This window comes from Dromaius novaehollandiae, chromosome 26 (genome assembly GCF_036370855.1).
Source record: "Dromaius novaehollandiae isolate bDroNov1 chromosome 26, bDroNov1.hap1, whole genome shotgun sequence".
Classification (NCBI taxonomy): Eukaryota; Metazoa; Chordata; class Aves; order Casuariiformes; family Dromaiidae; genus Dromaius; species Dromaius novaehollandiae.
The window spans coordinates 6,531,138-6,646,048 of NC_088123.1; the positions used below are offsets into that span (position 1 = coordinate 6,531,138).

The following is a 114,911-nucleotide window of genomic DNA, read 5'->3' on the forward strand; positions in this document are numbered from 1 at the left end:
GGTGTTTTCGGCCGGGAGAGCCCTGCCCGACGCGCCCGGCTGTGAAAAGCGCAGATTGATCAAAATGCTGTTTTCCCTCTTTTTTTCCCTGCCCCCCCCTCGTGTTGACAGCTCGCCATGGGGGAGCTGGGACAGGGCCAGGCCTGGGCCCCCCCCCTGCGCCCGCCCGGCCCGCAGCGGCCTGCGGAGCGGCCAGCGGGCTGAGCTGCCGTATGACATCACGACCAGGCCCGCGACGTCACGCCGCCGGCCTTGACGTCACGGCGCGGCGAGGGTTAACCCTCCCTCCCCGCCCCGCCCCGCGCCCCGCCCCCGCCCCGCGCGTCGTCATGGCGGCGGCCGGAAGGGGCGGGGCGGAGGCGCTGAGACTTCCGGGAGCGGCGCCGGGGCCGGCGGGGGACCATGAGCTGGTGAGTGCGGCCGAGCCCGGGACCCCCGCGGCCACGCCCCGGCCACGCCCCGCCCCCCGCGGGCTGGCCACGCCCCCTTCCGCCACCGGGGGGCCGCGGGTTCGGGGCCCGCGCGGGGGCAGCGGCGCGGCCTGGCCCGGCCGCCCCTTCCCCGCCTCGGGCCGCTGCTGCTCCGCCGCCCCGGTGTGCGCGGCCCCGGCGCGCCGCGTGTCTCCGTGAGTATATATATATATATGTAAATGTAAATATATACGTGCGTTTACACGGAGGGGTGCCGGCGCTTCGGCCCACCGCATGCGGGGCGAGGGCGGCCTGGGCGGGGGGCCCGCCTCGACGGCGCCCTGCTCCTTCGGGCGCTGCCCTGGCCGCCCCGGCGCTTCCCCTCGAGGCTCCCGCCGCCGTTTCCCGCTTCTCGGCCCGTTTCGCTGCGTTTTGCCCCGGTGGCCCGTGGAGGCGGTGAGGCGGCCCGGGAGGAGCCACCCTCGCCCGTGGGCGCCTGGGCCAGGGACGAGCCCGGCTGGGGGCTGCGGGACCCCGGCCGGGGCCTTCCGGCCTGCCGGGACCTGCAGCCGCCGCTGCTCCACTAATGGCCGTCACCTGGGTGCTCCAGGCCCCGCCGTCCTTGCCACCGCAGCTGCCCGGGGTCCGCGGGCGTGAGCCGGCCCAGACCATCCTTCCCCGGCCTCGAACGCCCGGGGCATCCGGACGCCGCTGGCTCGGAGCAGCCGAGGAGGAAACCAAACCGTGGCGGCTTTCGGCTCCGGCTGCTCCCGGCCCGGGCGAGCGCGGTCGTGCTCCGGTGGGACTTGGACGTGACACGCGAGAGCTGCTTTCGTGCGGCTTTGCCTGAACTTTACCAGGGAAGCAGAGACACGTGTGCAACTTCGGCTCGCGTACGGCATCGGCAGCCTTCGCGGGCAGGGCGGTTTTCCCTCTTTCCGGGCAGGAATCAAAGGTCACCGTCGGAGGCAGAGGGGCCGCGCTGCTCGGCCGAGCTCCCTGCGTCAGGCCGCGAGGGCGTCGTGGCTGCGCGCGCGCCGGGGGCTCGACCCCGCGGGGGACACAATGGCCCTCAGTGCGCTCTCCACGCCGGCCCCGCCGCTAACTCAGGCGGCCGCGCGCCCGGCTCAATCGCCCCATTCACGCGGGGCCGGGCGCGGGGTCGGCGTGACGCGCGCCGGGCCGCTCGTCAGAGGGAGGCCGTTGTCCGGGCCCTGCCCCGCCGCTCGCGGAGGACGTCAGAGGCAGAAGCGCCCCGCGCCGCGGCCACCCCCGGGGCCCCCGCGCAGAGCCGGCTTGGTCCCGTGCCCGCGCGGCTGGAGTTTTCTGTGTGCGGCGGGTCTGCTGCCGCTTGTTTAGCTTGAGCGCGTGCCTCTCCCCGGCGAAGCGTTTCCTCGGGCCGGTCTCGGCAGCCCCCTTCTGCGGGGTCGCTGGGGCTTTGCTGCGGGGATAGTCACAGGGACAGGGAGCATCAGGGCTCTGAACTTTTATTCTCCCACTATCCCATAACACCGGCTGCAGAAAGCGGCTCGCGAGATCCCTGCCTCAGTCCTCACCTCTCTGCACTTGTTACCTCTCCGGGCTTAATTAATTAAATTAATTAATTTTTGCAAAACCCTTCAGGATCCCCGGAGATTAAAGGGCAGAGGGATTGTTTGCAAGCAGGATGGTGGCTGCGTTTTGAACCGTGCGGTGTTAATCCTTTGCTTTCTCTGATCCTTTCCGAGTGCTCGACGGGCCGGGCTCTCTGCACCCCCTCGCAAATGGCAGCGGTGTAACTCCCACTGCACGAACCCAGGCGCTGGGAGCGGGAGAGCATGTGGCTGTGCAACGATCTAGTGACAAAGGCTGGATTAAAGCCCCAATTTCCCCATTCCCACGTCTAGGCAGTGCTGTCTCTCCCGACTTCCAGGCTAAGCTTTACTTGGAGCAGAAGTAGGCTTGTTTTGGGCAGCAGCCTTGCACGGGCAGGGGCGGTGTTTCCTGAATCCTGGTGAGGAGCAGCTTCCCTAAGGCTTCGTGCCTTGGATTAGGGTCTCCTCAGTGAAGAGCTGCAGGTCGAGAGGTTGGTGGCTGGTGGGTGTGAAAGCTGCCCCGACCCCTCTGCAGCTGGTCGGCCGCTCGGTGTGAGCAGTGGTTGCACACTGGGCACTTAGCGGCTCCGTCATCGTGTTGTTTTTTTAAGCAGGGCTTTTCCGTGGTTTCTGCGGGCTTTCTGGTGGAGCACGGTCTGCTGGAGGTGGCTGAGGTGCTGCCAGTCTTCAGCCCTCGGTGCCCGGCGACCTCCACTCCGTCTCCACCCGCGTCCCCCACTTCCGCAGGGCTTAGGTGCGAGGCTGTCCTCCGGGGGGGCAGTGTGTTTTGGGGGAGAGGAAAATACCCTGGCGATTACCCTGGCCATCGTTTCTTTTAAAAAATGAAGAGAGACCAAGCAATGGCTTTTACTGTATCACCATCTTTCTTGCTGCAGGCGTCTCATTTGTGACACTCCAAAGGGTTTTTAAGGTCCTTGGAACTGCGCAAAACCAAATGCTGTCGTAGCTCGTGAGCAGACTTGTGAATCCCTCCTCCCCGAGCTTCCCTGCGCTGGCAGGTGATTTTGCAGAAGGGAAGGGGGTTTCGTGGTGTGACATAGCTATCCGAGCGCTGCGTCTCGGCACCGCTGCAACAGCTGCTATTTACTGGGAGAAGAAATATGTTAAGCAAACGTTGATAGCGAGGCACAGCGAAGCACGTGTTCCGTGTTGCGCTGCAGCACGTTGCTGGGCTGCGCGGGGGGCTGCCGCTGCCGGACGGCGAGACCATATGCCTCTTGGCAGGGGCTCCCGCGGAGCGGCCCGAAAAGCTGGCTTTCGTTTGAAGTCAGCAGCGGAGCTGTGCGGCTACGCGGTATTTAGCTCCCCGAATCTTTATCAGATGAGATTCAGGGAGGCCGTTTACGTAAATGGGTTTCCAAAGTATTTGGGACTGGCGAGAGTGAGAAGAGATGGCCAGAGCTGGGCTGACGGTCTCGGCAGGGACCGTGTGCTGGGGATCTGTGGGCTGTTACGAAGGGCTGAAGTCGCGTTGAGAGGGTGGCAGGCGTATTTGGGTTGCAGCGTAAGAGCAGGTCGTTATTAGTTTCCTTTTCCGTGTTTTGAGGCTGTGCTCTGGCCGCGTTGGGTAGGTGCTGTGCAAACACAGACCAAGGCGCCGTTTCTTCCCGGTGAATCAATATTGTTATTTTTCCGAGCCCAAATCGCGCTCCCGTCGTGGTCAATGGCAGCGCTCCCCCTTCTCCCCAGGTTTCAGCGAAACCGGGATTTGGAGATGGGTATGGGATAAAATGAGATTGGATGAGGCAACTGGATGCCAGAGCGGTGAGCAAGGTACGCGGCTCCCCAGCCGATGCCTGCGCCTAGTCCCCCGTCCGAGACGGTTTGCGCTGCACCGAAACGTGGCCAGGTAAACCCAGCAGTGAAACCCAAATGCTGGGCGCTGTGTCCTAAGCCGGGTCCCCCCCAAACCAGCGGGGCCCTTCGGCTCCCCGTGGGATCCCGCGGGTCCGGGGGCAGCTGGCGGGAGCCGTGCGAGACATCCCTGCCGGCCGCCGGAGCAGCGGGCGAGCCGTCGCGGTGCTCGGGGTGGCCCTCAGCACGATTATCACACGGGTATTTCTTAATTATTATTTTTTCCCGTGTGCTTTGTACAGGTAGCTAAAAAACAATGTTATAGTTGAGCCACAACCATGTTTCACAACCATGCTTAAAATGGATATTTTTGTAGCATAGTCAGGGCCTAAAACAGCCTTGCAAAATTCTGCCCACCCACGCGCCTGGCGTGAGTAATTTTCTTTTGATGGGTGAGTAAAATATCATTATTTTTTTCATGCTCATCTTGGAATGGGTGGGAGAGTAGATTCTGACATTATTTTTGATTTGCTTAACACTGACACCGCGCTTGGCTCTGTACAAGATGTAGAGATACGAGCAGCCCCTGCTCCGAGGCGTCGCAGTCTGAGGGCACCTCGCGCTGCTGTCGAAGTCGCGGCAGGCAGGCAGGGCTGGACGTGGGTGCCTCGCTTCCCGGGGCTCCTCTAAAACGGCGTGAAATGGATGTTTACCTCTCCTTTTTCTCCCTGCTGCAGGGGCTCACCCTGACATCCATTCGCTGGCTTGTTGCCCGCGCGTTTGCGGAGCCGGAGCCGCGGCGCAGGTGCGAGCGCGTGCCGCACGGACGGAGACGCTCGCTTCGGAGGGGTCCGTGCCCTGAGCCAAAATCCCCGGCTCCGCTTGCCCTGCCGCCCCGCGACCTCCCCGGGAGGCCGCAGCGGAGAGCAGCGAGCCAGACTTTGGCGCAGACTCTCTCTCACCATAAGCTGTTTGTGATCCATTTGAATAATTTTTTCCTTTTGCATTAGCGCTCTGTTTGGAGCGGTTGCTATGAGCCCCTCCGAGGCAGGGGGAGCGGGGTGGGACGTGCATGCGGTTTCCATGGACACCGTGGAGTACAGCGAGGCATCCAGAGTGATGGGAGAGATTAATCCCGACGGCGTCCGTGTTTCTGCCGCTCTCACCTGTGCGGGCGGGCGCTGGAGTTCCCGGCTCCTCGGGCACGCTCCGGGGCAGCCGTTAGGGCCGTGAATCCGCTTGTCTTGCTCTTTTTGACTGGCCTGGAAAAGCCCGAGGTCTGGAGGCACGTGGCTCAGGTGTCGCGGATGAGTGTTTTCAGTCCATCTTAGCGCAGCGCCACGCACGCCGCCGGCCTTGCTCGCCTCGCCTCCCCTCAGCTCCGCTCCCAGGCCGTGTCGAGCGCTTGTTAGGACTCGGGAGCGCTCGTAAAACTGTTCCTGCTGCTCCAGCAGCCACTGATGGTGGTTGCAGCTGCCCTCGAAGCTCCCGGCCTTCAGGGCTCCCTGGCTTTCCCGTAACGCATCATGGAAAGCGTCTTTGGCTGAGGAAGGGAATGATGCCGTGGTGAAAGCATCATCCTCAGCCCGGTGGTGCTTCCACCTCGGCGGCCTGTGTTGCCGGTGCTCTGCTGGCGTCCGCCGGCGGGACGTGAAGGATGGTGATGCTCGAGGGGCCGGGAGCGGGCGCGTCGCGCTGGGAGAAATCCCTCGCCGTCTGCCTCCTCCTCGCCCACCGATCCGCTCTCGCGTCGCAAAGGCGACGTGACTCACCCTGGAGCTGCTTAGGACGGGGTCACGCAAGGGTGGCTGGCAGCGGCCTCCCTGCCAGCGCGGTCTCGTTCCTCCTCCGGTCGTTGGCTGAGCCATCGCAGCACTTTCACTGTGGCCGCAGGACGGGAAAGCAGCCGGGAACAGTGAGTGTCAAGCGTGTGACCCCCGGGCCATGTCTGCCCGTGGTCCTGCCGGCGCCCGGCAGCTCTGCAAAATCAGAGTCATAGGACAGTTTCTGGGTCTCGCGATTGCAGAGGTAGTTTCCGAGCACTGGCTTCTTGTGCCGCCGTCGTCCTGGGAGGAGACGGCCCCGGGGGCAAAGCCCCTCTGGCCGTTTGGACGTTGCCTCGAATTCGGCGGCGACGCGTGCGATAACACAACTTGGCAGCAATTAGAAAGTGAAAGTCGTTCCCTAGAAGTTCGCCTCCTTCTTCTGATGTTCGCGACCTTCCCGCTGATGCTTGCAGGAATGCTTTGCTCTGGCCTGGATCGTACCTGGTCCTGCTCACGTGCCGGTCTCCCGGCTGTAATTGGGAATCGAGGGGAGTCTTCTCCAAAGCATGTCTGGCACAGCCCGAGCCACCGGGGAGGTCTCCGAGCGGAGCGAGCTGGCTCCGGGTCTGGAAGAAAGGCCCTGGCCTGTCGCTCTGGGGTGGCCATGGGCCAGCTTTCGGGAGGGCTCGCCTTCCTTTGAGGATCTCATGTAAACGGCCGGTGTTTTAACATCCTCAGCGAGCCGGTGCCCAAAGCTTCGGAGAGAGCAGCATTTGTGTGGGCCAAGCACGGGGGCCCTCGGCTGCCTGGGATCGCCGTCACGCAGCACGGGAGGCTTCATGCCATGGTTCTGGCTGCAGCTCGAATGTGAGGTTTCTTTCCAGTGAAAGAATTGATATTTTTGGTGGAAATTCAAACAGTGAAAAGTTCTGGCTGGAGTCCAGACTGTCCTGGCTTTCTGGCATTTGGGGGGGGTGAGGAAAAAAACCTGAAACTTTCCATGGGAAGTGGGCACTTTGCACAAAATATTAGTTTAGTTGACAGTGTGAGATGATGATGATGATGATGTAAAATAGTTGTTGGCACCGGTTAATCCCACCCTCAGCCACGAGACCTCGCTGCCTCGGCCTGTCATCGGGACTTGCCGCGAGCCAGCTGCCGTCCCCGGGGGCCGCGGGTGAAAATGCGCAGGGCTCCTCGCCTTGCACAACAGAGCGTCGCGGGAGGACGGTCGCCTCCCGAAATTAGAAGTGCTTTAGCCTGATTCACTGGCAATTCCCGTGCGTTGTCGTTCCAGGGGACCGGCGGCGAGTGGGAGGGGGAGCCGCGTGCTGAGAGCCCGGCTCCCCGCGGACCCCCGTGCGCTGCCCCCCCGCACCCGCGAGGCTCGTTTGCAGCTCCCCTGGGCACCCAGAGCAGAGCCGGCGGCTTTGGTGTGCGGCCCTGGGTTTGCGCATGGAAAAGCCAAGTAAATATATGACATTGCTGGGGAAACTTCAGAGAAAATTAGCCACAGCTTCTCCCACCTTCCCCTCCCTGGGGTTCCTGCACATCCCTGAGTAGAAGCTCGCAGGATTCTCTCCGCCCACACTTTTTTCCCTACTTTAAGCTGTTCCCACCCCCTCCCCTCGGTGCTTCGCCCTCCTCCCTCCCCTCCGAGCTCCGTCGCTGCCCAGCCGAGGGCTGGCGGCGGGGCCGGGGGCTTCCCCGGGCGAGGGGCACGGGGGCCGGGCGGGGATGCTCCGCCGTGACTCAGCTCGCGCTGTTGAGGAACACGATTTCAAGGGATTTCACACCCCAAACACAGCCCCGGCTTTCTCTCGCTCAGCAGAAACAAGAGATCCAGAATGCACCGATTCCGGTTTTCCTGCAGCGGGGGCAGCCCCGGGTTTGGCTTCCAGGGTGACTTTGGTGCGTGGGTCACACCTGCGACCCACGGCAGCAAAGACACCAGACCACCTCTCCCAAATTTCCTTCCAAGATGCCCATCGCGTGGTTTCTAAACAGTCATATCCCTGGGGGCTTTAAATTTCTAAACGTTATGGTTCCATGGGTTTTTGTAACGTTGCCGTGTCGGGTGTATATTGTCACCCCTGTGTTATGGGGGGACACGGAGTCACAGAGGGGCAACAATTCTTCATGCCAGCAGCAGCTTGCAATTGCATTTCCAAGCTCTGGGTATATCCACTTATTTTAAAATCTCAGATAAGATCAGTACCTCTCTCTCTCTTTTTTTTTTTCTTCTTTAGTGCTTTTGTTCCTGCTTGTGCATTTTTTTTTTTTCTTCGCAGAACCATATTAAAAGGCAAAGATTCAGAAATCAGGAAGATTATCTCAAATTGTAAAATAGCAACAAAAAAAATTGGTGAATAGACGGTACTTGCACAGGGTTATTTTTTAGAGGTTTTACTGAGACAGACATAATTAGCCAACTGGCATCACGATGCTAATAGAGATATTTACTGTTTCAAAGTGTATTTGTAGCTTTGTTAAGCGCTCTATTGACTTTCTTTTGTTCTGGAAGAAAGTAGCTGAGGGTTTTTTTCTCTTCGCCCTCCCTCTGCAATACAGAGGAGCCGGGAAGCCCGGGACCGGCCCAGTGACCCTGTTGATGCCTTCTCCAAACAGCCTCTTCCCCTGCTTTGATGGAGCAGGGCTTGGTGACAGGTTATGTTTAGATAACGCGTTAATCATCATTTTAATGGTGCTTTCCCTGCTAGGAGCAGGCACGCGTGGTCGGCAGTGCTGCCCCGTGCAAGCCCGGGTGCTCCCTTCCCCTGGCCGTGCTGGTGAACATGGGCTTGGCGGGGCTTCCCTTTCCTTTCTTTTCCTTCCCTTCCCTTCCCTGATCCCCTGCTTCCCGCCCGGACACTTTCCCTCCGGGGCTGCTTTGCCAGGGCAGCTCCGTCTGCCCGGTCCCCTCCGGCTCTTGGTGCTCGAGAGCCGCTCGTGCTCGACCCCTGTGTTATCGGAGATCAACCGCCAACAACGGAGACACGATGGTCTCCGCTTTCACATCGTGGTAACTGGTTTTTGCCCGGGACAGTTCATTCTCTTGGATAAAGACCGTGGTTTTGGCTTGTTTTTTGTTTTTTGGGTTTTTTTTCCTAAATTGCTATTCGTTTTGCATCCAGCCGCGGCAGCTCAGCAGTCGTGGGGACATCCCCAGCTTGGAGGCCCCTGACCCGGCCCCTCGAGCGGGGCACGGCTACGCAGGGCTCGAGGGCTTCGGCTTTGCCGGGAGCTGCCGCGGCTCTTCCCCGCTCTGCGCCCGCCTTTCCCACCGGCGCGGGGCCGCGTGGGCCGTGGACGGAGCACTGCTGTGCCAAGGTGCGTCCTCGAGCTCCTTGGGGCACCGGGCAGGGCTGTGCGGGGCCTCCAGCAGCCCGGCTGCATCCCGTCCCGTGGGAAATGAAGCAGTTAAACTCCTCCATGTGCGTTCATTCCTTGGGGACCGTGAGCCGCTCCGGCTCCCGGCGGTGTTTCCATCGGGGCGCCGAGCAGAGCCCGCCCGGAGCCTCGCGCCTGCTGCTTGGGAGGACGCGGCGGCCCGGATTTGGCGATGACGTTGGGTCCCGCTGTGCTGCGGGCTGCGTTCGAGCCGCGTCGCCGTTTCCCAGCCCACAGCTTCCCTCTCCTGGCTCGCTCCCAAGCCCCAGCCAAAACCAGCCACGGCTCCGGATCCCTCCTCCTTCCACCGGGACCGGGTGCTGCAGTCGCATCCGAGGACATGGAATGACAGCGCCTGATGACATGTCATCTCCCAGGATGGCCTGTGCCTGGAGGAAGGAGGGAGTGACCTCATTTTAGGTTATATTTGACCCGTGGAAGAAAACATAAAGGAAGAAAAATCCTTAGTTTTTTGCTTTCTTCCTGTAAGGCACCACACACCCGGTTATTGACAGCGTAATTATACGCCAGGCGAGTGTTTGTTTATAAAAGCAGCGTGATTCATGGCTGCTGGGCCTGCCGCAGGAGCTGCAAAGGGTTAACGGCCTAAAATTATATCAGTGGAACCGGAGAACAATAAACAGGAAGTTCTCCCGAAATCTTAAATTTAAACATTGTGACTAAGGTTGGCTGGTGCTCCACGAGCCGGTCGGCAGGCCCGGGTTGCAGTCCGGGTTTATTATTGGCGGCTAATTATACCGTCGGGTGGAAAACAATGCCGAAGATTGGCTGGAAGGAAGCGAGGCAGGACCGGGCCGTTGGGTAACGTTGTTTTTGCTTTCGTTCGCTCCCATCACGTCTTGCTTCGTTGCAAGCGCTTTCCCCCGTAGCGCGGCATTTGTGGAACGTGGCATTGCTCATCGCTGGGTTGCACAAAACGTTACGCTAATAAAGCTGTTTTCAGGCGTTCAGAATAGTCGGTGGGAAGCACTGAGCAGCGTTAGCAGCGTCGGGGCACGGGAACCCGTCGGTGAAGCTGATGAGAACCAGATGGAGAAGCGGCTCCTCTGCCTTTGCTGCCCGGTGGGCTCAGGAGCAACATGACCGGCAGCCACGCTGGGGTCCTAAAACGCGTTTTAGCAGCTTAGGCTTTGGGTGGTGGGGTGAGAAGATGGCGAGGCTCGAGAGGAGGCTCTGGCCCCGTCCCAGGCAGTGCCGCGGGGGGTTCGGGACAGGGTGCCACTGCGGGCGCACTCTGGTTTAGACTTGTCTCACCAAAGTTAGGTGCAGCTTGTCAGGGGACTAAATTTTCCTTTTTAGTTAAAGCGGTGTGGTGCAGGAAATGGTATACGTTGCAAGATTTTGGATGAGATATTTTAACCAAGCAGCACCTCTCTAACTTAATTGAATACATTGAAAACAGCAGCTGAATTCTTGGATTTTTATTATACTGATTTGAAAACAGCAGCTGAATTCTTGGATTTTTATTATACTGATAAGTGAAAGAAATCCAATTATTTTCAGGAAGGCTGCGTGGCTGTAACAGCCTGACCGAGCCAACCTTACATACGTTGTATAATTTATTTTGAGTACTCTTCACCTTTGAGCTAGCTTGCGTGGGGAAAATAATTTAGGTAACCCAGATTTTACTAACAACCATATTAAAGATTTTAAGAATGAAGGCTGCTCTGCTGGCAGGTGAGCAGCTTCTACAGCTGTTGTATCAGAGGAATCCTTTGAAGGAGCTCGCAGCTCCAGACACTCGGTTTGTTACTTTTTTTAATATCCTCTTTCTAAATATTTACAGGGTTTGTTATTTTTTCCTCCCCTTCAGATTTGTTTTTAAGCGTAGCGTGTTCTTCAGCCGTTTGTTTTGCCAAGGAATGCCTGGAGCATCCATCGCTCTTCTTCGCATCACTAGGATGCTGGCGGGGCAGGGAAGAGGGACCGCTGGGGCCGGCGGTCCAGGCGCGAGGGGGGAGAGCGGGGCTCGAGGGGGTGGCACGCTTCCCCTAACAGGGTCCGGGGCGTTTCGGCACCGGGGCAGCCCCGTCCCCCCCAAAACCCTTTGCCGCAGACGGGTCCTGCGGCGCTCGGGGCTGCGCGACGTTGCCTCTGCGGCCAGCTCCGCTCGCTTACATGTTTCCTTCTCCCTCCCGTCTCTCTTTTCCAGGATACCGTTCAAGATTGGGCAGCCCAAGAAACAGATTGTACCCAAGACAGTGAGTAAACCAATTCCCCCTTTTTAGCTCCAGTCTTTGATCATGTGGCTGATGAGTCAAGCCAGCACTTTGACTCGTCCCATTTTGCGAGTGTGTGCGCGCGTGTGTGCGCATGTGGGAGGGAGATGCGAGCGAGCAGAACCTGTTGCGGTGTTTGACCACCGCTCGGTTCCTCGTGCTGGGAGTGAGGGGGAGTCCCATAACCAGAGAGAGTATTTTGGTTTGGGATCTGTTCCTTGCAGGGGGGAGAGCTCTTTTGGTCTGGCACAGTTTTCCTGGGAGATGGCTGAGCGGGCTTCCTTCCTTCCTTCCTTCTTTCAGCAATGGCTTGTTTGTTCATCCTTTCTGAGCAGATGGAGGAGGAGGAGTGGTTCAGATCGCTGAATATAACTGTTTCCAAAGAAAGGCTTATAAGCTGAGATGCTTAGTGCTCGGGCGTGAATTAATTTGTGCTGCACAGCATTTGCTTTAAAAGCAAATTAAAAAAGCATTTTGTATTCTCATGTATTTGAGGCTCCTATCCTAAGTGCTGTTACTTGCAGCTGGCTGTGGTATTTTCCCTTTGTAAGCAGATGGTCTTTGTCTTTGTCCCGTGCAAAAAAGCTGTGGGTCCTGGCGGTAGCTGTCCCTGAAGACTAACCTGTATACCTGCTCTAAAATAAGTACCCTGAGAGCAAGCGCGGTGGAGACCTTGTCTTCATAACGGCATTGGTGACCTAATCCCTTGAACAGACTAACATCTCTGATCCTTCCTCTCTGGGACACTCATCGCGGCTAATTCCTCAGGATGCGTGGGCACTCGTGTTTACGGGGCCGTTTCTCCTTGGGACATGACACTTTTCCCCGGAGGCAGAGGGCTAGCTCTGCCACTCCCTTTACGGCTTGATTGTCTTGCTTTATTTTAAAGGACTGGGGAGCTGTGTGCTGCTGCAGAACAGCAATTTTCTATAACGGCTCCAAACTGTCAGTACGAAATTTAAGCCATGCACGCGACGGAGTCAAGTACTGATAAAATCCCTTAATCATTTTTGCGTCTCTTCAGCTGCCCTTTCTCCAGGGGCTGGAGACCAGCAGGTGGAAGTGGCACCATCCGTGCTCCCTCGAATGGAGAGTGATGCAGCCCAGCAGCCTCCCTGATCGCACCGATTCCTGTTCGTTCAGGAGCCCCCACGCTCCCTTGTTCTAGCGGCCTCCAAGATTTTGCCTCTCATCCCCTTTCCCGTGCTTTCTAGCACTGCTGTCCTTTCAGGCTGTTGCAAGAACCACCTGCTCTGCAGCTCTGGGTGTCTTGAACAGCTTTCTTGGACGTCTCCATCCCACCAGTTCTCACATCCAAATTCACTATATTCTTTCTTCTGCCAGTGCCTGCTAATTTCCCTTTGCTACTGCTGCCTTTTGCTGTTGTGAAACGTTCGCTCGAAAGACCTTCTCGCAGGCGAGGTGGCCCGGCTCGCGGGACGCAGCCTGCGCTTGGCGTGCCGCGCACGCTGGCCGCTGGAGCCACCTTCGCCGAGGTGCGGCAGGAGCCGGGCGCCCTGCAAGTGACTGCTTGCACCTTGGAGAGCTTTCTTCCCCGAGCGGCTGGTGTGTTCTGTTCCGAGGCAGTTGTTGGCAGGGATTGCTTTATATATATGTGTGTGTGTATTAAATAGAACAGCTCAGAATATCCGGCAGGCAGAGGCTCATTCAGGAGCGTTAGCAGTTCCAGGCCTTTTCCCTTTCCTTCCTTCCTTCCCCCTCTTCCTCAGCGCCCCGAAGAAGAACAACAAGGATTTGTGTCAACGGCTCGGTAACTCGGAGCCGGTTGCCAATTTTTAAATGGCTTCCACTTGCCATTTATTGATTAAGATGATGTTCTCCAGGCAGCAGATACATGGAAAGCAGAAAACAGGAAGCCCAAAGCCTTGTAACCTCACAGTAAGTGTAAAGTGCAGCTCTTCAAAGAAGAACAAATGGCAGGAAACCACCAATTTCCCCTGGGAAAGGACGTTTAGGCTTGCGCTCGCCTCGGTTTCGCAGTGTGGAAGCGCTGGGCTGCTTTGCAGCTTGAGTGAACTCGAGGCCCCCAAGTTTACCTCCCGGTTGCAGGCTGAGGCTTTCCATCTGTGCGGGCTCTTGTGAGCAGCAGCAGCCGCCGAGAGCCGGGTTTCGCTGCCTGTGCTGTTCCAGATGTTGGCCTCTGGGGCCTGCCGCAGGAAGCGGGAAGGTGTGGCATCTCCCGGGCTGCATCCCGCGCCGATCAGAAGGGAAGTGGTTGCGGGTAGAGGATCTCCCACTCGCAGAGATTGGACCACAAAAGAGGAAAGGAAGAAAAGCATTTGTCAGAATCTCGCTTACTTGGCTCTCCTCGAAGCATGCTAATTCCAGCGCAGAAGAGGGGAGAATCGCTTTGCCAAGAGAGACTTAGCTCACCAGTGTGCCTTTTTTCTTTTTTGATTAAATGATGCTGGTGTTGGTGTCAAATCTAGGCCGGTAGTAATACCGAAAGGCAATTTGACTAGGCTGCCGAAGGAATTAGTCATGACTCCTTGTGCCCACTCGCTCCTGATCCTTTGAAGAAGGGCATGGTGTCAGCCACAGTTTAGCTCTTCGGGTAGAAGGAAACCCCCGTAGAAAATATCGGCTGGTGAACTGGAGTGATCTCCCGCCCCCCAGACATGCCGCTGCTTTGTTTCCACCTTAACCTGGGCAAATCCAATTCCAGACAGCATAATCTCTCCCCTCCTCTCCGCTGAAAAGAGCAGCTGTCACCGGGCTCGTACAGGGGCGAGGAGCCGGGTGGGAGGATCTAATGCGCAGAGGGGACCTGCTGTCAGCGGGGCTGCAGAGGACATGGTAGCACAGCCCAATTAAACTAATGCCCAGTGATAGGAGTTAAACCTGTTAGAATTATATCTCTCTGCAGAATGTTTATTGTTCAAATCCGATGCACAGATGAAGCCTCTTATGGCAGAGATGTTCTTCCTCCCCCAGGACAACTCTGGTCTAAGCAGAGGTTATGCTGGAACCAGAATTGCAGTCGTCTCCCGAGCTCTTGCAGCTCCAGCTCGCCGGAGTTCATGAGTGTCAGCCCGAGGTTGTGCCCTGCTCTTCACCAGGGCCTGGGTTATCCGAGCCGGCAGGCGGCTGGCAAGGAGAGCCGGCCGCGCGTCCCCACCGTGCCCGTGGGGCCCGGAGCTGGGCAGCTGCCCCCCGCCCGCTGCCCAGTGAAGCCGGGGGAGCCAGCTGGCTCCTCTTCCCCCTGGAAAAGCGGAAATGCGGAGCAGAGTCCCTTGGGGTCGCGTGGGGTGCAAGCAGCCGGGTTTTACCCCTTGCTCCTCCTCGGTGCTCTGGTCCGCACTGACTCAGACGCGCAGCCTCCCTGCGCTCGCTGCCGGCTCGCCGTGGGTGAGTCAGCCTGGCAGGGAGCGGAGCGCCGAGCCGAGGGCCTGCGGGCTGCCAAACCTCCCTCCTTGACTCATCCCCCGGCTCTGCCTTCCCCGCGGAGGCCAGACAGAGGAGCTCCGCGAGGGTCACGGTTCCACTGCAGCTGCCTTCCGTCAGCCCGCGTTTCCATCGCGCTCCGCAGGAGCACTGGGAGTCCCTAGACGGAGTAAATGCCATGGAGAAGGTGGGGCGAAATTAAACGAGACAAATAATTTTACTCCTTTTCACTCTCTTCGTTAAGTCTTCCGCAGGACGTGACCGATCTCCGCGGTTTGGAGGTGCACGCTTTTTCCCTTCGTAGCGTGCCATCTCAGCAGCCCCTCTTGAAAGCACTGTGCACCTCCTCGAGCCTGCTGGATGGTGGGCTTTTAGGGCTTGCTGGCTGGTGGAGCCCACGAAATCCTAGATATGCCTGTAATCGGTCTGCAGCCCTGCTTCGGCTCAAGGCTCTGCCGTCGGACGTAAAGAGACTATCGTGTCTGCTGCTACTGTTCTCCTTCCCCCAGGTTATTCGCGCAAATTCTGCCTCGAATCTCCTCTTGGGGGATGGGATGGTTTAAGCCCAGCAGAAGTTCCGGGTTATAACAGAATTTCTGGCCTAATTATTTGGGTTTATTTTTTGGAGAGGAAGGAGGAGAAAGCACTTGCTTCTTCCCTCTTTTTCCCAAGACCCACGAAGAGGCTGAGACTACTGGCACATGTAGAAATCAGCTAGTCCTCCTCCTCCAGGAAAAGAAATTAACCTCAGGGGGATAAGAAGGTTCATCACAGTTCCTTATTTCCATCTCTTTGTAGTGTTGGCTTTGGTCTTGTTTCGTTGCCTTGTAACCATGGTGTTTATTATATTGCCCTTAAAGAAGGTAGGATGTTATCACAGGTGGAAGGCCCAGTGTTTGCAAACAAAAATAAGTGGGTGAAAAAGATGATCATGATTTTATTTCAGTGCTCTTTAAAAGTCATCATTCCTCATGTAGATTTAAATAAAAAGCCGTAGAAGAGCAATCCTACATTAACTAACCCATATGCCTAGAAGAAAAAGCGTTCAGTACAGAAACATGTTTTGATTTTCAGTTTTCAGAAAGAGACTGCAGAGAAGTGGGATTATTTTAATATTTCGGAAACTTCCCTTAAGGATATTGTAATTTTCTTGCCTGTACTTCTTGTTCTCATCATTCTTAATGTGATAATCCTATCCATAGCCTTTTGCCGTAAGTGTCGGGTATGTGTGGCCATCGATGATAGCTACTGGGAGCGGGAATTAGCGCGCTCTGCAAAATGTGCTTGGCTTGCTCTCAGCTCGTCCTCCTTGCCTGCTCCACATGCCTTTGATACACCAGTTGTTGCCTGCCTTATATCCGCGTTGCGTGAGCCCTTGAGAGCAGGTCTCACCTATGCCGCGCGTCAGGAGCCCTGCTTCTGGCTGCTTGTGTGGCATAGCTGGGCTCCTGCGATGCAAACGAGAGCAGTAATGACTGGTAGGGCTACAGCAGTGTGCAGACTGTGATGACTGGTAGCCAGTTGCTATTGTGGGCGTGAAAAATAAGAGCAGTCCTTGGGCAGCTGTCTCTGCATAGATGGCACTGGAGATGTGAGTCAGGCCAGGCAGCTGAAGTGCTGCCTCGTAGATTCACCTCGTTCGTGTATACAAAGCACACAAGGAAACCAGGTGCAGTATTTCGGGGAATCTTGGAAGTCCTGGAAGAGTCTGGAGGACACGTCATCTAGAGAGTCACAGGGCGTAAGAGCTGTGTCTTCCTTCATATCCATTAGGCGATGATGCCTTTTTCTCATTTCCAGGCATTGCATGGTAAAGGGGCAGTTGTTCAACACAAGGGAATGGGCAGGCATCAGGAATGTTTACAGGTAGTTTCATTTCATGGCCGAAACCTCTGGCTCTCCGAGGAACTGACTGCCGAGCCTCCTGCGCTTGGAGAGGGCTGGAGCTCCATGTCAGGGGAAGGATGCCACCAGCCTTCAAAGGACATATTTCTGAGTCATGCCCGACCCTCTGTGGTTTGCAACCAAAACAATTCACACATAAGACATATAAATAGAATGCAATACTCTGTGGTTATTTTTGCAGCCGGAACAGCCATAGAAATATGGGGTGATTTTTACTATGTGCTGGTTACCTGACCTCCAAGCACCAGCTGCTGCAGATTTTTGCAGAACTGTGAACCAGGCAGTAGTCGTGTGAGCTGCCCCCACACTGATCCATGCCTGTTCTCCAGCGACCATTTTTAGCAGCAAGAAAGGGAGTTCGAGCTCTGTGGAGCTGTTTCATCAGCAGAGAGAGCCAGCATGCATCCCTAGGATGGTGGGATCTGATGGTGCGGACAGCTGTCCACTGGGAATTGGGCTGAAACTCAGCACGCTCACTTCACAGGTCCCTGGCTGCCTTTAGACTGGGCTGATAGAGTTGCTGCACGGTGTACATGTATCCGAAAGGGCAGATCAAAAAGGTATTTAGGAAAGGAAGTTTCAAGAAAACTGAGATACTGGGCTCCATCTTAAAATGTTGGTCTTTTAATAGCAATTTTGACTGAAAAGCAAATGTCAGTATTAAGTGTTCTTGCTTCACATAATGTTGTTGCATTGAGCCTGGGATTGAAATGCCGAGGACAGCATGAAGATCTGGAACAAACCTTTGGATCCTTCTAGTCCTGGCTGCTCATAACACTTTAGCATTTCCTCGATAGCATGGTAGCTTGACAACACAAATGAACCCAGTTTTGATCTCATGACAACAAAAGCGCATGTATTTACTCTTGGCCGGTCAATTGAAATCTGTTTGCTTATTTGGTCGATGAGGTGTGGAGCGAATGTTTAAGTGTGTGTTAAAACAGTCAGCATGGAAGGAAGGTTCCTTAAAATATCTTGTATCACTGGAGACTTGCTGCCAGATAGCAAGTAGGAGGAAGTAGTCATTGATGTAACATCAGGAGAAGGATGAGCTCTTCAGCTTGTGTGCTCCTTGCAAGCGCAGGTTTCTCTTCCTTTTGCAAGATGCTGCAGTCCAGGTGGACCGGTGCTCTGCTTGAAATGCGTGACCTGAGGGAGCTATTGCAGTAATATGGTGGAGTGTGTTGTACGAGTGTATGTGGGGGCAAATGATGTGGCACGGCTGTGGAGACTGGAGGGCTCGGTGATGGCTTTAGGGGTATTTGGAGGGGTGGGGGTGTTGCAGCGCTGCTGGACACTCGGGTCTGTGCTCTCTAAGGAAGCCAGGACTGTTTCAAACCCAGGCTGAGGTTTTGGGCTTGGAGCAGTCCAGGTTCTCCTGCGGTGCCAGCGTGTGCAGCAGCACGTGGAGTGGGCGGTGTCCTCTGAGCCATTGCAGAGGCTCCAAGAGGGGAAGGACAGCAAAGCCGGAATGCCAGGAGCCAGGAGAAGCGGAGCTGATGTCAGTCACGGGTGCAGAAAGCGGTGGTATGCGGGCAATTCTTCAAACACCGTGAAATGGGCTTAGGTTATCCTTTAGAGCACAGTGTTAGAGGAGAAGGAGGTACTCTGCTTCTGCGGTGATTGTGCCTCCAGAAGAGAAGAGGCTCATCTCCAGCGAGCGCCGAGCTGCGCGGGGTGGAACAGGCTCTGCAGCAACCGAGCTCCCGTGTCAGCGCGTGTTAAGCTGCGGTCTCTGCTTTTAGGGCCTCCCCATTTTCTCTGTCAGCTTCCCGCTCGTGTGCTGGAGCACATCCTTGGAACGAGCCGATGCGGCTGGTGGCAGTGACTTTTGCTCAAAGATAGCCTGGGGGGCGGCGGGGGGGCCTTCATTACTTTTGAAATGTAATTCCCATTACAGCCCTCGCTTATGCTTCCCTGGGTTCACGGAGGCATTTTCTGAGGACAGGCTTCCTTGCGCGGGGTCTGGTGCGGTCGGGCGGCTGCCGCTCCGCACTGCACTGCAGCGTCTTCGAGCTGATTTGAACCTCTTCTTTCCACAGGTGGAGAGAGACTTTGAAAGGGAATATGGAAAGCTTCAGCAGTAAGTGTTAACCATACTGGTGAGATGGGAACAGTAGCATACCTATCCGTTGTGCCATCTTCCCGGGAAATTTTGCCTGGTTACGCTCTTCCTAGCAAATCATTGCTGCTCCGTAATTTCTAATTGTTCAGGGTTTCTTTCGTTGGTGGGTGTTCAAAGTTGTCCTGAGAAGTATTTGCAATGGGTTTGAGGGTTGCAAGTTATGACAGCTGTAAAGTAAAGAATGCAAAATTCACAGAATACAGCGGGTTACCAAATGGCTCAACACATCTGAGGACAAATATTGGTTTTACCATGCTGACTGTGTCACGTGTGCTCATAGCTATCATCTGGAAACATTTGGGTTTACCATTTGTAGTAAGTGAAAGGACTTAAGTAAATATGTGACTTTGAATAACAGGTCATCAACCTGAAAAGGTTGAAAGACATCTGAAAACAACCTGAAAAAATTAGACAGCACTGAACTTCATGGATATTTTTAACTCACAACAGCGCGTACATGAATTGTTACATATCTAATACATTTTGGTTTGTTTCTTTACAATATTCAGTTTGCCTTGTTCTTCCATCTTTCAGACTGGAAGATCAGACCAAAAAACTTCAGAAGGATATGAAGAAAAGCACAGATGCAGACTTGGGTACGTGACTGTAGGATACATAGACTGTGAACTTGGCCACAAAGAGATGAAGTGACTTTCTCAAGATCACATGAGTAATCTGTGACAAGTCTGGAAAACAAATCTAGATCTCTCAGTCCCACTCAGTTTTCTTAGTTACAAGGCCATCTGCATGAGGGCTGCTGAACAGCAACTCAACCAAGGGAACAGAAAGTGTGTTATGGGCTTAGTCCGTATCTCCTGGGCTGACTTGCTGTGCGGCCTTGGACGAGTCACCATCCTGTCTTTGCCTCAGTTTCTGTAATTGAAAAATAGGAGTGATTATGCCAGTTCTCATGTTAGACATGCAGCAGGAGCCTCCAGCTGAGACTATTGTGCTGAGCAATGCATATTCATGTGCTTCAGCTGAGGACAACTTATGCTGTCCGAAGCCAGAAGGTGGGATGAGTGTTTGGGGGTCTGCAGAGCACCACATCGGCGCTGGGTGCATGTATTTCATGCCTGCGAGCTGCTGACATGGCAGTTCCCATTCAGGAATAACCCTGCGAGTTCTCTTAATGGCTGCTTCGTTTGGCTTGACCTCGTTGCAGTGGGCGATGTAGGAAGCAATAAACAAGTCATCTCTGCGTGTACTGCTACAGCTGCTGGCTGCCGCGGGTGCGGAGAGTGACATCTGCCCCGCAGGTGTCCGTCCCCATGCACATCAGCCCCTGCCCGCTCACTTAGTGGCTTCTCCAGTAGGAAACCAGTGTGACCGCACCACATGGCACAGGCTTTAAACAAACAGGGGAGCAAGGAGAAGACTGAGCCGTCTGAAGGAGGGGAGCTGGGAGAAGTGGAGTTAGTGGGTGCCGATTATTGAACCGAGCGGGGCAGCCTGCTGAAGCATGCAGCGAGGAGCTGTTTCACATGCAGATGGCTTTTCTCAGCATGTGGTTTGGAGCCGTCGCTACTCGTCCGGGGCCCCCACAGCTCCGGTGCCAAGGCACATGCACCAGCGCAAGCACGTGTGGGCCGCGCCGGTCCAGCGTGCATCCCGGGGAGCGTGGTGCTCAGAGGGCCGGGAAGGAGCCCCCCCCGGGCCTGCACCACGCGAGGCCCTCACCTGTGTGTGTATGCGTGTGCGTGCTCAGCTATTGCCAGACGTCCGCGCAGATCCCCGCTCTTGCGTGCACTCTCCCACCCTTGCAAGCATGGTGCTGGTGCACGCTTGTACGGGGAGGACAGTGGGAAAAGCACCAGGAACCAGTGCTGCCAGAAAGAGCCCTTTCCAAGGGGAAACTGCCCTTTCGTGGGACACTGGTCATTGTCAGGGATCCTTGCTAAGTTTTTCCTTGTTAAGGATTCCCCTCCCCTCCCTTGCAGTGGGCGTTGTTTATATGGAGCATTTCAAGTCCCAGAGGAGCTGTGGGAGGACTTTCTTTTTCCGTTCTGCTACATGGCAGAGTCACAAATGAGCCTTGGCCAGATCCAGTAAGATCTGATTTCTCATTTAAAGGCATGAAATCCGGAGTATAAGGGGAGATTTTGAATGCGGTCCTATGAAGGATGGGTGAAGGAAAGGGAGGTAAATCTGACCACGCACTGAGGACAGTGCCCGTAGCCAGGAGGAGATAGCTGGGGTTGCTTCGCTGCCGTTTAGCCCCCGTGTCTGATGAGTGTGGCAGTGCATCAGCTTGTGTTCTCCTGAGTGTCTTATTTCTTCCACTGTACCTCTGCGCTGAGGGGGTTGATTATTCACTCTGCCTGCAAACATTCGCTGCAGGCTGGGCCTGGTGGCTTGAGCCTCCACCTTCTGCCAAAAGAGACTCAGCTGAGAACAAGAGCGATTCCTCCTCCTGGACAGTTTTCCTGAGAGCCTCAGCTGCTGCCCTGCCAGCTGCAGCAGCATGGCTGGGAAAAGGGTACGGGTTATTAGCAGCACTCTCTGTTCTGTGGCTAGAGATCACTAACCCCTTCCCCACCCTCTTTCCAAACAAAAAAATGGTATTAAGGAGCAGGCGGACGCTCTTTAATTTGAGACAAGAGCTCTGCTTTCAAAACGAAACGCAAGTGCCCCGCTGGATCAGCGCATTGAGCTTTGCTATCTGGAACGTGCATGGCTGTTCTCCGCCACTTTTATCTTGGTTCAAGTAAGCAGTGATCCTCTAAAGTCCCTTTCTTTTGATGGAGTCCCATCCCGCACGCCTTGTTTGCCGAGCGCTGAGCTGGTGCTCCTGCAGCCCACCCCGGGAGGCCGGCGATGCTCTGCTCTGCTCTGCTCTGCTCTGCTCTGCTCGGGGAGAGGCACGTGGCGTTTCGAGACCGCGCTCACCGCCGCGAGTGGGGGACGCGCTCCGGAAAGGTGGGATCCCAGCGCTTCCATGCACGGCGAGGACGGAGCGCGTGCCGGCATCGGCAAAGCTGCCTTGGGAGCAGCGGCGGGCAGGTACCGGAGCACATGGGGTTGCTCTCTCGCAGCTGTACCGGTGGGACCGGCGATGCGGGGAAATGCCTCGCCTGGAGCCGCAGAGCAGAGCCGGGCTGAGGAGTCTTGTTCCCCGGCCTCCGACACAGCCCCGTCCTGCTGTCAGCATCTCCCCTCGTTCCTACGGTTTCAGTTCCCTTCTTATGAAGGGAAACTAATTTTTCTTCCAGCTGAAGGAGTTCTGCCATTCTTAACTCTGTCCCATTTTGGCACAAATCCTTCCTCAGATGTGGTCACACATATGGATTATATCCCATCTGTTTAAAGGTTTAAACGTCTAAACCCTTAATGTTTGGATAATAGATGGATACGGTAGCTTTGTTATTTTGTAGTGAACGTCTCATTCTGCATTGAGCTTCCCAGCTATTTAGCTTCTGAGCTCTCTGTATAATTGTGTATAACCTTTAAATCAGAATGTTTAACCCCTTGATTTATGATCTTAAGCCCCATTATTCAGATGACTTTAACTTTTAATATCTGAGTTAGTACAGTAGGAGTCTTTCCAAAGCTCATCTGTAGCACGGCTCAAGCATTTGGCTTTCTGATCTTAAGCTGGAATAACTTCCAGCAACAGTGCTGACAAAAAAGAACATTTTTTTTTAGTACCAATGCCTTTTTGCTCTTTTTTGTTCCTTTGTATATTGATGCTTGCTTTTTTTATTCATTTTTTCCGTTCTATACCATAGCTATTTTGTTGTTCTCTTGTAGTGGTCCAGTTACAGGGATTTAATTTTCCTTTTGAAGGGCGAGCGCGTGGATGGAAGCGAGCTGTGTCGGGTGGAAAGCAGGCAGAAGCGTTCGGCAGGAGAGGAGCTGCAGCGCGGCAGGCTGCACGCCGGGGTCTCGGGGTTTCTTGGTGGCGGTCTCCGGGCCTGCAGAGACTTTGGCCTTGTACTTCCCTCTTGCTTAGGGAGGTGGTTTCCATGGGCAGAAAACAGGCTCATTGAGGGAAAGCGCTTAGCTAGGCTGAGTCTAGTGCTCGTGTAGTGCCTGTTTTGAGAGGCAAAGCTCCTGTTCCAGGTCCGTCAGCTGGTCCTTTTCCACCAGCACTAAATCCTCTTCAAATATATATTTCTGTAAAGCTGTTTGAAAGACTTAATGGACTGCGATTTTCCTCATTGTGGAAGAGCTGTAGTGAGACTGAGAGTGACACTTAATAGTCTGTCGAGAAAAGACGTATTAAAAAAAAACTACTTTTTTTTTTTTTTTTTTTTTTTTTAAGAAAACGGTGCTTTTGTTAGCCTGGTATTATTTCTGGCAACATCACAAGCCTTGCATCTAAGTGTTCCAGACTTAACTTATATAAAAACAGTTCTCTGGGTGTTTACATGAATGAATTGGTGGTTCTTCCGTTGTTTTCTCTCAACCACCAGCGAACGTCTTCCTGGAAAGTTGTGCCGAGCTCTCCCGAGCGGCCAACGTTCCCGGGTCCGTCCGCGATGCCCCTTTGCAGGCGCAGGGCTGCGCGACTGTCCCGCGAGGCGGGTGCCGAGACGTGACCCTCTCTGCTTTCCTTTGCACGCCCTCTGATCCCGTTGCACCCAGCCATGTCCAAGTCAGCTGTCAAAATCTCGTCGGACCTGCTGTCTAACCCGCTCTGCGAACAGGACCCCGTCTTCCTGGAGATGGTCACAGCCTTTGACACAGCGATGAAGAGGATGGACTCTTTCAACCAGGAGAAGGTGAGTATGGGCCGGGCTGAAGCAGGGGAGACGAGGGGATGCTGCGGTGCTGTTGGTTCTCCCTCCCCTCCAGACACATCCACCGTCCCTTTGTCGTGATCAAGATGCTTCCCACATTGATTTCTCCATGATTTTTTTTGCAGCCCTTCTGCTGGCAAGGGCAGGGGTTCCCCATGAGCAGCTGGGGCTGGGCTTGCTCCCATGTTAAGGTTTTTGCAGAATACGCTGAGGTTTATCCTCTCCTCTCGCTCCTGCCCGTGTTTCCTGCGCGACGTGTGCCGTCACGGCCAGCCAGGGAGTGACAGGGCACTGGCAGCCGGTCCCGGGCTCTCCTTCCCCCGGCACGTCGTGCCGTGCCAAGCCGCTGGAGCCAAGCGGCCCGGCCCGCCGGCCGTGGGACAGGAGGTCCCTCCCGCGCCCTCGCGCTGCTGGTCCTGCCGGGGGTTTCGGCTCGTCCCCAGCGCACGGGAGAAAGTGGTGGTTTCTTGGTTAAAGGGCGTTGCGGTAGCGCTCGGGAGCCCACGTCGGCCTGTGGCCGGCACTGTGCAAACATGCAGCGTTGTTCCAACAGGCTTTTTCAACAAGCCTGGCATATAATCATCCGTTTTGCTTTCAACAGGTGAATCAGATCCAAAAGACAGTCATAGAGCCTTTGAAAAAGTAAGTACCAACATTGTTGTATGAGCCATATCAAGTGTTTGTCATAACCGTGTTCTTCAGGGACGTGTATCATTGCAAGAGATGTTGGCAGGTTTAGAAATCAGTCCTTCATAAGGAGGTAATCATTCACGTCCCTGTAACAAAACGGTCTCCTCCTTGTTTTACAGCAGAGCTGAGGCGTGGAGAGACGGTAGGATTTAGCTAAGTCTGTGGCAAGGGCAAAGACCTCGAGGGTCTTTGTCTGCCAAGTGTATTTATCTGTGCCTTAGAGAGCACCTGAGATGAGTAATACTGAATGCATTAAAACATCCAACTTCTCTCCGTTTATGCATTTGGTTGCTTCCAGAATTTTGCTCCAGCTGAAGAAGGAAAATGGCTAGTCGGTTCCTCTCTGGGCACCGGGCACGCTCAGCCTTTGGTCTCTAAGCAAGAGCAGTGCGACCCAGGACAGTGCTGCACGCTCAGCCTTTGGTCTCTAAGCAAGAGCAGTGCGACCCAGGACAGTGCTGCACGCTCAGCCTTCGGTCTCTAACCCGACACAGTGCTGTGCCCTCAGGGCTCCTGGTGGTGCCTGTTTGTTTGAGCAAAAGTTTGTTTCCTTTGGAAGTTTACCAAATAAAAAAGAGAAAGTACAGAAATATTTTTGTTGCTTTTAGGTGAGAACCTCCATGTTTATAAATACCCGGCTCATGCGGGAAGAAACAGACCTTGTAGTTGCAGCTAGGCGAGGAGCAGGTGGGGAATAAGGACGCAGAAACACCTGGCACGCCGTAGCCCAGGCTGCTGATGCTGATAAAGGGACGCAATACCTTAAAGACCCTGGAAAAGCGTCTCGCGGAGCTCCGCGTGGCAGAGGTCTCACGTGGACCACGTGCGGGGAAGCCACGGGCAGCATCCCGCCGGGACCCTTTTCCCGGGAGGAGAGGGCTGGAGCGCTGCTGCCGTCCGAGCGCTGCCTGTCCGCGGACCGCGCAGCTCGGGAATCCTGCTCCCCTCGCAGCGAGTGAGCACCAGAGTTGTTGACGATACTGTTCTGGTAGCCGATTTCCATGTTTTCCCCCGTTCCTCCCCGACGCTCGGAGGTAGCTTGTGCCTGGCAGTGCGTCAGAACTCAGTCATGCCCCAGCCCCACGGCAATTTTGTCACCTTGGTCTCATCTGGTGCAATTCAGCTCTGTCTGCACGATTTCCACTGGCGTTAGCAGCCATTACGGGTGTCACAGGCTGCACCCCCTGAACGTTTAAGGAGTGTTTCAGTTGCTGTACCAAATGTCTTCTGAAATCCTGAGATTTGCTATTTTGTTACAAGAACAGAGCAAGAGAGCGAAAATAAAATAAAATGACTTTAATATGACAGTAAGTGTTGCAAATTGCTGAATAACAATTTTAGCTTAGGTTTGACATAGGGTGGATTTTTTTTTTTTTTAAGTTGTTGTTTCTGCCCAAATCTGAAAGTAAAATCTCATACACCACTTAGCACATGAGGTTACACTGTGTTTCTATCTGGGGGATGTTTGGTGACTCAAGTTTTACTTTGGTCGTCTATCAATGACAAGAAATTCTTGATTATTTAAAAAAAAAAAGGGAGAAGAAAAAAAATCCCCAGCTTGTGCTCTGGAATTGTGTTGCTTATTATCTAGATTGTCCTCATGAAAGATACATTAACTTTTTCTTCCAGCATTCTGTTAAAACTGAAAGAAGTGCTTGTGTGTCTGAAATCTTCATGTTTTTTTCCTCAATTTGTGTTAGTTGGCATAAGGAAGGATAATCTCTCTCCCCACAAGCTTGCTGTGCATATTAAACCCTGGTCAATTTATTGGGTCTCTGCTTCAAAATAATCATGCCGTTTCTGCATCACCATCTCCTTATCCTGCATTTGTGTAGTACTTAGTGCAGGGACGGTACTGTAGGTGTTGCAGCAGCACAAACGATACAGGAGGGAGAAGACCTCTTTGCTGTCACTTTGGGTTTAGAAGCAGCTATGCAGGATCAGCTCGTGTTATTCCTGCTGCGAGGAACTGGTGGGGAGCTCGGGGAGCTGGGTCGGCGGCGTTCGTCCTTCGATCCAAGCCCGGCACCCGGAGTGCTCTTTCGCCGGGAGGTTTCGTCTCGCAAGGTGTAACGCTCAGCTTGCCGTTTATCAGTCGAGTTCTTCGGTGAAACGTAAGGGTGTTTACTTCAGTGTCCTGGCTGCTTTCCAGCCTTGGCAGTTCTCTCCAACTTCCTAAATTTCCATTGGACTTGAATATGGTATTTTTTCTCTTCCTGCCCTTTGGCACCTGCAAACAGTTGCTGCGTGCTCTTAAACAGCTTATGTTTCATGCTCGAAGAGGCTGCATCTCGCTGCTGAGCAAAAAATGTTCCTTTGCTTCGCCCGCCCCGACGCTCCACGAGCATAGGTACGTGCATGGCTGCGCCGTGCAGCCAGGAACATTTCTGCGGAGCCCAAGGGTCCATTTCCAGGCTAATGAGATGCAGGAGAGAAATGCAAAGCTTGCACCTCCCCATGTCCTGCTGGCAGATAAACCCCAGTAATGTTTCTAGGATAAAAGTTTCAGATTAATGAAAGCTGCCTTGAGGATCTCTTCGTATTTCCAGTTAGGTATTGCTTCCCCTCTCAGAGACAGTTCTCCCCAGCCTCTCCCAAACTTGCTTTGACCTAGAAACAGGCTTCGCTTCAACAGCTGCACTTTATTACATCTTCGCTGGTGGTCTTTTTTCTAGTTTATTAGCCAAAGACACAGATAAGTATAATCCAGGCAATTATCATTAGCGGTAATATATTGTAATCAGAGGCACATGTGCAGTAAAATCTCCATTCAGTTGTCCAGGGATAGTAGATTTCAGAGAATTTGTTAAAAGAAACCATATAAAAGAAAGCAGTAGTAGATTTAGAGGGGGGCGGAGGCTCGTATTGTCTAAATCTCTCCGCTTCTGGGGACATAGGGTTATTGAGACGTTTGCTTTTTGAGCCCCAACGAGCCCTTGGCTGGGAATCCCTCATTTAATTTCAGTGAATGAGCAAAGCTCTAGCGAGAATATTACATATTTGAGTGTGTGGGTTGGGCACGAAGACGGGGTGGCTGGGGAAGGTCGGGAGGGGTCTGCTCCCCTCTGCGGGAGCTGCCTGCGTAAATTCACGCCAGAGCAGTGGATTTGGGGCAAGGGGGAAGGAAACCAGCTGCTTTTTACTTCACTCTCTTGTTGCTTCATTCTGGCTTGGGCAAGGAGCGAGGTGTATTGGCTGAGTCTGGGACTGGTGATAGACTGTGTACTGTCATCTTGGTATTACATATTGTGTGTCAGTATTTGAGGAAGGAAGCAGTTTAACTGAGCCAGGTGGTTTGGAGATTCATTGGCTTTAATGCCTTTCACGTTCGGAGCTGATTTTCATTACTGTAGGATCTTGCTTTCGCCAACTGTAGCTCTCCGAACCTCCCCGGTCATCAGCGGCCGTTCGGCGCAGCCCCGAGCCACGACGCCGCGGCAGAGGGGCTGCAAAGGGAGCTACCTGCGCCGGCGCGGGGGCAGTCCCCAGAGGTGCCATCCCGAAGCCTTTCGCGGCAGACCGATGTATAAATTCAATTAGAGCTGTATGTCAGCAAATCCCCCGGCAGCTTTCTGCCAGGGATGCAAAGCCAGCGCTCAGCATCCGAACCCCGCTGCCCATCGCTGCGGGCGCAGCCTCCCCCGCGGGCAGAGCCTGGGCCACCCTGCCCGGCACGTGCTGTCCCCGTCCGGGCACGCACGGAGGGCTCGGATCTTCGGTTTTCCCCCCCGTAACCGTGTCATTACCGCGAATCCTCAATCTGCACTTCCTCCTCTGGCAGCAGGAGCGGATCACCAGCCGGGAGGCTCCCCAGGGGTGCCGGGGACCGGAAGCGGGAAAAGCCGCTTTCATGTCCTTACGGGCCTCTAATGAGGATTTCACGCACAAAGCTAGCCACATGGCTGCCTGCCCCCCGTCTCGGGGCTCTTAGCCTAATCCCCGCTCACTGCTTTTTGTGCTGCCGTCTTCTTTTTCGGCTGCTTTTCGCCGTAGTCGGAAGGGCTGGTTTTCATTTCCCCTTCCTGGTGGGTGGACGGGCCCACGGCGGACGTGTGGGCACGGGCTGGGGAATGGCAGGCATCCTCCAGCATAGCCCAGCTGCTTCGGCCCAGCTCTGAGCCATCCCCGCGCCTGTCCAAGCTTCCTCCCCAGCTCCTCCTCCTCCTCTTCCTTTTGCTCTTCATTCTCAGTAGCTCCTTTTCTCCCTGCCCTGGTGCCTGCTGTAAACCTTCCCCGTTCCCTTTTGCTTTCGTTTTCCAACCCCTGGTCCGGAGGAGCACGCCTGGATGCCGCCGTAGCATCGGGGGGGTTGCGTTGCTGCAGAGCGATGCAAGAAAAGTGCGTGAGAGATTTGCTGAATAAGGAGAAAAAAGTTTTGTCAGTGTTTTTGAAATGTCCAGCTAAACGCTGCAAACCCGCCCTGGCAGCAGGGTTACACGGAGGCTGGGAGGTCTCTGGGACAAGGACACCACGGGTGCTCTGGGTGCTGGACCCAGGGGAGAAGGACATTGCTATGTTGCCTCCAAACACTAAGTAGCAGCAGCTCTGGAAATGAAGTCTAAACAACCCCAGAAGCAAAGGCCAGGCAGAGCCGACGGGATGCGACTGCTCGCCAGCTCTTTCGGGCATCCCCGGCGCCGGGATGTGCCGCTTCCCACGCGGCCCCGGCACGGCATGGACCGGTGCTGCCGCGACGCTCTGGCAGCCCCGCGCCACGCCGGAGACGGAGCGAAGTTTCCAGTTTTCAGCCCAGCTGACAAGTGCGTTGCTTGCCTACCTAACGAACCCGGCAGCGATGGGAATCCTGATGGCGCTTTTATCTTCCGTGGCAGCGTCTCTCAGTCCCCATCCTTTAATTACGGGGAGCTGAAGGGAGGCTGGAGTGGCAACGGAGTGGCAATGTTATTTATAATTCAGAGATTCTTCTAAAGTTGGGGGGAGGGTGATTTTTTTTTTCCCGCGGCTAAAATGCCATCCGAAGAGCAGTTTCCTGGCGTGTTTCGCCTCTCCCCCCCGGCGGTGGGGGGACGGTAATTTGTGTTTTCTTCTCGTTATCCCCGTGTGTCTCCCCTCACCTGCTCCTGTTAAGCTGCCTGCGCTGTAATCCCTGCTCAGCAGTGTTGCCTAAAAAGTGACAGGGAACGACGGCAGCTTATTCCGCAAGCTGCTTTCGTGGCAGGGGCTCTAATGCCCCGTGCTGCAGGTTTACCTTCGCCCCGGCTCCTTGTTTTTAGCACAGAACCCACCAAGTTTTCTTTAAGTCAACTGCAATTTTCTTTGCTTTGTATTAAAGAGAAAGTGTGAAGTAACACGCTGTGGTCCTTGGGGTTTGTGAGTGTTTACGGCTGCCAGAACCGCTCTTCCCGTACAAAAGCACGTTCCGGGCGGTGCATACGGAGCAGGGTGGTGGTGGGTTTATCGATAAATACGGAATCACAGACGGTCGAGGTTGGAGGGACCTCTGGAAATCGTTTAGTCCAACCCCTGCTCAAGCAGGGTCACCTAGAGCACCTTGCACAGGATTGTGTCCAGGTGGCTTTTGAGTATCTCCAAGGCTGGAGACTCCACCACCTCTCCGGGCAGCCTGTGCCGGTGCTCCGTCACCCTCACACCACCACCCCCCTTCTTGGCTGCACGGGCACTTTGCTGGCTCGCAGGCAACTTGCCAGCAGGACCAGCTCCTCGCAGAGCTGCTTTCCAGCAGGTCCGCCCCAGCCTGTCCCGGTGCACGGGGTTATTCCTCCCTCGTGCAGGACCTGCTCTTGCCTTTGTGGCACCTCATGCGGTTCCTCTCTGCCCATCTCTGCACCCTCTGAACGGCAGCCCAGCCCTCGGGGGTATCACCACTCCTCCCAGTCCGGGATCATCAGCAAACCGGCTGAGGGTGCACCCCGTCCCTTCATCCGGGCCACTGATGGAGAAGTTGAACAAGACTGGAGCCAGTGTGGACCCCTGGGGACACGACTAGCTACAGGCCTCCAACTAGACTTCGTGCCCCTGATCATAAAGATCAATTGTAGGACCAAGATCTATTATGGGACTTTTCACCTGTGTTTCTCAAAGCACTTTTTGAAAGCAGGAATCATTATCCTTGCTTCATGTGCCGGGGGAACGGACGTGTGAAATGACGGCATGGTTCCCTCGTGAGCCTTCCCTCTGTCCTGTGCTGCTCGTCTCCCTCAACCCCTTACCCTTGCTAAGCCTGCCTTGTCTCGTTAAAATGCGGCCTTTGCTTTTGTTTAGGCTTCATTTCCAGAGCTGCTGCTACTTAGTGTTTGGAGGCAACGTAGCAATGCTCTTCTCCCCTGGGTCAGCACCCAGAGCACCCGTGGTGTCCTTGTCCCAGAGACCTCCCAGCCTCCGTGTAACCCTGCTGCCAGGGCGGGTTTGTGATGCTTAGCTGGACACTGACAAAACCATTTGAGACCCCACAGGGAGAGGACAGAGAGTCGTCGTTGCAGGGCTGCAGGCAGAGCTCGGGGGCCCGAGGTGTGTTTGTGACTGGAAGCAGCTTTCGGCGGCTCTGCAGCCAGCCCCGGTGCCAGGCTTTCCACTGGGAGCGTTTGTAAATAACATGCACGAGATGTTTGCGAAGACACTTGTGTGACATGTGAAATGCAGCGATTTATTAAGTCATCAGAATAGCTTGGCACTTGTGGGAGCCGTATCTTCCTATCACCCCGCGCTTGTGTTTACCACCCGTGGCACTTGGTTCGAGATCGTATTTCTGTACGCGGCTCCCTCCTGCGAAAGGTTTCTTTCCATTTCTAAATAGGAAAAAACCGACTTCTCTCTGAACTTGAGGGAAATTTTCAGAGCTCCACGGTTAATAAGGAATTCACACAGAGTAATTCCTTCAAGAGCCAGAGGGGGAAACACACCCTCGGCTCAATCCAGCTCAGTCCCATGAAGGAACATGCTTCCCTGCTTGAGCTGCTCTATTCCTGCATGGAAATTAAAGCAGGTGACTCACTAACCTCCCGCGAGGCTCTTCAGCACAAAAAGCGCTATTTCTGCAAGCTGGAGGAGCCCAGGGTGGCCCAGTCTTCTCCTGCTCACGCCAGCTGTGCAGCAACGGCTCACGGAGACGCTCTTAGCCGCCACGCCGTGTTTTCAAGCGAATTACAGAAATCCCCGTTCCACGCGCGTGTGGCGGTGACTGCTCACGCGCCGCAGGGACAAACGCAAGCCTTTCGCTGAGCGGGTTTCAGCTTTGCGGCTGAAAGTAGGAGCCCCGCAGCCTTCGACGGAGCAGCTGCAGCATTAGTTGCTGGAGCCCCGCGCACGTCCTCGGCACACCGGGCGGTGAGGGTGACGAGTCCAGCGCCGAGCGCCAGGCCGGGGCATCACGGAGAGCCGCCCGTGCCGTGGGAATGGGAAGCACCGCGGGAACGAGGAGCACCGCGGGAACGGGGAGCTCCCGGTTCGGGCGCTCCGGGCTGCAGCTTGTCGGGAGAGCTGGAGCTGGCATGATGCACTGTGTTAATGGCAGCTTGCGGAGCCGAACCACCCCCCTCGCGCTGAAATGCAGCGTATAATCTATGCATTAAAAGTCCTTGTGAGACGGTAGTTGCTGTGCCTACACAGTAACAGCCTCTTCAGACTCAGCGCTGCAGCTAGTTTTTTTTAAAGCGCTGCCGGAGTACAGTGTCCTTCCATTATGGGCTGCAAAATCGCGCTGACTTCCTACCAAGAACAGGGAAAAAGATGAAGCTGTTTTGTTTTAAAACCAGATTTGACTTCAAAGTCAATGGAAACTATGTCGCCGGTCCTCTTCGGCAGTCTCACTTGCTGCATTTCTGAGCTAAAGGGGTCTTTCTTCCCCCCGCGGTAGCGAGGTTGTAGGATGTAAACGGCTACGCGCTAATTCTCTGGTGTTCGCGGAGGCTCTGTTAGCGCACGAGCGCTGTGCAGGTACCGCGTATGCGACTGTGCTGGAGAAAGTGCTCAAGGATGGGCGAGCGGAAAAACGCTGCTTAAAAGCTGGTGTGTAGTGCTGACATAATCTTGCCTTTTCAAGGCAGCTTCCTGATAGGCACTTTCCAGATCCGACACTGCGAGGTAGTTTGTGGATGAAAAATCAAAAGAAGGATATTACCAAGAGCAGCATCGTATTTATACCATCCCTGCACTCAGCTGCCCCAGGCCAGGACGGGCGCGTCGGTGCATTAAGGGTCCCAAGGCAACGGCAGCCGCGTCCAGGCCAAGCTGCAGCTCGACAGCGCGGCGATGGCAGCCCCTGCTCGGCGTTTGGTTCACTGCCCCCCTCAAACCAGCACAGGGAGGGTCCCCCGGGGCCTGGCCTGCCCTGCCGTCTCCTCCCACACGTCCCTGCCGTGGCACCGTGGTCGGCACGGCTCTGCTCGGCTCGTTTTGCAGAGGCCACCAGCGAGGAGAGGTCCGGTGCCCTGCTACCAAGCCGCCCCCCACCAGGAATGCAACAGAAAATTAAAGAGAGGGACTGCCCAACTGCATTACTCATTTTTGTCTCTCTCTCTCTAATATTCATGGGAAATTTCTGCAGAAGTCGCAAGCTGCCGACGTTAAGTTTGTGCTGATGGCAAAGCACGTGTGTCCTTTTACGCCGGGCAGCCCTCTGGGCTTGTGTAGCCCACTCCCCTCTTCTGGGCAGCCTTGCTGCCTCTCCACGCTGCTGCTTCCCAGCCCTTTCATGGCATATTTTTGGACATACGTAGAGGGAGGACGCAGCCCCATAGCCCATAAGGTGGTGACCGCTAGCGGCCGCGGCATTTAAATATAATGGCAAGCGTGCGCGAGAAACTTACCATAAAAAGCCATGTCAGGGCAGCAGCATCTGATACGCGCGCGGGCAGCTGGATGGCGGGTGACGCGCGGAAAGTTGCTCCCTGATGAGTTTTTCAGGTTGCGCAGGGCAATATTAAGCTCGCAGCGCTGTGGCCCCAGCTGCGGCCCCATAATGATGGAAAGGGTCGGTGGAGCCAAAGGGTCAGACATAGAAGGCACAGTTGTTCATGGTGTTTGCAGCTCCGGGACAGAGATCTGTCCTTCTGGGTGGTCTCTGGAGACTGTTGCCCTGATTAGTTGTTGTCCTGATGGGACAGGGAGTTGGTGGTGATATCATGGGTATTTGTGAGCCGTAGAAGAGCAGCTCTGCGGTGATGGCGCTTTGCAAGAGCCTTGCTCAGAGCGAGGACAGTATCAGGCAAGCACATCGCAGCGTGCGGAAGCCTCGCTGTCTGTGCGGACCGGCCCAGGTTATCCCCCGTGATCAGGATTGCAAGAACACATCCCTATTTCACCATCTAAATGAGGCGTGATTAAACGCTAGCGTTTCCCGCTCCCCCTCTCCTCTGGCGCTTGCCCTCCGTAAGCTGGTGGGGCTTTGGGATAAAGGCTTCGTCTCCGCGCCCGGCGGTGCGGCACATCAGCACCCTTCGGCGTGAGCACAGCGTGGGAAAATGAAGCATTAATGTGCACTGGCCTTGCTGCGAAGCGCTGCAAATGCCCGTGGTTTTGTCTGAATCAAAATAGCCCTGTATTAAGCATGCATCTGCTTACATCCAAAGCAAATTAGAGTCACAGGGTGGGATTTGTGTTTTGCTGGTTGCCGATGTGCTCCTTGGGCTGGACTCACTTTAAGGAGATCAGAAACCTGTTTGCCTCACTTGCCTCTCAAAACTAAAAACCGTCGCAAGGCCGTCGAGGCACGTTTTCATGAAAGACTCCTGGTTCTGGCCTCTTGAAATGACCCTGTGGTTTATGGAGAGCAAATAAACGAGTCTGGAGGTAGAGTGACCTGCTCCGTACGAACCCACGGCCTTGCAGCCGGCCATGCGGGAACCAGGGCAGTCCGTGGCAGTACGATTTTTGCCACACGTTGCATTTTAGCTCTGTAGACAGGACTAATGCGCCCAATCGCCGGCTTTTCCTCCCTCTCCTGGGTTAGCTGGCTCTCTCTTCTGTCACATTCAAAAATATTCTCTCTTGTCTTCGCAGTCAGATGTTCATGTTTCCTCAATTTGTAACACATTTTAATAATACGAGTCTCCCCATAAGCCCGGGTAGTCGCTGGCTGCTGTTAGTCCGTCTGTCTGGGGTACAGCGCTGCTCGTCAGCGGTGCGGTTTGCCAGGCTCGGGCTGGAGCTGGTGGAGAGCAGCGAGTGCCCGAATGGGCAGTTATTGCAGTTAATATTTGCGTAGTCCTCATCGCCTCGGATGGCCTCGCAAAGCTCAGGGGACGTGCGAAGCCCCGTCAGCGCGTGTGCGGGTGTTTGGTTTTATTTCTCATCACACAAGCGGGATTTGGGGCACTTTGGGTCCGTGTTGGTACCAGTAGCAAGCTGGAGGTGGAAGGAGGCTAGTAGAGGACGTCCTGAAGAGAAAAGCATGAATTTGCCCTGCAAGGTCGCATAGATGCACCCAGGGGCTCGGTCCAGCCAGAGGTAACACCACGGCTGAAGCAGCGGGGTGGAGAAAGGCCGAGACATCAGCACATGGGTAGGAGAAGGCTGAGCCCTCGCCAGCGCTGCGGCTCCCGTGTGTTGTGCCTCCTGCTTCCCAGAGCAAAGCCAGCGCTCGCGCGGCATCACGTTGCCCTGCCGGAGCTGGAGCTCGCTCTGCGGGCTGGGCCTCAGCACGGGAAACGGCCGTGCAGGAATACCGGCTCCGAGCGATGGCCCTGCTGGGCGTCTAGTCCAGGAAAGCACTTGCTGTCCGGTTTCCTTCCTGACAGTGATGCTGTTTCCTTGCATTTCGCGTCTCCCGAGGAGGCGGCGGTGGGACCGGCTCAGTCCATAGCAGGGCACTTTCGCTTTATAACCGCCGTGCCACGGCGCGCGCTTGCACGGCTCCGAGCCCGGCACGGGGACGGCACCCGCGGAGCGGCACCGCCTCTGCCTGCACGTTGCCTTTGGAACCGAGGCGTCAGTAAAACTCCGCTTTCGACAGCCGTGTACGGCCAAGGGGATGCGGGGAAAGTGCTTTTTTCTCTGCCCGGTTTGCTTAGTCAAGTGAGGAGCGTTGTTTTGTTCTCCAGGCAGCTTCCGTCCCCGGCCCCGATCAGGCAGCTCGCCACGGGCGTATGCGACTCTCTAAGATAGCAGCTGGAAGAGAAGGGGAAACCTGTTAAAAACAAAAAGCTAATTGTAAAACCATAAGGGCTGCCAGGAGAGCGCAAAAGCAGGTTGGAACCTTCAAAGTGCTTGTACCAGACTTTGCACAATTGCCTGGATTTTTAGTATTTTTTTTTTAATTTAAAAACACACCCTAAAACACATGAATTGACCTTTACAAAATCCAAGCATGTGCTTCTAGCTCTCCCTCCAAACACTGTACCTTGGCTAGGATTTAAGGCATCTCACAAGTATCACGAACAACTGGCGGTGGAGAGCGCAGGGATCGCAGCTCCCGCAACCCCGGGATGGGGAAGGGCCCGGCATCTCCCGGCGCTCCGGTCCCCGCGAGCATCCTCCGGCCTCGGCGGCCGCGCGCACGAGCCCGGCGCTGCAGGAGCCCCAAACTGCCTCGTGACGTAGCCTTGACGGCGTGCGCACGCTTCTAATTTAGTGGCACCTGGACGGGGGCTTTTTTCCCCACTTTTCCCCAGCTCTGACCGTCCTGTAGCGGCAGCAGCATCTCTAGCAACCTCCGCTCGCTGCCGTGAGTCTCCCCGGCACCTTCCTGATTTATGGGGCAGGACGTTGCCCCCGCGCCCAGGCTGTCCCGCTCAAGCCCTTCTGTGCTTCTCCCCGGCAGATTCAGCAGCGTGTTCCCCAGCCTGAACGTGGCGGTGAAGCGGCGCGAGCAGACGCTGCAGGACTACAAGCGCCTGCAGTCCAAGGTGGAGAAGTACGAGGAGAAGGAGAAAACCGGCCCTGTCCTCGCCAAGCTGCACCAGGTGCGGAGCTGCTGGGGGGCCTGAAAACGGGGGGGGAAAAATAAAAAAAATAAAAGAAATGAAATTGCAGCGCTCAGCAGAGGGACAGAACCAAGCTGAACTTTCGATTTCCAAAATAAAATCCACAGGAACTGAGAACCCCATAGGAGCAGCTAGCGCTGAAGTCGAGGAGGGTGGAATTCCCCTTGACCTCAGCGTCTGCCCAAACAGCTGTATATGAAAGGAAAAGATCAGAGCATTTCCATTCTTCGTATTTGCCACCTGTTACAGAAATTAGTCTTGGAAAATTGCAGTAATTGGTTAACAGGAAGCTTTGCCAGATTCTTTTTTTTCCTTCCAAAATTTTAACAAAATCATGATTTTTTTTTTAAATTAAATCTTTGCTAGCATTCCTCCCAAAATCTGTCGCTCCGGCAGAACGTTTGCTTGAGCCTCGAAGGAACAGTTGACTTCCTCAGAGTCAAAGAACATGTATTTTCTGATCGCGTTCCTCACAAAATTAAGCATTGTGTTAAAGAATAGCCCTATCGGCATTAACAAAAGAGACCTCAGATTTAATAGTAAGCAGCTTACTTTGCTTAGCCTCAGTGACTAAAGCTGTGCCTGGAAAATGTGAATTCTTTTGTCCTGGTGATTAAGCAGGTTTTAGTTATTTATTTTTTCCCCCCTAATGAACTTCAGCGTGATCTAATTCCTCCCCCCACCAACAAAGATCTTAACTAAGCAATATGTGAGCTTAGATGCCGGCTAGAGCCAGGGATGCTCTTAGGAAATCCTGAACCTGGGAAAGCCGAGAGGGCCGCGAATTGGGTGGGAAACAGCGCGATCTCGTCGCGGTATTTCTGTTCTGTAAATACGCAGCTTCCCTCTCGAGCTGTTTGCTCCGAGTCTGGTGCCGTTGGATGCTGGCAGCGTCCCACATTAACTCCACCCCCGTGGCTTTAGGCGCAGGAGCTGCTTCAGCGCCAGGCCGTGGAGCCGCTCCTCTTCCTCGCGGGGCCGTGGGAGCCCGGCCGTGGAGCCGCTCCTCTTCCTCGCGGGGCCGTGGGAGCCCGGCCGTGGAGCCGCTCCTCTTCCTCGCGGGGCGGCCGGACCGCGGCCCCGGCACGGCGGCTCGCTCCCCTCCGCGGCGTCCGGCGCTGCCCCGCGCCCCCCCCCCCCCGACGGAATTGCACCGGGATTAAGTGGCAGACTTGAACCTGTCTAGTATTTCACAGCCCACCCCCTCCTGCCCTTTTGCACACCAGCGCAGAGACATTTCCCCTTCTCCCCACGCTTCTGTTTAAAGCAGCCAGTTGGACGCGCGGAGCTGAAGGTCACAGGCAGAGCTGGGGGGGGGGGGGGGCTCCGCTGGTGACGGTACCCTGGGGGGGTCGCAGGGCCTGGGGAAGGGGGCCTGGACCCGAGGACCGCGGGGGCTCGGCACCGGCACGGCTGGTCCCGCTGGGGACTTTCTCCAGCCTGGCTGAGCCCTGGGTCGGTTTTGTCCCGGTTTTCCAAAGGGGAAAACCCGGCTGGCTCGGGATCTCCTCTGCAGCAGCCTCCCTAGACATCCCATGGCCCTCCCCATCCTCCAAGGCCACAGCCTGGCTCTCGCTGTGCTCTGCCAGGCGGTCGCTGGTTGTCCTCCCTGCAACGCATCGTGCTCCACGGGCCGGGGGCCAGGGCCCCCCCTCCCCGGGACGGGGCTTTTCCCAGGCCTCTGACCCCCCCTCCTGTCTCGTCTCCCAGGCCCGCGAAGAGCTGAGGCCGGTGAAGGAGGACTTCGAAGCCAAGAACAAGCAGCTCCTGGAGGAAATGCCCAAGTTCTATAGCAGCCGCATTGATTACTTCAAACCCAGCTTCGAGTCGCTGGTCCGCGCGCAGGTGAGCAGCCGGCCCCTTTGCCCCCGGCCCCGGCAGATGCGTTCTGGCGGGGCTTCTCCCTGCCCGCCTCGCCGCGGAGCAGCTCAGGCCCTGCTGGGGTTCGCATTGCTCTGGGGACGAGGCACCGTCTTGAGCTGAAGGCCACTCGCGGAGGGAAACGTGACGACCCGCCGTGACCCGCTGCCGAAACGCCGTCCCTCAGCTGCGGCGTCTGAGCGAGGGCGAAGGGAGCGGTGCTGCTCCCGGTGCTGCTCCCGGTGCTGCTCCCGGTGCTGGGGCAGCTGGGACACGGGGCGGGTGACCGCTCAGCGCGGGCCTGCAGCGGACCAGGCTGGCTTTGCTGGCACCCGTGGCGATGCGCTGGCCGGATGCCACGCAGAAAGGGCAGCGGGAGGTGACCTGTCACTGCCTCGTGCTCCTCTGCCCGGATCCGCCTCTGTCAGGGACATTCCTGGTGCAAATGCGATGTCCCGTACCACAGGGCTCCTTACTGCAGTGCAGCTGGAGCCTGGTTATAAATGAAACACCAGGATTCGGCAGCTTATCCGTTCGGATACGGCGCCTCTTTGCATTTGCATTCCTGAGGTCAGAATTGGATCTCGTCTAAGATTATGAGGTGCTCAAGGCTGGTATTGATAACCGGGACCGGTGTACGCTGACAAAGATAGAGGCGGCCGGCTGTGCGAGCTGCACACACGGCCTTGCAGGAGGGGGTGGCTTAAATAAAACACAGCCCGCTTTAATTTCCATCTTCCAGCTTCCTTCTGTGATTTGCTGCTGCTTCTCCTTCTTTCTCCTCTCTCCCTTAAATTGTTGAGGCTGGGGAGGAACGTTATGGTGAGCTAATCCAGCTCGCCCTAGTGCAGAGCAGCATCTCGTCCAGCCCGGGGCGATTTGGGGCACTTTTAGCCCTTTCCCCAGTTGCAGGCGCTTCTGAAGACCCGACCCTTCGGCATGCGAGGCGCGTGCCGTGCCCCGGCTCAGCGGGCGGAACCGCGCGTTGCTCTCGGCGCGGGCGCCTGCGCGCGGCATTTTCGCGGGCGCTGCTGCGGTGGCCCAGGTGCAGCAGGCCGGCGGCGGGGAGGTGCAGCGAGCACGTGCTCCGCCTCACCTCCGACTCGGGGCCTCTCTGCGGAGCTGCCAGCGAGTTGTCTGCAGGCTGATTCACCTACCAGATGGTGCCGGTTCGCCCCGGTTAGATGCTGGGGATGCTGTGCTGGCTGTTCCCTTAGCAATCGGGAGCGCAGGGCTCTGTGTTCCAGCCATCGCAGCTGAAATAACCAGACTCCCTGGAGCCGCGGCGAAGTTTCGCTGCCCCCCCGCCGCTCCAAGCCGCACAAACGGGCTCGGGCCGCTGCCTGTGGGTGGGTCTTTTGGAGGAGACCTTTGAAACCCGACTGCTGCCTGCCCTAGCTGGGCATTTGCGAGCTGCTGGCAGTTTCCTCCGCGAGCGGCCGTGCCCCTCTGCCCTTGGCCGAACTCTCCCTTCCCGCTGCTGTGCGGGGTGCCGGGTGCCTCTGCTCAGCGGGGTGGGGGTAGAGCAGGGGCGCCCGGGGCCCCCGGGCAGCAGGATGCAGCGGGCTGGTCCTTCCCTTCGGGCCACGTCGGAAACGGGAGCGGGAGCTGCGGCGTTTGCAGCGCGGGCAGGTGCCCGGAGCTGCGCTGCTCCCACCCCGGGCCGTTGCTGCAGCGCGCCCATCACCAGCGCCCGTGGCAGGGCTGCTCGAACCCTCCCATTGCCCTGGGCAGCCTCTGCTTTGCTGCTTGGCCGCACACGGTCGCTGCTCGGCCTCCCTCCGGGTGAGAAGCCTTCTTAGGAAAGGCGAGGTCTCGCATTTCGTCCCCGAGAAGCAGCGGCGTAGCAAAGCTGAGGCTTCTCCTGCAGGCTGCACTCAGGCCAGTCCCCGGCGAACACCAGCGCACGGCACACGCTCCCCCCACCCCCGGCACGGGAACGCGGTGGGCTGCATCCTTCACCCCGTGGTGGGCTGCATCCTTCACCCCGCGGTGGGCTGCATCCTTCACCCCACGGCAGGGCTGCGTGGGAGCAGGCGGTCGGAGCAGCCGCAGCCCCGCGGCCGTTTGCTCGTGTGCCCCCCGCTTTGGAGCACTTGCCCGGGGGCCGCGCGGCGTTTCCCCTGCTGCAGATGGCTCAGAAAAAAAACCACCAAAAAAGCAAGAAAAAGGGAAGTGACTTGCCCAAGGTAACTTAATGAGTCAGTGGCGAGCCAGGAATAGCACCCAGGAGTCCTGACTCACTGCGGCGGCTGCTCACCTGCGGGGACCCCGGGCAGGGGGAGGCAGCAGGGTCCGGGGGGGTGGCGGGACCGGCCCCGGGGCTGCCGCGCTGAATGGGCGGCACGTGAATGGCGGCGGGCCGCGCTGCCGCCCCATTCATCCTGCCGCCGCGCTTTCCGGGCTCGCTCTCCCTCCGGGCCTCATTGAGCTTGTTCAGCGTCCCGGGGTTTCGCATTACGCGGTGGAATTTCTATTTTCAGCCCCGTCTGCACGGAGCTCTGGCAGCGATCGCTGCAGGGAGCGCGGCCCCGGGGATGGGACAGGCGGCCCCGGCGGGATGTGCCCTGCCGCTCGAAAGCAACCCATGGCGTGAAACAGCACCATTTTCCTTTTTTTGGCCTTGAAGAAAGCGGGACTAAAGTTAGACGAGCCGGCGACAAGTGGCAGCGCGTCCCGGTGCCGTCGGGCAGATGACGATGAGCTGTGAACGGGCTCGCTGCTCAGCCTGCCCGGGAACGAGCCGCGCCGCGGGATGGGGACGGCCCCGCGCTTCAAAACAGCGCGGAACAGCGGCTTTATGGTTTTGACCTAACTAGACCCCCTCGGGCCTCCGTGCCAGGCGTTCGGGTTCCCATGGCACGGCTTGGCCCCGGTGCCGGGTGTCTGCTGACGGCGTGACATGCCCCGAGTGAACGGAGGCTGTAACATTCCCCCACCGAATAGTTCTCGCCGCCCACGTGCCTGCGCCGAGCCACGGGAGGCAAATATTTCCCTGCCTGGGGGCTTTGAAGTGGCCACGTTGAGATGAAAGGGGGAGTTGGTGCTTCGTTGTTAGCGGGAGCGCGTGAACGCTTCCTTCCCTCGTCGTACTTCATTTTCCAGCCAGAAAACATGATACCCTTCTGCGTTTGTAGCGAAGCTGGAAATGAAATGGGGTTTTTAAAGCAGGCGTGTGCGTGGCAGCGCTGCGGGTCGGGGTCTGCGCCGCAGCCAGCGGGCGGTGGGACCCCCGGGCCCTCGTCTTGCGCAGGGCTTGCACAAGCGCGAGCTGCTGCCGGGCCGCAGCGTTGTGAGCACGGTCTATAGAAAATCGGGAGAACGCGGTGTCCCGAAACAGGATTAGTTCAAGACAGGTGGACTTGGGGCCTTTGGCTCTGTCTCAAACACTAGCCGGGGATTCGGCGGGATGCGGCCGGAGCATGTGGTATCCATAGCTGGAAAACCCCGCGCTGCCGGCCGCCGGCGCGGGGAGCCGCTGGGGTTCCCGGGCTCCGGGAGCGACCGTCCAGCCGCGGCGCTCCTGCCTCTGAGGGGCTCCGGGTGGGCATCCCGGGACGCGGCGGCGGCCCTGGGCCGTGCGGCGGAGCGGAGGGCACCGCGTGCAGCCGGCGCTGCCGGGAGGCTGGGCGAGGCGGCTGTAATTAGCCACGGCGCAATTAGGGCACTGCTGCGCCTCTTGCAAAACATGCCGTGCGGCAGAGCCGGCCGCTGCGGGCAGCCCGGGCTGGCTCCTGCGACCGCCGGCAGCGCGGGTGCTGCCCGAGGCCGGCCCGACGCGGGGCACGGTCCAGCCGCTTGCACCAGCGCGAAGGTTTATCACAGCCCGCCCAAGAGGCACGTGGAAATCGCTGGAAAGAGCTCTGGATCGATGCGGTTCGGCTGCTTGGAGCGCCTCTGCACTCGCCTCCTCGAGGCTGGCATGGAGCCTGTCCGAGCAAGAGGGTAGCGGCGGGGAGAAAGCGGTGCCGCGGCAGTGCCAATCCCGGCAGGCTCCATCTCGCGGCCGTGCTGCCGTTGCCTCCTGGCCTGGGAGCGGTGAGTTAACGGGCCGCGCTTTGAGATCCCCCCCGCCGCGAGCGCTTCGCCGAATCCAGGGCGAGCGAGACCCGAGGAGGCTTCTGCGGCGCCGGGGAGGAGGCTCCGCGCGGCTGCCCGCGGCTCTGCCCGCCCGGCCCTGCCGTGCCGCAGCCGATGCCATTAGTCACCGCGTAAACGAGCGCTGCTGCTGAATCACCCGGCGCCGCGCGGCACTGGCCCCGGCCCCTGGCGCAAGGGCAGGGGCGAGCGGGGCGGCCGGTGCGGACGCCCGTGTCCCCAGCAGCTCCCCTCGTCCCTGCCCAAAATAACCATGGCTTTGGCGCGCCGGGAGGAGGGGAGCCGGTCTCCATGGAGACCACGCGGGTATCTGCGCCGGAGCCCCGCGCGCCGGGAGCTGCCGGGGCCACGGTGCCCGCCGAGCCGGCCTGCGCCCGCCGCTGAAACGGGGCAAGAGCCGCGGCCCGGCGGGGCACCGGGAGGACCAGCCCGCGTTTGCACCCGCCGCCGCCGAGCCGTGCGGGAGCTCGGCAGCCCCGCGAGGCTCCCCGGGAGAAGCCACTGCTCTTCCCGCCGGCAGCTGCAGCATCCTCGCCCCGGTGGCACCGGGAGGGCCGGCTCGCGCCCCGCTGCCGGGCTCCCCGTGGCGCTGGGCGCTGCTGCCGGCACAGCCCGCTGCGCGCACCCATGGGCGCTGCCTCGGCGAGGGCCCGCGCCGCAGCCGGCTGCCCGGTGCCATCTGCCTGCGCTGACCCGCTGCCTCCGGCTCGTGGAAGCGCTGCTCGCTGGCGAAGCTAATTGGTTGCGCTAATTAGCACATTATTACGACACCCCTCCCCCTGCCTCGCGCGCGGTATCGCATTGCAATGCGAGATGCTCGCGATGCTCCCGATCCCCCCGCCGCCGCCGAGCGCAGACCCGTGCGGGAGCGGGCGGCCGCCCCGGCTTGGGGACGCCCCGGCCGAGCAGCACCGGCCCGGCCGCGACGCGGGGATGCCGGCAGCACCGTGCCGCAGGGCCCCCTCGGCCCCGCCACACTCGCAGCACCCAGATGGGCGCGAGCAGAGAAGGGCAGCGCGTTATTAAAACGTGTTGAGTTGCAATAATCCAAGGGGGTGGTATGAACACATGGGAGAAGCTATTTTGGAAGCGGGAGCGTTCAGGCGAGGGGCGCTGGCGGGCAGCGCGGCACCGGCCGGCTCCCGCGGCAAGGAGGGCGCCCGCGGCCGCCCCACCCGCTCCCTCCCGCAGGTCGTCTACTACACGGAGATGCACAAGATCTTCGGCGAGCTGACGGCGCAGATCGACGAGCCGGGCCTCAGCGACGAGCAGCGGGAGCGGGAGCACGAGGCCAAGCTGGGCGAGCTGCGGGCCTTGTCCATCGTGGCCGACGACTGACCGCGGGGCCGGGGGCGGGAGCCGGTGACGAGGCAGGCGCTGGAAATCCCCCGCTCTGCTGCAGCGCGCCAGCCCCGCTTCCTGCCGCCTCCCTCCCGGGAGCCGCCGGCCGCCGCCGCGTTTTTAACCTCTTGCTGCTCCCCCCTCTCCCCGCGCCGCCCTGGGCTCCTGCCGGCACCGGCACCGGCGCGCGGCGCTTCGGGAAACAGGCGGCTCTTTCCCAAAAGCGGTTTCCCAACCCTGGCTGAGCCTGTTCTGCCCTCCCTGTTTTCCTAAGTGCTGCAGTTTCTTTAAATGAGCGCTTGTTGCGCAGCAGGGAAACAAGGCGGTGGAGGAGAGGCAGCGGCTGCGCCCCGCACGCCTGGCCCCGGCCCCACGCAGCCCCTGCGCAGCCCCACGGCCCTGCCCGGGCAGCGGGAAGGAGTCACTGCCGCCCCGGCTGCTCGCTCGATGCCTTAAGAGCCCAGCAGCAGCAGCAGGGAGGGCAAAATTGCCCTGCGCGGTGCATTTTGGAGGGGGCAGGAAAGGGGCGCTGAAGGTTCTGCTCCCTGCGCCGAGCAGCAGAAGATGCTGCGTCCTTCGCAGACAAGGGGAATAGAGCCGGGGCTGAAAAAGGGAAATCCCACCTCACGGTGAAAAGCAGCAGCAGCAAAGCCGGGGAAAGGGGCAGTGCCTGGCGGCACGGGGGGCTGCACAGCCAGGAGGGCAGCAGGCTCCTCGCTGCTCCGTAGTCGGTGCCTTGGGGAGGGGAAGCCCGTCTCGGCCGGCCTCGCCGCACGCTGCGGCACACGAGGACCAGGCCCTTCTGTTCCAATAAAGTTCTTCCCAGAGCCAGCGCCGGGTCGGGGGTTTGTGTTCAACGCCGGCGCGCGGTGCCGCGAGTCGGGCGCCAAAGCCAAGGCGCTGCTGCCCTCTGCCGCCACCAGCCAGCCACTGCCACCCCCCGGCACCCCCGGGTGCCCCACGCGGGGACGGGGACAGGGACACCCACACCAAGGAGACGTCCCAAAGAGGGGGACACCCGAGAGCTCACGCTGGCACCCCCAGGCTGGCACGGTGCCTCACCGGCCATGCCAGCACTGCCCACTCCCCTCCTCTCTATAGCACGTGACTATTTAGAGTCATATTTTTAAGGTATATGAGGCCCGACCAGAGCTGATCTTTCTGGAGAGGGTGGGAAAGACAAAACAGGGACCAGAACAGCCACAGACTCCCAACTGTAGAGATTTGAAAAGGAGATGTCTTCAGTTAAATACAAGGTGTTACCACTTTTACAATCTAAAACAACAAATTAGGACGAGCCCGAGCTGGCGACCTTCTCTTTACACCACCGGTGCCCTTCTTCAGCACAAGGACGGGGTGGAGGAGCTGCACGGAGACCTCGCTGCTGCTCTCCACCCCCGAGGCGCTGCTCTGCATGGGCCTAGCTGTCCCTCGCCTCCCGCAGATCAACATCGCTCCTGCGGCCACGGACGCTGGCCCAGGACGAGCCACTGCTGCGTGCTCAAGCCCTCGCCTACCCTACGAGGGAGGCGCAGCGCTGGGGCCCCCCGCACTGCCCTGCGCTCCCAGGCCAGCCAAGGCCACGGAGGGAGCAGCCGGGTCGCCCAGCCTGTAGAAAGCTAGTTACACGGCTTGTAACTGAGACCCGCTGCACTCAACCAGCCCAAAGGCATCGCGGCATCGGCAGAGACCGTAACCGGGAGCTGCCGGGTGGCCTGCGACACAGAAGACGCCAGCCCCGGTGAGTCTCATTCAGGTCCTCCGTCCCATTAAAACAAGATTGTTTGTCCCCCGCTCATGAGGCCAACTAAGGAGCATCAAGACAGCCCAAGCCCTGTCTCCAGTACACACACGCACACACTAGGCTGCAAGATTTCCTACCTAAGAGGTTTCCGTTAAACGAGAATGACTGGTCAGAGCAAATCCTGCACATCCCTACGGCTCCTCTGGCTCCACAAGCCTGGGATGGGAACCAGCTCCAGCCTGTCTCTGCAGTGAGAAGGTCCAGACAGCAAAGGGTCTTGAGGATCCTGCACACGATCCACAACCCTGGTGCGCGAAGTCCAGGCGGGCGCAGACTTCCCTCCCTCCTGGTAGACTGCGTCAGCAAGGGCAGCAGCCATCAGTTGGAGGAGGCTGGTTCCTTTTCTAAACAGTTATTAGTCTGGAAGAGGAGAGAGGCAGCGAGTGAGGATAGCCGAAGCGACCTCCCGCCCATCTGCCGCCGCAGAGCTGACAAGAACCACGGCTCCCTCCCCGGTACCTTCTCGATGATGGTCTGAATCTCCAGCTGCACAGGGGCCAGGCGCTTTCTGTTCTCCTGCAAGAGCCGCTGGAAGTGCAGTTTCTGCTTCTCGGCCGCCCTCGCCTGCTCCTCCACCTCGGCCAGGCGCCTCTGGAGCTCCCGCAGTTCAGCCGCGAGCGCTCTGTTGCTCGACTCCGTTGCCGAAACCCGAGTCTGGCTCTCCTCTGTAAGCAGAAAGCTGGTCAGCCCCCTCCCTCCGCAGCAAACCACCCCATGCCGGACAGAGCAGGGCTGAGGGCGGCTTTGCCAGAGGAGCACAAGCAGCTCACAGACGGGAACCCATGTCTTGGGTGTCTCCCGGTGGGAGGGAAACCAGCCCACCTCCCTACCTTTCGCTCTAGCTTACCCAGCTTGACCTCCAGCGTGTGGATTTTGCTCTCCAGGTAGAGCCGGCTGCTCTCCGTCTGCTCCGCCTTCTCCAGCAGCTTCCCCACGTTGAGCACCGTGCCGTTGTGGGAGACCAGGCCTCCCTGCTCTGTGTCCGCCTTGGGCGGCGGGGAGACCTCGGCCGGGGGCCGGGCAGGAGGCAGCAGAGGAAGGTTTCCTGCAAAAAGAACAGCCAGTCACCCACGAGATCTCTGACAACACAGGGCCAAGCGGGATCCGCGGGACTGCTGAGCCTGGTCTGAGGGAACCCCTCCCCAGCAGGGCCTGAAGGAATACCCCGTCCTCCCTGCACCTACCGAAGAGCTCCTCCTCCGGGATGCGGTCAGCGCTGCCCGGCTCCGAGCCTTCCTGCCGGCTGTACTGAAGGTTTCGATACTGGCACACGTACTGAGTCACGACCCGATTCACCAGGCACTTCACCTGCCGCCACAACACAGCACGCACGGGTCAGGGCGTGGGACAGCCGCGAGCCGGTGCCGCTCCTCCGATCGGAGAGGTAGCCCCCAAACGCTCACCTGCTCTTTGCAGAGATGCAGCCCCAGCGTCAGGAGGATCTTCTCCAGGTCCCTTCGGTGCAGGTAGCCACAGAAATTCAAATCGAAGTACACAAAGGCTAGGAGAGCATCCAGTGGTAGGACAGCACTTGGATCCAGCTCCTTGGGCTGCTAAAATGCAGACGTGCCTTAGTGGTGGGAGAGGCTGCGACCCCCAGAAGCGCCAGCCTGTCTGCAGCACCTGCACAGCACGGGGAGCTGGCAGGAGCCTCAGCTTGCACTTTTCTCCCCTCCGTGCTGTGTCCAGGGCACATTCTGCATTGCAGAGCGGCGCGCGGGCTGCCTGGTCGCACCGGCACGCTGCCGGTTTGCTGAGACGGAGCCCAGGATGAGTGGGATTGAACCGGTGACTCAGGCTCCTCCCCTGGGATCCCCGTGCAGCGATACCACGAGCCAGACGGCCACCGGAGCCACCCGCTGCATTTACCCGCTCCGTGACTTAAGCCCCTGGCTAAGCTGGAGGACGAAGGGGGTCCCCCAGGCTCCCGCGGCTGGGGGCACGGCATGCTCACCACATCGTGGAGGGAGGAGAACTCCATCTCCGACTGGTTGGACGCAGTGGATCTCACTTCAGCATCTTCCAGCTTGGCACCTGTGGGAGAGCCAGGAATGAAGCCCCTGCACTCAGCTGCTGAACCAGCAGCCCCCAGAGAAGGGCTGTACTCTCCTTTCTGCGCCAGCAACATACCGAACTCCTCCTCTTCCTCCTCCCGGAGCAGCAAAAGGCCGTCCTCCAGGCTCAGCATGCACAGTTCATCAGAAGAGTCTTTGGGATCTGCTTTGCACTCACTTTTAGTCCTCTCCTGCTCTCCACCGGCTGCAGCTGCCTCGCTGCCTGCCGGCCTCTCTGCCTCTGCGTTCCCAGGCTCGGTTTTGGGAGGGGGCTGCGCAGGGGCAGGATATGGTCAGAGCTGGGGCTGGGGAGGGGACAGGGCGCTGGGACATGAGGGGTCAGCGGGGAACCCACCTGCTCAGCCTCCTCCTCGGCCCCAGCAGCCTCTGGAGCCGCCTGCTTTGCAGGCTCGGGAGCCCTTTCCGGCTCCGGGTTCTTGGCCTCCAGCGGCTCTTCCTTCTCCGGCAAGGCCAACAGCGCCTTGTACAGCTTGTACCCAAAATCCCGCTGCAGCATCTCTTGGAAGAGCTCAGCCACCACGACCACCTTGGGAGGGGAGAGAGGCATGGAGAGACCTGCCCACGCAGCCCCAGAGCGCCCGTACGCGCAGCAGGGGAGCGGCCGGGCCGCGCAGAGCCTACCTCGAAGGAGAGCTTTTCCCTGCGTCTCCTGTACTCCAGCAGGGCGTAGAGGGAGATGTTGGAGTAGGCTGCCTGCCTGTCCGGGCGAGGGTGGGCCACGACGGCCGGCTCCATGGGCGCAGCAGGGGCTTCAGATACGGGGGCCGCTGGTTCGGGAGCGGGCTCCAAAGCTAGCTCGGCGTCTGTGGCAGCGTCCTGCTCAGGGGCCAGCTTGGGAGCTTCCATCTCCTGCTTAGAAACACCCTGTTTAGGTGGGAGCGGAAAGAGAGGGCGCGCTGGGAGCCACAACAGTGCCAGTCCAAACCCAAGGCTGGTGCCCAGACCAGCGTCTTGCCTCCTCCAAAACACGGCCTCGTCCAACCACCCACAGAAACAAAACCACCTCTCGGGACACCTGAGCTAGCACGGCCCTGGCTAAGCCCCGTCCCTGCCCGCCGACAGCCAGAGCCGCTCCCGCAGGCCTCCGGCGTCACCGCGCGCAGCCCTCGGCTCCCTGCGCCGGGGCGAAGCCCAGCCTCACCATCACAGCCTTGTCCCCTGGTGACGGAGGTGGCGAGGGCACCTTCTCCGCCTTCGGCTGGCACGAGGCTTCCCACTCCTCCAGGGACGGCATGCAGCCCCAGATGTCCGGCAAGAAAACCACCACCACCTCCCTCTGGGATGGGTCTCCCTCGCGCAGGTACCTGAACTCGGCAAATCGGACCCTGCAGCACGGAGGGGAGCAGCAGTCAGAGACACCGAGGCCCCCCAGCCTGCTCCTCCCCGGGGACACCTGGCAGGAAACACACAGCCGCTCACAAGCGAGAGGCGGCCTTTCTCGGCAGGGGCCACCCTGCAAAATCCTCTGTGCTGCTGGCAGGCAGGCCACGAGCACGGGACTCGACAGGATGGGCCCAGAGCTGCGACAGGAGGTCACGCAAAGGCTGGTCCCTGCTCCAGGACAGCTGCGCTGAGGTGGTCCGCAGGGACGCAGAGCAAGGCCCAGGTCCTAGAGCAGTCCCAGCCCAGCCTGCACCATGTTTCCAACCCAGATCTCTTACAATTACTGCTGGGATTGAGCCAAACCTCCTCCCCCAGCACTGAACGCCGAGAACTTCCATCTCCCCTCAGCTGTTCCTTCCCAACCGCATCACATGCCGGGCCAGGTTTAAGCAAAATAAAATCAGTTGCCACGGTTACCCAGAGCAGGAATGCTATATATAACTACGATGTAATGAGCCGAGCCAATGCACCGAAGTGAGGGCCACACTTTCCTACGGGTGATGGTTTGGGAGCTGATCCCAGCCAGGCCCTGCACGGACTCCAGCGCGTGCCAAGGTTCGTGACAGCCCCGTAAGGGCAGTCTCGAGTGCCCCGGGCAGGCAGTAGCCCAGCGCTGCTTCTTGGCCCGCTGCAAGTGCAGGCAAGCCTGGAGGTGCTGCGCTCCTCACTGCCTGCAGAGCAAAAGCCATCTGGGCTCTCCCAGTTCCTAAAACCCTCCCTGCTTCTGGTCTTCCTGCGCCCGTGGCCCCTCGTCTACAGCACTGTCACAACATGCAGGGCCACCAGCCCTCCCTTGTCACCTCATCCCCACACCTCTCCTCCACGCAGCCCTGGCAGAGCAGCCGTTGTCTCTATGCCCTGCGGCCTCGCGGAGATCAGTCCCTCGTCTGTGCCGTCAGCTCCTCCTGCCGTCCCTTTGCTTACAAGGGAGACTTAACCCGAAGGAAACTAAACCTGACTGTTCCTGGCAGTGGCAATTCTGGTCTTGTCTGGCCGCACACAGGAAACCTGCTCCTAAATAAACAGCAAACCTGCCAGCAGCCGTTTGCCAGGGCTGGGCTTGCGCACCTGCGGGGATACACACAGGGCTGCTGCGCCTTCTCCGTGGCGACGCGCTCCGCGCTCCGAGCTGGGGAGGACTCCATTTTGCATAGTAAAAGTGGATAATTACCGGTTTCTCGCACCACCCACAAGATCCCAGCGTTAATACACAGAGCTTGCAGAAAGGGAAAATTAACTCTACAATGCATTGCTCTCTCTTGCCCTCATTTCCCGCTAACAGTAACACACTATTAAATGACGTGCTTCACAGTGCTGTGACATCCTGAGGTGGACGCTTTCCTGGACGGGCAGGGACGCCATCGCTCCGAGACGCCCACGCCACCCCACGCCACTCACCACTTGGTGCATTTGCTCAGGTCCAGCCCAGCCTGGGCCTTGGTGCAGCGAATGGCCGTGCGAACCAGGACCATCGGGTCAGCATCAGGGTCAGGGCCGTCCAGCGACGGGGACCATTCCCCACCGATCAGCACAGCCTCATCCTCTTTCTTCCCCAGCAGAAACTATGGAGAGACAGGCGGTGAGCCTGGTGACATCGCGGCATCCTGACTGTCTCTCCCTGCTTCCCCAAAGCCCCCTTCCTCCTCAGGGGACAAGGTCCCCTGGAGACACGGCTGCGTTCAGCAGATGCCATCCCAGAGCCGTTCCAGCAATAAACGCAGGTGGTAGCATGCAACCAAACTTCCTCTCCTGAGGACTTTCCCCCAAAACTGGGTGAATTAAACCAGGCCATAGGAGTTCTGCCCACACCACACGCTCTCAACCCTACTCTCGATGTCCTCACCTTGATTTGCTTTGTGGGGTGCTCAGGAGCCTCCCTTTGCTCACTGGAATCATCGATGTACAACAAACAGGTACGATAAAACTCCTTGAGGCCCGGAGAGGACAGCAGCAGCACCTGAGGGCAGAGCGGCCTGGTCAGACTGGCACAGGCAACGCCTTGCCCAGTGACCTGGGGACATCAGGGAGGCAGGGAGGGCACAAGGCCATCACCTCATAAGCCAGAGCTGGATGAGGGAGCCAAAGCCACCTGAGCCAAGGCCAATAGCACGTCCCTCCTCTTGGGTGCCCACGCCAGCCATAAAGCCCGCCTCACCTTGGCGCTGAAAGCGGAATCGGCGTCACCCGGAGCAGTGTCCGGCTCGGCCTCTTCCTCCGGCTCTGGCACCTCCTCGGGCTCAGCCACCACGATGCGGCTGGGGTGCCTCAGGCTCAGGGGCTGGGCGAGGGGGAACGTGTCCAGCCAGCACAGGCGGACGTCGTAGAAGCCCCGGGGCAGCTGGATGCTGCAGTAGCGCCGCAGGATCTCCATGGCATCACAGAAGGGGCTGGAGGCAGAAAAAGGGGGCATCAAAACTCCCTGTGCCCAGAAAAAAACTCAAAAGCTGCTCGGGCATCTCAGTTCCCTCATATGGCTGCCAGCAGCACAGTCCCACACAGAAAATCCCGTGTGTGCTTCTTCCCTCCCCAGCCCTCTCCCCGCAAAGTGTCTCCACCACAGCAGCACCCCCGCCCAGCCCTCAGACCTCAACCCCTCTCCTGAGGCAGCTATAAGTGGAAAGAGACACAGCACATTTATTTCACCTGCCAGAACGTTATAAAAAGAGGGGAATGCTAATCTGTAAGGCCCCAAAGAGACAGGTCTCCAAGGCTGAGCACACAGGAGACCAGTCAAATGCAAAGCAGCAGTCCCTACCGTGGAGGTTCCTCCCGCTCGTATGAAGTCTCAGACAGCTCAGCCTAAGATGAAAGCCCGAACCGGGACCCCTTCCTGGCTTTGACAGCCCTCGGCAGCCTGCAGGGCTACTCTGCACAGAGCCCAGTGCGCAAAGACAAGCGGGGCTGGCACAGTGTTTCTGTGGCGGTTTTCAGACTCGCACACTAATCTGAACTCTGGGTAAACACATGCCCAAGTCACCGCAGCCCTCTGCTGAGCTGCTGAGCATCCCTTCCACTGCTAATTGCTCTGGGAGTTTAACTAATGGATTTCTGTTTGCTGTTTCTCTGTTAACCTTTTGGTATCCCTGAGCCTTCTCAGCTAGGGATCCAGGCTAAGACATCCGCTCTGCTGAGCACGAAGCCCTGGGCCTGGACAGAAAGACGGCCTGCATGGAGGCAAGCTAAGACGCTCTCCGCTGCCAGGGGAGCGGGCACTCACCTGTCCACAGCGTAGCGGGCGAAGTGAACCCGGTACTGAGGCAGGTCGTGGCGAGGCTTCTTCACTCCCCACGGCTCACCGCCTTTCTGTTTCCGCTTCTTCGAGTCGAAATCGTCCCTGTGGCCAGCACAGCACGCGTTAGAGGAACGCCAGTAAGAACTCAAAAAGCACCCAAAAGTGCTACGCACAGCACTGCCAGGTGCAGGACAGCAGGGGAAGGGGGCTGCCCAGGATTTCCACCCCCCACGGGACAAACATCCTGCTCCTCACCATCTGCCTGAGTCGTTCCGGCCCTTTGGTCCTCGCCCCGGGTATCTCCCCAGGTGTCCCAGGGGAATGGATGGGGGCGACGGGAAGAGGTTAACTGCTGGGGGAAACAAGAATAATAAGACCAACTGGTACAACCCGACCCCGATTCTGCCCCGGAGAACCCGAACGCCTACAGCATCCCCTCCTCGTGCTGGCAGTCTGCTCACAGCCAGCCAGCCTGCCTTCTCCGGGGTCATTTCTAAGAGAAACGTCACTATTTTCATCACCAAGAATGAAAAAAAACATTGCCAGAGACTGCCTGCAACGCTTCAGTACGCAGGCCCCCCCCCCAGGCCGCCTCCCACGTTAACCGTGAGGACTCACGTTTCTGGGGGAAGAGCGGCGGGATGCGGTGAGGCTGGAAGAGCAGCTGAGGCTGGGCGCCGAGGATTCCCTGCTTCTGCCCCAGGGAGGCCACGTGCAGGAGAGGCGCCGGGGCTTTCAGGAGAGGCTGCAGAACAAGGACACCGAGGAAGTCAAGGTCAGAAATCAGTTCCCAGCCTGCCAGGTCAGCTCACAGGCCGGAGGCAGGCTGGGTGGAGGGGAAGGACGAGGGCGGAGGCGAGAACATGCGTGTGGCGGTTGTCACAAGGGCTCGGTACCTGGCTGGACAGCGTCTGCACTTTCAGCGCGTTCCAGGGCACCGCCTGGCTTGGGTTGTAGACGGCTTTCACCAGCACCTTCTCCCCGATCTGCGGTATCCGGCCCTTCACAACGCTGACCCAAAATGCACAACAGGGGCCCTCTGTTAGCGTCCCCCGTCGGGGTCTCGGCTCTGCCCGAGCTCCACCTCCCCGGGACGCGCGGAGCCCTGCGCCCCCGCGGCAGCCCTCTCCTCACCTGAGTTGGAAGAAGACCTCCTCGTCCACCACCCCGAAGTAATCGTGGAGGCTGGTGACGATGCCCGTGAAGACTCGCTGCTTCTCGCCCATCTGCAAAGCAACGGGGCGAGGGGTTTGTGGCCGCCGCTTCCCAGCTGCCCCGCGCTCCTGCCTCAGAGCTCTGCTGCAGCTCGGGAAGGAGCCGGCTCTTCCCAGAGCCCTGTGAAGCCTTAGGAAGAAGTGCTGCAGCACCGTGGGCGGTGGCGGTGGGGAGATCCCTCCCCAGGGGGACTGCGGACAGCCTGGAGCGACCGTCCCGTATGGCCGCGAGGAGGGTAGCGAGGCGGCCGGGGCAGTGGGGGCACGGCCCCGCGTACCTGGAGGTGCCGCGCCGTCTGCAGCAGCTCCGCCGAGACTGGGGGGTTCAGCAGGCCGGGCGGGGGCCCCAGCAGCGAGGTCTGCGGCGTCCCTGCAAGGAGGGGACAACGTTAAACCCCCGGAGGAACAAAGCGCGCCCGGGGCGTCCTCCGAACGGCGGGAGGAGCAGAGCGGCGGCGGCGCTCAGCTCAGGGGACGGGGTGGGGGGCCAGTCCCGTGCCAAGGCCTGGCTCCCGGGCAGCGCCGTTACCGCAGGTGGTGGTGGTGGTGGTAGGGAGGGTGTTGCCAGTGCCGTTACCGGGGGTTGTGACCGGTCCCCACGGGCAGTGCCGGTACTGGGGGCTGATCTCCCCCAGCAGTGCCGGGACTGGGGGTCGGACCAGTCCTTTGGGCAGTGCTGGTATCGGGGGTGGAATCCCCCCCCCAGCACCGCCGTTACGGGGGGCTAAATCCTCCCCCCCCAGCACCGCCGCTACCGGGGGCTCCTCCCCCCCCCCCCCCCGCTCCTAGCACGGCCGCTACCGGGGGGCTCTAGCCTCTCCCCCCGCCCCCAGCACCGCCGCCACCGGGGGCTGAATCCCCCCCCCGCCCCCCGCCCGGCCGCCACCGGGGCCCCGCCCCCGCGCTGACCTGGGAAGGCGGCGGCGCGCGGCGGCGGCGGCGGCTGCCGCTTGAACTGGGCCATGGCGCGGACAAAGGGGGCGGCGGGCGCGGCCCGGAACCCGCCGCGCGGACGTGCCGCCGCCCGGGCCGCTGAGGCCGCCGCGCCCGCCGGAAGTGACGCGCTCGCCCGGCGACGCGGCGCGCAGCCTTGGCGTCACCGCGCAGCGTGACGGCACGGCGCGCCAATGACGTCACTCCCCGTTACACACAAACACACGCAAACAGGCTGCCGCGGGCCCAAGCGCCGCTTTATTGTGGGGGCCCTACGCGGGGCGGGCGCCGCGCCTCAGCAGCGCCCCGAGGCGGCCCCAGCGCCCGCCCCGGCGCCCGGCCTCCATGGCAGCGGCTGGCCCGCGTGGGGATGGCGGCGGCTCCGGCAGCCTCGGGGCTCTCTGCTGCGGCGCTGCGGGACAGAGCGGCGGCACTTAGCCTCGGCCGAGGGGGGGGCTCCCCGTCCCCCCACCCTCCCTCCCTCCCTCACCCACCTGGGCTCCGCCGCCGCTCTGCCGGCGCCTGGCTCTCCGAGGACGAGCGGGCCCGGACGCTCCTCCGTGGCTCCTCCAGCGCGGGCTGGGGGCAAGGAGACGCCCGGCGTGAGCCGCCTGCCCCTGCCGCCATGCCCCCCGCCACCCGCCCCGCCGCCCTCACCGTGGCCGGGGCGCTGGCCGCGGGCCGACGGCCCTCCGCCGCCTGCTGCTGCCGGAGCTGCCGGTGGGCGTGCTGCAGCTGGGCCGTCCTCTCCAGCAGCCGGCAGACGCGCTCCAGGTAGCGCAGCCCCTGGCCCGGCGCGGGCGGCGAGGCCTCCGGCTGGCCCTGGGGGCAAGGGACACGGGGCTGGCAGCAGCGTCACCGCGAGTCCCAGAGCGGTGACACTGCTGCGCTCCCAGGCCGTGACAAGCCATTAGGGAGCAACCACATCCAGCCACCCCAGGAGGAAAGGGTCCCCCCCGACCCCCCCTCCGCACTCACGTCACCCTCCAGGGGCTCTGCGCTCGGCTCCCACAGCTCCTGGGACGCACCGGGGTCCCCCCGGGGCTCTGCCCCCCGAGCCAGCACCTCCAGGTCGGCCGTGCTGGCGCTGCGGCGGCCCAGCGGCGGTGGGGAGCGCCTGGGCACCCGCCGCCTCCGCGAGCGCTGCACGGCCTGCGCCAGCTTCTTGCTGGCCGAGAGGCCGCGGGGAGGCCGCTCACGCGGCGCCGGCTCCTCGCCGAGGCGGCTCTTCTCCGGGTCACCACGGGCGGGCTGGAAGCCGTCAAGGGAGAAGCTGCTCTCGGAGCCCAGCGGGGTGGAGGGCGAGTGCTCGTTGCTGGCCATCTCCACCCCGGAGTCCTCCGACTCCGACTTGAGGAGCCGCCCGCTCGCCGGGAAGCGGCCAAGCCGTGGCGGGGGGCTGCCGGGGGAGCCGGGCTCCGGCGGCCCCCACACCTCGGGCGCCTCGTCGCTCATCGGGGCCGGGCACGCCGCGGGGCTCTCCTGCAGCCTGCGGTAGATGCCGGTGGACGTCTGCACCACGCAGCTCTCCGACGCCTCCCAGGAGCCATCTGCGGGAGGAGGGAGGCCCCGTCGGACGGCGTTGGGGGGGGGGGGGGGGGATAAGAGGATAAGACCCGGCACCTCCCTCCCCGCAGGCACCAGCGAGGACCCGCTCCCGCCTGGCCTCTGGGCGCAGGCCGGCCCCTCGCCGCTCCAGGCCCTTTCACGAGGCGATGGCAGGATGCGGATCCCCTCCGAGCCGGCCGCATCTGCCATCGCCCCAAATCCCACATCTCCAAGACCCTGCGTGGGGGCTCGGTCCCTGCGGCCACACGCAACCCGCAGCCCCCGCGATGGCCCCGGCAGGCGGGACTCACGGCGGCCAAACGCTCCCCTCCTCTTCCAGACGGCGCAGGAGCCACCCCACATCGCCGAAAGCCGAATCCGAGGGCCGGGCGCACGTCCCAGCGCTCCCTTTTATAGCCGCCCCAGCCGGAGACGGGCCCTGCATCCAGAGGCGTCTCATTATGGGGCTGGTTCCCAACTGGTTCTTGTCAGGATTTAAGCACAGACGATACCGGCTGGGCCGGTGGTTAAGGGCTCCTTCCCATCCGCGGGCGGGAAGGCGGGATGCTCGTTCGGGCACCCAAAGGCTGCAGACAGGCTCTCGGGTGCCAGGTCAGTCCCGGCTCCATCGGCAGCAGGGCGACGCGGGGACGGCGGCGGGGCTCGCAGCTGGCCAGCGCTTCGGACAATCCCGCAATTCAGCGGCCCCCAAAGGGCCTCGCGCAGCCGCACGAATCCCAGCAATCCCGCGGGGCGGCCGCCTCCGCCCCCGGCGCTGGCCGGGAGATGGGGGGGCACGGCGGCTCCGACCGGCCGTTCTCCCAGCGCCGGATTTCCACGGCGCTCAGCGGCCCCGAGCGCTCGGGGCTGCCGTCCTCCCAGCCGGTCCCGTGCCGCGGGAGCTGCACCGCGTGCCGTGGCTCTGGTCGTACTGGTGAGGGGTTTCGCCGGGGTCTGGATCCTTACTGGGGCGCAGCCGCGATGCGGGGGACTCCCTGCACCGACGGCCCCCCGGGACGGGCCGCAAACCCCCAGCACGGCCCGAGCAGGGTCACCCGCCGAGATGGGCAGGTCCCCGTGCTGCTGCCGCCTGCTCCCAGCCCCTCTTGCGACGCGCAGGGACTGGGGGGCTTGGCCCCCAGCCCACGGCACAGAGGGAAAAGCCGGTTTGACTCCCAGCACCCCGGGGACCCCGTCCAGCACGGCCACCATGAACCCGGGGGCTGAGCACCTGCTGGGACCCCCCCGGGGCAACTCCAGCACCCTCCTCCATCCACCCCAAGCCCCAGAGACGAGGGACCCCCAGCGCGCAGGGACCCCCGGGGATGCCCCCCCAGCCCAGACCACGGGTCCCCCCCGGCGGCTGCTGGGGGACCCGGGCAGGGCTCCCCCCCCACACACAGCCCGGGCACCCCCGACTCACCGCGGAGCGGCTCCACGCTGAAGGCTCCGCGGCGGCGCAGCATCCCCGGGCAGGGCGCTCCGGGGCCCGGGCACCGGGCAGGGAGCAGCGGGCAGCGCGGCCGGAGCCGGCCCCCACCCCGCTCCGCCGCTTTATGGGAGGCTGCGGGCGGCGCGGCCCCGGGGCGGGGCGGGGGCAGCCCCCGCCCGGGCAGCCCGGCCCCGGCGCCTCCCTTGCAGCGCCTGAGGCCGGGCACAGCTCATTGCAGTAATGAGGAGCCCCTTTTTTCCACGGACACGGCCCCCGCTGCCCTCGCAGCGCCCTGAGGCCGGGCTCAGCTCATTGCATGTCCCCACCGGGGGGGGGGGGGACCGGAGAGGGGCCCCCGGCTAATCCCGCCGGGTAATTCCCGCTGCGGTGACTCTGTCTCTGAAAGGTGAATCCCGGGGGGGGGTGCCCGGCTCCGCAGGCCAAGGAGGGGCAGATAAGAGCAGAGCGCTCAGCTCCGTGCACCCAGCACGGGGGGGGGGGCGGCGATAAGGACCCCCCCCCCCGGGCCTCCACGGGACAAAGGCCCCCGCCAACAGCCCGCAATAAAGCGCGAGGGGCCGCGGGAGCCCTGACCTCCCCCGGCAGCAGGGCAAGGCCAGGCAGTGCTGCCCCCCCCGCCCCTTACAGACCACGCGCGGCCGTGGAGCAAATATATATTATATTTATATAGAGATCTGGTCGAATACCTCGGAGTAGCTGAAGTCGGTGCGCCAAGCGGTGCCAGCCCCCCTCTCCGGTACCGAAGTGCTCAAGCGTCCCCGGGCCCCCCCCAGCCCCGGGTGCGCGCGGAAGGACGGGCCGCGGCCGAGACCCGACGCAGCTCGCGGCGGCGAGGCGCTGCCGGGCCCCGCTCAGGACGGGGGGGCGCGGGGGGCGGCGGGCCCCCCCGGGGGGCCGCGGTAGCGCAGGCGGGCGTGCTTCTCGCAGTAGAGCTCGTCGCCCACCCAGAAGTGTCCCCGCATCTTCAGGCTGAGGCCGCAGTCGGAGCAGGCGTAGCAGGAGGGGTGCCGGTAGCGGCCGTCCCGGATCCTCACCGCCTGCGTGCTGGGGGGAGACGGGGGGATGCCGTGGGCGGGGGCGGCGGCGCCGGGACCCCCCCCCGCGCCCCGGGGCGCCGCACTCACGCGATGGTGCCGCCGCACTTCTCGCAGGCGTGCAGCTGGGGCGGCGCGGCTGCCGCGCCGGGCTTGCGGGCGCCGGGCGAGAGGCGGCTGGGGAAGGGGGCGGCGGGGCCGGCTGCGGGCGGACGGGGCGGCCGTGAGGCTGCGGCCGCGGCCCCGCCGGCCCCGCCGCCGCCCCCCGCGCCCCCCTCACCTGCGCCGCCGTCCTCCAGGGCCTCCTGCAGCAGGCGGAAGGTGCTGGACTGCCGCGGGGCCGCCCGCAGCTCCCGGTTCTCCTGCAGCATCTTGAAGACCTCCGAGTCCCCCTCGAAGCGCCGCGCGGCCGGCTCCGAGCCCGGGCTGCGGGACGGGGCGCCGGGCAGAGCACCGCGTGCCGGGGGCCCCCGCGGCGCCCGCCTGCCCCAGCCTGCCCGGCCCTCCCACGCGCCCGCCCGCCCCGCGGCAGCCGGCTCCCGGCGCGCCCCGACGCCTCCCTACCTGTCGCGGGAGGGCGAAGCCCGGCCGGCCGGTGCCCAGGGGCTCGGGGGGGCCCAGAGCCCCGGCGACGGCGGGCGGTTGGGAGGAGGCAGCACCGGCCCCGGGGAGCTGCTCCGGCGGCCTCGCTCCTGCCGGGTGAAAGAGGGGCTGGGGCGGCTCGCGGGGCGCTGGGGACGCGGGAGCCCTACGGCCGGGCTGAGCGCGGCCCGTCCTGCTGCACCACGGGCGGAGCGCGCGAGAGGCGCCTACGGACCGTCCCTCCCCCCCCGGAGCCCCCAGGGACCCCGGCACCGGCCTGGGGGCTGCCACCGGGACAGGGCATCCCGGGGGCTGGCGTGGGGACAGGGCCGGGAGCTGCTCCCTGGAGCAAGGATGCTCCACGCTGCTCCCCGGGACAGAGAGAGGATGCTCCACGCTGCTCCCCGGGATGGACGGAGGATGCTCCATGCCACTCTCTGGGATGGACGGAGGATGCTCCGTGCTGCTCCCCAGGACGGATGGAGGATGCTCCGTGCTGCCCCCCGGGATGGACGGAGGATGCTCCCCGAGGCCACGCTGGCCACGGCTGGGGCAGCCAGGCCGGGAACCGCATCTCCCGGCTCCCCCCGCACCGGTAACCCTCCGCCCGTGCCCTTCCCTCCCGCGGCATCTGCTCCTGCTTAGCAGCCCCGGCGAGGCAGGAAAGGCAAAACCCCGGCTAAGTGGAAGCTGATGTTCCCGGGAGCAGCCGGGAGGCGGGTGGGAACGCCGGCGGGAGCCGCATGCGGGGCGGCTCAGCCCGGCGATGGGGACGGGGAGCCCGCGGCACCGCGCGCAGGCGCGGGACAAGCTAGACAAGGCGGCAGCGGCACGCGGGGTGCCCGGGCGGAGCTGGGTGCCTCGGCCCCGTCCCCAGCCTGCCGGAGCCCGGCGCCAGCTCCGGCCCGGGTGCGAGGAAAAGCACAGTCCGAGGGCGGTTTCCCCCCGTGCTGCTTGCGGCAGGGGCGTTTCGGCAGCCCCCGGCGCGGGGCCGGCACCAAGGCAAACAAGGCGCCGGGGAGGAGCAAGGGAGAAGCCAAGGGTCGGCCGGGGCCGGGGCCAAACGCAGCTGGAGCGGGCCGCGCTCGGGGCCACGGCGCTTCCCAATTTGGGCTTGAAAAACATCCCCGGCCCCGGGAGAAGCCAGAGGAGGGAGGGGGAGCGGGAGAGGCCGGGCGCCGGAGCCAGCGGCTGCCCCGCGAGGGAGAGCAGCCAGCGCCTCCCGAAACCGCGGCGGGGAGGGCCGGGGCGGCCCCCGGCACCCGGGGACCGGTCGGGGTGCGGGGGGAGCCCGGCTGCATCCCACCCGCCCTGAACAGCCGCAGCAGCGGAGCGAGGCCCGGCCTCCCCAAACTGGTTTGGCCTCCCCAGCCCGGAGCCGCTGCCAAGAGGTGCCGGGAAGGCGGCAGCGACACGTCCCTCCCCGGCTGCGCCGGCGGGGCTGCAACGCGCAGCATGCCAGCGCTTCGGGGTGCACGGCACTGCGCACGGACGCGCCGCAGCCCCCGAGCCCGGCGGGGGGGTCGCGGCCCTGCCGCTCACCTGGGGGAGGCCGGGAGGACAGGGAACCTCGGGAGCGCCGGGCGGAGGGCTGCGGGGAGAGCGCGGAGCGTCAGCGGAGACCCGTCAGCTCCCGGCGCCCGCGCGCGGCCGGTGCTGCCTTACCTGCGGCTGCCGGCGGCCCCCGGGCTGGGAGAGCCGGGGCTGCGGGGCCGGGGGCTGAGGGAGGCCGGGCTGGAGTAGGAGGACCTCAGGGAGCCCCGGCTCTCCTCCCGCGTCCTCACCGCGTCCTGGGGAGGGAGAGGGCGATGCCGTGGGCACCCCGGCGCAGGGCCGAGGCGCGCGGGGCTGGGCGCATCCCTGCCCGGGAGCATCCCTGCGTGGGCGCATCCCTGGCCGGGCTCACCTGGAAGCGGGCAGCCAGCCTCTCTGCAGAGCTCTCCCCGTTAGCGTGGCCGGGAGACGGCGCCGGGCACCTGGGGGGCAGCAGGGCAGTGAGGGGGCCGCGGCCCCACGGCATCGCCGGCCCCAGGTGCTCGGCACATGGCCCAGCGGCGAGGACGCGGGGCCGGTTTCTGCCCCACCGGCGCTCGGATGGAGCCGGGAGCTGGGATTCATTAAGGGGAAGGGCACAGGGAAGGCGGTGCGCCGGGGTCCGGCCGCTCCCGGGAACGTGCGGCTGGAGTGCCACGGAGGAGGCGCACGGCAGCGCCGGGAGTTGCCGGGAGTTGCCCGAAAGCCTCCCAGGCACGTCCTGAGTCAGCGCGGCGCCGAGCATCCCGGGAGGCCACGGCCCCCCGCACCGGCACTGCGCCCGGCCCAGCACCACGGGGCGGGGGGGCCCCGGGACAGAACCCCCCAGGAGCAGCCACCCGCCAGCATCTCCCGCCGCAACCGGTCGGACCTGGCGGCCAGGTAACGGCTGCCAATGCAACCGGCCTCGTTGCCGCATGACGCTCTAATTACGGAGCCGGGAAAGGCTCCCGGGGGGGGGCAGCGCGGCCCCCGGGGCGGCCAGAGGGGAAAAACAACCGGGCACGTGGGGCTGGGGAGCACGGCGCTGCGCCTCCGTGCTCGGCCTGCCCTGGGAGACGCTCCCACGGCGAGGGCCCAGGCGTCCGGGCCCCGTGCGCCCACCTCTCCACCTGCAGCCGCAGCTGCCCGGGGCTCTGCTTGATCTTGTTCTGCGCCTCCACGTTGAGCATCTCGGCCGCGCTTTCGCCGTTGATGGAGACGATGACGTCCCCGGGCCGGAGGCCGCCCGCGGCCGCCTTCCCGCGCTCCGCCACCTCCGGAGAGAAGGGGACACCCCGGCGTCACCCCGGGAAACTGGTGCCAAACGAAGGCAGCCGCCGACCGCAGCATCCCCGCGGCACCGGGGAGGGGGACCGAGGATGCGGGAAGCTCCGCCGGCCGCGGCGCCCCGAGCCCGTTCCCACGGCGCAGCAGTCCTCAAGGACAGTAAACAGGCGCCGCGGCTCAGCTCAGCCCGCCGGGCAGCCTGGCACGGTGCCCGCCGGCGAGGAGGTGCCTCCGGCGGCCCCCCCGGCCCGGCAGCACCAGGCGGGCTGCAGCGGGGACCCCGGCGCCCGTGGGGCTCCTACCTGGGACACGGCGATGCGCTTCCCGAAGTCCCGTCCCCCGGTGATGCGGAAGCCCCAGGGCGCCGGTCCGGCCAGGGTCACCGTCACCGACATGGCAGCGGGTGGCTCTGCGGGGGCAGGAAAAGCTCGGGTTGAAACCCTCCCTCCTCTTCCTCCCTGCACCAGGCCGGGAAAGGCGCCCGACGGGAGCCCCGCGCTGGCGGCTGCACCCCGAGGTCCCCGGCGCGGCGAGGCCGAGCGAGGCGGGTGGCCGGCAGCGCCTTCCTTCCGGGGAGGGAGCCGCGTCTTCGCGCCGTCGCAGGGTGCCGGAGCCGCTGCCGCTTCCTCCCGCGGTGCCGATGCCCCGCGCCCAGGCTGGCGGCTTCCTCCCCGCCGCGGCTCCTGCTCCTTGCCCAGCCGGGACGCCGCCGTGCTCAGTCCCTCGGCGGACGCTGCGAAGGATGCTGCGCCCGGGCGCGGTCCCGGGGGTGGCACGGCGCGGGAGCCCTCCCCGAGGAAGCAACGTGGCCCTCGGCTCGGGACGGGCCGCCGCGGGCACGGGGAGCCCCCGAAACCGCGGCGCTGGGGCTCCGTCCAGAGCGGCTCCCGGGCCAGCCCTGCCGCCGGGGCTGGGCACCCGGGCCGAAACCGCCGGGAAGGCATGTTAAAAATCCACGGCGCACAAAGCGGGGCTTGAGAGCCTGCCCGGAAGAATTTCCTGGGCCGGGCTTCGCGCGCCGCGAGCAGACCCGCAGCCCCCTCCCCGCACACCGGCGCAGCAGCATCCCGCCCCGGGGGCACCGTCCCCCGCCCGGGTGCCACCTCCGTGCCCCACGTCCAGCCCCACGTCCAGCCCCGCGGCACAGCGATGCTTTTGTGGCAGCTCTTGGCACCGAGGGCAGGCGTGACGGCGGGGTGACAGGCGATGCCAGGCGGCGGAGGGGACGCCGGGGACGCGGGCGCACGGCTGTGGCACCCCGCAGCCCCCCGACGCCGACGGCCTCCCCAGGGCACCCAGGGCCGACGGCCCCGAGCGAGTGGTGCCCCACGGCCTCTTGGCCCCGGTGGCAGCAGCCCGCCCGGCCGGGCAGCCCCGAGGGGGGCTCAGCCCCCGCAACCGCCCTCCCGCCGCCCGCGGGCCCAGGCGTCCGGCAGCCCCCCGGGGCAAGCATCCCCCCGACAGCCGCCCCCCTCCGCCCGGCAGCATCCCGCAGCAAGCGACCTCCCCCCCCGCAGCCGCCCTCCCCCCGCCCGCGGGCCCAGGCGTCCGGCAGCCCCCCCCTCGCCTCCCGCGGGGGCCCAGGCGTCCGGGGCAGCGGCGGGCGCACTCACCGGCGGCGGCGGAGCCGGGCGGCCCCGTGGGGCGGCAGAGCCGAGCGCGGCCCCGGCGGCGGCGCCGCCCCCTCGGAAGGGGCCGGCGGAGCCCGACGGGGCCGGGCCGGGCCGGGCCGCGGCTCCGCAGCGCCGTCTGCGGGCGCCGCCGCCCCCGACGGGGCGCACGGCCGTCGGCAGCCCCAGGCCCCAGCGCCGCGCGCGGGGTGAGGGGGCCCCGACGGCTGCCGGCGATGGGGCACAGACGGGGCCGGGAAGCCCTGTGCACCGCCACGGCCCCCCACAGCATCGCGGCCCCCCGCAGCGTTGTCGCGCCCCACAGCACCGCCGCCCCGCGCCCCCTCGCCGCCCCGCGCGCTGCCGCTGCCCCCCACGCCACCGTGGCCCCACGCGGCGTCGCAGCCCCACATGCAGCACCGCAGCCCCACATGCACCACTGCAATCCCATGCAGCATTGCAGCCCCACATGCACCATTGCAGCCCCACGCAGTGTCCCTCGGCCCCTGCCCCACATCTCCCCCATGGGCACCGCCGCGCCGGCAGCGCTGGGCCCCGGCGTGCCCCCCCCCGCAGCGTTGCATGCCCTCAGCTGCGGCAGCCCTGGAGGAGCCTCCGGTCCCCCCCGGTACCAGCACACGGGGCCCTGGAGCCCCCGGCCCCCCCCCCGGTACCAGCACACGGGGCCCTGGAGCCCCCGCCCCCCCCCGGTACCAGCACACGGGGCCCTAGAGCCCCCGGCCCCCCCCGGTACCAGCACACGGGCCCTGGCGCGGGCGGACACTGAGCTTTAATGATGGAGAAGAAGCGAACATGGAGGGGGGGCACCCGGCGGAGGTGATGAGGGGCCGGATGAAGGCACCGAGGTGAAGGAGGCCCCGGGGGGGTCCTTCCCGAAGCAGCAGCCCCACGGGGCGGGCGGGAGCTGGGGGCACCGCGTCCCGCTGGGGGGGGGGGCGAGGGGCTGCGGGGACACGGCCGGGCCAGGGGATGGTGCCCGCCGGGCCCCTCCTCGCCGCGCTGCGGGGTCACACCGGCGCCACGTAATTCCCGGGGAAAGTGCCGAATTTCTGCGTCCTTCTGGATACACCTGCGGGGGGAGGGGGAAAGCAAGGCAAGGGGGGGGTGAGGAGCCGGGTGGGCACCCCCATCCCCGGCCCCCCCACGGCTACGCACCCACGAACCAGCCGTCGTCGCACTGCTGCATCACGTCCACCCGGTCGCCCTCCAGCAGCTCCAGCTCGTCGGCGTTTTGGGGCCGGTACTGGTAGAGCGCCCGGTACCTGCGCGGGGCGGCCGCCCTGAGCACCCCGCGCCCGGGGGGAGCCTGCCCCCGCCGCCCCCCCAGCCCTACTTACGGGGTCCACTGGATCTCGGAGCCGTTGTGGGAGGGGGCGGCCTCGGCGGGGGCGGCGGCGGGCGGCTGGGGCTGCGGGGGAGAGGAGCGGAGGGTGTTACGGGGGGCGCGGGGGCGGCGGCGGGGCGGCGTTGCGGGGGGCGGCTCACCTGGGTGGGGGGCTCCTCGCGGGGCTGGGCGGCCGGGGATGGGGGGGCAGCGAAGGCAGGGCAGCGGGGCGAGGACGGCAGCCCCCCCGCCTCCCCAGGGCCCCGCTCGGCCGCCCGCCGTGGAGCACCGGGGGAGCCGGCGGGGAGCTGCGGCGCCGGGGAGCCGACGCGGGGGCTGGCGGCGGCGGCGGGCGGCGGGAGCTCCTCGGCGCTGGCCTTCACCCGCGGCTCCTTCAGCACCTGCACGTAGGTGGCCGGGAAGATGCCGTGGCGGCTGGTGCCGGAGATGCGCCCCTCGTACCAGTTCTCGTCCACCCGGCGCACCAGGCAGACCCGCTCGCCCTGCGGAGGCGGAGGAGAGCCCGCTGAGCGGGGACGCGACCGGCCCGGAGGCTGGTGGCACCCATCCTAGAGGCTGGTGGCACCCATCCTGGTGGCACCCATCCCAGATGCTGGTGGTACCCATCCCAGATGCCAGTGGTACCCATCCTCGAGGCCAGTCGTACCCATCCCGGATGCCGGTGGTACCCATCCCGGATGCCGACGGTACCCATCCCCGAGGCCAGTGGTACCCATCCCGGATGCCGGTGGTACCCATCCCCGAGGCCAGTGGTACCCATCCCAGATGCTGGTGGTACCCATCCCGGATGCCTGTGGTACCCATCCCGGATGCCGACGGTACCCGTCCCGGCGGTACCTTGCGGAAGGAGAGCTCCACGGGCAGCTCTCCGCGGAAGTTGTAGAGGGCCAGGGCCTCGCCGTACTCCAGCACCTGGATGGTGGGCGCCTTGATGGGCTTGGGCACCTCCGTGGGCGGCAGGACCTGCGGGGCGGCCCGGGCAGCCGGTGAGCCTGCGGAGACCCCCCCGGTGCCCCCCCCGCCGCCCCCCGCTCACCTCCACGTAGTTGGAGGGGAAGATGCCCACGCGGCCGTGGTGCTCGCCCTCCAGCCAGTTCCTGTCCACCTCTTTGTGGATGTAGACGATGTCGCCCTTCCGCAGCGTCAGCTCCCTGCGGGCGGGGGGATCAGCGCCGGGCGGGCTCGGGACCCTCCCGGGGGGTGACGGGACCCCCCCCAGCCCTGCGCAGCCCCGCGCCCGGCAGCAGCACCGCTCACTTGGGGGACTCGGCTTGGAAGTCGAACTTGAGGCGAGCGGCTTTCATCTGGGCAGGGAGAGCGGCAGTCACGGGGGGGCCGCCCCGGTGCCCCCCACCCCGGCGCCCACCCACCTCGGCCTCACCTTCCTCTCCTCCCTCCTCAGCGCCTCCGCGGGGTCCCCGAGGTCCGGCAGGCTGGGCAGGGTCGCCGGCCGCAGCGGGTCTGCGAGCACAGGGGGGGTCAGGCGGTGGTGGTGGAGGGGTGCCCGGGCCCCCCCCGCGGCACCGCGGCACCTCACCTCGGCCGGGGGCCGCCCGGCTGCGGTCGCTGCCCAGCCCCGGGCCGGCTCGCTCCATGCCGGGGCTGGCGGGCGGGCGGGCGGCGGGGGTCTGCAGCCGGCGGGGCGGGGGGCTCCTGTGGGGCGACGGCGGCTGGGGCGCGGGTGGGGCAGACACCCGTGGCGCAGGCCAGCACCCGGACGCCTGGGCCCAGCTTGGGCGCCGGGGTCCCGGGCCCGGGGGCGGCCAGGCGGGACGGGTCCAAAGTCTGCCTGCTCGCCGGGCGCCGGCTGCGGCGGAGCAGGAAGCGCGGAGCAGCCGGAGCTGCCGGGAAGGGCTGCCTGGCTAATGGATAACCCCCGCGCCGCCGGCAGCCCCGAGCGCCCGGCACGGGCAGGGGGGCGGGGGCTGCACCGGGGGGGTCCCCGCGCCGGCGGCAGCGGCGATGCCGGAAACCCCACTCCGTCCCCGCTCCGTCCCCGCTGCCGGAGAGGGTCGGCCCCGAACAGCCCCGGTCCCACCCCCGGGACGGCTGCGCCAGGACGCCTGGGCCCCCACCCGCGGCGGGGCTGGCGGAGGGGAGGCGGCAGTTCCCATGGGGGGCACAGGGGCAGGGTGGGAGGCCACCGTCACCCCCTGCTCCCCTGGGACACCCGGGCTCAGCCACCGGGGCCGGCGCAGGCCAGACCCTCCCAGTTCCCCCCCCGTTGCGGGGACCCCGTCCCGCAGCACCCCAGCAGCTCCGGCGCGGAGCCCCTCCGGGCTCTACTCACCGGGCCGCCGGGGAGGCCGGAGCGGGGCGGCGGGCGGCGGGAGCGGCCGCGGGGCTCTGCCGAGCGCCAGAGGAGCGGGAGGGGGGGGAAGAGAAAAATTAATCATCCGAGAGGCCGAGCCTCGGCGGGAAGCGAGGGAGTCCAGCTCCCGGCGAGGCAGAGCCAATAACCGCCAGCCGGAGAGCCGCCGGCCCAGGCAGGGTCCTAGCGTCCCGCGGCCACGCCGTCGCCATGCGCTGCTGCCCACGCTGGGCCGAGGCTCCCGTCCGGCCACCCGCGCGTCCTGCCACGCTCGCGGCACGCTGCAAGCACGTCCCGCCGTGCACGGATCCAGCTGCGCTTGCATCCATCCGGACACGCAGCCGTGCACACGTCCAGCTGCGCGTGCATCCCGCCGTGCACAAATCCAGCCGTGCGTCCAGCCAGGCAGGGTCACATCCAGCTGTGCACACATCCAGCCAGGGTCACATCCAGGCTTGCACGCATCCAGCCATGCATGCATCCAGCTGTGCATGCATCCAGCTGTGCATGCATCCAGCCATGCACACATCCAGCCATGCACATATCCAGCCTTGCACGCATCCAGCTGTGCACACATCCAGCCTTGCACGCATCCAGCCATGCATGCATCCAGCCAGGGGAACATCCAGCTGTGCATGCATCCAGCCATGCACACATCCAGCCATGCACACATCCAGCCTTGCACGCATCCAGCTGTGCACACACCCAGCCAGGGTCACATCCAGCTGTGCACACACCCAGCCGTGCACACACCCAGCTGTTTGCACACCCAGCCGCCCATTGAGGGCAGCTCAGCCCCGGGGAGGGCCAGGGGACGCAGGGCCGGGCGCCGGGGCGGGCGGAGGCGGGTACCTCGCGGCGATGCTGCCGCCTCTCCATGGCCTTCATGTCCTTGTCGAGCTCCTCGCTGAGCTGCTCCAGCTCCCGCTGCAGCAGCACCTGCGCAGGCGGCAGCGGCTGCGGCGGGCGGCCCGGAGAGGCCAGCGCGCCGCATCAGTGCCGGGCTCGGCGCCCCGCGCTTACCTCGATGGGCTGGGCCCGCGGCGGGGGCACGGCACCGGGGCGCTCGTGGGGCTGCGAAGGGCGAGGGGACATCAGGGACGGGGCTGGCACCGAGCAGAGATGCCGGCACAGGGAGCTGGCAGGGCTGCGGTGCGGCGAGGGAGCGGGAGCATCCCCCCGGCACGCTCCACGCCGCCGCCGGTGCCGAGCCCTGCCGGGGCCTCCCTACCTGCCCGGGACGGTCCAGGACCGAGGACTTGCCCGGCTCGTAGTCAAAGATGCTGCGGGGCTCCGCGGCGGTGCCGGCGTCACCCCAGCCGGCCCTGCGGGGACCGGAGGAGCTCAGCCCCGGGGAGGGCTCAGCGCCCGCGCCGCCGCGCCCAGCGCCCCGCTCACCAGTCCAGCCCGTTGGGCAGCCCGGGGGGGCGGCGCGGGGCGTCCCAGTCCAGCGGCGGCTCTGCGGGGAGAGAGGGGCTGAGCGGGGTGTGGGGGGCCGCGGGGGGCCACGGGGGGTCCCGGGGCCGGGATCACCTGGCAGCTTGCGGTGGATCTGCTGGAACATGCTGCGGTACCAGTCGCGGGGCCGGTCGACGCTCTGCGGGGGGGGACAGCGGGGGCTCAGCGGGGCGATGCCGGCAGCAGCGGTGGGCAGTGCCCGGCCCCCAGCCCCCGGCCCCCTCACCGAGCGCGAGGCGATGGGCATGCCTGTCTCGTCCACCGGCCCGATGCCGTCGTACTTCACCCAGCGCCGCTCCCGCCGCTTGCCGTCCCTGCTCCAGGTGGCCGAACAGCCGGGCGGCCCCCCCGTGCCCCCCACCGCCGCCGTGGGGCCGGGCGCCTTCGCCTCCTTGGCCGGCCACATCTGGTACCAATCACTCGCTGCGGGCGAGGGGGAGACGGGGGCTGCCATGGAGCCGCCCCCCCTTGCCCGCGGTGCCGGCGGGATGCAGTGGCATTCCCGGGGGGGGCTGCCGGTACCTGCGCTGCGGGGGGCCGCCGGGCCATGGAAATCGAAGTTGAGCGTGTTGGAGCCGCGGTGGTGGATCACGGGCAGCTGCGGCAGGCGGATGTGGGGCTGCGCAGGGGCCGGGGGGGCGCGGGGACCCCCCCTGCCCGGGCGGCTGTGTCCCGGTGCAGGTCGGGGAGCATCCCCGGAGCATCCCCGGAGCATCCCACCACACTCACCCGCGCCGGCAGCTGCTGCGGGGGCTCCGGGGGGCCGGGGCCCCACACCAGCGGCTCTCCTGGCCGTGGGCCGAAGCGGAGCACGTCCTCCGAGCCGAGTGCTGGGATGGCGCCGGGGGCCGGGGAGCCCCCAGCCATGGCCGTGGGGAGCCGGGGGCCACGATGAGGAGCGGCCCGTGCCCTGTGGAGGAGGAGAGGCTAACGCCGGGCTTGCCGGGGGGCTCGGGGGTCCCTGGAGAGCCTGTGGTCCGGCCCCGTCGCTGCTGCCGGGGAGCGTTGGCTGTTTTTTTGCAGGAAAAGCAGCGTGGGCAGGGGCAACCCGGCCGGCAGGCGCCTTCCCGGCTGCCGCTCCCGCCCCAGCGCAGTGCACAGGGGCTTCGGGGCCCGCCGGCCCCTCTCGCTCCTGCGTCCCCCCCGGGACGTCGCATGCCCGGAAAGCGCCTGCCCAAGCACGTGCCCGCAGCTCCCACGCCGCCCGGGCAGGTCCCGCGCTGGCCCCGGCCCCGGCCCTTCCCAGCCGGGAGAGCTGCCAGGCAGCAGCGGGGCCGGGGCCGAGCTTCCCCGGGGCCGCCGAAAACACGCACAAGTATTTCCACGCCCTGCAGTGCAAACAGGGAGGAGAGCGGAGAGGCGGCGGGCGCAGCGGGAGGCACGGCGTGTCCGAGCAACGCGCCGTCCCGCCGCCGAGGCGACGCTCCCCGGCCGGGGAAGAGGCTGCGCGCATGAGTCACCGCTGCAAAGGGGCCCGGGGGGGCCCGGCGTGGGGCGGCAGGCGCCGTGGGGTCCCGAGCAGTGGCCGCGGCTCCGGTCCCGGCTGCTCGGGGCAGGAGGCCTCGCTGGCTGCCCTTGCTCTGCGGCGGCACGAGCGGGTCGGGTCTCAGCATCGTCTGGGAGCCGCGGCCCCCGCGGGCCCTGAGCGCTGCCGTTGTTCCCGCGGGACAAAGCGCCCACGTGGGACGGCGCCAGCCGGAGCTCGGGGTGGGGGGGGGAGGCGTTGGCGGCGGCATCCTAGGGGGGCCCTGCCTGTGCGGGGATGCCCCGGGGTGGTCTGCGACGGTCGCGGGGGTCCTCGCTGCGGGGTCCCATCGCCGGCGGCTGGGACCGGCAGCCCGCGGCCCCCCATGCCGATGGGGCCCAGGGCAGCGCCTCGGCCGCACTCGCTGCCGCCGTGGGGAAACCGAGGCATGGGGCACGCCTCGCCCCGGCGTCCCCTCCGCCGTTCCCAGCACGGCACGGTGCTCCCAAACCCCCCCCCCACCGGCAGAGCCCCCGCTCAGCGCATGCCCCAGCCATCACGGGACCCTGCTCTTACCTCCCGGGGGGCCGGCGAGTGGGGCCCGGCTGAGCCCCCGGCTGGAATGGGACGGGATGGGACGGGATGCGGCGGCTGCCTCCGGCCGGCGAGCAGGCTGCGAGCTGCAGGGGGAGCAAGGGAAGGCAGGCGGGGAGGAGAGAAAAGGAAAAAAAAAATAGCAAGGAGAAAAGGCGCAAACTTGGGCAGGGGAAGGACGGCCGGGCCTGGGGAGGCTCGCCGGGGCCTCAGCGTGCCGCCCGCGGGCAGGAGGCAGAGGCCCCCGGGGCCGCGCCACTGGCTTCCTGCACCCCCCGGCCCCCCAGGAGCAACCTCACTCCCCCCGGCTGCATCCCTGTGCCCCCCGGCTGCATCCCTGCCTGCACGGGCTGGATGGGGCGGATGGTGCCGGGACCTGCGGGCAGGGCGGCCGTTCCTGGTGGGCACCGGCGTACCCGTGCCCCCCCCCGGGCGCGCTGGCCCCCCCGGCCCCCCCAGCAGCACTGGAGCGGCGCCGGCCCATTCAGAGTTTCCAGTGACATTTCCAGGGCCGGGATCCAGGGAGCCGAGCCAAGAGGCTGCGCTCATCCCACGGCCGCTCCCGCGCCGGGGAGCACCGCCCGGGCCCCCTCCCGCCCCACGGGGCGCTCGCCCACCCGGCTGCTTTTGGGGGAACACGGCTGGGGGGGGAACACGGCCGGGATGTGGGCCCCCGCCGAACACCCACCTCCTCCCGGCGAGCCCCCGCGTCCCGGCCGCTGCCGCGCTCGCTCACTTCCCTCTCCGGGCTTCGCCGCCCCCCGAAACTGCTGACAGCCCCGAAACAGGGCGGCCCGGCCCTTCCTCTCCCCCGGCCGCGGCAGGAAGGGCGCTCGGCTCGCCGCCCCCCCCCCGTGCTGCTGCACCCCCGGGGCACCCCCGCGACTGCCCCGGCAGGGCACTTCTGTGCAACGGGTGCAGCCGCCCCGGCGCGAGCGGTGGGGACCGGGCGGCTCGGCCGCCCCGTGCCGGGCGCTTTGCCGGGCCCCATGGCCATGGCACAAAGCCCGAGCAAGCCCCGGTCAAGGCAGGGCAGAGGTGCCCCGGGGCCCGCGAGCACGATGCCCTTCCCCGGGTACAGCAGCCGCCAGGCAGGACTCACCGCCGCGGCCCGGCTGCGTCCCCGTCCCCGTCCCGGCGAGGAGCCGCCCGCCGCGGCCCTGCCTCCCGCGTCTCCCAGCGCCAGCCTCCGCTCGCAGATAAATATTTAACGCGCGGCCGAGGACAGAGTTAACAAAGGGCGAGTGTTTCCTGTTTGCTCGGCGATGCCAGGCGGGAGCGCGCCGGCGATGCTCCCGCCCGGCGGGGAAAGGCAGCGCGGGGGCTGCTGCCGGGACCCCCGGGTGCCGAGACCATGGGAAAGGGGGTGGCTGGGGCCGGCAGCACGGAGCACCCTTGGGAGCTCCCCTAGTTGCTGGAAACACCCATAAATCAAACCTCAGCCGGGGCAGTTTCTTTGCCCGGCTGCACCGCGGTGGTGCAGGGAGAAGGGCCGTTGCAACGCCGGCGCTGCAGGCAGGGAGCTGCGCCCTCTCCATGCCGGTGCCGGGCCCGTGGAGCCCTGTAGAGCAGCAGGAGAGAGCAAGGGAGGCCAGGCAGGAGCCAGATGTTGGGGCACAGCTGGGCCCTGCTCTCCCCCTCCGCTGCAGGCCGGCAGCAGAGCGGTGCCGTGGCCCCAGGCTGCCCTGGCACGATGCCGCCTGCGAGAGCGGCTCTGCAGCAAGCAGCGGGGATGAGACCAGCGCCTGCGGCTTGCTAACACCTTCCTCATCCTCCTGGCACCAGCGAAGGCAGCAGGAGGAGGCTCGTTATCCTCAGCACGGGCGAGGAGAGGTCGAGAGGCACCAGCTGCGGAGCAGCAAAGCAGCCCCCAAACTTTCTGCCCTCCTTCCCGAAAGCCGAGCAGCGGCTGCGGGATTTCTCGCTGGGAATCGCTGCCCTCTGCCGGCACGCTGCCCGCTAAGCCGAGCCCAGCCGAGCCGAGCCCAGCCGGGGCACCGCAATAAACCACGCCGGAGCCAAGCGACTGTGTCAATTTTGAACTTTTTTTTTTCCTTAAAGATGACTTCCCATTTACATTAAGACAGTTCTAACAAATTCATTCCTTGTTCACAAAAAAAAGAAATTATATTAAATAATTTCTGCCAATAAATAACATTTTCACCATTTTTTGTCTTTAAACATAACTAAAAAAAGCAAGAAAAAAAAAAAAGGAGGCAGTCTCCAGGCAACGGGCATATGATCCTTCAGCATCGAGAACCTAGAATCACCATCACTGCACCCACCACTTGTCCTGCGGGGCTTTACGGTCCCGCCCGGAGCGGCAGGGCAGGCTCCGAGCTGCGCTGCCGCAGGCTCGAGCGAGGTCGGATTTTGTCCGAGCGGCGTGGGGGGCCCCGAGGGGCCCCCGGGAGGAGGGCTGCGCAACGGCATCACAGTAAAGGTTCTCCCAACACAAGGTGAACGCACCTTTGATCCCAAAGCTTGAAGTAAACCCACCACCCAACCCATTGCTGACTCCCCTCCTTGTCACATGCACCTTGCTATAACATGCAAAAAACCCAGGCTGCGAGGCCAGCCTGCGGAGGAGCAGCGCGGCGCGCGCCCTGCCCGGGCCCGGCTGCCACCGGCCGCTCGTACTCCTTGGCTTGAGTTTGCACTTTTTTTTTTTTTCCTTTTTTTGCAAAGTCTTGTTTGTCAAGCTTCTGGATGGCAACCAGGGAGGGAAAGGGACGGGCAGGAGCTCTGAGATGAGGTGTCTTTAGACGTGCATAGCTCCGAGGTGCTGGCGTTCAGGGAAAAGGAAGAGGAGGGGAAAGATGGTGTATTCCTAGCATTTTTCGTTTGGCCTTGGTGGGAATATTTCAGGCCGGCCGGTCGAGCAGGGCTGCCCGCGGGCCGTGCCGCAGAAGGCCAATGCTCTTCCCTACCAGGGCAGGGCATGGCGCTCCGCTGGGACGTGCCCGGGGACCCCGCCAGCAGCCGCCAGCCGCTGCTCCGAGGAAACGAGGAAAGCAGAGGCACGGAAAGCTGCAGCAGGGCCGCCCTCCCCGGCAGCTGCGGGCGCCCAGGAACGAGCGGCTGGCAAACAAGCGGCTTCCCAAGCAAGCACGGGCCCCTCCTGGGCAGGAGCTGGCGCGGCCGGAGTGCAAGCTGTTTGAGAAAAGCCAGCCCGCAGCGCCCGCTCGGAGGGGAGGTTTCACCAAGAAGCGCCCTCTCTTTCCCAAAAAGCCAACGCCAGCAGCCCAAGGGAAACGAGCAGCAGTGCCGTTCCCTGGGGCAGGGCACGGGGGACAGGAACCGCCTCGGGCGCGTAGCTCCCGGCTGGCGACGAGCCGCGAGCAGAGCAAGCCGCGGCAGCGTCCTCCTCGGCAGAGGGACGATCCCTGCCGAGCCCCGGCTCGCAGCCGGTCCGGCGCGGGGCAGAAACACCTCCCCGCAGCCCCTGTCCCCAGACTCTCGACTAAAACTGCTGCTTGGGCGAGATCCCAGCCTGGGTCACAACAACATGCCCGAACATGCAAGGGCAGCACCTTTGCACGGTTTGCGCTCTCAGAGGAAGATACCACACATCGGCTCACTGTGTTTCCGAAAGGATGCCATAAAAACAGAAGAAATACTCACAGACAAAGGCAATTGGCCCCATGCCTCATATGGGGTTAGAGAAGCTTGCTCAAAACATCTCGCACTTTTTGCAAAGCAGTGGGTGTGTAAAAAACAAAAAGAAAAAAAGAAAGAAAAAGAAAAGTGGAGGCATGCGACTCAAAGTCTCTTGTGAAAACTCAGTGGTCTGCTCACAGATACAGTGTCCTAAATAGCTGGCATGGAATTAAGTGACATATGATTATAAGACAATTTGAAAGCTTCCTGCAAGGTTGCTGTTTTCCTCTGTAGCTGGAGTCGCAGCTTCGGGCCGGAGCACAAAGGGAAGACAGCAAGATCCAGAGAAGGGGTTGGCAAGTGTCCCTTAGTAGAGGCTAAGCCTGCTCACCTGCTGCCCTCGCTCGGAGAAAGTGTAACAGACAGTCGAGTTGGAAAAGAAGTGGAAGCTGGTAAGGGATTTGCTCCCGAAAGCTGCTGCTTTGAGTCAGTGCAACTACGGCAGAAGAGGGTGAAACTCAGACGACATGCAGGGAAAGGACACGACCAAAGGGGAATCCTGCCAAATCCTTTCCCAACACTCATTTCGGGGCAAAGTTTAAGTGAAAGAACAAGGCTCTGCGTACAGCTTCAAGCTTCAAAATCCTGTACAACGCGAAGGGGGCACTTTCCCGAAACCCTCCCTCGGCCAGGAGGCTCCCCCCCCCCACCGGCACGGCACAAACAGCCTTCCCAAACCTACCAGGGCCACCGGGCACTTCTACCTGCTCACCTACGCTAAAACCATCCCCCCGCCACAGCCAAGGCAGGGAACGCTTCCAAAACCAGAGGCTTTTTGTGAAGCCGTCTCAATACTGGCCATTAGTCAACAAGCTGCATCTCTCCAGAAACGAGCAGCACCATCACCGATCCTGCCCCGCGTTTTTATCACTTCCCAAGTGCTGCGGTGCTGCTCGTCATCCAAAGCAGGAGTCGCCTCTCCTTGGCTCCCACGCTACTGCCTCCGGAGCAGAGCAGCCTCGCCTGCACCGGGTATTTACTGGCCTAAGTCTCCTCCCGTCTCCCACGCCAGCAGGGAGCAAGAGCTACCAGCGGATGCAGCAGACAGGCCGCAGTCCGGCCTGGCCGCAACGAAACGGAGCGGGTGAACGCGGAGCACACCCTCGGCGGTCTCACCCGCAGAGCTCGGCTGCAAAGCTCAACCCTCCGGAGCAGCACCCAGGGGATCTGCCAGCTCCTCCAAGGAGCTGCCGCCTCCCCGAGAGAGGTGCCGCGAGCACGCGCAGAAACGCTGGCATCGCGCGCCCGCCGAGCCCCCTCCGGCTGTCGGCAAAGGCTGATGGATGCCAGCACTCCCTTGGAGTCACAGGAGTAGCCACTGGATAACAAGGCAGCTGGCAACGGGATGCCACAAGCCCATGTTGCCCAGCGGGACGGAAGGCGAAGGACCCCCAAAAGAAGGCGATCCCGGCCAAAGGGAGACCACGACGCAGCCCACCGCTCGTGCACCCATCGGCAAGGGCCGGCTCAAGGGCCACGGCGCAGGGAAGCATGCCAAGGCTCTGCCGTATGCAGGGGTGGGAGTGCGCGGGGCGGGGGGCTTTCTGCCCACGAGTTATAACCCCTCCCCTTCTTCCTGTTAAATTTAGGCAATGCAGATTTCCCAAAGATCAGTTGATCACTAGAGACTAGAGATAATTCCTCTGCTCTGAATCAGAGGGATTCCCAGAGGGATTTTGCTGCACGGGCAGCCTGCACTGACCACATCCTGCGTTCAGCCGCTGCAGGGATTCTGAAAGACCGGAGCTGTAGAAAGAGCTGCAACAAGGGAAAACACTTCTCCCACCTGCCTTTCTGCTCTTTTTAAGAGGCTACTTTTTTTTTTTTTCCTGGCTCCACTGGACTAAAACTGTCTTACTGAGGAAAAAGCTACTCTGATTAGGGTAACACACTGGAGTCCCTTAGAGCTAATCCAGAACTATGCATCTGGATGTCACCTTTGAAGCAGAGTATGGGGCTGGGCCAGCTGCACCTTGCAACGTGCCTTCCACAGAATCAGTTGCTAAAGCAGCAGATGCAGGTAGGCAAGAAGTTGAAGAAAACAACAGCAAACTCTGGGAAGAAGACAATTGTGGAAAAAAAAAAAAAACCCCAAACCAACCCTATTTTAAATGAAAGAACCTGCTTTTGAAAGCACAGGCTAACTCAGAATTGTACCAAAGTCAACGACCCAAGTTGCCTGGGACTGTTTTTGTTTCTTTTAATCCCCCCACAGAGGTTTGCCTCTCGTGGAGGAGAGGTCAGCTGTACAGCACAACACTTCATATATGCACTAGCAGTTAGATTGGTTTCTAAATTAAAAAAAGATGGACTTTTTATATATTGAACATAAATAAAAAAATTACAAAATGGTCACCTTTCTTACAGAATGGATGCAAACTGGATTATGAACGTGCCTCCAGGTGAAGTTGGTTTCTCCCCTGCCCCCACCCCACCCCAATAATAAATAAATAAAATTCATTAAGTTTTGGATCCTTTAGTGGTGCAGATTGGGCGTTCGGACCATTACTGGGCTTTCTTCCCTGTGCCATTCTTGTCTGCAGAGTTTGTTGAGGTTACCAAGTTTACCGGCCCGTCTGAGTGCATTGAATCTTTGCGTGGCGGCATGCGTTCATTAATGCGGTCTAGCCCTCTGGCTTCTTCGAAGCTGCGGATCTTGTGCTGCGGTGAAAATCCACGAATGGCTACAGAAAAAGAAGGGCCGAGAAAGAAGAATTAGTCTGAGCCACGGATTCCTGAACAGGAGCCCTTTAGCACACGACAGACATTTACAGAACAAAGTCAGGGCAACAAAAAGCACGTGTCTGGCTAAGGGAGTCAAGAGATGGGTCCGTGGGTGATTTTCATCATTATCAGCTTATGTGAATATCAGAGTGCAGCTGGGAGGCTGAACTGCAGTAGTTTACAGCAGCAACGTCTGGGACCCAGACTGGCTCGCCAGGACCCCCAGTGAGTTACTTGCTCTGCTCCCTAATGGTTTCTCTTTTAATACCATTTAGGAGGAAGAACTTGAAGGCCAGACAAGTGCTCAAGGTCCCCAAACAGTGAAATCTCGGGAAACTTTCAGAGCTGAAAAACATGATACTAAAAAAAAAAACAGTGAAGACACCACCACAAGGCATTAACTTCAACACAAACCACACACTGCAACACCACAAGAGAGAAACAGCTAGTCCTTGGATCACAAATGCAACTTCATCTTGCATGACCAGGAGGTGCACAAGAAGCCTCACGAGCAATGAAATCCCACCAAGGGTGTGTGTATCTGTTTCATTATTATGAGGCTGAGTACAAAGTCCTTGCAGAAATAATATAGACCAAATGCTTAACTCTCATATTATAGATAATTTAAGAAAAAAGGTTTTGCTCCAAGTCTTTTTTTTTTTTTTTTTTTTTTTACAAGGACTTGGGTGTTTTACAAACGAACTTCCGTTGGCAATCAAAAATCTCTATAAACAAATGTGTGGTCCCATTCATCAGCAGTTGAATGGTGCTATCCGGGAGAAAATGAACTCCTCAGACAGTAACTTTATGAATCTGGTACTTCTACACGAACTGCATGGAGAATATGGCTTCTCTATACTGTGACCATCTTGGCCCACCTGTGGGGAAGGCAAAGATTACATCAGAGACGCAAAGTCAGCTGCTTCCTAGATGATTTTGACCCAGCGTTCTGGCAGCCTTCACAGGATCAAGTTATCCAGCGGATAAACTCAGCCGCGAGGCACCCAAGATCAGATTGTAGGACCTGAACATTAAGGACTTGAGACACGAAAACACAGACTGCTCTAGAGACAGAGCAGCCTCCAAACAAAGTTCTTGCAAGGTAGCACCCCCACATTCACATTAAGGCTAAAACAGGCTCAACCAGCCCACTGCGTATTTTTTGCTTCCCAGCAGGGACCCATCCTCCCCCACTTCTGGTGATGCAAGAGTAAAAAGCTTCCATACGGCTGATAAAGCTCTTTAAAATTAGCGCGCGCGCACACACACACACAGATGATTCGAGTCTCTCGCAGGGTTCTAGCCATACCTTCCCGTGCCTCTACCGCTTCTACTGTGGCTGTAATACAGAAGAACAGTGGCATGCAAAAATGAAGACAGAAAAAAAGAGTGACAGTGAGTGATCTAACATCATTGCTGCTAACGCAGAGCCCGCAGCCTCCCCACCCAGTGAAGACTATGATCAAAACCGACTGGCAGAGGAAAAAGTGACAGGAGCTTGAGACAGGCTGAAAGGGGACTCGCTCAGCTTTGAATGTCTGCTGAGCACCAACGCCGGAGAGTCTCCTTCCTTCAGGTTTGCTGTACTTGTCACACAGATAAATCCAATGGAAAGAAACACAAAAGCACAGAGCTGGCCTTCCCCTGCATGCACCGAGGGTCTGGGTGCACACGTCCACTGACAAGGCAGGCGTTAGACTACGGGTGATGGGTTTCCATCAGTGTTTACAGCCCACATTTCATGCTCTCTCCCACTGCTGCTGGTTTGGTGGCCCTGGGACACCTGACTGTCTTCTAAAGGTAAATTATGTGGAATTCACTACCGGTGGCACCGCAGAGCAAAGTCCTGCCTGTGGCCAACCTCCAGGGCCATGTAAAGAAACCGACCCCCAGTGACAGGCTGACATTTTGGAGCAGGGGAAACCAGGAGGGCAGCTTGTTCTCTGGGGGGGGAGCGCAGAGCGGCAGCGACCCAGCTGCTCGGCTCCTGAGGACTTGAATTATAACAAAAAACAGGCTGATGCTTCAAATCCACTTTGGCTTCAACTCCGCCCCTTAAAAGTGTTACCAGGCAACAAGGCACCATAAAGCTAAGCAGCATCCCCCTTTCTGAACCTGCTGCAGCGGCTGTTGAAGCTCTGGGAGTCCCTGCCTCAACATCTGGAAGCTGGCACTTCTCGGAGGGAGGCCTGTCACTAGAATAGACCCCTCCGCTTTTAGCCTCCGAAAGCCGCAGCTTCTGCTTTGGGCACAACACGAAGGCCACGTGGTCCTTGAGAGGACAAGCAGAGTGGTGGGTGAACATCTTTGCTCCAGATCTGGTAACGTTATTCAGTTCATTCTGCCAAGCTCTGCTACGAAAGGTTGGCAGAGACAGACGGGGTCCTGACGCTGCTGACCGAAGCTCGGTCTCTCCGCGCTGATGCTCTGCGAGCTCTCCCTCCCCAGGCCTCGCGCAGACGCCCGCAGAGAGGGGCACCCACCCCTCCCTAGCGCCTGGCACTGAACAGACGGGCTTGCAGCACGGCTGCTGGAGGAGAGCACGCATGTTAATTGGAGGCTGTTCCAAGTACATGGCGCGGTGTGAAGGGATGTGCGAAACGGGAAGGGTGAGAGAACAAGGTACGATCAGGAGAGGAGCATGAGAAGGGCACGAAAAGCAGGGTGCTGTACAGGGGAGGACTGGGTGCCGGGAGCAGCGGGAGCTGGAGGGTCTGCAGCCACTGGAGGGAGGGCAGGAGACAGGATCTGGTAAAGCAGCAGTAAAGGTCCAGCTTGTTTGTCCTATCCACAGGAGACACAAATCTCAGCTTCCTTTGCCTTGGGGAAGCTGCCTCCTACCCTTCAGACGGTGCCGAGGAATCCCATAAGAGGGGAAGGTGCAGGAGCGTGTCAGAAGCATGACCAGCTCCCTACGCTATCAGCTAAGCGGCAAAGCTGTGGCACTGAGACCAAGCTCGGTGCCTTGAGCTGAGCTGTGACACCCAGCTTCCCACTCAGACTCTGTTCTCTCCCTGCAGCAGAACTGGGGCAGCAGAAACCATCGTGGTTTCTATAAAAGAAAAATTCCTCCTCCTCTGTGGGCAAAGAAACCTATGAGTTTGGGAGCGATACCACATCCTCCCCGCCCCCAGGAATGCATAGCAATATTTACATGTTTCTCACTTCTGAACTATTTAATTAAGGCAAGGCAATCCCAGAACAAGCCCTCTTTGAGCCCTCAGGAAATTACCCAGCACTGATAGGAAGGGGAAGCAGGCTGGGCAGATGCCAGCATTCAAAGGCTGGCGGCAGGAAAGGATTAAAACACTAGATTACAGGATTCCCTCTGGGGACACATGTTACTGTGATAACTCATTCCCTGACCATCAGCCAATCTCCCTGCCCTGTGAGTTTAAAGCACGCAGATCACTAGCTCAGTCCTGCTCTCAGCACACTAATAAGACAGACCAGTTGGCCGGTGAGGGAGGGAGGGAGCAAAGTATCTGCCAAAAAGCACAGGGAAGAAACCTCCAAAACCAGATCAAAACCATGGGGCCTAGAGAAGCCTTGATATGAAACATACAGGCCTGGAAGAAGAATCTTGTTACTCCAACTAAATCTAAGCTTCCTCTGTTTGACTTCATACGGTCAAAATCAGAGGGATTTAGTTTAATGAAGAACAAACAAAAGCAGGCATTATTACTCATACATTTGTGTATACGTTATCACACAATAGCAGCAGAGAGCTGAGCCTCCTCTGATGCAAAGTTAGCAGGGAGATAAATCATAAAAATTACTACAGAAACAGAATAAAGCAATACACATGTTTTGAGTTGTTCATTCTCTGTTCTTCCTTGTATTCCCCTCCTGGAGCGCATACGGAGACATCTTGGGATGCTCCCCACATCCCCACCTAGGTTTTCTACTCTTTTCTACTTTTCGATCCTTCCCCATGGGCCAGTACCACCTCTCTCAGCTCCCCTGGCACTTTGAAGCGGGCCTACAAGCATTGACCTAGGGGTTTGTGGGGGCAGCTGAGGGCCAGCTATAAAACTGCGGAGAGGAGGATCTTCTGTACTCACCAGTCTGCAGGGTCTGCCTCCCCCCTGAGAGCACTCCCAGGGGCAGTGTACCTGTGGGGGTCAGGCCTTTGAGGGTCAGCACGCTCTCGCTCTCCTCCCTGCAAAGGGGAGACAAGGCAACCGGTTACTGCGACATCAGTGCAATGCTCAGGCAGGTCCCTACAAGGCCACCAGGGATGAGCGGCACGGAAACTGCACTCTGCCCTGGGCTGATGACAGATAGTCCACCCCGATCCGTTGGACGCCAAGCAGAATCCTGCCTCAAATTTGGGAGCTCTGCTTCCTAAGCTAACACACATCAGAGCTATACCACAGCAAATGCATCCCAGTCTGGAAAGGGAAAGTTCAGGGATAAACATCAGCAGTGTTTCTGCTGGCAAAGGTACCAGCACTGGAGACACAAAGGTTTCAGAGAGAAAAAGTCAGACACCTGCAACGTGGCGCCACGCTGCATAGAAACAACTATCTCAAGCCTTCGCCATCCACTCTGGAGTAACAGTCTTGTAGGAATTTCTCCAGCAGGACACTGCCTGCCTGTGCTTTCGTAGACCCATGAGAGCAGCTGACAAATGTCTCGTTACCCAGAACACAAATGAAACCTGGACGCGGAATCCCAAGCTGCTTCCTTACCGAAGAACTGAGAAAACACGTGCCATCTTCCCAATGGCTCTAATCTTATTCCTGATGATCTCCTTACGGACTGTTGTCCCACCTTAGAGAGAGGAAAAAAAAATACCAGCATGTGAAAGGTTTTCTGCCCTGCTTTCAAGGCACAGGTAATGTCAGTATGAAGCACCTGTCTGACTCCAGGAAAGAAGTCATGGTTTACAGATTCACAGCTACACTCTCGAGAGAACAGTGCTGAGAGAATGACGGTCAGGATGGCAGTGAGAAGGGCAACACCAACAAGATGACACACGGATTTAAAAGTCTAAGGAGAGTAGAACCACCAAAGGAAACAGATCAGATAGTTCTCGTTTGAAGCTCACCAGGTTTGATCACACTACACAGGATGTAACACAAATGACTCAGCCATGTAGACACAGTTTTGCAAGGCAGAACACTGACGAATCTGACTGCTGATGAACATCGCAGAACACCAGGCTGTGCTCGCCGCGGGGAAGAGTGTCACACAAGCATCAGCTTTGGCATCCAACACGCGCAGTGAACGGCTGGCTGGAGCCTTGCAACTCTGCTTTGACCCCACACAAACACAGAGTGAGTTATGTGAACTCCCCTTCTACCATATAGACCAAACATGAAAGAAAAGCATGGAGGGTAACTGAAAACAAACAAAATAAAGTAAAAGAGGTAACAAATACATCTCCTCTCAGCTGAGATTCTTCAAATGGCCCAACTACACATTAGAACAGTACAAGCCAAACCGGAGGTCTAACATGCACCGATGGCTCAGCCATGCACTAGGTGGCTGCATTCAGAAATCAGATAGAAACGTGACCCCGTTTCTCAAGTTCCTGGAGGAACGCAGAAGGGTTAAAAACACACGGCGCTTATGTTAAAACTGAAAGGGGATGAAGAGACTGCCCAACTAGTCAGCTATTCAAATCCACTCCAAGGAATCTGGTGGCACAGGCAGTGAAAATTAAGCTTGTAGCAAAGTCTAGCTGGGTACCTTTCTGATAGCTTGAAATGTAGTGATCTTCAGGGAGAGGAGACACCAAGAAACAAGTAGATGAAGACAGAGATAGAAGAAACAAATTTAATTTTCATGGGAGGGAGAAAGAAAAAAAAAAAAACGAAATGCAATGGGAAAAGCGGGTTAAAGTCTCAACCTGTTGATCGAAGCGGCACCTTGTTATACCACAATGGTGTTCTGCTTCTGTGCTGGACATATTTTACTCCATTCTATAAGGATCTGTATCAGCAGCTCCCCAGTAGCCCCGTGATGCCCCCCCCGCCTGTGCACTCATGCTCACATTCCCACTTCTAGCTATAAGCCCCACTTCTGTGCCTGAATTTCCACTAGGTCCCCACCTCACTTTGACAGCACGCTCACTTGAAAAGCGAGGTGGGGACCTAGTAGAAGTTCAGGTGCAGAGTCAATCAATGACAAGCAATTCCTCTCTGATATCAGAGCTGCAGATCAACATCGTAACTGTTTTACCTCCTTATGCATAGCTTAAAATCAAGGCAAAAAAAAAAAAAAAAAAAAAAAAAAAAAGCATTCTATTTTTCAGGACAATATGAGAAGCCACCTAACCCAGGAGTTCAGTGCTCAGATGCTGTAGCTTAGGCTCAACACTGCAGAGCAACAGAAGAGAAGACTAGGTAAATATTTTGGTGCAAATAATTTTGAGCAGGGGAAAAAAAAACTTGGGAGCAGTCTCTGTAAGTAGCAGGAAACCATTCTCCAGAGCAGCTGGCAAGAAGTGGCTGTTGCAGTGAATATAACTAAATTTCACAGGGAAAAAAAACCCATATCCTACCCATAACTACACGAGGGTTAGACAAACTGGAGACCCTGGCTGGGCATCCAGCTATAAATCAGATGCTGCTCACTCTTGAGCTAGCATCATAGACCTTTCCCCACCTTCACCCCCACTGTTACCAGCTCAATTGTAATAGCATTTGTTACCTTCCAATGTCTCATCACCATCTGAAATCAACTCATCATCGGAGCATATGTTGAGGATGTTAACGAGCATTTCTGTGACTGCAAGAAGTACAGACAGGAAGATTAGAGAGGCCTGGTGCGCACGCTTGGCAAACGGAGGTATTTGGAGGACGAGCTGGACAGGCAAGTGATTTCAAGGTCATTCATACTCTGGAAGTGGAAACCCAAAGACACTTTATAGCTGTGCACTGCTGGTACCTCGCAGCAGTACCCAGGGCAGACTACATACTTTACACCTTCTGCCAAGGAGGTGGATGCAGTCCAAGCACATTGCAGATGAAACAGACGGGGGAGTGGGATGCCAATATTCTTGCAGAACAGCCTGGCCTCACTGAAGGTCCTACCCTCCTCACCCCAAATCTGCACAACATGCCATCTGGCTCCAAGAATGTCAAATCTGTAGGGAATTCAACCTTGGGTTCCACAATGTCGAAGCCCTTTAGACTTTCAAGCCACCTTCAAAAGATCCAACGTGGGGTGGAACTTAAAACACACCATGAGAAGTAAAAATCCTTTTGTTGAAAATTGAGGCAAAGTCTTGATTGTATTTTAAGCAGCCTCACCTTCTTCAAAGTGAAGCCTTCCTCTAAATTGAAGTGAATGCTTTATTTTTGATGAGCTACAAGCCAACATCAAATTTTAATTTCTCTGTAGTATACCAGGAGCAAGGGAAATGTCACCAAATTCTGAGCTGAGGCTACAGTACCCAAGATTGCTCCATGAGCAATGCAAAGGTAGCAAGAATGGAGTTTTACTGGTAAAGATAAATGCTTCTAAAACAGGTATCAACAGCTATTTTCCTAAGAACTTTATGCAGCGCTATACAGCAGATCTCCTTGAACCTGAGTTGCTTTCTAGTGCTATTAGATATTAATGAGTTATAACACTGTCTTCCAACGCCAGACTTTTGGTTTGCAAACATTTAATAGCCTGTGGGACAGGTTTTTAAACACTTGGTGTACTATGACCAGCCACTGGGCAACTGAAATAAAAATCCAAACATCTCTTACCCTTTTCCCCTACAAAAGGCAAAGACCATGTGAAGACATCCATAAAGTTTGGAAGCCAGTACGGATGAGGGGAACAGTTGAACTGCCTGATGTTCATGACATTGTTTTCATATTTCAGTACAGCAGCTAGGAGAGAACAAGGAAAGACAACACACGCCCGTAGGCACCGTCAACTTCAGGGAGTCATACCTGCACTAACACAACTTCATTAATCAATAGCGACAAGTCTGTACTCATACAGGATCAAGTTACCGGTTCTCCAAAATTCGAAGGCTTAAGCAAAATTTTTCTGTTTACCCATTACCTTGTTTCACAAAAGCTCATCATAACAATGAAGGTCAATTTAATAAAGCTATTAAAATTTGTGCAAATCAGAAGCGAGGAATGCAGGGCCAAGATCCAAAGTGAAGGGAAGAAAACATTTGAGGAAAGTTCCCCGTAGTACACATTTGGCATTAACGGCAGAGTGAAGGGGCAGAGTGAAGTTATAAAAGCTTGCTAAAAAAAAGCAGCTTCTCTTTTATGGCAGCACTCATCAATAGTGCTCAGTTGTCATGTGGCTGGAAATGAAAGCATTATTCTAGGCTTTATAACTTGACAGCTAATTGCAACAGTAATACATTAAGTCTTTGAGTCAGAGAACCCAGTCACTTCCAGCTCCCCAGCTGCCATCAGTTTAGCATATAAAGCTCTTTTTCATTCCATGCATAAGAATGCAACTAGAGGAGAGGGCAGAGTGGGCAAGGCAAGGGAAGATAGAGAGGGATTTCCTAAGAGCGTGAAGACAGCACTGACACGCAAACAACAGTAGAGACCTGGCCCTGCCAGCCTTACCCTTGTTGTTATAGACATCTAGATAATTTGGTGCAGAGAAGATTGTGATTAATGACGGAAAGCCTGTTGTCTGGCTCTTCCTGTACATTCGGTACCTGAAAAGCAGGTCAAGCGTTAACATACTAGTCTTGCTAAGGATAGCACGAATACAGAAGGAGCCTGCTCAGCTATCAGACTGCAGCACTTACCCAGCGTCCTGGGCTTCATGAGCTCGGATTACAGATAACAAACTATTGTTCTGCAAAAATTCACAAACTGCAGGATAACTGGAAAACAAAAATCAAACACACATTAGCATGCAGCAAAGGAGAACAGCTAGCACCCGTGGTCTTGGTTTCAGAAACAAGCCACTTGCTGCATCCATTCGATTTGTGTCCAGCATCGCTAAACAAGGCCAGTATGCATTACATCATTCAAAAATTAATTGCAAAGCATTCTGTTAACCAGACCCCTGGTGCCAAATCCTCCCTATCAGCCAGGCTACAAGTAGTCTGTCAGCACAAATGCTTCTCTTTTGGACCAGAAAGGATTATTTCCTAGAGCTCCTGGTACTGTCCAATGCCTGAAAACCTCTCAAAAGGCACTCTGCCAGCTAGCAGAAGTCTTGCTGCTGTCCGATATCACAATTTCATAAAGCAACTTGTCCAAAGAAAGCTCAATATTATAGCAGAAGAAAACAAACAAGATTTTGTGCATTTGAGCCAACTGAAGACTATTGCACAGCCAGGTACACTGTAAAGTCCCACAGAGTGATCTGAACAACACTTCAGCTCCCCATACACCATAGCCTAAGACGAGACAAAAAGCTCTGGTCCACTGGAGCTCCCTGGAACGCTGCTCACCTGTAGAAATAGGAGCAGCCTCGAACAGTGTTGTGGGTGAAATGCTCCAGCGTCTTCTCATTACCATAATCTTCTGATGGATCAGACCAGAGTAGGTCACACATTGGACCAAAGGCTGGAGGCTCCTTAAACCTGTCTAACTGAAAAACGTACACAAAATCAGGACAAGGCTGGTGAAAGCTGCAATGGCTTAGTAACACACAAGCTTATAACCCCACAGTTTGGAGACAGGCTATTTTAAATGGGAGATTAGAGCTGTGGTTATTTTTCCCCAAGAAGGATTAATCCTCCTAGTCTCACTATCATGACAGTGGAGTCTTTTTTGCCTTCCCTTTTCGCTTCACTCTCCAAATCTTCAGAAGAGACCTACAGTGTGGGCACGCAGAACACACGAGCCGCAACCTGAAACTCCATTGCATTAATCAGGAAAAGTGCCTCTCCTCCAAGCATTTACTCAACTTGGCATACTCCGAGCTGGGAAATGCTATTAGACAGTTGCCATTAACTAGTTTACACTATTAATTGTAAACTATGCTCTCCCTCTTAACCACTGCAGGAAAAGCCAGCGCTTTACTGCATCTGCAAACCTGGGCTGACAAAGTGGATACACAAAGGAACTGAATCCCGGTACCAACTGCCCACATACCCTGAAGCGTGAAAGGACCACAGAGATTACTTACTTTCCTAATGTCATCTAGACATGTGATTTCTGGAGACAGTCCTCCATGAACACACAGAAACTGCTGGTTTAGGAGGGCAGCAAGAGGAAGACAGTCAAATGTATCCATACATGCATCATACACTCGCTCTGAATACTTGATTCGACCTGAAAAGGTGTCGGGGGGGGGGGGGGGGGAAGGAAGAGAGGGAAGAACTGAATTCATTTACACAACAAAGACTGCTCACTCTGGAAGAAGAGCTTCTTCCAGATTTTTTTGTTTTTTAATTTCTTTTTAGGGGGCAGCGGGGAGGAGTCATTCATGCATCCCAACGCCGATGGTATAAGAACCACTAGGCAAAGCTTTGATCAGCCAAAGCACCAATAAGTAAGTTCCAGGAGCCTAACACCTAAGGTTACAAGGAAACTCTACTCCTATGACCTATTAAGTTGAGCTTTGCACCTATGCATTAGTGAAAATACTGCCTTAAAAATGTTCATTGGACATTAGAAAAAAAGGTTTCACAATAATCTGGATGCTGCCAAGAATACCACTCTCACCTCAAGCTATTTTCTAGTATACCTGTACTGAGGTCAACACAGAATAGAGGCTAAGTGCTTGCCACTGTAATAGAAAACTTGGGGTACTAATAAAAAACATCACATTGCTTTCCTACATTCATACCACACCTCTAGACTCAAAGAATCTTACTAAACTCAGCTGCTATGCAGATTATACACTGGGAAATGCAGCAGCTGTTTAATTTGGCACAGCAATATTACACAACCATTTAAGATAGGAATTGCCTTTTCAGTTGGACACAAGTGCTTTGAGTCTGCTAGAATTTGACCAAGATGCCTACAGTTAAACGAATCTTTACACAGGATCTTTCAGGGCTACAAGCAACCACAATCTCAGCTAGATGCCTCATCTTAACAGAGGTGAAGATGTTCCAAAAAATTGAACAGAGATAACATGGCCTTCCCAAAAGTGGCTTAGCTCTTACAACAAGCCTCCAAACATGTTCAGAATGTCCCTCCATATTCCCTGTTAAAACAGACAGCAGGATCCGAGATCACCACACCTCAAAGGAATCCTGAGGTCTTCTTGCACCTGCAATCCCTTCACAGGGCAGCAATATGTTATCACAGCCAGATTGTCAAGAAAGCCCTGTGACTACTATAAAACATGTCTTTGTTTACAAAAAAAAGCACATGAATGGGAAGTTCACCTTTCCTCCACCTTTATTTCAGAGATACTAAAAGGTTTCTTCAGCTACATGCTACTACACAGGAAGGGGAATGGCAGTATCTTCTGTTTTCCAAAGAGGAAAATCTACTACCTCTGGCTCTCTGGTTCAAATTGAGCCCAGCTCAATGGGAGCTCATCTACCACCATCTGATGACTACAGTATCCAGCAGAGAGCTGGCTGATGTTTTTCAACCCATTTCTGAGTAAACAGATGTCATTATCTCAATACTTTTCAGCCTCACCCTGTCCTGCAGCATCCAGAGCTGAAGGGCTAAAGACTGGACTTGTGCCTTGCCAATAACTATTCCTTGAGGTCGGGTCCTTGAGCAACTATTCTCTAGGAGAGAACAGCACATTGCTGGTGTATACCTCTTTTATTGCTTGGAGGAATGTCTGTCATTCTCAGGGGAGAGGGGTCATTCCCCAACCTTACATCAGCGTTAGTTTAAAAATATGTAAATGCTGCGTGAAACTATCTTTAACTAATCTAAAATGATCTTAAAGGTAATGATTCTCCCTAGTGCAAACACTGAGGAACAAATCCTTTATTTGCTTCCAATTGTAATCACTGATCCCAGCTGCACAATCTGGAGCTGAAAGTCATTTGGCAGTAATTATATGTTGCTGGGCCTGAAAGTCGGAGGGGGGGGGAGTAGGGGGTGCCTGCAACTGGCTTGTCAGCAAGACAAGGAGATGTGCTCGCATTTCTGCCATCCACGTTCGTTCTTTGTTGCCAGAAGGCCACATCAACATGCACTCGGTACTTCACAGGACTTACATTGCTGCTTTTTAGCAGGAGCTGAAACAATGTGCTAGGAGAAAAGCTATGCATGCAGGGAAAAAGACAACAGGTTGGTACAGATCCATTTTTGAGAGCTAGCCAGTATCACCCATGGCAGGCACAAAAATTAAGAGCCTTGCCTGGCTACAACAAAGCTAACACATTTAAACCCTTACACTGCTGAGATCTGGATATACTTACACTCCTGCTTAAACGTGAAGTATTCTGTGAGGTGCCTGCACTCATGGTTCCCTCGAAGGAGGAACAATGTTTTGGGATGATTTATCTTTAAACTCCATAAATACAGCACACACTGCAAGAGAGGGAAGGAGAAGATGGCATGTAATAAAAACCTTTTATAGGGTACTAATCATCCATAGACTTCACTAAGTGTTTCTGGGAAGACACCCAACAAGCTGATTTCAAAGTGGAACCCTGATAGAAACCCAGCTCCATAATCGGCAGTAGATCTTATCTTGGCCAACTCCACCAGTGGGGGAAAGCCACACCGCACATTTCTCTATATTAGGCCTGAGTTGGAGAAGTGACAAATGAGATCGCATTCAACTGAAACCGACTCTGGGCTGGGTGGGGGCAGCTTTTCCTTCCAGCAGAAACCGAAGCAAAAAGCACCATTTTCAGAGCAGCAAAGCAAAACCAGATGCGCAGTAAGATGTGCAATCCAGATGTCCCGTTGCAATGTGAACCAGAGACCATCAGGCATAACAGACGTAACCATCTTGCTAACCATTTTATCAAGTGCATTAAACATGAGAAAAATTAAACTTGATCTTCTTCGCTGAGGTTTTTTTTTCCCCTTCTGTTTTTGTGCTTACACTATAGTCATGTGAAGTTCAAGTTCAAAACAGGAAAACCCTAGCCAGAAAAAAAAGCTTAGTAAAGCCTTCTGGCTTTGAAACAGGCTTTCCACATCCCCTATCTGAGCAGCAACACCTGTAAAAAGATCATCTTTGATGAGGCACAGACCAAAGTCAAATTGAAACAATCATTTTAGCAGGGCCCCAGAAATACTCTACGATGGTTTCCCAGAGAGGCTAAAGGAAGAAGGGGAGTGCTGGAAAGCAAGCACACTTACCTTTCTGCACTCTGGGCTGCCAAGCCGACAGTTAAATCAGCTGCTATCTAGTATGGGGGCATGCTACCACATTTCCCTTGCTGATTTCGAGCGCTGGAAGGACAACCCATAATGACAACAAGCTTTGAGATCTGGATTAGAGTTTCTAATAAGAGCTTACCCCTTAGGCTGACATGCCACGGAAACGGCACACTCTTTCAGAACGGGAACTACGGAGCCCGTCAGCAGTTGCACACTTACCACCACCGATCTGGTGCGCACAACGCTAGGGATCAGCTGCTGTGGCATGGAAATGGCCTCCAGAACCAAAATAAACCAACCTCAAGCTAGTTTCCAGTACAGCTACCTTAGATATCACGGTATTTGAACACTGAACCTCTAAGGTAAGCTTTACATTAGTCATTCTAGCTACGTGCAGGGATCCGATGAATCCCAAGGAGTTGTAAAGCACTCATTTCTATCAAACTCAAAATTCAAACCCCGCAAAAAACAAACAAACAAACAAAAAAAAGCCCACTGGATTACAAATACAGAATGTTAAAACAGAACAGAAACAGTGCCAGGGACAATGCTGGGTAATTTAAGCCCTGGTCAGGGCTAGCAAAAGTAATGTTTTATTATATCTATTAACGGCAGGAATGTTCCCAACAAAAACATTTATAATTATGCTGTGATTTAAAGCTTTAGCCTGCTGTTCTTGCATCCTAAGTGCTACATTTCTGGGCTATCATGAGAACCAGAGAATGAAAGTCACTATAAATGAAACAAAGGACTTCCTAAGGGCTGGAGAAAGCAACCAACCCTGGTTTCACTGTTTCAAAGCAAAGCAAGAATGTAAAGATACACCACCAGTAAAGAAGAGGATATTAGGATTTAAAAGCTGTTTTAGCATTAATGATATTTAGAAGGCTAACAACGTGGAAAAGGGATATTTAAAAATACATTAGAAGTATTTTAAAATGGAATGGACGTGAACAGAGTTACTCAGCACCACAATTCTTCCTGGAAACACAACAGCCAAACCACACAAGTCTAGAGCAAACCTCTTCTATAAGACTGGAGTTCCACATGGTTTGGAGCTATTTCAGAAGCAACTACAAAATTTGGGGGCTGACCGACAGAAAGGTACCAGTGGGTTAACGACGACTAAAGAACATTCAACAGTCCTTATTAGCTCTGGAAGGGCTGGAACGAGAAACAAAGCAGATTTCTACATTCACATGCATCAGATGTTTCCTGGTGTTTTGTACAGATCCTTTTCCCAGATTTTCAAGGCACTGTGCCCAGGAATTGATTACTGGATGTTTACAATAGCCTAGAAGCAACTTGAGACAATTATGGATTACTAGATTTAAATACTCTACTTCTCTTTTCGCTCTGCCTATCAGCTTGAAGCCCAAGGCCAAGCAGTCGGGCCTCTGCCCCTGTTGGGTACAGCTTTCCCTCGAAAGGCTCTCGCAAGAGCGGAGCTCAGCACGTCGCGGTGGGTGAGCTGCGAGAGGGATTGCTACCTGCGCTCCAGCGCAAACGCGAGAGGGACTGCTGCCAAACCCGCCTGCAACCAGCCACAATGAGACCTCCCGCACAATTTATAAAACCCAGCATTCAGGAGAAGGTTATAAACACTGAGCCTGCCAGCACGTTTTGAAGTAGGCACAGAAGAAACAGCATGTGCGAATTTCTGCAGCCGGGTCCAGGGCGCAGCCCAGAAATCTACCTTAGCAGTTATCCGTCAGCTGGACGTGGTGGAGAGCTGCAAAGGGACACAACAGTTGAATACTGCTACAGAAAAGTACGATATTAAAGGCACTAAATGGAAATTGCAAGGAGAGGGAAGCCAACCCACTTTGCACAGCTCAACACCAAGCCAAAAGACAGTATTTGATGGATTTCCTCTTTCCACTGGAAATGCACATCTGCCTTCCAGAAACAGATGTGCAGCAGGGAGAGACCCGGGCTTGTTGTACGGGCTGCACGCTCGACAGCCCGGCACTCCTCCCAGGCAAGACGCCTCCGTCGCGTTTCTCCGCTGCTCCCTTTCAGGAGCACCAAAAACGTGTGCGTCTGCACACACATACAAGGCAAACAAAGCAGTTGGGGCTAATTTTAGGTTTACAACATTGATTGGATCTTTTTAATATTTAATTATTCTGGATAAAACAGTACATTCTAGTTTGGCAAAATTACTGTACATTTAATTCCCTAATTAGACAATGATAACATGTCCCATTGTAACTGAATTTGAAAAACTAGTCTGGCAAAGGTGTATACCATTATCACTCCATCTTTCCTGATGAATATACTCTTTCCATAGATTCTATTTGTGGTCATAATAATTGTATCACTTTATAATTAATAAAACTATTCTATTCATTGTATTATGGAAGTTCCTGGCATCGCCAATCAGCACAGTGCATTGCTGAGTAACAGGGACAGACATCATCTGCGTAAGGGTCAAGGGGTGCAACTACAAGCTTAATAAATGCACAAGCACTTTGAAGGAAGCATCTTTTCCACTTGCAGACTGACGAGAGAACCCTTCCTCAGGATGCTGTCTCATCAGCATCTCAAAATGGAGACGTTTAGCCTGATTTCCTTGCTGCCTGTCAGTCCCTTTCCTACAACATTTGAGTCCATGGACTAAGTCCAAACAAATTTGACAACTGCCTCAAAAGCAATTAAAATCTGGTTTAAAAAACAAAAACAAACAGTAGTTATATCAGAGACAGAGGAAAATGTCTTCCCTGAGGAACAGGTGAAGCCGCCAACTGACCAAAGAGCAAATGCGTAACTCCAGACAAGCAACAGCTCTGTTGTGCAGTGACGCAGGGGTTACAACACCAGAGGAGCAAAGGAATAACCCATACCCCACCTGGCTTCATTAACTTCACAGTTCACGGAATGATTTTTTTTTTTTAATTTTTCATATATAAAACAGACCAGACCAGCAAAGCGAGTCAGACTTGCAGAATAGAACCACAAGGCTCTGCACAGTTGCGGCAGGCTTTGCAACACGGACTGAAAGCAAACACTTTGCACAGTCCTCTTCCATTAGGCATCAGCAGTCTCGGCTTTCACACAGTTGCTTCCCTTCCCTCCCCCTGCTTTTTTTAAAAAAATGCTCTTCGTGGCCTCATTATACTTACCGGGAATGAATGTTTTTAAATGAGAATTTCCCTAAGCCAGAGGCCCAGAAATAATTTGCTGAAGATATCCAACTGAGCTGATGAACAGAGGCTTTGGGGCTTTTTAAAGGTTCTGTCTGAACTATAAACTGCTGCTTTTACCTTGACAACCAAATATGCACAGCAATAGAGAAAACTTACAAGGGTCATGTGGGCTGCTAACAAGCAACCCAGTTTGCCTTAACACCTCCTTGGCCCCCAGTTTTGCATCTTGTTTCCTGATTGCCTGCATCAGGATGCAATTATACAATTACCTCCTATTTCATTCAGTTAAAAGGTCATGATTATCAGCTGCTCTGGGCAGGCACTCGATAATATCCCCACCCAGCATATGGATGCACAAGTTTGTGCTGTGACTCATGAAAGCCTGATGCTGATGCTGTTCTTCACCTTTCCTGCAGCGAAAGCACAGCCAGACCTGGAGGCCTTTCAATCACCTAAACCTCTGTGATAAAGTGATCACAGCTGCAAAGCTAAAATATCCAAGTATCATTGATCTCTGCATTTAGGAGGCCAGTGGCTGCAGCTGCCAGGAATGTTTGCATTTTAGAAAGCAGAAGTCTTCCAAAAAATGCAGGCACTAGGTGTTTTTAACTCTTTGCTTATAGCTATCGCCCGAGTCAGCTGCTAAACTGCTGCCATTTCACTATAGAAACCAGCGCTGCTGAGGCTGCTACACACCCAAGTGGGAATCTCTTAAAACACATAGGCTGCACTTTGCAGTAGGTGGAAAGAAAAGGCACACATCAATAAGAACAAGGGAATCAAGCCTTCTAGATTCTGCTTTATCAGTGACATTTGGATCAGCCCCCGCATGTACTAATCAAAGCCCACCCTGATTCGTGAAAGATCAATGCTAGTTCTGTGGGGTAAGAGAGTGGTTGGTGGCTTTCTCTCCTCTACTGCAGACTAAAGGGGAAAGGGGAAAGAGGAGGGTCAAGAACAGCGTGAAAAGCTTCATGCTGAGAGCTTACAAAGACCAATGACCCCAAGGGCTCTCCAGCCCAGAAAGCTGGGCTGCTCTGCACAGGCCCCTGCTGGAGTGTCAGGCCTCAGCCAAGACCTGATGAAGAAGAATTTCTCTGCCTTACTACAGCTTTCAGGCCTTCCTCCTGAGAAGGAAAAAAACAAAACAAATAAAACTCCTCTTCCCATCAACTCTGTTCTCCAAGACGGACTCATCCATCATTCTGGAATTTTTCAATACTATCTGTATGTAGAGGTCACGGCACTGATCCCAAACTAGACACTTCTGCAGATCTAGCGGTAAAGCACAGGATGGGAAAAGCACGTTACCACCCAGGATCTGTAAAATTCATGTGTAGACCCAGGGTACGATAATCTCATTTGAAAGTTTCTCAGTCAATTCCCCCCTCGAAAAACCTTCCTATCTCAGCAAGAGTTGCTACGCAATAATGTAATCTTTTCTAGGTAAATATACTTAAATCGCAAACTCATTTTGCACAAACCAAATGATTCAAACAATTGTATGCCTGTTCTTCCCCTTCCTCCCCAGGGAGGTTACAGGGTTCCTCCTGCCAGCACCACCAGAAATCCAACAGCCACACACAACACCGCCTTTGAGCAACTGCGTGTCCACTATCCTGGAAACTGCTCATTGTCACACCCTGGCTTACAGTCAATATTTAGGAACACATGAAGTATAAGGGTGGAAATAAGTCAGAAAGCTGTTAAAGCACAAGCTATATGTGGTACCCACCTAAATTCTCTGCAGAATTCTTCAAAGCAACATTGACATTAACTGCCTTCATTTGACTTGAGAGTCCCTCCCCAAAATTTTAACTGACTTCTCTACAGAAAAATTTGTTTGCAGACCCAACAGTGCAGCTATTCCTGAACTGTGGCACATGCCTTTCCTATGAGAAGCCAAAATGATTTCATAACACTTACTCTGTTACTTCCAGGTCCCACCATCACTGGTTCTGCCATCTTTTATGCCCCCAGTTTCTCAAATGTCACCTGTCACATTGCCTCCACCTGGAATAAGCACTCCTTTTCCACTCAACTCTGCCTCTGCGAAATGAAAAGACTGCAATCCCTTGGGGTCTGCAGCATTTGCTAACAGCTCTCCCCGGCTGCCTGCTTTGTCACTCGCAAGCCTTCAGTGAGTCAGAAGCAGCCACGGGTACCCATCGATTACTTTGCCCTTTAAGACCAGCAACTCACAGCATTACCCGGTACTTGGTCAGCGGCAACCCACAGAGCTGCAAAATCCTAACATGATGCCGGATGTTCCACGGATGTCTCTAACGTGACAGCATTATCGCAGCAAGGCAGATTGTCACACAGGCACAATTAAAGCCCTTGGCACTAAGCTCGTGGGTCACGGTGAGATACACAACATCCCAGGTGATATAGTGCTCCTTTCTCCTGATCCCATCTACAGCAATGCAAGGCTGATGCTTTCAGGGGGACAGTAGGGAAGCAATGACTCAGTAGTGTAGTGCTTTCTTTTCACTGCTAGGCTGAATCCTGCAAGTTTTTAAACATTTGCTTCCCACTGCCTCGTAGGATCCTGTTGCCTGCAATATACAATCAACTCTCCCTCTTATTCCACTGACTGACAGCTACAAGTGATATTAAAACTAGAATTCAGAAGCCAGAGTTTAGACATTAACCCCACTGCTGCTGTTTAGCTCTGTCACTGTATGAGGACACAATTCTCTGCCGTGAGTAATGTCACATTTGAGCAACACTTTTTCACCATAATTGTACTGCAGGTAAGTTACCTACAATGTGATTTTCATCATATGCAAAAGGATACTAAAGGATAAAATTCAGCATAAGAGAGATCTGTATTTGCTAGTTTATTTCAACACTGCTAGTACTAACATCAACAGGCTCAAGTTTATTTGTCACCTCTATACTGAAGTAGCCTCTGTCCACATAGTCTCCCAGGAAGAGGTAGCGGGTGTTACTGGGTGATCCTCCAACTTCAAATAACTTCATCAGGTCAAAAAACTGCCCATGAATGTCACCGCACACTGGGGGAGGAAGAGTAGCACAAAGGAGGGTCAGAATGACATGCTAAGAAAAGAAAGGTCATGACAGCAACAGGGAGCATAGCATGGCTTCACTCTGACCTAAGCCACCCCGCTTTATATCCAGCTTCTGTAAAGATGTACTCAATCTACACCAGCAAAATCCTCTCTTCTGAGAGCTAAGGCAATTTAAAAACCTCGCTGCCTGAACACTGGTGGAAGGAACACAGCAGAAAATCTGCTACTTTGAGCAGCTCGCGTTTTCTAGATGGGCCTCATTTACGACTGCAGCCGCAGAAAGCTCTCTGACCTGTGATCGGAGCCTCCACTTCGATCATTGTCTTCTCGTGCCTAAGAATGGCAGCCCCATCATTGATTATCTTCAGCGCCGCATCCTCTTCCAGGCGCCCTTCCTTTACCAAGTGGCTCTTCAAGACGTCAAGCCTAGGCTTCCCGTCCTCAAACACCTCCTTCAGAGTGAGCCGCTGCGTGGGAGGAAACGGGACAGCTGGAAATGGAAGTGAAGAAGTTAGCAACATGTCTCTTTCGGGGGAAAGAATTACAGTCTTTTTAGCAGGAGACGTTCGTTCCAAGCTTAAAGATGAGCATACATTCAGAAACACACTTTCACTGAAATTATGCTCTCAAATACCAAAAGAAGAAAAGCTATGCTGCCAGAGCAACTGAAGCTACACCCCTCAGCATGTTTAAGAAGCTGCCGTATGCAGACTAAATGCCATATGCATCCACAGAAAACGCAGGCAACAAAACTACCTCCGAATTCAGTCAGCTTAGCTGCCATCATAACGTTGCATTATAACAGGACCGCATGCAAATATCAGCAAAAGCAAAGAGAAAAACATACTGGTTCCCAGAAACTACCAATTTAAGGTAGGAGGACCAACATTTACAATTCTAGCTTATCAGGAAATTGCACATACTCATAAAGCAGAAGCTGCCTTTACCACACAACAACCTCCCATCTCTCTCAGTACGGGACATTTTAAGTGTGACTCCAAAAAGCTTAACCCCAAGCTTAATAATTGGTTAATCTCAATGAAATCCCATGTATAAGGCAAGTATTTCTACGTCACTCATCTATTTGCAACACATTACCTAATTTTTAAATCTAGATACAAAAACAACAACAAAAACCATTATTATTTTCCTGCTAGGCAACTCTTATCTGTGGGAAGGTGACCTCTAGCAGAAAGGAAGCATATGTAACACAGAAATAATAGTTGCAAGTGAGAACCATTTGACTTACTCATCTACCTTCTCCTAGGCCAGGCCAATTAAAAAAAAAGATGATGACGAACACGTGACCCTTGCATAACACTGAAAAGCTACACAGTGTCTTAATGCAAAATAAATTGCAAGGAGGAGGCCTGGATGTTTGGGAAACAGAGAGAAAAACGAAGTAAAACCCCGCCAAGCAGATGTGGAAGTGCACTGCTGCAGCTAACGGCAGCTCCATCGCACCCCTCGGCAATTTGCATCTTATCACCGAGATGCAGCACAGAGATCATCCGAGGTCCTGGAGTCCATTTCCTTCTCAAAACAGCTGAAATAACCGGTATCTCCTCAGTCATCTAGTTCAGCCCTTTCGACATCCCCGTCACAGCAGCACCAAGCAGATCAGGACAAAGCTCTACCGAGGGAGCAATGCTGCAGGGCGGATGGGAGAGGCCGAGGTTTCAGGGCAGCTATTGCCCCTCGGGCCTCCCTGGGGCGATGCACGCCGTTGCCGCGTGCACAGCGGCGAGAAAAGCCTCTTTTCGGGCTGGGGAAGGACCCCTGGGCGCAGAGACCCCGAGACCGTGAGCCAAAGCCCCTATCCCTCGCTGGGCGACCCCCGGCCTACCCCCAAATTGCAAAGGCAAACTGGGAGCTTTATGGCCATTTTAATCGTTCTGCTGCCAGGCTGCTGCTGAGGGCGCAGCACCTCCAGCACACACCGCGTGCCACTGTACCCACTCGCTAGCTGATGCACCGCCTCTTCCACACCTCCCGCTTCGGTGAGATGATCGAGCCGTGTGGTGAAAGACAGATTTGCACTTAACTGTAATCCAGCTAGAGGAGAAAAATATCACTGACATGCAAATGAGGTTGATGTTCTTACCAGTCATCCACTAAAGACATCCTGCGTGCCAAACCATGTCGAATTTAACAGGCGTAGCAACAGTGCTGGTCAGATAATACAGTAACCAACAGCAATGCAACGAGCTCTTTTAAATGCAAATAGAGCAGCTATTTAGTTTAGAAACCCAGGGGGCAGAGAGAAAAGCAGAAAGACAGCACAAGAGATTCTTTGCAGCTGAACATCAATTTTCAAATAACGTGAAATGTAGGACAGAGCAGAACAAGAGCAGATATAATGAAAGGGGACCCAGCGCCTGCAATAAGGTGGCCCTCTTTCATCTACCGCTTTGAAAGTTCTGCTCTACCGGTTGTGCACTTGCTAAGTGCCCAGCGTGCCTTGAACGGTTCAGGACACACGCAGTGCTTTCCCCAAGGAGCCTCCAATTAAAAAGGTTTAAGCAAGACCCCTGCATGTACCAACACAAGCTTGACACAGTATTTTTTACTGCATATATTGCTCATCTCTATTGCCTAAGAGGTGACCTCTTTGGTTACTGATGAAAAATTCTATATTTTGCAGAATTTAGCATTTTTTCCCCACCTTCTCTGGATTTGTGTAATGACGGCATCATTTGCACTGCAGACACAGGCAGAGGGAAGCTGCAGGTCGGACATATAAATAGGTTCAGATGGAATAACGGAAGCCAAAAAGATTTCCGTGCAAATGTGTGCCCAGGACCCAACTGCGAGAGACCGAGGCTGCAGGACGGACTGCAGCGAGTGACTGGTAAACAACTCACAAGTACTTCTACAAAGTGGGCAGTCGTCCTAGCATCTACCATCTGACTAAAGGAAGCGAGAGAGCATCTGAAGGTCAAATGATTGGCAAGGAAGAGAAGAGAAGATTCAGGAGAAGTAGGAACTTTTCAGCACAATATTCCACATCACTGCACTTCCTGGCCTTCAAAAATGGCTCCTAACTCCAGAGCCAACTTCAATTAACAGTGGTAGCTAAGAAAAAAGCCCACAGAAGTTTTGATAAAAAGTTTAATGAAAACAGCATGTAATCACAAGAGCAGCAGTGCCCATCACGCAATTCAGAAAAGATCCATGGAGAGCTTCTGGCATGGTCTGCTTTGCCTTTTCTTGGTAGCCCTAGTGAGCAGTTATGCAAGATAAAATATGAGGATATGTTGATGCGAGCAGCCAAGAACTTTTATGTAAGTTTTCGCTGCTGGCTTCGTACAACTCAACTCCCACAAGGAGCTGGGCACGATAAGGAATCGGCTCTGTCTCTGCTCTGCCAGTCTGCAAGCCAAACTCCAGCGAGCGCGGAGTGCAGCTGCGAGATCCGGGGAGAGAAACCTGCTCCAGAGAAGCAAGAGAGACCAGGATCGTTCTGGGGACATACGCACACAGCAAAGACCTCCTAGCAGACAAGGGATTACTCCATATTGCCCATTTTCTATTCGATATGCTTCCTGCTATCCCACCCTAAAAAAGCACTCTCGATTCCCCAAGCCAGTCCTACAGCACTGGAATAGCAGATATTTGTGCTGCGATACACGGAGAGAATCGCCAAGCTCTTCGAAACTTCGTCGGGGCTGCAGGAAAACGTCCTCCACGCGCTGGCAAGTCACCAGAAAGCAAGCACTCGAGCCGAAGCATTAGCAAAACTGAAACCCACCAATGATTATGTTTCCTGCATGCAGCAAGTGAGGAGGACAAGTACTTAAGTAATTAGTGTTGTCAAAGCAAGTAATCCTGTTAGCCGGTATAACTTGTATAAAGGCTTTAATCAACTCAGTGCGAGCAGTTATCTGACACACTAACATCCTTTTTTTTTTTTTTTTTTTTTTTAGGATCTGAACGTTATCCTTGTTAATACTCAATTCTGTTGAGGTGACCAGTCTTGTAAGAAGGTGGAGCAGAAGAGTCCTTGCTGGAGCTAGCCTTTGCTTGCAGAAAGTGGAAGCACAGTGCTTAGGGCAAAAGCTTAAGCCATCAGATTGACGCCTGGCCCTGGGGCTAAAACCTCACACCTTGAGGCGGGGGGGAGAGCGAAGTGTCCTGCCCCCTTCCTGCTCCCACCTGCAGAATGGGGAAATATGTCCTCATCTCACAAAAAGCTTCACGGTTGCTGACAGACTGCCAAAGTACCACAAACAGAGCACTAAACCCATCCTTGTAGCCAGCTCCTCCCTGCACTGCCCACCAACAACAGTTAAAAATGAAGGATAAAACATTCACAGCATTAAGCTTCTTGTGAACATCTACTGCTGTGATCTTCATGCCATCTTCCCTTTGCTTACCACATCATACGCTGCACCTAGTCTAACTTACATAATGAAATCTTTAGGTCTGGGGCTTTTCATTTCACAAGGGCATCAAAACACAGCCTACAGATTGCTGAGAAAACACTACAATTCCCATTCTACTAACAGGACACACATTGCACCCCAAACCACGAGCAGAAGAACACAAGCGCAAGTGAACTTTGAGGTGTAAAATGGATTAAAAGGTCAGCTGTGCTTTAAGGAGTGCAGCGAAAGGATAGCGATACCTTTGCTGGACTACAGTGCAAGACTGATCTGCAAAAAAATTAATGCGGATTTGCCAGTCCAGGGGCACGTGGGTATTCTCAGCCTGACAACTAAAAAGGAGGCTATGGATAGTTAAACACTGGAGAATTTGACAAAAAGCTCCTTTTCTACCATGAACTCTGCAAAATCAGAGCACTGAGTCCACCGGCAAATGAGTTCATTCATTTGTCCCTCCACCACCGTCGCCAAAAGACTGTGTTCCTGCAGGAGGAAAGCCTGCGCCACGCTGTTACATCCAGGCTTAAGTGTGCTCCTGTTAAACTTAATCATGGCTCTTCCAGCACAGATAGGGTCAAACCATGTAATCTATCATCGATTTTCATAATAGAGGGGTTAAAACAAAGCAAAGATGCTGTTATCCCCGCACTGGAGAAGGTGGCAGCAGCGGAGGTTAAACGAGGATAGCGTTTCTAGGGACAAAACAGGGCTGACTGATCCACACCTCCAGAAAGAGGAGGTCAATACCATGGAAGAGAAAACAAAGTGATTCTCATATTATTGTTTATATATTTAAGAGTCACTTGGATGACTGTACAAAGCAACAAGCAAAATTCATTACTGAAAAAGGAGCAAGCAGTATTTGCTTAAAGTGACAACTACAGCAAGACTTAATTGGCTCCCTGACCAACTGGGGCTTCTCAGGAAAAGGAGGTGTCCTCTTGCACAGGGGCGAGCAGGGCTCGAAGTCCACGAAACCCACCCAGGATTAAAAACGCTCAGTAACAGACTCGAGAGATCACACTGCGATTCCTGACACCCATACGGGGGTGTATCTAAAGGGCATTTAATGCAATAGCCTCCTTCCCTGCTTGCTCCTAGGCAAATGCATGATATTACAGGCAGTCAGCTGAACAGATGGTTACAGATGTACTTTGGGGAGAAAAAGTACATTTCAGGCATTCTGAAACAGCCAGTACAGCTCAGGCAAAACTAAGCAAAGTCAAAGCCATCATTTCTATACTCAGAAATACAACGTAAGGTACTAATAGCTTCCAATTACTGAACGCTCTCTACTTGCGCTAGAAGGCATCTAAAATATTTGACTGACGTTCAACTAAAAATTTGACAATTCAGGATGACAGATGTCCTTCCACCGCAGTGGAGATCTTAGTGTTGAGAAAGTCAGACACAGCTGCCAAAGGTAGAAACATCCACGGTAAAAAGACTGCATGGGAGGCATCTGTATCGCCTTTGAAAGGCTAAGAAAAAGCTACCTCCTGTGTTGAACTATGGATAGCATGAGCAGGAGGTCAGTGGTTTTTTTTCAATTTCCAAATAGTCTAATGTTATTTTTATCAGACATCTTCTCTATTCCCATTCACATGTAACCTACATTCTTTTATTCAGAGTTGAGCAAACATTATGGGGGCTCAAACTGAGCCAACTGACTAAGAAGCAATAATCCGGAGAAGTCCACCTGGTTCAGTGATGAAAGGTAACAGCAATGCCATTTTGTGTTCACAGAAGGCTTAAGTTTCAGCAATGTGCAAAGCTTTAGCAGTAATTAACAGGGAACAAATACTTGGAAGGCAAGTGATGGATGACATCTTTATCACAGCTACAGCAATGCATTAGTCAATCTGCTCCGGTATTTCTCTATTACGGGGTCCCACGACAACATCTTCCTACGGTCCAAGACCACATGGCACGCCTCCCTCACCCAAATATGTAAAGCCCTTTGATCTAGCTCCTATGGCACTTCTTTTTTAACCTCAGAATACTTTGGAAACAGCTACAATGAAGAACATGTGTGAGCCGGGAAGTAAGCATACGTAACGACTACCGCTTCCAGTTCCAGACGAAGAGCCTCGCAGGCGGGCAGAATGCAACCGCTCCGCCTGCAACGGGGCGGCCCCTCGGGCCGCTGTTAAAATTTTGCAGGAACCCGTTTCATCCAGTAACTGCTCCAGCAGCTCAGAGGCCATAACAACATACCAGTGCTTTGAGGCTATTCCGAATCAGGCAGCCCTTCCCCGCCTCGCCAAGGTCATCTATCCAAGCACCAACGAAACCCAACTAGAGCTCAAGTTCTGACAGAGTCCACCACGCAGATTTAAAGAGAAGAGAGCAAAAAACTACACTTTAAAGCAGAGCCTCAAGGGAAAAAGTCCTAGCAATCGACTTTTTGCTACGATCAGGATTTCAAGCATTAATGCCACGTAATGGCCTGCTGGAATACTCGGAAAGCCAAGCAAAGCAATGGGAAAGGACGCGGATGTTCTTACACTTAAGAGTAAAAGTAAGGATGGGTTGAACCTCAGCAGCTAAAGTAAACCTGTCAAACTCAAACTTCCTGTTGGTCCTAATATTTATTAGCAACTACCAATTTTTTCATGGAATAATCGTTATTTCTTGAAATTATGATCCATACAAGTTTCTGGTCATAAAAACCCCAACTTCTCTCTGCTTTAAAAATCCCTATGCTCGTTTGCATGAAATTTTCTCTCCCCTAGAGTGCCTCAGGGTAAGTTTACATGAGAGTCGTCTGCAAAAACAGATGTGTTCTTGATACCAATTTTTCAAAGCCTGGACCAAGCCCTGACAAATAATCTGTGTCATTTTTCAGTGTGAAGCAGTGCTGGCACAGGAGTCCTGATATTGCTATGTCAGAGTATTACTCTGCTCTCCAACTACAGAAGCAATGTGGAAACGAAATCATGAAGTAGAGCAAATATATTGCTCCTCCAGCCTCCTACCACCTGAGAAAATAAGTAACTTATCCCCATGACACCGAACTGTGCTAGCATAAATAATATTCATATCTCAGAAGAGTCACCAAGTAAAGCAAACACCTTCCTTGCATAAATTCTGCAAGAGCCAGAAACAATTACTATTACAGTTCCTGTCTGCCCTCCTCCAAACTTGTGCTGTTCCTTCTACTCTTCTGAGGGGACCAATTTTTCTTTTTCATTATGAATAAGAGACCCTGGATTTCAGAGGATCTAAGCATTCACAAATGGAGTGAAAAAGGAGTTGTGCATCTCACCCTTGAAGCAACTTCATACCTAGAGTCTTTGCTATGGGGACTCCAGCAGCCTGGAGGGCCACAGCCCTCCACATGGCTCCTGCGTTGTGTCAACTACCCATCGAAACTGTCATCCCCTCTATCCTCATTCACATCCAACACGAGACTTCGTATCTTTCTCATCAATTTTGCAAGTCTGGTTTCCTACTAAATGGCAACTGCTTCACCTACATGGGCGCATTAAACACAGGAGTTCACAGCTCCCCAGTTCAACTCAAACCTAGCCAGGGCTGTACTGCTGGAACTGAGGTCGGCCTCTCCACACGCAACCGGTTCAGAAAGCTCCCTCTGCTCCTCACCTTGAACCAGATCCTTCTGTGTGGGACAACTAGAATACCGCCTCACAATAAATCCTAAAAAAATCTGCACCGTACTTAGAATTCTTCCAAGTTGAACGATTTCTTCGAAGGGGGAGAGACGCAGTAACAGTCATCATGATACTACAGTCAAACGAAACTGAGAAAGACCAATCGATTGAGCCATTCCCACCAGCAAGTCTCTCCACCTTATCAGCTACCTTTCAGTAATTCGAGGAGTAACACCCAAATTCGGAGGCCACATTTCCTCTCAGTTACTAGAATCTGGCGCACACAGTCTATTCAGAAGCCAGGTGCATTTAATTCCAAAAAAAGCAAGTGACAGTCCTGTGCATCAAAACGTGAACACAAACATAATGTGTGCCAAAAGAGTGTAATCCAGACCGTGCTTAAAGCTCCTTTGGCCCTGCAGAACTACCAAGAGTAAAGCCAAGAGGCTAGAAAATAATAAAAGATACCTAAATGGAGTGCACGGGTGCATTTTGGAAGCCATACAGCTTCTAAACCTTATAGCTACTACACTGAACTGTGCTCATGAACTCTTTAAAAACTTTAATCAGGACAGAGTGTAATTATCCTTAAACTATTTTTCTGCTGGCAAAACATCGAGCACAGACAGTAAAATAGTGTTATCAGACCAGAAGAAAAAAAGGCGCTTTTGCCAAAGTAAACCCAGGCTACTCAAGGAGGTTTTACTGATACGGCTCTGCAAGCCAAGATCTCCCAAGGTGGGTAGGCAAGCCTGGAGACAGCTGCAGACGGCCACTCTCAGAGGCTGCTGGATTGCTAGGTGGAGCTGGGCGTACGCGTAGGGATGTGGCACTGTGCTCACTCTCTTCATGCACTATGCACCTCCTCAAAGAGCTGGGTGAGATTAAAACCAGGAGTATTTAATTAGAACAGAGACGACTTAAGGCTGTCATTGCGCATCAGCCACACAGCTCTTAGCTAGAAGAGCCATCCACAAACCTTTCACTATGTAAATTAACTCTTCACGCATGGATTCTTCCCCTGCCGCTGGGATTTCCCCACGAACGAAGCTGAACTTCAGCTGCAGCTGAGACCCAGATTCAGACTGCACGTCCTCCAGGAAGCCCAGCCATGCTAGTCTTGTTCTCGCTGAAGCTCTCCGCAGCTTGAGGAAGGTGGCTCAAAATTGCATTTGGCAGACATTGAACCTATTTCCCCAGGCTCCTCAGGAGCAATACAGACATTAAAATCGTACTTGCTTGCAAGGGTCCCATTAAGTTTACAGTGTCTGCACCGCTATGCATAGGTCCATCTCTTAATGACCAGTGCTGATGCAGATTTGCCTGGGATTGTCATTGAGACAACCTGTCCAGAGCCAAGTACTGTGCGGGTGACAGAGGCTCCCTACACCACTGAGTGCCAATTCACCAGCTACGGCGAAGGCGAGTGCCTAAGCCCTGAAGACTAGCCTGAATAAAAATCTCTCCTGAGACACTCAATGTCTATACACTTTCTAGCAGTCAAAAATATGTGTATTCCTACGAAATGATCACTCAACAGCACACCAACCACAGCAGACCTGTCATCTTCCCTTCGTCTGTTCCATCGATGGGATGTTCTCCTCAGCTGACTCGAGAGGGTCACTGCTAAGCTTGAACAAAAAAAAGAACAAGAAAAAGCCTGAGGTCTACAGCAAACAGCTGCAGCTACTTAAAAAAGTGAGCTCACCCAAGGAGACGAGAGGGGATTCCTAGATGTCAGCAGGCAGGGAAATTCACCACCTGCTTTCACAAGGTTAGCAAGCTGACAGCCAGGCCACTCACAGATCATTAATATAAGAACAGTAGGGTCTTTGTGTCAAAGACAAATTCCCCACCTGCTGGTAAATGTAAACCTGACCCTACCAACAGTGTGCAGAAGGGGGGGGATGCTGGCTCCAGTTTTAAAACTACTTTAAGTGGACATGATTTTGCACATTGTGTACTTTTGAGATCTCGCTCAGGACAAGGCTGCAGGCATAAAATGGCCTGCTCCATACGGTAACCTAAACAAAGCAGCATTCAGAGACGCGCTCTGGAGCCTGACCACGGCGAGGAAGGTGCGGAGGAAGCCAGCAGGCCTTTGATGGAGCGATTGTTTCACTGCATCCAGCGAGAGGTGGTCACAGCAGCAATAATAAAGAATTCAAGTACTTGCAATCACCACTGCAGGAAGAAAGACCAGGTCACACACAGTAAAATCACAACGGGGAGCTCGGTTTCTCTTTTCCTCCTACCTAAACCTTAGGGCTTCAACCTGAGCTACGGTCACCCTGGATCAAAACAATGCTGCTTAAAGCATTTCTGAAATGCCTTGCGATGTGCATGCTCCAGTGCTTGACATTTACACCCGCACATCGCCTTGTAACCACCGTACAGAGATACAGCCCGTCTGAAGGGTGCTACGAGCTAATTAAAATCTTCCCAGTGGCCACACTGCAGATCAGCAGGAGTTTTCTTGCAAACAAAAGGGTAAGTAGCCTGGTAAACGGGCTTCTTCAAGTCCTAGCAACACTTGCACAGAGGTTATATTTGACTCAGGCCAATGTATGCATAGTCAAGTCATTTTAAAGTGAAAATTTGCCCCATGCTATTAATAAAGTCCCAAAAAACAAATTCAATCTTTGCTGTGGACCTTTGTGCAACAGGGATGGAGGTTCAATGACTTGAGCCCCCAACTACTGCTGCCCCGGGAAACAGTCCTCTGCACTTCTGCTAGGGTCTTCCTCCTTCCAGGAAACCTTCACGTTACATCGACTTTGGGACAATATTGTTTGAAAAACCATTTAACCATGCTCACTCTCTCTTATCAGCTTATAAAAGGGAACGTTTTCTAAAGGAGGCTAGGGAACTGAGCACTCTTAGAGGAGTGACTCTGGGAACACGATGAACATCATTTCTCCCTGCTGCTGCTGGGAGAAAGGAATATTCAAGATTATAGGAAATTCATCCTGAACCACTTGTCTTACATGAGAGGAGATCACTGTGCTCTCTCACCATGTTTGGCTTGGGGTAGGGAAAGTGCTTTAAATTTACATCTTAAAGCCATCACCACTGCAAACGTATTTACTGAAGGGGGAGAAGCACTCAGAAGTCAAGAGATTGATTTAGATTTCCAGATAGATAAAACCAACAAGCCCTATATAAGCAGCATACCCAGGCTCCCAGCTGGAGGAGGTCACATTACTCAATACACTCACATCCACCTCTGCTACTAATGGAAACACAGCGAGATCCTATTATGGCTTCGTAGCTGGAGACGCTGCAGTTAGAGAAACCAGTGAGATTTTGCTTCGGAGGCTCGAGGTTTGAAGTCAGAGCGCAGCTCAGATAGCGTAACAATCCTCCTCCCTGCCAGCGAAACCTTTAAAAACCACAGAACGAGATTTTGTTTTCCTACTTCTTTTGAGCACCCTCCGCATTCAGAAGCGCCCAGCACCCTTCATCCCAACCCTCCCCTCCAGTCCACGCCACCCACCCGAGAAGTGCCCGAGCAGAGACCGCTCTCAGTGCCGAGCCGTCCCCTCTCCTCCACTACCTCCTCCACCACTGGGTACCAAGCTAAGCGCCGCTCCTTGCCCTGCAGGGTTTTCACAGCACACCTGACCTGGGTCTCAAGTGTCACTCGCATAGGCTGTTCTGTACAGCCGCACCAGCCTGGCCCCTCGGAGCCAAGTCCTGCATTATAGGATAATGCTGATGCCTTTACGTAGTCCGTTTCCTTGCTCCCGCTGCTTAATGATGTCTAATTCCATTACCGTCCAAGACATTAACACACTGTAGAGCTAGTAAATACACCCGGCATCCCACGCCATCTTCAGAGACATGCACGGGATCAAGCGGGGAACACCTGGAAAACCACACAGGCCACAGAGAAGCCTGCACAAATGCAGGGCTCCAAGTACCGTCCTTAGATTAGCACTTGGCTCTGCCCTGAGCAGGACCCCAGGATTTACCTAAATCGCTCCGTTCATCACCAACAGCCCAGCGTTCATTACTATTTTAAGCCAGCACCCTGCCCTACTTCCTGCAGACTCGATTCCCAAGTAGCAGACTGCTCTCCTCTCCTGCCCATAAAAACCATCTAAACACCAAAAAATTACAGCCAGAAGAGAAATTCCTCTCGACTCAGCCCTCCTTTATTAAATGAAAAATACCATTTCGGCACGACACCTAGCTAATCCAAGCTCATTTGTTCTAATTGCTACAGGATGGGGCCTCTGAGCAGCAGGCGCAGCCTCCAATGTGGGAACGGAATTAACCTTTCACGGGCTGATTTCCAGAGAGCAGGAAGGCAGAAACCCCTATCACGCACGGAGGGCTCGCACAGCGAGAGTGCTGCAGACACGCACACGTACCTGCCCTCACCTCCTCCAGGAGCACCAGCACGGCCGAAGCAGCTGCTATTGCTCTCAGAAGAAACAAAAAGACAACCCAATCTTATTTCCCTGATGCCTTATCAAAGTTTTCTTAGCAGCTCCACTAACCATAACCAAGGCTAGCATTAGATTTTCGGTTTTGTCACCAGCAGTGGCATTTCTGGTAATTAGCACAGCAACAGAACATTTATATTACAGGCTATAAAGGGACCCGACTCGGAGAAGTTTCATACACGAGACAATGGCACCACCGGCTTTGTTCAGAGCAGACAGGAGATATGTGAAGCGTATTACAGCTGGATCGCTTGCATTACCCTGATATTTGAGGAAGTGCCACTTAGCACTGTATTTGACTTCTGATTCATTTTTGGATGAAGTGCCATATGATCTGACAAGATCAGCAGTAATTCCGCAACAGCCGGTCTAAGCACCGGCAGAAAACCGTTTCTTTCCCCAGCACATCGCGTTTAAAAAGAATAAAGCATCCTTCATGCAAGAAAGGCCTCCAAAGAGTGGATTCCCAATTAAGAAGTACTCTGAGAGATCCCTACAGAGCTTGTGCTATTACGGGCTAACTACACTCAAGACCTTCTTGAGCTTTGTCCAGACAAGTTGCTACACCATGACACAACTTGCTTTTTAGAGATCCCACCACTGCATCTTGACTCAGATGGCATTCGCACTTTCACTCCGGTGCACCCAAGGCCTGAGAGCACACACCTTGGCCTTCATCTCCATTTTTAGCCATTTAGCAGCTCTTATTTTCCCAAGTAGTGCTTATAAGCTGTAAAATGGCTACATTAGACAAAACAAACCAATTAAGGCGTTACAGAAGACAAACATTAAATGAACAGCCATTACAGTGATCATCCTACTTATTTCTTCTTTTCAATAACGACAATTTCCCTTATATTTAAGCCTCGCCTAAGCCTTTATTTGCTTTGCATGCAATTACAAAGCTACTCTGACTTTTGTATCAGTGCATTTTGTTCCAAAACTCTGTATAGCTCCCCAGCCCTCCTCATCTGCAGAAAGCCTAATGCTTAACCATTCATCTGCATTTAAGGAATGACAGTTTATATTGAAAACAAGGTAGAAAGAGAGCTGCATATTTTTTATAAAGTGAAAGTCTTCAGGCAGCAAGATAAACTAGCACATCCTCTGAACTCTGTCCACTTGGTAGCAACTTGAGGGAGGTTCTTCAAAGCCTCAGAAGACAGCATATACTGATCTGGCGTTGGTTCTTGGCTCCTCAAAGGAAAAGCTTCTGTTGAAGTTACCCAGAGCTTCCCTGAATGAATGCTGTGGGTTCAGACTCCGTGCTTCCACCAGCGTCTCCATCGCACTGCAAAGGCATGCACAGGCTATGCAGAGGGAACAAGATTAGCAGTTCCTCATGCATTTTCTATTCAAGCGTGGCTTCACCTGAGCTGAACATCTAGACCCAAGCTAGACATGCAGAAAGGAGCCTGGAAAAGCCGATGTGCTTATGAAAGGACAGCAAAGTGCAAACTGGGAAAGGCAGCACACCACTTGTTTACGGGACACCCTTAGCTACGTGATCTCCACAACCCAGGAGCGCTCAGCACCAGTCCCAGCTTTACCATCAGTACAACTCCTCAGTGTCAAAGCACTGTCAGTGCCTCAGTCTCACCCCTCTACAGAACAGCAATAACGCAACACTTCTTCATAAAAGGGTGCAAATTAGCATGAGCACTAAACAGTATGTGCATTAGGTATGTCATACTGATTACTGAGAAACACGCAACGGCAAAGGCTGCCAAAAAGACTGCACCGGACTCTAGCTGCTCCGTCTTCACTACCTCTGTAACTGTGCAACATCTCACAAACTCACAGATCTAGAAGGTGCTCCAGATCCTTTCCTTTGACTTGGCCAAACGTCTGAACACCAATACCCTGTTTTTCTAAAGAATTTTTCATGAATGCAATTGCAAACACAGTAAGTTACGTTGCCTTCTACACTTCAGCCATGCTACGTATCCTTGGAAAGGCCAATCGCAGCAGACAGCTAGGCTTACAATCACCATTACTCCCCAGGGGAAGGTGCACCTTGCAGGCATGATCTGCTGTAGGTGGAACAAAGCAGAATTACTGTAAGAAAAGTCTCCGACAGCTTGTTTTTACAAGGCCCTATTTTCCAAGGGAAGGAGTCCCCACCATGCCCAAGTCCTGACCCAAGAGTCCAGCCTGGGCGCGAGAGGGGAAGTCTGCCCCACGGCATGCCCCGTCTCCACGACCATTTGAGCATCAGCTTCTCCTGAAGCTCCACTTCAGGGCCACTATGGTAGCCCAAAGCATCACACACCTGCCTGCAAATTCGTACAGCATTTCACTGGCTGTGGCTCCGTCAGCCAAGTCGAGCCTTTTTGGCAACGCAGATAACTAGCTATGCAAATATGGACCTAGCTATGCAAAAATCACTCCAATTTCCAGCATAACCACCCCAATACGCTCACAAGGACACCAACTTCGAAAAATAACGATCTCGGTGAACAAGAGCAAACAGTCTGCCGGTAGACTGTGCCACTTGAAAGCAATTCTTGACATATCCAAAAATTAGAGATTTTAACAATGAACATGAAATTACCTGAGTACAAGTTTAAGCATAAAACTGGAGCAAATGGAAACATTGTATTTCTTCTGATTAAACATAATTATAGTTAACATTTCTGTTGGGCTCTTGAGACATAAATATATAGGTTAAACATAGTTAAAATCCTACATCCTACTTAATTGTAGGCATTTTCAATTGAATGAAATTAGCTTTTACCTCCAGGTTTAAATTATTAATAACTGTGAACAATGTCACCACCTTTAAACAATAATCACAGCTAAGGAAGAAGATTTTTCCTGCCCAGATTTCTAGAGTCACTCAAATTAGCATCCCAAGCATACCTGGGGGAAATCAAGCGCTCTCCTTGAGAAGCTCGCGCAGCCCCGCTGGTGGCGGCAGCCTCCCGAGGCCGGCAGCAGCCTCCCGAGGCCGGCCTCCACGCCGCGGCTGTCGGCACGCGTTTGCGTGCCCGGCGAGCAGGCTGGCTCCATGCAAGCTCCCGCGATCGCGACGCGTCTCAACCCCACCTGGCTCCGGGCTGATTGGCGAAGGCCACTCCCAGCTCGGGCCACCTGGGCACGGCACGGCCGCCGGGCCCTCCGCGCACAACGTGTGCGGCCCCGGCATCGATACCGTCCACGCGGCCGTTAATAGGATTTCATGGAAATGGATCTGAAAGCCCAACGCCCGGGCGCGCCGGAAAGCGTGTCGGTGGAGGCGACTCGGCTGAATCATAATGGCTGCATTGACATTACCTTCCCCGAACGAGGCCAACCTAAACACACGCAGCTGCCTGGGATTTAGCAGGAGATTTACAGTTTGCACTGGCCACTCAGGCTGCCTGAAGACCAATAAATCATAAAGCCACACACCGCTCTGCAGGAGACCCTGGATCCTGCAAACGTATCAGAATTTCAGCCTTATTTCTCGCAGCAAGCTTAAACCAGCCCACAAAAAGCCCCCAAACAGCACACGGCTAACCAAGCCCTGGGAGCCTCCAAGTCCAGGCTGCCATCCTATTCCACTCTCCCTTCATTTGAGGCCACAGTTATTAACATCTAAACATGTGACCAGCCACATGACAGGCTAAAAAAATCACTTGGACCAGTTCAGAGTAGAAGGTAGAGATGACAGCACGCATCTATCGGGCGGGCACACCTCCATCCCCATATATTATGGCCATTCCTGGGAAACAGCCCCTTAATCAGAAGGCTCAAGGCAGTGCGACTGCCTACAGCAGCTCGAGCTGTCCAGGCGAGCAGCCTCAGTAACGGGGCAACTGTGTAACTTTAACAGCTGGGTGCCTCTGGGCTGCGGTGGTGGGCGCCGAGCAAAAGTTGAAGCAAGTGAATGCGTGGAGTAGATGCTCCCCGATGCGTGGGTATGATAGATGGCACCAGATCAATTAGGGCAGCTAAATGCACATCATACAAGCCTCCCCCTAATCCAGGAGTTTCTCAGCTAACATACTTCTCTCCTCATTAACCGCTTCGGTGTCTTCTGCTCTTTCAAAAATAGTACCTACTATAACGGGTCCTGAAGGGGGGCCAGCTGGCATCAACCTCAGGGCATCGAAAGAGCTAACGCAGCTTCGGGGGAGGCAAGACACAAGCGAACAGGCGCAGAGCTGCCAGAACTAGGGCAGGGCCAGTTCTCCCCCCCCCCCCGCTTTTGGGGGGGGATCCAAAGCCTCCCCCCGGAGCAGGGCCTCGGCACCCCGCAGCCAGGAGCGACGACCCCCAGGAGCACGCGCCTGCCTCCGCCTCGCTGCCGAGACCCCCCCGGGCGGGAACCGCTCCCCTGCGCCCCCTCCCCGGGCCTCCCCCGGCGCGAGGCTCGGAGATCCCCCCTCCACGCCGCGCACGGCCCCCCCTCGCCGCGCGGGGAAGCCCGGCCTCCCTCCCCACCCCACGGCCCGCAAGGCGGGGACCTCCCGCGCCCTGCTGCCGTGCACAGCCCTCAGGTGGGGGGGTCCCCAAGGTATCGCCCCTGCAGGGGACCTGCACCCCCCCCCCGCACTGCACCAGAGGCAGATCTGGGTGCCAGTGTCCCCCCTGCATAGCACATCACCCCCCCCAAGACTGAGGGTGCCCCCCACCATGCTCCCCCCAGAGCAGGGTGCTCCCCCACACCAGGCTCCCCCCAAAATAGTGATGCCCCCCCCCCGGTTCCCCCTAGACCAGAGGTGCCCCCCCAGAGCAGGTTCTCCCCAGACAAGGGCTCCCCACACACACACGTCAGGCTCCCCCCAGCCACGGTACCCCCCCCCAGCTCCCCCAAACCAGACGTGCTCCCCTACACACCAGACCCCCCCAGAACAGAGACGCCCCCCCATCGGGCTCCCCCTAAGGCTGCACCACACACACATCCGGTCACCCCATCATCCCCCGGGCCACCCCCCCGGGCTCCCCCAGCCCAGGGTGTCTCCCCTCGGTGATCCCCAGGGCTGCCCCCCCTCGATGCTCCCCCATCTCAGGGCCCCCCCCGAGCAGGGGGTCCCCCCCGGGGTGATCCCTAGAGCTCCCCCCCTCGATGCTCCCCCAGCCCAGGCCCCCCCCCGGGGTGATCCCCAGGGGCCCCCCCCCGGAGCAGGGCCCCCCCCGGGGTGGTCGCCGGGGGCCCCCCGCGCTGCACGCCCCCTCGCAGGCAGGGGGCGCCCTCCCCGCGCCCCGGCCCCTCACCCTTGACGATGCGCTCGGTGGTCGGCAGCTTGTTGTGGCCGCGCCCGGACATGGTGGTGGTGCCGCCTGTCCCCCCCCACCGCCACCCCCCAGCAAGGGCCGGCCTCGGCCTCCCCCCTCCCCTCGCTGCGAAAGGAGGGGGTGCCTCGGGGTGCTCCCGGCGGCTGAGCGGGCCCCGGCGGCGGCCTCGGGATCCGCTCGGTGCCCAGGCGGTGGCGGTGGCGGCGGCGGCGGCTCCGCGGTCCTCCCCACCCCCCTCCCCCCACCGCCACACCGCCCTCCTCCTCCTCCTCCTCCCCCCCTCCGTGCTACTGCGCAGGCGCCGCCCCCCTCCCGCACCGCCCCTTCGTCGCGCGCCTGCGCGTCAGGCCGCGGCACCGCCCCCCCGCCCGGGCAGCGCCGGCCGCGGGAGGCGGGGCGGCTCCGCGCGTGCGCGGCAGGGAGCGGGTGGAGGCGCCGGCTCCCCGCCGTCACGTGGGCGAGCGGCGGCGGCGGCCCCGCCCCCTTCCTGCCGCCATCTTGGAGGGGAAAGGGCGCTGTTGCTAGGCGACGAGCGCCGGGCCTTGCAGGCCGGAGGCCTCGGGGCCTAGGCCCGGCCCCGCCGAGGGGGATGGAGGGGAGCGATACCCCCCTTCCCTCCACGATGAGGGAAAGGCACAGCCCCAAGCCATCCCCCCCAGGCAGGGGGGCCTCTCACCCAGCACGGCCTGCGCTGTCCCCAAAACCGCGGGTGCCCTCCTCTCCTCTGCCCACCCCAGCAGCGAGGGCAGCAGCAGCTCCGGCTGCAGCCCGGCCTATTTAAAGGCCGCATCCCCGCCGTTGGAGGAGGTGGGGGCAGACGGTAAAAATAAAATGCCACCACACCCCTCAGGCAGCACAGATTGGGAAATCAAGTACTTGGCGTACAGAGTTCGCGGGGCCCTGTTAAACCTAACAGCTTGCACACGCCTCGGCATATGTGTAACTAAATAAAAAACGCTACGCGCATACTTGAAATAGCAAGAAACTCTCACTTTGTCTAGGGAATAAGTTTCGACTGAAACAAGCAGCAATTGCTGGATTTAACCTTTCTGCCGAAATGGGTAACTAAATTCACATGCGTTCATCAAAACAAGGGGATTTTGCAGCAAAAAAAGTATGGCACAAACTGCCTGTCGAGCCTGAAGTAGAGGGGAGCAGGATGGGAAGCGTGAGGTATCAGATTTGGGGGTCAAATAGCTCCATAGCACACATAGCGCACTTATCAGGACTGTCAAAGCACTCAGTCGTCTCCAAACGGACTGGGGAGGATCAAATTTATACTGTAACCTTTCTTTTTCAAGCAGTATTTATTTTAAAAACAACCACAGCATTTCAAGGTTTGTTTGCTTTAG

The 114,911-nt window shown here is 57.4% G+C and overlaps 6 protein-coding genes across 18 annotated transcripts; 1 reads left to right on the plus strand and 5 right to left on the minus strand.

Moving 5' to 3' along the window:
• The first annotated feature begins 303 nt into the window (after positions 1–303).
• Positions 304–44,092, plus strand: BIN3 (bridging integrator 3). Of its 4 annotated transcripts, none has more exons than XM_064497821.1 (9): positions 304–410; positions 11,129–11,177; positions 18,548–18,588; positions 19,165–19,226; positions 23,218–23,354; positions 23,974–24,014; positions 35,800–35,941; positions 37,673–37,807; positions 43,112–44,092. In XM_064497821.1, the coding sequence occupies exons 1-9, from the start codon at positions 403–405 to the stop codon at positions 43,256–43,258; spliced, it is 762 nt and encodes a 253-aa protein (XP_064353891.1). In that variant the 5' UTR covers positions 304–402; the 3' UTR covers positions 43,259–44,092. The 4 variants fall into 4 exon arrangements, with proteins under 4 accessions (XP_064353891.1, XP_064353890.1, XP_064353893.1 ...); XM_064497822.1 differs by lacking the exon at positions 304–410 and adding an exon at positions 583–625; XM_064497820.1 differs by lacking the exon at positions 11,129–11,177 and having other exon boundaries at positions 325–410.
• A 386-nt stretch (positions 44,093–44,478) lies between these two features.
• CCAR2 (cell cycle and apoptosis regulator 2) lies at positions 44,479–54,060 on the minus strand. Of its 4 annotated transcripts, none has more exons than XM_064497815.1 (20): positions 53,879–54,060; positions 53,248–53,339; positions 52,890–52,981; positions 52,652–52,766; positions 52,374–52,500; positions 52,011–52,107; positions 51,741–51,857; positions 50,679–50,910; positions 50,367–50,480; positions 49,922–50,085; positions 48,282–48,465; positions 47,762–48,004; positions 47,475–47,666; positions 47,196–47,391; positions 47,020–47,099; positions 46,469–46,615; positions 46,250–46,373; positions 45,913–46,110; positions 45,525–45,730; positions 44,479–45,425 (listed from the first exon to the last, which is right to left on the minus strand). In XM_064497815.1, the coding sequence occupies exons 1-20, from the start codon at positions 53,931–53,933 to the stop codon at positions 45,384–45,386; spliced, it is 2,817 nt and encodes a 938-aa protein (XP_064353885.1). In that variant the 5' UTR covers positions 53,934–54,060; the 3' UTR covers positions 44,479–45,383. The 4 variants fall into 4 exon arrangements, with proteins under 4 accessions (XP_064353885.1, XP_064353883.1, XP_064353884.1 ...); XM_064497813.1 differs by having other exon boundaries at positions 46,469–46,618; positions 53,879–54,059; XM_064497814.1 differs by having other exon boundaries at positions 46,469–46,618; positions 52,011–52,104; positions 53,879–54,058.
• A 78-nt stretch (positions 54,061–54,138) lies between these two features.
• On the minus strand, positions 54,139–57,017 carry C26H8orf58 (chromosome 26 C8orf58 homolog). 2 transcript variants are annotated; one of them, XM_064497818.1, is made up of 6 exons: positions 56,874–57,017; positions 55,762–55,889; positions 54,881–55,452; positions 54,560–54,724; positions 54,397–54,481; positions 54,139–54,314 (listed from the first exon to the last, which is right to left on the minus strand). In XM_064497818.1, the coding sequence occupies exons 2-6, from the start codon at positions 55,811–55,813 to the stop codon at positions 54,175–54,177; spliced, it is 1,014 nt and encodes a 337-aa protein (XP_064353888.1). In that variant the 5' UTR covers positions 55,814–55,889; positions 56,874–57,017; the 3' UTR covers positions 54,139–54,174. The 2 variants fall into 2 exon arrangements, with proteins under 2 accessions (XP_064353888.1, XP_064353887.1); XM_064497817.1 differs by lacking the exon at positions 56,874–57,017 and having other exon boundaries at positions 55,762–56,189.
• A 527-nt stretch (positions 57,018–57,544) lies between these two features.
• On the minus strand, positions 57,545–63,031 carry PDLIM2 (PDZ and LIM domain 2). The gene is made up of 10 exons (XM_064497756.1): positions 62,935–63,031; positions 61,624–61,730; positions 61,157–61,308; positions 60,426–60,495; positions 60,185–60,309; positions 60,062–60,110; positions 58,502–58,629; positions 58,218–58,363; positions 58,028–58,139; positions 57,545–57,947 (listed from the first exon to the last, which is right to left on the minus strand). The coding sequence occupies exons 2-10, from the start codon at positions 61,714–61,716 to the stop codon at positions 57,755–57,757; spliced, it is 1,068 nt and encodes a 355-aa protein (XP_064353826.1). The 5' UTR covers positions 61,717–61,730; positions 62,935–63,031; the 3' UTR covers positions 57,545–57,754.
• Positions 63,032–63,825: 794 nt separating this feature from the next.
• On the minus strand, positions 63,826–71,318 carry SORBS3 (sorbin and SH3 domain containing 3). Of its 2 annotated transcripts, none has more exons than XM_064497784.1 (19): positions 71,228–71,318; positions 70,108–70,211; positions 68,796–68,976; positions 68,589–68,664; positions 68,293–68,489; positions 68,142–68,205; positions 68,007–68,067; positions 67,840–67,933; positions 67,632–67,682; positions 67,461–67,547; positions 66,588–67,029; positions 65,679–65,758; positions 65,555–65,601; positions 65,334–65,448; positions 65,135–65,260; positions 64,438–64,779; positions 64,290–64,360; positions 64,108–64,214; positions 63,826–64,021 (listed from the first exon to the last, which is right to left on the minus strand). In XM_064497784.1, the coding sequence occupies exons 3-19, from the start codon at positions 68,931–68,933 to the stop codon at positions 63,960–63,962; spliced, it is 2,160 nt and encodes a 719-aa protein (XP_064353854.1). In that variant the 5' UTR covers positions 68,934–68,976; positions 70,108–70,211; positions 71,228–71,318; the 3' UTR covers positions 63,826–63,959. The 2 variants fall into 2 exon arrangements, with proteins under 2 accessions (XP_064353854.1, XP_064353855.1); XM_064497785.1 differs by lacking the exon at positions 71,228–71,318 and adding an exon at positions 65,835–65,950 and having other exon boundaries at positions 66,588–66,643; positions 70,108–70,262.
• An 831-nt stretch (positions 71,319–72,149) lies between these two features.
• On the minus strand, positions 72,150–113,845 carry PPP3CC (protein phosphatase 3 catalytic subunit gamma). 5 transcript variants are annotated; one of them, XM_064497791.1, is made up of 15 exons: positions 113,539–113,845; positions 96,179–96,376; positions 95,747–95,871; positions 88,787–88,898; positions 86,575–86,720; positions 85,895–86,034; positions 85,241–85,318; positions 85,053–85,147; positions 84,219–84,344; positions 83,170–83,247; positions 82,207–82,233; positions 81,204–81,285; positions 80,574–80,671; positions 77,819–77,848; positions 72,150–76,469 (listed from the first exon to the last, which is right to left on the minus strand). In XM_064497791.1, the coding sequence occupies exons 1-15, from the start codon at positions 113,588–113,590 to the stop codon at positions 76,291–76,293; spliced, it is 1,566 nt and encodes a 521-aa protein (XP_064353861.1). In that variant the 5' UTR covers positions 113,591–113,845; the 3' UTR covers positions 72,150–76,290. The 5 variants fall into 5 exon arrangements, with proteins under 5 accessions (XP_064353861.1, XP_064353859.1, XP_064353856.1 ...); XM_064497789.1 differs by lacking the exon at positions 113,539–113,845 and adding an exon at positions 105,445–105,466; XM_064497786.1 differs by lacking the exon at positions 82,207–82,233 and having other exon boundaries at positions 113,539–113,832.
• Between the last annotated feature and the right edge of the window lie 1,066 nt (positions 113,846–114,911).

Excerpts from the sequence above, each read along its gene's own strand:
- BIN3 (XM_064497820.1), top strand. The coding sequence starts at position 330 with ATGGCGGCGGCCGGAAGGGGCGGGGCGGAGGCGCTGAGACTTCCGGGA. Across the intron at positions 18,589-19,164 it reads GAATATGGAAAGCTTCAGCA|ACTGGAAGATCAGACCAAAA; the intron begins GTAAGTGTTAAC and ends TCCATCTTTCAG. Across the intron at positions 23,355-23,973 it reads ACTCTTTCAACCAGGAGAAG|GTGAATCAGATCCAAAAGAC; the intron begins GTGAGTATGGGC and ends TGCTTTCAACAG.
- C26H8orf58 (XM_064497818.1), bottom strand. The coding sequence starts at position 55,813 with ATGTGGGGTGGCTCCTGCGCCGTCTGGAAGAGGAGGGGAGCGTTTGGC. Across the intron at positions 54,725-54,880 it reads CAGAGCCCCTGGAGGGTGAC|GGCCAGCCGGAGGCCTCGCC; the intron begins GTGAGTGCGGAG and ends CCTTGCCCCCAG. Across the intron at positions 54,482-54,559 it reads CGGCCAGCGCCCCGGCCACG|CCCGCGCTGGAGGAGCCACG; the intron begins GTGAGGGCGGCG and ends CCTTGCCCCCAG.
- PPP3CC (XM_064497791.1), bottom strand. The coding sequence starts at position 113,590 with ATGTCCGGGCGCGGCCACAACAAGCTGCCGACCACCGAGCGCATCGTC. Across the intron at positions 88,899-95,746 it reads GAGGCTACTTCAGTATAGAG|TGTGTGCTGTATTTATGGAG; the intron begins GTGACAAATAAA and ends CCTCTCTTGCAG. Across the intron at positions 76,470-77,818 it reads AGCGGTAGAGGCACGGGAAG|CCATTCGTGGATTTTCACCG; the intron begins GTATGGCTAGAA and ends CTTTTTCTGTAG.
- PDLIM2 (XM_064497756.1), bottom strand. The coding sequence starts at position 61,716 with ATGTCGGTGACGGTGACCCTGGCCGGACCGGCGCCCTGGGGCTTCCGC. Across the intron at positions 60,496-61,156 it reads CTGCGGCTGCAGGTGGAGAG|GTGCCCGGCGCCGTCTCCCG; the intron begins GTGGGCGCACGG and ends GCTGCCCCCCAG. Across the intron at positions 60,111-60,184 it reads GGGGCCGCCGGCAGCCGCAG|CCCTCCGCCCGGCGCTCCCG; the intron begins GTAAGGCAGCAC and ends CTCTCCCCGCAG.
- SORBS3 (XM_064497784.1), bottom strand. The coding sequence starts at position 68,933 with ATGGCTGGGGGCTCCCCGGCCCCCGGCGCCATCCCAGCACTCGGCTCG. Across the intron at positions 64,780-65,134 it reads TGGAGCTCTCCTTCCGCAAG|GGCGAGCGGGTCTGCCTGGT; the intron begins GTACCGCCGGGA and ends CCGCCTCCGCAG. Across the intron at positions 64,022-64,107 it reads CGACGACGGCTGGTTCGTGG|GTGTATCCAGAAGGACGCAG; the intron begins GTGCGTAGCCGT and ends CTCCCCCCGCAG.
- CCAR2 (XM_064497813.1), bottom strand. The coding sequence starts at position 53,933 with ATGGCCCAGTTCAAGCGGCAGCCGCCGCCGCCGCCGCGCGCCGCCGCC. Across the intron at positions 52,108-52,373 it reads GCCGCTCTTCCCCCAGAAAC|CAGTTAACCTCTTCCCGTCG; the intron begins GTGAGTCCTCAC and ends TGTTTCCCCCAG. Across the intron at positions 50,086-50,366 it reads ACCCCACAAAGCAAATCAAG|TTTCTGCTGGGGAAGAAAGA; the intron begins GTGAGGACATCG and ends GTCTCTCCATAG.